Raw genomic sequence first — 144,179 nt, 5'->3', positions numbered from 1 at the left:
AAATTGCAAGTTGATGACAATTTGAATATTTAAAATGAAATGTTATATTTAATTAATACACTCCTCATCAAATTTAAAGGGGGGAAACAACTTGTACTAATAGAAAATTTGCTTTTCACTGCCACCACTAAATAAATATGAATCATATTTCAAATACCAGCAAAAAGTATTTTTAGTTTTCCAGAGATGTCTATATGTTTTCATTTGTCCTTGTTCATGCTTCTTGTGACCATTCCTTTTCAAGAAGGGAGGAGCAGTTAGCAGTCTCTAGGGTACCAACCTCTACTTATAGCTAGCAATGAAATGTGTGAGTCTGCTTGATAGCCAAACAGTTCTGCAGGAAAATTCTTCAATTTTCCAAGGAGTAGTAGTTGTTGATTCATCATTTTTGCCTAAAGTAATTCAAAAGCTTTCTAGTTGATCTCCTTTATCCCATGTTTTCCTTCTCTAATCCACCCTCCTAGTAGATAAGTCTTTCTAAAACTTTTAAAACCTTAACTTTCATCAAATCCTTAACAGTTTCTATTACCTGCAGGCTAAGCTATTCTGTCCTCATCTCTTATTACACTGTTCTATGTAGGTTTTAGAAAGCTCATGAGCATGGGTGTGCTCATGACAGATCTGGTGCTGCACCTGGAAGTCTTCAAAGCCACAGTGTAAACTTGGTACAGCCTCTTGTATGTAATGTCAGTTTTGCTCTATAAGAACGATAATTTAAATAATCATTTTCTATCAACATTTAAAATAAATCAAGAGCCTTTTATGCTTTTCCAGGACTTTGAGCTCTGTTTTTAATATTTATGTAAAATTGAGAATTATTGCAGTGCACAAACATTCCACTTGCCAGCATTCTCGTTATGCTGACTTGTTATGATGTCCCCCAAAAGCTCATGTGTGAGACACTGCAAGAAAGTTTAGAGGTAAAATCATTGGGTTGTGAGTCTGAACCTAACCAGTGCATTTAATACCTGGTAGGGATTAACTGGGTGGTAACTGTAGGCAGGGAGGGTGTGGCAGGTGGAGATGGGTCATTGGGGGTGTGCCTTTGGGGTATGTATATTGTACCTGGTGAGTGGAGTGGAATTGCTTTCTAATTCTCACTGCCAAATTTCCAAGCTGCTTTCCTCCACCACACCCCTCCACCACTCACCATGATGTTGTGCCTCACCTTGGGCAGGGAGCAATGAAGCTGGCCATTTATGGACTGAGACTTCTGAAACCAGAAGCCCCAAACAAATTTTTCATCCTTAAAATTATTGTTGTCAGGTCTTTTTTGTCACTGTAGCCAAAAAATATGACTAAAGCATGCTTGTAGCATTTTCTCCCATTAAAGTTGTATAGACCCTGGTTCTCTTGGTAGTCTCCTTCACCAGTGACAGTTTTCCTTTTCCAGAAATTCACCTCTTTTGCCAAAGGGCAAGTGATTTGACCTTGGAAGTTTGTAGATTCCTTCAACTCCTCTAGGTAGCTGGGTGTACTTCATCATGATTTGACTATCTTGGATAAGTTAGTGAACTAGCAGCTGCCATTGCAGGGATTCTAGATTTTGTCTTCTAATTGTTATGATACTTCCTTTGATTGGATCATGACTGGAATTAGTTCCTAAACAAAATAAAACAATGTATTCTTTTAAAAGGATTTAAATGTTATGCTTAAAGAGAAGTAAGTAAAGTGGCAAACCAAGGACAAAGAAAAAAATCTTATAAGTAATCATAGCAAACAGACATAATACATACATATGAACAAAGAAAAGAATGATGACAGGCTTCTTCTTCAAAAAAAAATACTGCTGGAAGAAAATAGAACTTCTTTAAGGTGCTACAACAAGTGAATAAATAACAATTATCGTCCTATATTTTGTTATTCAATAATACACAAAAAGTTAAAGGAAAAATTAGACAAAATCTGAAAAAATAGTGTCACCAGCAGATACATTCGACAAGGAATGGTAAAGTTATTCAGGGAAAAATAAATAGTTAGGAATGGAAGCTTTGATCTGAATAAAGCACAAAGAGCTTTGGAAATGTTATTTATGCAAATAGAAATAACATCCTACATTTGAAAAGAATTTTAAAAGATAAATGACAAAAAGTAACATATTCTACACAAAACACAAACTTGCTGCCAGATAGGCCTTCCAGATTAAAGACTGAATAAGCCTTTTGAAGAACCTCACTGACTGTGCCACGTAGCCCATAACCAGAGGAGAAAACTAGAGAAATATTGGTTCAGGGGAGATACACTAGAGTGCTTCAGCAAGGAGCAGAGAGCTGTGGTGGGGAAGAAGCTTGAAACATTCAGCTTTTTGGAGGTAAATTTGCATGCAATAGTATACCATTGAAAATTCCTAGTGCTGAGTTTTAATAAATGTATATAACCAGGCGATCCATTTACACAATCAAAATGTAGGGCATTTCTATCACCCTCAAAGTTCCCACATCCACCTTAACAGTAGATCTCACTCCACTGCTGGTCCTAGCCAGAAGTGATCTGCTTTTTGTCAATATAAATTCATTTCCTCTTCATTTACTTACATATTTATGTAGTTTCCAAAAATTCTGAATAAAGTTGCTACAAACATTTACATGTTAGTCTTTGTATAAACATCTATTTATCTGTATAAATGTACTGGGAAAGCAATATTGTATGCTATATGTATGCTTAGCTTTATAAAACAATGTCAGAATATTTTGCAAAATAATGTGTCATTTATATTTGGACCAGAAATATATGAAAGTTCAGCTATTTCACTTCTTGGTGTGGTTTACTTCATAATTCATTTTTCCTTGCTTTTGACTCATTTAATTTTTTGGTTATTTGAATTCATAGTTTTTATCAAATATGGAAAGTCTTTGGGCACTATTTCTTCACATACATTTTCTTGAAAATTCTTTGTCACTTCATTTGCACATATGTTAGATCATTTTTAATTGTCCTGTAAGTCACTGGCTTTTCAATTTTCTTTTAGTCATTTTCTTTCTGTGCTTTGGGTATTTTCTGTTGCTGTGTCATCAGATTTACTGATTCTCTTAGCACTGTCTAATTCCAGTTCAGCCTAGGCAGTATATTTTTCATATCTAGAATATTCTTTGAACCTATTTTAACTTTAATTCTAATGTGCAGCCCTTCTGAAGTCTCTACTGTATACTTTAATAATTCCATGGAGTCTCTTCATTCTGGTTGATGGGTAATTGAATGTCTTCCATTCCTTTGTAGTCTGGGAATTGTTCGTTTTACATTTTTCCATTAGCTTATTGCTTCCTTTTGGAATTTTATTCTCTGATTGACAGCTTAGTATTTAAAAACAGACTTGGAATATCACCCATGAAAGTTTCTACAGTTTTCCTCCCTGTATCTCACTCCTCTGTGTATCTTGCCTGGTACATTGTGGCCAACCTAATCTTGATCTCTGCTTTGTCAGCTCCATGGATTCCCATTGTTATACTTGGGTTGCCCCCCCACCAGCCTCCTGCTCCTCCAATCCACCAAGTACTTAGGCCAAACAGTCAGGAAAACTGAAAGACTCACCTTCTTTGTTTTCGTTTTCACAAAGATTACAGTGTTTGATTCCCCAAAACAACTATTTCACACGCATTCATATATTTTTCCCCAGAGTTTTGGTTATTACATAAGGAGGGTAAGACCTCCTATTTACTTCAATAAAGCAGAAACATTGTGAGTAATTTTTCTTTCCTATTCTTACTTTATTTTTTTAATGTTTTGGTACTGGGGATGGAATGCAGAGAGAATTTACCAATAAGCTACATCCCTCGTCCTTTTTTGTCTTTCATTTGAGACAGTGTCTCCTTAAGAAGCTGAAGCTGGCCTCAAACTTGCAATCTTCCTGTCTCAGACTCCCAAGCCAATCAGATTACAGGTGTATGCCACTGGGCCCTGTTTGTGGACAGTTTTCAACTGATATTAAAGAATAGAATAGTTTCCTAGTTTAAAAACTATTTATATATGTGCATATGTGTAAAAAGCCAAGGTTGTAAGAGGCTTCTTTTAGTATGTGAATGCAACACAAGTGCTATGCAAATGAGGAGCTTACAAAATATGTTTGGCAGCAAAAGGGAAAAAACAAAACCATTTCACATTTGTATTTCTTCAAGTTCAGACTGTTTAATAGACTGGGAATTTCAGTGAAAATGTTTTTGTAGAATTTTTTTCTTTGTATTTCTAAGAGAGGGAAAAAAGAGCAAAAATTAAAATAAACTGGTTACCCTGGCAATTTTTAAATTTGGGGGTTATTAATACCCAGATTTTTGACTTGTATTAGAGGAACCAATTCCTTCATAGTCTGATTTAATTCTCTGATATGTTGGATGGAGTCTGTTTCAATATTTGCATCACTTCTGCCAAGTTTCATAATTTCTGCCTGGATATCTTGACACAGTTAGATGCTCTTTTGACCTCTTTTTATACTTTGAAAATCCCACAGAATTATTATTATTTCTAGGGATTGATGTGGGATCAATAAAACCACTAAGAAATTTAGAATATTGCTTTTCCCTAGATTATTTCTCTAGGGAAAAGACAATCAATCAAAATTAAAAAAAAAATTCTCACCACATTTATCTCTGAATAGAATGTGCTGAATTGGAATAAATCTTGGGATAATTTAATTTGGTTACTCTGTGATTCTGACCTCTGAACTTTTTCTATGAGTACTGTCTTTCTGCTCATTTTTTGCCAATTTTAATTATCACCCAGTGTCCAGTGAAAGTTTCATTTCATCTACTAAATGTTTCCTGACCACTTCAATACAGTGATCCTTTGGCTTCTAAATTATCATACCATTTTACGATTTGCATAAAACTGATCATATATTGATTATGTATTTCCTTTCTCTCTATATCTCTCTCCCTCCCTCCCTCTCCCCCCCCTTTCCTCCTCCTCCCCCTTCTTCTCTATCATCTTCAGTACTGGAGATTGAACTCAGGGGTTATCTACTACTGAGCTATACTCCCTCAGTTCTTTTTATTTTATTTTGAGATACTGTCTCATTGAGTTGCCCAGGCTAGCCTCAAACTTTCAATTTCCCCCTACATAATTTTATATTGTTTAATGTGTACATTTTTCATCTTCATATATGAAGGTAGTTACTATTATTTTTTCTTTCTCATTCATTCAAGTATTTACTTGGCATCTCCTCTATGCCAAACATTAGTGCACTGAATAGATGCATTCCCCACTCTTCTGCAGCCTTGAGTGGCAGGGAAGTATGCATTAAGCAAAATATATGTGAGTATATAGTAATGTGATAATTTCTTTGATACAAAGGAAATATACTCTATAAAAAGAGAATATTAGGTGGGACCCAGTTAATTTTCTGTATTTAGAGAAATTTTCTTATTGAAAATGATAAGATGAAGAATGAAAAGTCATTACCAGGCAGAGGGTGAAGGAAGTATCTTATTAAGAGCAGCATGACGTAAAACCACTAGTTTGGAATGATTTTTGACACAATCCAGGACATGGAAGCCAGGGTTTGTCTGGAGCCAAGAAAATAGCTGGCATTTGTAGGGTAGGTTTGGATACGAAGGTAGAGGTCAGCTCTAGCCTTCATAGCCACCTACATTGCAGAGTTCATTGTATTCTCATATCTAAAGCAGTTACTTAATCATTATATTCAGAATGGAAATGAGTCCGGTAGGCATCAATATTACTTAAAAGGTGAATGACCTAAATTCTTAAGAATATATTCTTTACCAACGGTAAAGTCATGCTAGAATGGTAGATCTCCAACTTCACTGTGAATCTAGTGCTGATTAAAAATGCAGATTTCTGTTCCTCAACTTCAAAGATTTTGAGTCATATTTACTGCGTTTTTGGTAAGTACCTGTAGTGATTCTTTCTGATGTAAGAAGCAGTGACTCTACTATGTGAACTAGAAGTCTCATCAAACAGTCTTATCCTTTTTGTTTTAATGTTATAAGAGAAACGAAGCTGAGAAACCACAAAAGTAACAAGTATACATATAAACAACTCAATGGAATAAAAAGTGTGAGGCACACCTGCACATATAAGAATTGAACTTGTTGTATAAGAGAATAAATGGTTTTAAGGCCCAAAGTTTTAAAAGTTCAGCTATTAAATTCTAAGTTACCAAAGTCCTAACTTGATTTTTCAGCATTAAGAAACAGGTGATGATATGAATTCCTTTGAAGATATTAACTATCTTTTATAGAACTTTTCATCCTGCACAGAATTTTACATAGCACTTGTCATAGAGTTGGTGATTTATAAATGTTAAATGCATGAGTGAATGCATTAATGAATATTTTTCCTGATTCCTCTTATCTTGCTTTAATTTTTCCAAACACACTTATCACCTTTTACCACACAGTTTGGAAGGGAGGCAAGGTCCTGAGACTTCTAATAACTGATGTATTGCTTCTTGGAATAATTTGAATAAAATCATGTCTAAAAGAGAGCAATGATTAACCTAAAGAAAATGATCTTTCTATCCTCAAAGCACTTCATAAATGTGTTTATCATATACTCATAAAGGTAACCATAACATAGTATAATATATGCTATTTCTTTTTATCTGGACTGTGCGCTCCTCAAGGGCAGGGATTGTACCTTATTTATCTTTTATGTGTGTAGAATCACCTACTGTGTCTCTCTTGGTTAGTACTTAAAGAATTCTTATTGAACTGAATTGAATTATAATGATAATATTGCACATGTTTGGCACATAGATTGAGACAATTTTTTGAGGCAAAGATTGACTTAATACTTCTTAGTTCTTATGTTTGTGCCATTGTTCCTCCTTCCTATTTATAGTAGAACAGAAGGACACAGGCATTAACTGCACAGGTGCCATTTGTAAGAGAGGGAGAGGCATCCCAATTCTAGGATAAGGATTTGGATAGGGGAGAGTCACATGGCAGATGCCACATTTGATTGACTTCAGGAGTGATTTAGCATCTCAGACAAATTCAAGCTACATATATGTTGAATTCCCAGTAACATGGTGGCGACAGTGATAGAACAAATAAGTGTTAAGTGGAGATGATCTGCTTTGATTGTGTTCTGAATGCTTGAGAAAAACACATGAGATCATAAACAGTGATCTTAGAAACGTGAGCTGGGATGGGGGGAGAGGTGGGGTGGGTGTCAAAGGCCCAATATCAGGAATGATTTGAGAATCAGCCAATGAATCCAGAGATCTAATTTGGTGATGATGGTAATGGAAATAGAGGGAGAGGTTGGTGGTGGTACCCAATTCATAACTCTGAAAAGTGGCATTTCTTCTGTGTGTAAATATTGGTGACTGAACAACATTGGAAAGCATGAGCAATAGAATCCAGCTCAGGGGAAGACAGTTTGTTAGGAGGGAGGATAGAAGCTCTGGAGTTTATCAGGACTTCAAGTCTAGAGGAGGACTAGGGCACTCCAAAACAGGTGAAACTGAAGTAGAATTCATACAAAATCAGTGTGCAGGAAAAAAAAAAATCTGGTTAATCCTGCCTCTCTGACATGCTGAGAGGAGAGTCACTTCATGTATGTGGAAGGGTACAGAATGTACCTAACAATTCAGTTAAACTGCATTTGATCTAATCCTGTTATAATGTTGGCCTTGTTTTGAAGCAATGTGATACTGTTTACTTGGTTAAGGAAAGTATTGCCTTGATAGGCTCAGTATTATTTTACAGAAAGGTCTTTCTTTGTTTGATACCACTAACCTTATTTATGAAGAGCATTTTCAGTTTCTCTTTAAGAACATCTTAAATGGACGATTTTGTGTCAGCTGGTGCCTGGCTCTTCATCAGCTTTGTTCTAAATTTAATTTTCCTGTTTTTTTTCCCCTTGCTCTACGGAGCCCTTCCTTAATTATCAGATTACAGTGTTCAGCATGATTCCTGGAATTGTTCGTTTTTGTCAAGCAGAGAGAAAACAGACCATTGATATATATATAAGACTACCTTCTCATTTAATGATTCTCCAATTAGTGTCCCCGTCAATCTCAAGAACTGCATTTGAAATAACCAGTGAGCAAGCTTTCCTTCTATTCTGCTCCCTGGTCTGTCTTCCACTATTGGCTTTATTCCTAAATTGTAAAGCAGGAGATTGGTATGGGTCAGTTATGTAATGTCATGTGAATATTAGATCATGTTTAGCTCTCATTTCTAATTGAGTTTGTTGTAATCTCTTTGTGTGTATGTGTGTGTGTGTGTGTGTGTATGTGTGTGTGTAGAATTCAGTGTACATATGTCCTATTTTTTGCCCCTCGGCCTGATGAACTTTAATTTCATTCATAAGTAGGCATCAGTCTGTTGAGGGGGCTGGAAAGAATTCCACTAAAAGGTCACACGGTACGTCAGGGTTAGGTCATGTGCAACCCGTGTAGCCACAGAGGGTCCATGATCAGAAAGTTCTTTGCATTTGATTTAGTGCTCTGCTATTGTGGTTTTGAAAACATTTAAATCTTTATCTTTAAATGTGTGCTTTGTAGTTGAACTATAATGCTACTGTAATGTGTGTGTGTGAGCAGAGGAGGTCAGCATAAAAGGTATGCTACCTTGGTGATCTTCTTTGCATACAGTGTTTGTATGGATGCCCAGTAAATAAGTACAAGGTTAAATATGTTATATCCATGACCAAGTGAATGGGTATACTGATAGATCTGGGATGCTACCCTTTCTGCTCAAACTATAATTTGCTTCGTATATAAAAAAGAAGTGGCACTCTAAGAAACATGAATGACAAAAGAACCATATCATATCCTTTTATTTTCCTCTATTAACTAACTACAAATGCTGAAAATACTGATTTAGAAAAGGAAATAGAACAACCTACAACTTCTTAAATATTTTTCTGTAATTCTGATTTTCATCCCTCCTTACTCATCAGTAAACTTACAGGAGATTGTTGGTGAATAAAAACAGTCATATTAGTTTTGTTCACTATTTAATTGTGCTGCTAATAACAACATACATAAACATACAGAAGCTACAAAACATAAATTCACAATTTTTGTGACTCTCTATATGAGTTAAATGTTTGCATTTCTTCTCAAATAGATTATACAATATACAGAGAAATGTTACAATTATTTATCATAAAAATAAACAATTTAAACTTTAAATGACTTTCAAAAGCAAATAGAAAACTCTGTGACAAACCAAGAGAAAGACTAGGAAGAAGGGGAAAAAAAAGCTTTAAATTTTAGTACCTTTGGTTTTTGAACAGGAAGCTCCATACTTTTGTTTTATTTTGAACCTTATAAATTCTGTAGTCCACCCTGAAGAAACTTCTCAGTCTCACTTTAAATTCTTTTTCTCTTCATGTGTCTCCTAAAACTATTGTGGCCCTTGGGAGAGCCCAAGTGTTTTAGTCAGTTTTTTCACTGCTGTGACTTAAAGGATCTGACCAGAACAACTATCAGGAGAAAAAGTTTGAGAGCTCACAGTTTCAGAGGTTTTAGTCCATGGAAGTCTGGCTCCATTCCTCAGGGCTTGAGGAGAGGCTGAATATCATGGCGGAAGAGGGTGGCAGAAGGAAATAGTCACATCATGGTGATCAAGAAACAGAGAGAGAGAGAGACTCTACTCTCCAGATACAAATATATACACCAAAGCCATATCTTAATTATCACCTCCTCCAGCCATACCCTACCACTTCGGTTACTACTCAATTAATCCCCATGGGGGATTGAATCACTGATTGGGTTGAGACTTTTACAACCCAGTCATTTCTTCTCTGAACCTTCTTGCATATTTCACACATGAGCTTTTGGGGGACACCTCATATCCAAATCATAACACCAAGTAAAAGGATTTTACAAATGAACCCCTACTGGGGGCAGATAAGGTCATATATGTGACTTTTCTAATCTATTGGAAGGTCTCTGTGTTTGCAGAAAATCCTTGGCTTCCAGAGATGTGGCATATGTGTTAGGAAAGGTCTTGCTCCATGGGGTTGTGGTCTTTTACATTCTTTTTCCTGTGTCTTTTCCACATCCATGATTGATGGAGGCACCATAGTACCTTGGGTTCCAAATTAAACACAGGAGGGACTTTTGGATTGTTTTAGATGATGCATCAGTTCTAGATTATTGGCAGCTAAGAACTCATGGTTGGAGTTTTCTAGTCACTGACTCTGGCACAAGTCTTTTAGATGTCAAGGCAATGAAATTACAGCAGTGTGTGTGTAGATAGAAAACACATTTCAGCAGTGCCAGAATATTATGGGTGGTAATATTTGTTTTCTTCTTCTTTCCTATAACTATTCTGACCCAACTGTAAGGAAATTCTGAAGATGAGTTTCTTTATCTGAAAGCCACAAGGCATACATTCTAGCTTTTAAAACATCAATTTTGGGGATGGGGTTGTAGCTCAGGGATAGAGCACTTGCCTCACATGTGTGAGGCACTGGGTTTGATGCTCAGTACTGCATAAAAATAAATAAAGGTATTATGTCCATCTACAACTAAAAATATTTTTTAAAAAGTCAATTTCTTCTGATTATTAAAGTATAGGCTACTTTGGAAAATACAGAAAAAAATACAAATTTTAAAGGAAAATATTGCCTGTAACTTCACTTAATTAACCAGTGTTAACATTTTGGCATATTTTCATTTATGTCATTCTCTCTTACTCCCTCCCACCTCTTTCTTTTTCCTTTCCTCTCTAGTCTCCATTCTTTTAATGTGTGTGTGGGCCCATGTGCATGTATATGTAAATGTGTATTTATATTATCTATATATTTTATATAGGTAAAGAAGATATATATGTATATATATTTATATATGTGTGTGTATCCTCTTTCAATATATACTGTATACATACAAATATACATTTTCACATATATGCATATATTTTATATACATGTATTTCTTCCCAACAAAATGGGCTGATATTCTGTATATAGTATTGTCATCTGCCTTTTCCCCTTAATATTATGTGAATATTTCCTGAAGATTTATTTTAAAGTTTTCATCAGAATAGCAGCTGTGTGGAGGTGCTATAAATGTACAAACCAGTGTCTTATGGCTATATGAAGGTCATTTATTAATCCTCTGTGGTTGCATATATTCATTGTCTACTTCTACCTGTTGAAACTATTTTGGAGGCTAATTACACATATAATATCCATTGAATTAAGCAAAGACCAATATGGCATTTTCTTTTGTTTTAAGATTTAGGTTCCATACAGTCAATTCAATCAATTGTGTGATGATGCAGAATTTAAAATGACCAAAAATAGAATTGATTCAAAAAGTCAATGTGATATCCCTGAATAGAAACAACTTCAATCATCACAAGATTAATCAGTAAGGTGTTAACATAAACCAATAAAGCAAAGAAACTTCAGATTAAGAACTTTATATCATTTAAAGTTTCAGCCCATTATCCTTTCCATGCAAGTGCCCTCAGGCTTTCAAATTAATTGCGTGTGGTTTAAGAATATTTAAGTTGAGGGCGATACACTCAGCAGAGAGCAAACTTGACCATTGCTATCTTACTTTAATTAATCTCTTTATTCTCTTTCAGTTCACTCAACACCTGAACTAAAAAAAGTAAGATAAAGTTCTTTTGAGTTGAGGAAACAATTGAGTTACAAAGTAATCTGATACAGGGAGGATCAAGGACTGTAAAACTTAGAATTCCTAACAAGTGGACCTGAATTGAAAGTCCTTTTACACCTGGTTTTTCATGCTTCAGTGGCAGACTTTTCTTCCAGGTTCCCTGGATGGTGCCCTTAACCCCTTGGGGTTTGTGAACAGAAAGCTTTCTCTGTTTGACTTTCAGCCTAGGCTAGAATTCTAAAAATGATCAGGTTCAAAAAGCTACTTCTGTTTTAACTCTGTAAGAATTTCAACCTCCTTTAGAAACTGAAATCCTCTCAGGATGACTAAAAAGGGTCCTTTTTCCATAGCAACACTTTCATTGCTCGCAACCAACTTGGTTAGATTGGAAGTGAGTCTATGTGTGTATTCATTCATTTTCTCCAAAGACTATTTACTGATCTCCCACAATGTGCCTAGCATCATGCTTGACAAATAAGAACAGAAACCTCTTGCAGCTCACTCTCCTGGGACAGACAGACACCGATCAGATCATATGATCACAGCAAAATTACAAACTTGAAACATGCTGGAAAGGGAGGTGGCTGATGCTCTAAATGCCAGTAAGAGAAAGACAGTCTTTACAGAGTGAGATGGAGAGATAAGTAGAGGTTCCTCAGGGGAAGGGAATGGGGAGGAAAGGGCATTTCCATAAAAGGAACTATGCTGGCTGTGGAGTGAGGGTTGCAGTATGGTGAGTAGTTGCTTGTGACCTGATCACATTTAGCTGGTACAAAAGATTGCCCTCGCTACTGTCAGTGATCAAAACGGACAGGTTTCCTGGTTTCAAAGCTGTGAGGCCTCTGGACCGGTGGTTAGGTTCCTGCTGCAAAGAAGTCACAGAGATGACACAATAGTCATGTAAAAATGTTTTTAAAGCCATCCAATAATACTCTGTTATTGTTTGAATATGAATAGAGTCCTCTAAGGGTCCATATGTTAATGGCTTGGTAGTGCCATTGGGAGGTGCTATGGGCCTGTATGTGGGGTCAAGTGGGAGGTCCTTAGGTCATTGGGGGTGTGCCTTGAAAAATATTGTGGGACCCCAGCCAGTCCTTTCTACTCTAGTTGGAGATGGCATTTGCACCATGAGGAGGTCCAGTTATGAAGTAGTCCTTTCCAAGCCTGCACTACACTGGACGTTGAGCCTCCAAAACCAAGAATTAAATGAAACTTTTCTCTTTATAAAGTTAATTGCCTCAATTATTCATTGTAATAATGTGAAGCTGACTAATAAACTATTATTTACAATGCAATTTACTCAAAGCATGGACATAGAATTCAAAATAAAAATATGACTGCAACATTAAAGCTCCTATGAGACAAACCACATTTGACAGATACATAAATTAAAGAATTCTGATAAGGAAGGATAAAGCATAGCAGCTTCAAAATCCTCTACTCGATCGTTGAGAGCCACAGCCGAAGGGGCCCCAGCAAACTTCGAGCTGCCAGCAAACTTCCAGCTGCCGGCTGATGATTGGCTCACAGCGGCCCCAGCAACATCTAGCTGATTGGCTCCTCTGCGGTGATGCTCATTGGGCTGTTTCCCTGCCCTTTCAGACCACGGAGCTGCTCATTGGGGGACTTTTTAGGCTCCGCCCACGTGACCCAGCCAATCGGCTAGATGTTGCTGGGGCCCCTGTGAGCCAATCATCAGCTGGCAGCTGGAAGTTTGCTGGCAGCTGGAAGTTTGCTGGGGCTCTCAACATCTCCCCCTCTCTGTTTAAACAACAAGCATGTGGCTTAGGGACCGTGCCTGCCTTAGATTGTCCAATAGTACATATGGTCCTTAGGTTGGTACCATTGCAATTGGATCTTACCCGTCACTGACTACTGGTCCAGTATACAGCCACACCTGTGGAGAGGTCTTTGTACCAGCGGGGGGTGAGGTTCTTTGCCTCACCTCTGTTGGCCCCCAAATTTTAGCTGGACGATCATGACAAGCAGAAGGGAGGAAGATACACCAAGCCAATTGACGGCTCCTTTTGGAAAAATTGTACCACCAATGACATCATCAGCAAAAATACCCCAACACTACCACAAGTCGCTGCACCAACAGATAGTTCACAATGCATACAGGTGAGCTCACAATGTGTCCAGGCAAGTTCTGCAAGCAGTTCAGTGATGGCTATTGTAGAAGCTGTAGATTGGTTTTATCTTTGACTTCACCAGCACTGGGATGAAGATAGGAATTCTGGCAATAATGGCTAAAGAAAAAATTATGTAACATTACAGAAGGCACTAAAAGAAAACAAAGAGTCAGACTAGGATGATGGTGATGAAAAACAGAAGCTTTTTCTAAGTACTAAAGATAAAGTGAATGACAAATTACTCTGAGTCTCTTGAACTCAGTTGGAGGGTGAGTGGAGACATGTGACCAAATCCTTCTGGTATGTGGTGATATGGGTTAAGAAAAGTAAACACAGAAAAGGGATTGAGCATCCACTTGGATGGGCCACTGACCAAATTTCATGGTGGAAACTCTGCTGAATCTTAGTGTAGCAGATGTACCAAGAATGCTCCAGGTGAACTTGGGAGTGAAAGCCAAAGAGGAAAAGGAGCAGAGGAAGTGAGGCTGTTGAGATATGTTAAGGAAATTTCTCAGTTTGCAAAGCAATGCAAAGTTTTCCAAAAGCTGGTTTATAATTACATTTTCCCTGTCCATAAAAAAGTGAAAAAAGTAAGAGGTGAAGAGAACACAGATATTTTCAAAGACAGAGATGTTGTCACACATAGAGAGGGCAAAAAAGCCCCTGATCTAAGGAAGTTTGCATTCTACTTGGGAAAGACGTCAAATAAATAATGGAAAGTGCATTCAAATAGTGACAACTGCTTTGAAGAAAACATAAAGCTGTCTAAAAGAGAATGACTGAAGGTGACATTTTTGATACTGTGATTGGCATTTCTCTGACATGACAGTCAACTATCTGGACAAATATTTGCCATTCCTGGGAAAAGAAAAGAGGGCGTTCAGAGACAGGAACACACTTGCCTTTTTAAGAAAAGAAAAAAGACAAGTGTGATAGAAATTATGAGATGTTCTAAATTTAATTATAATGGCCAAAGATTGGTCTGAGGGAAACAAGAGAAGTAAATCAGTTAACAGCTGCAGGGGAAACCATAGAAAGTTTTTTATGTTGAAACTGTGGCTTCAAAACCACCAACAACAAGAGGAACAACTCCTTTTCCTTGTGGACTGCCTTCAAATCCCAAAGCCATACACCACTTTGTATTATCCTGCCCTACTTGTTAATAGGTGATGTAGGTTACAGTTCTTTACTTTTCCAAAGTTTCTAAAAGATGCTCTTCACTCTTGTTCAGTGGACAATTTTTTCCAATGGCTAACTAGTTTCTCTGCTGGTAGCTTGCAGAAATTTATATCAGGACCTAGCTTTTCATGGCTAGTATCTACAACAGCTCAAAAAATCATTTTATATCAGAGAGCTCTGGGTCCTGAGGGTTTTGTATTAACAAGTGATACTACAGTAAAGAGAGTGAGAGGAGAGGAGTAAGAAGGCGTGTGCAGAGAGAGCTGGTGGCCAGATTATCTTGGAAAAATATCTGCCTCACATTTTCTTTTAGGTGGTCAAAACAGAGAATTTGGATTTTATTGTACATTGGGAGAAAGCTCTTTTAGCTCCTTATTGCCGCAGTCTGGCTGGGCACAAAATCACGAGCCACTCAAGCAGGAACAAACTTTATTTCCAAAACTCCTGGGAACAGCACGCATGAGGCCTTCTCCTGGGACACACCACACCAACCGGAAATCCCTCCTCCCGTACTTCCCCAACCAATGGGAACTCTCCAGGAATCCTGAGGGGGGGGCAGCTCCAAAGTAGCAGGAGAGGCGGACGGCAGGGGTCTAATATCCAATTGAATACACATCTTAACATAACCATTATCATCTCAATAGCTTGCTGGTGTCACCTCTCAACCAAAAATGCCAGGTCAGGTGTCATTCCTACTCAGCTATGGCTCTCAACAAATGTCTTCTTTGGAATACTTGAGATAGGAAATATTTAAAAAAATAGCTTCAAGAAAAAATAAGTTGTGGAGTCCATTGCCCTATATTGCCCTGCAGCAGATTCAGCATGAATATTCCCAGAAGAAAGTCTGGGATAAGAAATTTGGTACTAATTGTTCATTTGAGGAGTGAGTCCAAACAATAGGAGTGAAGGACTGGGGAAAGGGAGACTAGGAAGACTAAGCCTAAGGACCAATGAAGCATGTTCCATCTCTTGTTTGGACATTATTCTTCAGTTAATGCGACTCAAAAGAAAAGTGGCTTTGGTAATCCTATCACGCTTTTGAGCTTAAAGCAGCTAAAACTCCTCAATTAATACACATGGGTGGTGGTGTAATACTTTGGCACCTCACTGACCTAAGGCTGGAGAGCTCACATGAATATCCCTGGCAGCTAATAATAATCAGTCCCTTCAGATGAGTCACTCTTGACTTTGGGTATTTGTTTCTTTGATTCAACTGAAAGGACTTGGAACAACTTTGAGGTGGTTTTTATTCATTTGGTGTTTCTATGAGTCATTTTAAATGTGCATCTGTCTCTCTCTTTTTTCTCTTTCTCAAATCCACACACACACACACACACACACATACACACACAGACACATACAAACATATATGACTGAAGAGTACAACTTTCAACCTAATTAAGCTTTACCTTGTTGGAATTTGGTTGTCAAAAGAGCCTTCTGTAGTGTTTTAGATCTATCTTCTGTTGCTATATGAATCGTTTTCTCTCAACTTTATTATACAGATGGTCCCCAACTTAACAATGGTTCAGCTAATGATTTGAGGATTCTGTGGTGATACAAAAGCAATCTGCATTCAGTAGGTGCCAAATTTTGAATCTGAATTTGAATCTTTTCCAGGCTACTGATATGGTTGTATAATATACTTGGAATGCTGGGTAACAGCATCAAGTCATAGACCCCAGTCCTCTAAGTGATCAGAAAGTCAAACAGCTGGTAATCTGCACTGGGTTGTGTTGTTGCATTATGGTGTTTGGTAGATTGAGTGTATAAAATAAATTTTTGACTTGTGATCTGTTTTCAACTTGCGATGGTCTTGTTGAAACATAATCCCATCATGAATTGGGAATCATCTGTTCATGAAAATCTCATCCAATACCTGGTCTGGAATGTCCCCATACAAGATAGTTATAAAAACAGGGCATAAAAGTGTTTCCATAATTTGGCTCTAGGGAAGAAATCTCGGTGGACAGAGAATATTGCATTGCATAATGTTATGTACTGTGATTAAGCACATATAATAATAAAACAGACAAACATCAATATCTAATGAAAGAAACAATGTACTTAAACAGAAAGAAAGGAAAACAAAATTTTTAAAAAATTCTCACACAAATGAATAGTATAAAATGGAATGAAAGAGAGCAATTATTTATTTTTATGAATAACCATTTTTATGAGCAACAGTGGCAAACATTAAGACATAAGAAGCTATAATTAGTTTAAATTTTAAAAAGCATTTTTATTGTAAATTTCCTATTTGATGGTGAGATTTTTTCCAGAGCATTTATAGGAGTTTAATTATTCTCGAGAGCCTAATATCTGCCAAGCAGCTCAGTACTCCTTTAAATTTGGTTATGCTCCCTGTAGAGTAGTAATATGCCACTGTTGACCTCCATTTTAATGGAAGAAAGGATTTCATTAATACCTTTATCTTCACTACTGCTCTAATTAATATGTATAAGTCCAAAGAACTGATTTATACTACTTGGATTACATAAAGAAGAGTAACAAAGAAGTCATGAAGTACAAGCTTTGCCTCAACATACAGTGATGTGCTCAACAATACACATTGAATGTGAATTTCTCATAGGGAATATTCAGCCAGAACCCCAGTGCCAAGCAGTTCCATGGGCAGAATGTGAACTTGTATTTCCTATCATCATGTGACTCAGCTGAATGAGAGCTCAATAAAATCAGAAGTGTTTGAATGAAGGCCAGGTAAATGCAATACAGCTTTTTCTATTTTGTAGAAATCATGTTTAAACATCCTAGTACTCTTAAAAGGCACTGTGGTAAATGTGAATTTGTTCTAGATTCTTCTCTCTGCCTTACAAATAAGTAATGGGAGAAAGATCATTTACTCTTATTTGTTTCCCATCATCTTTTTAAGAATTGTATCTAAATAGATTATTTCCTTCCTCTTTTCTTTTTACCCATGAAAGTCATTCATGATAACACCAAGTTGTTGAGTTGTGAACTTAAAGGGGCTGAGGACCACTCCTCATGGGGGATTAGGTGCAGACCTTAAGTAAACCTACACATTTCCAAATCTCAATTTGATTTTTGGGGTTATAGCAAGATTTTACAAAGAAAACTTTGCAAATAAGGAAGATGCAGAAATATGAGCTATGATTACTCAGAAAAGGTAAAATGAAAAGATTTTATTTGAAAGAAAATACCTACCATATTTAGTTGAAAAATTATATAACTTACCTTCATCTGTCTTCTGAGGATCAACAAATTTGTAACAACTCAAAACTCTATGTCTTTGATTCTGTCATCCTCATCCCATACTCTGTGAAGGAGTCTTAAATTAGTTTTCTCTCTGAAATGGTAATCTCCTGTGGAATTTTCAGGACAAAAAAATCATATGCAAACTCATTTGATTTAATTCATGAAAGTGTTATGCTAGTTGCTAGAGATGATCCAGATATGAGAAAAATATGATTTCTCACTGAACTGTACAATTAACATCACTAAGGGAGAAAAATAAGCAATTGAGTTGCTGATGAACCAGAATATGCTGAACATTGTAACAGATATGCATAATACTTGGGAGCAATTATGAGGAAAGGAATTGAATCTGAGAAGCTTGTAAAAGACAGGACAATAGAGCTGGTTTGAAAAGATTTGGATGGGAAAATGTCAAGTCAGGTAGAATAATTTGAGCAGAAGCAGAGCAAATGGAAAGCACAGATGATCTCCAGACCATGGAGAAGAATCTGGATTCTCTGAAGTGTGGGGTTTTGAGAGGACAAAGTAGTATGAAACTGGAAAAACTGGCTGTGGTCAGAGCTGAGAAGGGTTGGAATGAAGGTGACTTGCATGCAATAGTAGTACATGCAGATTTTCCCCCAGGAGTGGGCATAAGCTACAGGAAGATTGATCAGAAACTCAAAAGTAGAGTGAGAATGGGAAAAAGCTATAGAAGTGCCATAGTCTCTGTGTGCTGCTATAACAAAATATATAAGCCTGGATAGTTTAGAGCAAACAGAAATTTATTTTCTCATACTCCATGGGCTGGGAAGTCCAAGATCAAGGCACTGGCATCATCCCGTCAGGTTTCTCTTGCTGATCATCACGTGGTGGAAGGGGGGAAGGCATGAGACAAAAAGGGACCAGACTCACACTTTAAAGCTGTAGGTGGCCTTATCAAATTCTCAAGTTTCTTCCTTTTAACACCAAAATGGTATCTGAATTTCAACAAGATTCCTGGGAGAAGGGAATAAACATTTAAGCCATAGCAAGCAGAGAGAAAAATTAAGGAGTGAATGCAGTAGGTTGAGGTGATAGGAATGACTATAGTCTGGAGACAGTGCCAGCTTGAATGATACAGTTGGCACCCATTGAGATCAATGTAGCTTTACAGGCCTTACAATCTAAGGTGAGAAAGGGATTTATGAATCTTGGGAAGATTAGACTTTTTATCCTAGAAGATAAAAGTTTAAAGAGATTAAAACAATTTTTAGATGTCTTCCTTGTTCTCCTTTTAGATAATTAAAAATGTTCTCATATTCTAATAGGCTATTTTTAATGGACATATAACCCCAGTGTGTCTTCAAATATTGAAAACATAAATGCCTCATCTCATGATAAAAATGTAGACTTTCTACTATTTATATAGATTTCTTTATTTCTATGAAGGAAGCATGAAGTAATCTTATGATTACATCTTATCTTTGCAAAAGAAGTCTTATTTTTGTTCTCTCCTAGACCTGATCATAGTATTTGAGCTATATTTTACACAGTACCACTCTGAGAGTCATATGCTGTTGGGAGTCCAAGTGCATAAATTCAAGTGACATTGATTGATTTGCTATAGGTTACCCTGGGAAAAAAAATACTTCACCAAACTCTTCTAACATTGCTCTTCTAATGTTAATTTAAATGCTGATACTTACATTGTTCACAATTTGAAAATAAGTAACATGTCCTAAGATGTCATTATATAACAAATTTAGGGATTATAAAAGATTATTAATGTCATAAACTTTTCATTTAAATATTTGTATGTGAATAATCATTAAATCTGTTTCTGCTGTTACAATAGAAATATCATTCCTTTAGAAGTTTCTATTAAAAAACTAGAAGTGGACTGTTAAACTTTGGCTCACGGACACAATAACCCTGACATTGACATAACTTAATCATCAGCATAAACTAATGGAAAACTAAATTTGATCTGTAGTATATTGCAATTCCTACATATATATTCCATGAATATAGATTTTCTAAAATAGATTAATTTTATATAAAGAAACTTCATAGTGGATATAAACAATTTTATGGATTCTTTTGTGACTTTATTATTTGGAGATAAAGATTATCTCATTTCTCTTCTGTCTGATGGGTACATGAGTTTTTTTTTTTTTTTAAAACTACTGTTAGTAAGTCTTTCTTGAATGAATAATTTTTAGGTACATAATCTAAAAATTGGAAAATCAAGAAATGGAACTTACTTTTACCTTACAGTTTATGTAATATTTCTTTTAATTTTCATTACAACTCTAGTATACTGGGTTGAATTGTATCCTCTCCTAAATTCATTTCTATCCAGAATCCATAAATATGACATTCTGTAGAAATTGGGTCTTGGCAGATGTAATCACATTAAGTAATACTGGGTTAGAAGGAGTCCTAAATTCACTGTGACTTGTGTCCTTGTCAGAAGAGGGACCTCTGAACACATACAGGATCACAAGGACAACACAGATGATTAGAGCAAGCCTTCCACATGTCTAGCCCAGCAATGCCAAGAATGTCTGCAATACCCAGAAGCTAGGAAGAGCCCAGGAGCAGTCCTCCCTGCAGCCCTCAGAGAGGGCATGGTCCTTCTGACACCTGGATTAGGACTTGTAAGCTCTAGAACAGGGAGAGAACATATTGCTTCAAGCTACCAAGTTTGCAGCACTTTGTCATGACAGATCTAGGAAATCAATACATCTGAAGAGAAGCAAATTTTACTCATATATATGTTGATAAAGCATCTTTTGGGGGAAATAAGTATTTTTGACTACTAATATGTAACAGAGCTTCATATAATTTGTCCAGTTTTCACAATAGCATGCAAGAAAGATACTAGTATCTACCTTTTAAAACTGGGGAAACTGAGACCATAAGAACATTTACCACAGTGACACTCAACTTTTAGTTTTAAAGCAGAGAGGATGGATCTTAAATGTTCTCACTTCTGCCCATCCCTCACATGCACACACAAGGGAGGTGATGAATACATTATTTAGCTTGATTGTGGTGAGTATTTCACAATGTATACATATATCAGATCATCAAGGTGTACACCTTAAATATACAGAATTTTTATCCATCATCTACACCTCAGTGGAGTTGGAGGGGAAAAAAAACAACAACAAAAATATCCTTGAGTTCTTTCCTTCCAGTTGTCTTGAAGTAGTGAAGACTGCTAATTAGAGCCACACCTGGGCACTTCCCTGTATAAGTTGCTCAGTAAAGGATTCATGTGTTAGGTAGAATGCTAATGTAAAACTCCTTCTAAGTTCATTCCTGAAGTGTTAGTACAGGTCAACAGGTCCCATGAAATTTTAGAATACTACTGAACTGTAAAGCCCTTGGTAAAATCTAAGGCTCTCTACTGAAACATGGGGCTGCATTAAAGCACATGAAGTGGAGAAGCAGTACTTAATGAGAGCTAAGAGGTAAAGCTACTATCTTAAGCCCTGGCCACTTTGTGCTCTGTAGAGGTATAACAAAAAGTTCTTGGTTGCATTTCCAATTGAGAGAGTGACTTGAAAAATTATCAGACTCTGAATGGAAATTGTCATTACTGGAATCTGAAGGTTTGTGTACCCTCACAATTTTTATATTAAAATCCTAACACTCAGTGCTATAATATTAGGAGCTGGGGCCTTTAGGGCAGGTGGAAAGGCGAGTGACTCACCCTGAGACAGAGATTCAACCAAGAAATTTTATTGGGGGCCTGCTCAAAGGGGAAGAAAGGAGAGGCAGAGAGAGGAGTGGAAGAGAGCAGAGAGCAGAGAAAGAGAGCAGAGAGAGAGAGGAGAGAAAGAAGAAGAAGAGAGCAGAGAGCCTGAGTTTGCAAGCTTCAGCTTAAGAAGAGTTGCTTAGGCAACCTGGCAGGTGCTGATTGGCAGGGTGACTCAGAAATGGCGAGCAGACACTGTGTCCCGTGGGCATTGGTCAAGAAAACTTTTGAGCTTGGCACCCTTTAGAGAGGAGGGGGAGGGGTAAGGGATTCTGTGATGTTCTCCAGAGATGGAAACTTAACTTCAGCGGGGAGTCTCCCACACACTCAACAGAGTGATTAGGTCCAGAAGGCAGAGTACAGATGAGAAACCTTGGTTAAGTGGCCCCTGAAAGCTGCCTCATTCCCCCATGTGAGGACACAACTGGAAGTATCTTTGAGCAAGCAAGCCCAGGCCCCACACTGCTGGCCTCTGAATCCCGGACATTAAAGCCCCTAGTACAGGGAGAAATAAATTTCTGTTGAGTTATAAATTCCCCAGCCTAAGGCATTTTGTTATAGCTCCCTGGAAGCACCAAAGCATTTATATTTACAAAATTCTGCTTTATTGTTTATCTAACTTCAAAATTCTTGTACCTATATAATGTAAAAAGTACAACTGGAGTAGAAATGAAAGCACCCAGAGTTTGAGTTTGGTTTTGTCTCAAACTAACAAATGAGATGATTTCTTTCTTCCTCAATACTAGTACCTATACAATCAGAGGGGGGAGATCTTTATTTACTTATTTAGCAAACATTTATTAAACCCTTTCTATGTATCAGGTATGGGGTTGGTACCCTTAAAGGTAGAATGCATAGAATGGAAAAGACAAATATGTTAATATATGTTTAGTAGCTTCTCTAACTGTGTAAACTTTTGTGTCATTTTATATTCAATGTAATGTTTTATATATACATATTTTAAATATGTATATATGCTTATATATGGAAACATTTCCTAAAATATATATATATATATATATATATATATATATATATATATATATATATATTTTTTTTTTTTTTTTTTTTTCCCTCACCCCCCACCCCTCCTTAGATAGAACCCAGGGTCTCATACATGCTGGACAAGCTCTACCACTGAGCTACATCCTTAGCCCTCCTAAATTATGTTCCATTGTTGTAGTATTTACTCAAAACCATTTCACAAAGATATTTCTATTTTTTTATATTTTTATAAGTATTTAGCTAAGAAAGCTAGGGCATACTATAACGTACTGGCCAACACTAAGACAACTATTCAAGATGGCAGAGTTAACAAATAGCATTTGAGTAAATATTTTTTTTTTTAAACCAGTGTACCGATATTCCTCAACTTACAATGGGACATATCCTAACAAATCTATCATAAGTTGAAAATACCAAATATTGAAAATGCAATGAATATGACTGACCTGAACATTCACAGGCCAGAAGCCCCACTCACTACAGAGTCCCCTCATGATCTTAAGGCCAACTAGGAGCTGCAGCTCACTGCTGCTGCCCAGCATGGAGAGAGGGTGTTCTAGGGCATGGGACTAGCCCAGGGAAAAAAAAATCAAGATTCAAAATATATTTTTCACTAAGTGCATATCACTTTTGTATCTTCTTATAACTAAAAAAAATTATTAAGCTGAACCATCCTAAGTTGAGGACCCTCAGTGTTTACTTTTGTAGTATATCCTAAGCTGGCATGGTAGCAAATGACTTAATTTACAGGTCATCATTTATTTTCTTCTTTTTTCTATTTTTTTTTAAATTTTTTATTTGTTTTAATTAGTTATACATCCAGGTCAACATTTCTTTAAAAATAGATTAATTATATCTGTACACAGACTAATCTTCAAAATGGAAGAACTTGTAAATTTTGAACTGATGCTTCAGATAAAATAGCCAAATTGGGGGTGTGTGAATAATGTTTAGATGACATCTTTCCTCATAGTTCTAAGATTCTTGACAGGCAAAGGGGTTGAATTCTATGTGCCTTCATAGAAATACAGAATCATAAGAGAGCAAGAAAGAAGCTCAAAAAAGAATCATTTAATTGAATTCCGCAGATAAAATGAGGCCCAGAGAAGGCTAGGGACTTGCTGAGTGCTCTGCTCAAACACACAAAAGCCAAGTATAATGAAGATTGCTTCAGTAGTCTATTTTCAGGTTGAATATAATAACCTGTTTCCTGTCTACTAGTCTAATAGTCTGTAATGGAACTAAAATTTCCTATTGTCTGGGGGCATTGTAGCTGTTATAATGTCCAACACAACCTATCACTCACTTAGCAATGCTTGTGTAAAAAAACCTGTGCTACTAGTCATATAAAAGTATAGCACATATAGCCAGGCATGGATGCTCGCCTGTATTCCCAGCAGCTCGGGAAGGATCATGATTTCAAAGCCAGCCTCAGCAAAAGTGAGGTGCCACGCAACTCAGTAAGATCCTGTCTCTAAATAAAATTAAAAATAGGCTGGGGATGTGGCCCAGTGGTCCAGTGCCCCTGAGTTCAATCCTTGAACCCTCCCCACCCCCAGGCAATAAAAGTGTAGCATATATAATTATGCACAGTGCATAATACTTGATACATATAATAAATATGTTACTATCTCACGTATTTACTATTCTATTTATAGTTATTCTAGAGTATACTCCTTAAAAAGAAAACTTTACTCTAAAATAGTATGCCATGATACACTGGCAAAGTCTTGGGGTTACTCTTTATTGATCGCACCATGAAGCCATATTGAGTGATTAACGTTTATCATATTGGTTATGTAATCCACTCCATGATATTCACACAATGAAGATATGTACTAAAGGTGCATTTTTAGAATGTGTGCTCATTGCTATGTAATGCATATCTAGATCTATATTTATTGATTGTCATATAGTTTAATGTCCAAATTCAGAGGACTCTTTGTTAACTTTTCCCAGCATAGTAACACAATTTCTTGATTGTATGGTCATTGTGTTAAGTTGACTCTATTATATAGCTTATGATATCTTGTATATCTTTACCTATAACTATGCATTCATGTGGTAAGCCATTCTTATAGACCGTGGCCGCCATTAGAAGATGGCGCCGGCTTCCACTGTGGCCTGTGATAAACAACTCCTTTTTTGGAGAATTGGCACGCAATCCCTTACCACCCTATGAGAGAGATCCACGTGGCAGCTTGGGATTGCTATGCGGGAGGCTTTATTAGGCTGTGTTTGGGCGCTCGGAGGGGGGTCACTAGAAGATGATACTTGAATCAAGGCCTGAATAAACTGCTGAAAGAAGAATCCTGTGTCATGTTTTCCCTTGCCGGCGAGGGGTCGTGACACATTCAGAACATGACATCTATGTTTCTATATCATTCAATGGAATATCTGGCATTAACAATTACTTGTGAGATACTTCCTTCTATTCGTTAACTCTTCTCATGTTTTGTTCTTGGTACCAGTTCCTGTCACACCTTTAGATGCTAGGGAGATGCTTAGAAAACAATGTTATTAACATTTGCAAAGCTATTTAAAGGTTTATTTCCCCCAAAATTTCTTAGTCATTAACTGTCAAATAATATACACTGAACCATTGATATAAATATTATATCCTACTAAAAAGATATTTTGAAAGGTAATAATTTCCAGAAATACTATTCTTTTTTTTGTTAGACAGTTTTTAAATAGCAAATGCTATTCCATTGAAATCATTATATAAGAGCATATCAAAATGTCTATCAGGAAAAATTAGGATGTAGTTTTAAAGATCATAATCAAACTTATGTCACTTTTGTTTTCAAAATAATATGCATGTATTGTATATCACAGAGAGAGAAATTGGACAAAAAAACTTGACTTGATGGGGATACATGAAAAGATTGGTTTTCAACTGAAGAAATGACCCTATTCCCTTAATATGTGCATTTGAATCACTGACTGTATACAATTGTTATGCTTATTCAAACCAATTATGTTAAGTAATAATTGGGAAAATGGCCTCCCAGCTAATACTTCCAGAAAATAAAAATAAAAATCTCTTAGTTACAAAGTGGCCAAATGTTCAATGAAGAGTTTTATAAGAATGGGAAAGTACTCCAATGTTTATATTCTGCTTTTGACACTTAACCAGAACATACAAATAGTAGAGTTAGTCTAAGTCAAGAGATTGTCTCTCTCTCTCCCCCTCTTACCTTCCTCCCATCTTTCCTTTCTTTTTAAATGGATGGATACAAATATTAGTATATTTTAATAATTTAAATGGATATAAATATTAATATATTGACCTCCTTACATTATGTTAACTTTTGACAATTTGAGTCTTCTGCCATAGAAATGATAAAACATCATTAAAAATGAGATTGGTTTCTTGCCTTTTAATGGAAACTATATCAGAAATTATATGAAAACCACCTTTAAAAAACAGTTTGGCTTATGTAACAGAGCCAAACAATTTAGATGGCTCAGTAGCAAGCTACAAAGTTTAAAATCTTAAGCAATCTATGAATAAATCTAGATGGGATCAGCTTGAACTTGCTTTATAAATCAATAGCCACACTTAATATGCAGATAAAAGTCTTGTGATTATGAAAAGTGGTTTTCAGTGATATATATATGTGTGTGTGTGTGTGTGTGTGTGTGTGTATATATATATAAAATGTTCAGAGATTATGTTGCCTAAAGTTCATATAGGAATACCGGTAAGATGGTATGTTGTCAATGGAATGAGTTCTCTGAATTTTCAATAATTCCTTCCTTGCGCTTTCCTATATCAACTGACTGAAAGATTATACTTGTAGCTAGTCATTTCATTTCTAAAATTTTTAATTTTATATTTTAAAGAAGAATATGAACCTAGTCCAATCATTAGATAGTTGGAATTGTAAAGAAACTTCTGTAGGCTGAAGATGCTAATAAATCATGACTACTATTTTCAATAGGGTTTTAAAATAATTATTAAATTATTTTAATGAGAACATATTCAGATTAACATATTTAATTATTAAATTAAATTAGTGAGAACATACTCAGATTAACAAGAAACCAGCTGGAGGATCATTAATGAGCTAAACTGGATATAAAATGATAAATTTTAAAATATTTGGTGGATTATGTATCTTTAGTGACACTATAATATATAAAAGAACTTTTCTATTCTCTGATTCTGTTTGATTTTTTTTGGATTCCACACATAAGTGAGATCTATAAGTATTTGTCTGTAACTGCATTATTTTATTTAACACAATGTCCTCTGAGTTTGCCCATGTTTTTACAAATGGCAGGATTTTCTTCTTTTCTAAGGTCGAATAATATTACATTGTACGTATGTATTACATTCTCTGTATTGATTTGGTCATGGCTGTTGTGGATAATGTTGTAATGAATATGTGAGTACAGATATCTCTTAGAGATATCGATTTCATTTCCTTTGTATATGTGTCAGGTGTGAGGTTGGTCAAGGGTAAAAACCTGCAATTATAAGACGCATAAGTCCTGAAGACTTTATGTATAGCCTGGTGACTATAGTTAATTACACTGTATTGTCTATACTTGAAATGTCCTAGGAGAATGAATCTTAAGTGTTCTCATCACATACACACACAAATGAATAATTATGTGACGTGATAAATAAGTTCATTAGCTTGATTATAGTAATAATTTCACAGTGTGTGTGTATCAAATCATCACTTTGTATACCTTAAGTATATATATGTTTAATTTGTTAATGATACCTCAATAATTCTGAGAAAAGATAAAACAAGTATCTAACAATTAAAATATTACATTTGGGTGTGTTTAAATCCAACAGTTTTTTCTCACCTTGAAAATTATTGTTTATTGTTAAAAGATAAATAAAATTATATGAATATGAACATAATATATACTGAAGTTCCCCATGCCTGGTTCGTTTTACCATGCGGTTTCTGTGTAAAATGAGCACCAAGATTCCACCCATGAAGGAACTGGATTCCGCTTTTCTAAAGAGTACAATTCAGTGCTTCTCTGCTCAGCCCTCAGTAAGTTAATAATATTCACTACACTTTAAATTAAATGCACAAGTCTCACAAAATAGTGCAAACATGTATTGGCTATGAGTAAACATCTTCCTGAAATAATTTTAAAATAAGATCTTTTCTACATTAATACCATTGAATTCAAAATAAGACTTTAAAGTCGACCCTAATAACTTTATCTTATATATGTTTTAGAATATAAAATTCATGGACTAATGGAACATATCAAGATTGATTGTAATTCCACATTCTAGTCTATCATTCTGAGTGTTAGGCACATCCTTAAACCTTCTGCTGCTTGATTTTCTTGTTCTCCAGAATAAGTTTAATAATCACCACCCACCTAATGCTGGGTTATTATAAGATGTATTGTGATACCTGGCACAATATAGATCCTAATTAAATGTCTGAGAAATGCATGTGTTAGAGGAACAGAATAAAGCATTATGCAAATTCTATCTTAATATTTATCTGTTTTTAAGCATTTAAGATCCAGACTATGTGCTTTTTCAAACCCCTGAGGCCCCTTTGAATGGATGTTCTCTTACTTTTTTATATATGAAACAACAGGGAGAGATCCCTGAAAGAGGCACCCAGTGCCTCCTTGCCCACATAGTTTCAGGAATGCCTGTTTTGTTTTGTTTTCCATTTTCATTTGAGACTACATACTCAGATGTAGGGTCCTGTGATTTATAGTTGAGGTCAACATATCTAAATCCTTAAAATAGGTAATTTATCCCTTGACTTTACTATCTCTCTATATATGCATACACATACATTTATTTGGCACAGAAAATTGAAAGTAGATATCACGAATTGTGAGAAGTTTGACATTGTTTTTTGAAAACAAGTAAGCCAGCTCAAATTTCATGGATGCTATAAAATCATACTACTGGTTAGTAGTATGTTTTTGGTTAGAAACCAAAAACACAGCACAGCAGGTAGCAAGAGCTTTATGTTCACATTTGTTCCCTTGTTCCCCAGGTCAAGGCAGGCCCAGGTAGATTTTGCGCATGCAGGAGGTAATATCTCAGTGGAGGAAGCCCAAACTTTTATTGGGGGATTACAAACAAATTTGCTTAACTTTTGCTCCAAAGGTACACTCTCTCTGCCTTTCAAGGTTGTTCACTATTCAGATACCCTTACAAAGATAGCATGGAAAAAACTTGTGCCAAGCTGAAAAAGTGTACAGAAATGTGAGTCTCACTGAGAAATATAAGAGTAGGTTGTGGACATCAATGGGTGCCATCCCTCAACACTTCGGTGTATGTCTCCTAATTTTGAGTATATTTTCCTTCCTGACCACATTATCACTACAAGTCTTAAGAAAATTAGCACTAGTAATTAACTTTTTCTCCGTTATTTGTTCACTCTCCTCTTAATGTTAGAATGTTTGTATCTCTACTACATGCAAATATATATGATGAAACTAATTTACTAATTAACTTGTATTCTATTTAGAGTGCTCCAATGAGCAGTAACCATTTATAAATATATTTAAGACCTCGGCTTCATCCTGTGGTATAAGAAAGAAATGAACAGGAAAAACTTATGTTAGCTAGTAAAGGAAAAATGTATAATAACTGAAACATGGTTACAATTATAATAAAAGCAACATCAATAGTAATAGTTAGCATTTATAAAGCTTTTATTTTGTAGTAGGCACTTGCCAAGAGTTTCAGTTCATTTATTTGTTAATTTTTAGAGCAATCACTTAGTTTTCATGCATGGAGAACATTAAAGTGACTTTCTCAATGTCAGTGAGTAAATGGTAGGATCAACACCTGAACCCAGGTCTGCATAATTCTAAAGTCCAGTTCTCAACCACTATTAGATGTTATACCCTGCTAGTGTGATCATTATCAGTATGAACTTGCTTGTGCTCCACTAGCACAAATCATTTCTACAAACCTGTTTGCTCTTTGAAGATGGGGCTTGATTAGGTGTCATTCTGTACTATTTAGAGGCATAACCAACTTCAGTACTTTATAGTGAGGGAAGCAATAGGTTTGGGAGATACTGTTTCAAAGCCTCCTTCCCTACTCAGTGAGCTCTGAAGAAGTTTTTTTTTCTTGTGGAGATGGTGATTGAACCCAGGCCATTATACATTCTAGACAAGTACTTTACCACTGAATGGCATCCTCAGCTGCCAAAGAATTGTATGGTTCCATGAGATTTTTTATAGTTTGAAAATCCTTAATCGATCCTCTCAGTTCAATTACAAATCATTAAATATTTGTTAATTTTCCCTTATATTCTTGACACTGTGCTGAGTACTTAGGATCCAAAAGTGACTATGGTTCCAAACTCTAGGTGTTTACATTCTGGAGAGGATTAACTTTGTAATTTTATTTGATGTAGTTACTATTTTCAATAAAATTTGCGAAGCATGCTGTGGGGCTCCACATAGTGGTGTACTCTGGGAGCTGTAAGGAAGGGATTCCTGGAGAAGTTGATCTGATGGCTGACTTAGAATGAACCCGCACAGGAAACACAAACAGGATCTACACTCCAACTCACCGGGGATACTGAGCTAATAGGCTAGGCTTTTGGGTCTTGCTGACTGGGTTTTACTCCCAGCTCACTATGAAGGCCATCTTGGGATAGAGAGACTTAACTTCATTACTCTTACCTTCAATATGGTGATTACTCTCAAGATGTTCCAAATACTAATTAAGATAACATGTAAAGTGTTATTTCTGGCATCCAGAGCATGGTAGTTGTTTGAAGATTCTTCTATCATTTGATTCTCTTCCTGCCTCAAACCCATGAATTTGAGTAAAAGGAAAATCTATTTCTAGGTGCATTGCTACTAAAGAGGAGACTGTCCTTTCTAAAAAAATGTCTTTAAGGTGCTGCTATTTCAAAATTTGCCATTTAATTCTTTTGGGGACAAAGAATAAGTGCTTCCAAAATGAACAGGATTCTGGAATTGCTACTGACACAGCAGAAAAAGCATTTTAGCATTTAAAATTTTGTACTTTCCCTCTGAACTTGGATTGATGGAGAATAAGCCTGATGCCATGAGTCATTTCGGCAATATTTTCCTCTTTGAGAGGCACATAAATTCAGGAGTATTAGAACAAGTGGTAACTGTTCCATGCATACCCTGTTATGGCTTAGTATTGTCTAAAAATAACAGCTTTTAGACACTGTTACTATAGGGCCACTGAAACTCCTTATTTGTGTATTTTAATCATGTCTGAAGGATCAAACAGTTGAATTTCTTTAACTTTTTTTTTTAAAGAAACTTCAGAAACAGATAATAAATTTAGAAAAAAACAGAAAGGGAACTGGTTCTGCCTGAAACACAGCCTGTTCTTTTAAATTATTGCCAATTTTTTAAAACCAAATCTCTATTAAAGAGCCTTTCCCTTATTCCTGGGTGTGGATAAGGTGAATGGTATTTTCATGCCCCTACTCTTCATGATTTCTATGATTGACTGATGAGGATTTCATTTGCTTTTGCTTTTTCCTTAGTTTTACTATTTCCTCAGTTGGAACTAGATGCTGAAAGATGCTCCTAGGTATATCATAATTTTTTTTTCCGTCAACCATTTTGCCTTCAGGTTTCTGTGCATGTCCTGTAAATGTTTATAAAAGTACACTTACAAGAATTCTGATTTTCTACTGTGATTTTACTGGCTAGACTCCTTATCACTCATTATCATCTATCAAACATGCCTTGAGCTTTTCATTTGAATCCAATGATGCTTGCTCAGGGGGAAAAAATAAATGAACCTACTACTAATGAAGCTTTAAAAGAATTTAGCTTTACTTGGTGCAGGATTTCTTCTTTGTGATTTTCAAGAGGAGGAAACAATTTGTTCTGGAGGGAATAACCAGTTAGATTTTAATTTTCGCTTCTCCCCATAGTGGCTGGAACTTCACACATTCTCACTTGCATTTTTCTTAGTTATGTTACAAAGACTGGCTTGGGAAACTCTTGGCTTGCATTTTCTTTTCCTCTTCTTTTGTCTGACCCAAATGACATAGAACAATATCTTAAGTGGCTGTACTCTGTGGTTCACTTCACAATGGACTACACTTAGTGTCCCATCCAGTGACATTTCAGAACTTCTGTCACATTGATCTTCAATTTTTGCATCATGTAGAAATAGTACAACTGGGTTCATTCCAGCCAATTCCAGGAAATATGGCTCCTAAGCATAAGTGGGCAACAAAATTCCTGTTTACAGTAAATGTGTATTTTGTGAACAGTTCATAAACACCTCAAAATAGAGAGAAAAACATTGATGAAAACATGTTTTTATCCAGGAGAATTCCTCTCACTCTTCTCTAATTCCCACTGGGGATTGTTCTGAGAACTAGATTAATTTATTTCTTGATTGTCAGACACTTTCTCACATCATTATTGTGAAGCTGACTAAATTCTAGATTTTAGGAGTTTGCAAGTACTCTCTGCTGCAGATAATGAAGCTGTCAGCTAGCTCTTCTCCTGCATTTTGTTCTACTATGCTGTTTTGTTAGCTGTGTTTGTTGCAAAAGTCAAACCAAGATAAAAGTCAACCAGAAGGTCCATTTTAAGAAGACCTGAGTATCTATTTAGCAGATCAATCAACAACATGGCTGGCTAGCCCATCATGAACCATGAGGGTGTGATGGTTCTCTATAATGTGATGAAAATTTTTGAAGTCTCATGCATTCAGAGTTTGTTTTAATGTTTTCTCTTTCTCTTTACCACCCCGCCGCCACCCAGTATAAAAAGAAACAAATGTTGGGCTATAAGCTTTGACTAATTTTAGGACTTTCTACTAATATATTATGGTACCTAATGGACACCATGGGGTAGAATATATGTTAGCATATTATATTTATTTCTTTATACAGCAGATTTTGTTAAGTGCAACTTGTGTACTAGGCATTGTGTGACATATTGGGAGAATAGAGTGCACACTATAATTCTGTCTCAGAAATATTACTTCATGTGAGACTATATCACAATGAATCCCACTAATATGTATAATTATAATGCATGAAGAAAAAATTGAAAAATTTGTGAATATCAAATATGTAGATGCTCACTGTATTCACCAAATTTTTTTTTTTGAAATTACTTGATATGTCTTATTCATTTACTATAGTGCCTGGTATGTGGTAGATACTCAATAAACATTTGTTAGATGCATGATGAAACAAAGTGCTCTTTCCTTCTGATTCTTTCCCATTTAACCTGTTCTCTTTTCTTCTTTGTTATATATATATATATATATATATATATATATATATATATATATATACTTTATCATAGATCTATCTTCCTGATTATCCCTGTGTTTATTCTTAATCCAACTTATTTATACATTTTAAAGTGATTGAATATATTAGTTTACCTTCTATGAAATATTTCAATATAAATATCTTTTGGCGTGAGTTCAAAGTTTTAGTCCTTCCATTTTAAGATAAAATCTACACACAATGGAAAACACACATTTTTAAGTGCATACTGACTGATTTTTGACATATGCATACACCTGGGTAACCCAAACCCCTATCAAAATATGCAACCCTATTACATTTTCCACAAAGTTCTCTCATGCTCCTTCCCAGTCAATCCCCTCTACCTCTGTCCCAGAGGTAGCACTGTTCTAATATGTTTCCACTATAGTTTAGTTTTAAATTTTAAGGCTTATAAGTGGGAACATAAACACATATTATTTGTAAGAGTCTTCTTTCACTCAGCATGTTTTCACATTTTTAAGTTGCATTATTTTATCAGTATTTTGTAATTTTTTTGCTTAGTAGTATTTTATGATATGAAAATTACACCATTCATTCAATTTTCCTGGGACATTTCATGTGACAAGCTGTTAACATCCTTGCATAAGTTTTCTTTGCATATTTTCATTGCTCTTGAGAAAAATAAGGAGGAGTGAGATGTTGTAGGGCAGTAAGTTATCTGTTTCCTATTGTAGGAAACTGCAGTCTTCCCAATTCCAGAGCATTTATACCATCTTACATTCCTGTCAGAAATAAATGAGAGTTTCAGCTGGCTAACATCCTCACCTGGTCTTGTTGATTTTTTTTTTCATTTATTCATTTTAAAGAATAAGTGTCTTACTGTGGAATCCATTTGCATTTCCTTGACTATTAATGACTTTGAACACTTTTTCAGGTATTTATTTGCCATTGATGATTCTTCTATAAAGCATTTAAATATTTTGCCAACATTTGATGCTCAGTTTTTTATTGAATTGTAGGAGTTCTGTTTCCTAGACATTAGTCTTTGGCTAATATGAATTTTGCAAATGTTTTCTCCCATTTTCTTAACAATGCTTTTGGTAAGTAAAAGTTTAGTGAAGTATGATTTATTATTTTCTCTTTTATGGCTATAGTTTTCTGGGTCTTAAGAAATCTTTGCCTGTTTCCCACACAAAATTTGAAGCACTTTATACTTTCGTATCCTAAAATTACACTTGAATTTGTAATTTAAGTATAATTTTGATGAAAATGATTTGTTTGTAAAAAATGTTTATCTTATCTATGTTCAAAACTATATGACATATTTTACTTATTTTTATAGGAAGCAAAAAGAGAAAGGGGAAGAGTTGACATATTTCAAAGGAGAAAAATTATGCTTTGTGTCATATGCTTTATTTCTCATTAAGACTAGTGTCATGCATATAATGAATAATAAAATATTTACTACTTGCATTTAATCTGAAACACATATCCCTAAAAAAACAGGCAAACATTAAACTTTAAATTTTGAAAAAAAAATTCATGTAGATAATGTGCCCAATACTTATTATGCCTTGATCTCTAAAAAATAAAGAAATTAAATGGCTTACTCTCTCATGGCTTGATGATATAGTTTCATTTTTTTGCTTTTGTTTCTCTTGTTGAAGAGAAAGAGAAGCAGTTTTTATGTCTGGGAACGGGATGTGCCTGGGATTGTAACTCCAATGTCACTAGTAAAATCCTGGGAGGGGGAGAGACTTTTGCAGCGAGGATCCTCCTGCCATCGGAGGACTGGATGAACCATTGGAAATCACTTCCAACCCTGGCAGCTCTTTGTGATTAAGGCATAGCTAGACAATAGGTTTTATGTTAACTGAAATCTGCGAATTTTGACGGAATACCTAATCACTTGGAGTCATGCACAGTGTTATCAACTGTTACACTTTAGGGGAGGGGAATGAGCCATAATGGATAGACATGTCAAGCATTTTGCTCATTCAATAGCTGTGAGTTCTGAATAACGGGTGGTTTGCTAGCAGGATTGCATTTTCTTTTACCTTTCTGAAGCCTGAAAGATCAAGTGTAACACAATGTTTGGTAACATTGGTGATGCTAAACCCGAGGCAGCACTGTAGAGTGGACCTGAACACAGTTATGGCATTGCATCTTTGCACTGCCACTTGCTGGCTTTTTAGTCTTTGGCAAGTCACTGAATTGTTCTGAGCCTCAGTTTCTTGAAGATGGGCATAGGGATAGTGCTTGCCATAGCGGTGGGTGAGGATTGCTGAGATGCTATGTGTAAAGGACCTGTGTACACATCAGCACTCTGTGGGGGTCCTGTCATTATTGGTATGGTTCATAGTAGTACCAGCAGCAGCGATGTTAGTGCTTCAACTTTGGGAGGATGTAAACAGCAAGCCTCTCCCAGCAATGCAGGCACAGTGACAAAATATTTTTATCTTTTCCCTTAAAATTTTGCACTTAGATAGAGATATACTGGCTTGTCCTGAAGCCTTTCTGCCTTCTCTGGCCTCCAAATCAGTTGCCATAGCCACACGCTTCTCCTCAGCACAATTTCAATTCCTAGACCTCCTCTGTCTCCTTATTTTTGAAAAATCAGCACTTGAAGTCAGTGCCTCTGGTTGTCAACTCACGCTGTCAGCACTTTCCCACCCCTGAAGATCATAAAACCTAAGGGAAATGAAAAATTGTCCCTTATCAGAAAAACGCAGAGGCTCCAGTCATATTACTGCTTTAGATTCATAATTAAACCTGACTAGAGGGGAAGATGTCTCACCAGCACTTGGGGACATGCTCCCTTGACTGCCCTGTGGTTTGCTTGTGCTTGTTGAAAGCAAAGTCAGGAGAAATGAGAACAGGTACTTGGAGTGACCAAGAGAGGCAGGGAGGGACTGTTGGTGCTCTGGCCTATCCCTGGCTTCCAGGGCTGAGATTTTGAAGTGACATCAAACCCACTTCAGATAAACTGACCTTCTAGGTATTTTTATTTATATGCTAAGGTGTCAATCCTGTTACCTGTGGCTGTGCTTTAAGATTGGTGCAGCAAGAGAATTTCAGTTTAGTAGAGAGGTCAGAGGACAGCACAATTTTATCAGAGCACTGGTCCTTCAGGGCAGTGTTCAAGGAAATGGCAGAGGAGGGAAGGTGAGTGGCCTTTGCAGTCTGACTTCTTCCTGCATGTTATCAGAATTAAGCTGTAGTAGAAAACAAAACAGCAGCAGAATCCTGTTTTGATTCCTCTTGATTCAAAAAGGGTCTTTTTTTTTCTTAAATAAAATAAAACCCAAAACTTTTCTAATAACTCACTTGAAAATTCTTGTGGCGAATAAGAGGTTAATCCAACAAACAACCTTCCAAAGACTAAAACTGCTCCTGCTAGTAAAATTATGTTTTTGTTCTTTATGTCTTTTAAAATAGTATCAGAATTTTCTTTTCAACATCTAATTATGTTCCATAGCATTATGAGTGAGGAATCTGCTGTCATTTAGTGACCCCTGAATTTTCTATTATACAATAAGAGTGACTAACAGAAAGTAGGCATTGATATCAAATGAAGAAGAGAAAAGTAAATTACATGTTAATTTGACCCTGTGCTTTTGATAACTTTGCCTGAAGGTTTTTTGAACTTAAGATGGAACAATAATTCTGTCATTAATCTAGTTTCCCTCTCTATGCTGTTTCCCCAGCATGATGGTAATAAGATCTGCAAAAGTAATAGAGTTGATGAGCGAAAATTAATGTACTTGATAAAGAACAATCTATCTAGAAACATAGTATCCTAAAAGCTATACTTTCAAAAATAATTGAGGAAATATCATCCTTGGAGTTATGGTTACCAAAGCTTTGCTTGGTCTCAATACTTTTTAGTCTGCAATAGTAAGGTTATCAAGGAGAGACCCTTTGATTATGAAAACAGAAATGCACTTTGATCTGAGGGCATGATCAAGGCCTAGGGAAACACTGTGTTAACTGCTAAAGGGAAACCTAGAGGCTTCTTGCTGACCTGTAGATGGGGTTGTCGTGTATTCACAGGCACTGACCTGCCACAGATGAAGCTTTGAAGGCAGAGCAATGAAACACAGCACAGGAAGAGAAAAATGTGTGGTCACATTCAGCACAGGGGCAATTCTGCTGAGCCTCGGGTTCCCCCCAGATAGACTACCTTAAAGTTGAAGGAAACCACACACGTTTCAAAGATGCAGCCTTTTTACTTCTCTATTCTATAACATTGGGTTCTAATAAGCCCTGCAGTTTTCATTTTACTTTGGTTTTCAGAAAATATTAATTTCTAAGTTTCTAATGACATTGGTAATTACTTCTGTTCCTTATGTTGAGAATTAAATGAAAGAATCAATTATAAGAATTATACCTTAAAAATAATTTTCAATACTCTCATACCACTCTTGCCCAGTTGTTCATTTTACATTAGTAGAGATTGATTCTGACTTTTAAAGTTTATTATGGGACTTATGAAAGATTCACAAAAGCATAAATAAAATAAAAATAATTACATGTCATTTTACCAGCAAGAGATAATATTTGTTTATATACTGTCATATTTATTTCTAATCTTCTAAGTTTTATGCATACTTAGACATTTTTTAAGTAATCCAAGCAGTGCAGTATGAATGTGAAATTTTTTTGCTTCTATTATTATTTGCCAACCAACCCATGTTGCTCAATCCCTTAATACTTGCATAGAATTTAAACTCTCTGGTCACTTACATTTTGGGTGGGCAGGTGGTCTGGTCACTTTCATTTATTCAAAGTAACTAAGCAACAAGAAGCAAGAGCAAGCATTAAAGTAGATCACTGTCCCAGAAGATGGAAACTACTCTTATACCCCATGAAAACACTTTATTGCCTCCATCTATAGACAGGTTTTAGAGAGGACATGGAGTCACGTACTCTTCCTTCTTCTCCCTCTCCCTAACGGTAGAGGGACAGGTGTCTGGTCTGCTCCAATATCCCTTTGTTTTATTCATACTCCCTAAAATTTGTGTGAGGGAGAGGGAGTTGGAGTGGACTCTTGTACTTATGGATGAACACTACCTCCTACCCACACAGAATGAACTCTAATAACTCTTCCAATAGTTGTTTATCCCTTGTGCTCTATTATTCTTCCAGTGTTTCAGGAAGATTCTGTTACATGTGTACATAGGAAATGTGTTGAAATACATTCATATTCTTTTCTCATTTGAGTTTTTCATATATGTTCTTTTCTCCATGAAGTTAAGGCATCTTATTGTGCATTTTGGTAGTTGTGTGAGTGTGTGTATTGGCAGAACAAATAATTATAATTTTATAGGGCAGCTCTGGTAACCACATGTTCCATAGCCCCTAACAATGAATGGGAATAGCTATATTGAGAGACAGTGGGGTTCCATGAAGAGAAGCAAATTGATTTTGAGTAAATTCTGTAAGGGTACAATCTAGGACAAGGGACACAGAGGGAAGAAAATACAGAGCAGGAGGTTTTTCTAGGACCACAAAGCATTGATGTGTAATTACCACTGCCAGAGAGGGAATCTGTCTTAGTCAAAATCAAATAAGACTGAATTTTGCCAGGAGGATAGTCTGTAGAGATTTTGCCATCCTCTTAGCTTCTAGGAGGACAAAAAGTACCAGAAACAAAAAAAGCAAGAAAAAGTAGAAGGAGGGCAATTCAAACATTGGCCTCTTAGCTAAAGGCATATGAGAAGTATGGAAATGTTGAAATCAAAGGACCAGAACTGAAAATCAGCCTGCCCTTATTTAAAAGAGCAATGTGTGCATGTATGTGTGTGTTGGGAGTGGGGGTGGGGGTGGGGAAGCGAATTGGGATCGTACACTTTAAATTAATTTATGGTGTTTCTTGTATATACAAAAAACAACAATTTTGCAGTTTTTATTACTACTACAAAAAAGCTATATTTAGTAATGTTCTAAAAATGTTTATGCACATATAAGAAAATTTGTTAAAATGTAGTTCTAAACATAGAATTTCTAGTCAAATGTTATGTCCATTTATAATTTTAAAATGTTTTGCCAGAGTAGCAGAAAGACTGCAATTTTTACTGCTCACAGTACTGCATAAGGCCTACTTTCTCCCTCAGTATTTTTGACACTATCTAAGTTGAAAATACTCAAAACCCAGAATTCAGGCTTAAGGTTTAAAATCTGTAAATTTGAGAAAAAATTTCCAGTGTTTACCAGGAGATAGACATAGAGATATATACTGTAATTTAAAATTTTGAAGTGTTTTTAGTGTGAATATTGGATATAAACCAAGTACTCATCAATAGTAATAGATAAAGGATGGCACCTTCAACCTATGAATGGTATATAAAACTTAAGATGAGCTCACCAGGATATTAACAGATTTCAAAACATAATAGAGAATAAAAATGGAAGTTGCAAAAACTTACATTTACAGGTTATTCATGGGTATCTGTATTATTTACTAGTAAACAACAACAACAACATAGTGGAGGGGCTCATGTTGTGGTTCAATGGTAGAGCACTTGCCTGGCATGTGTGAGGCAATGGATTTGATCCATAGCACCACATATGAATGAATAAATAAATAAAAGCCATTAAAATACATAGTGGAGATACATATATTCAGTATGTGTTCAGTAATTTAGCAGAAAGATTTCCTTTAGGTTGGAAAGAAAAGGAATAAAGGACCATGCAAATAGGGATTGTACTGTATTGTTATCTTTAAATATTTTTAATCTTTACCAAAATGACAAAGTTAATCAGTTCTTGAAAGAGAAGTATATCAATATTGATTTCCTCTCACTTTTATACTTTTGTGCTTTTTTTTTTCAAGAAGAAATCCACACTCTGTTGTTCTTAATCTCTTAGCAGTGCCTTAAACTAGTGGTACTTAGACTTCTTGCCTGTTTACTTCACATACAATAGTGGAGTGCTTAAATCTCTGCTGAAGTCCCAAAACTGATATCTACAACAATATGGTCTTTATGGATTATTCTCTTTCCTTGGAGTACTTTTTTTTTGACCATGTGATACTTGGGAAAACATCTGTGGAGTAGTTGGTAACTTTCAATTATTAAACTGTATGTATATATATATATATATATATATATATATTCTATAAATATATATAAGTATATTAAATATATATGTATGTATATATAATGTTATATATATAATCTTCACGTTCTTAAAGTAATAATGAAGAGTTGATTATTCACAGGTAATAGTCAAATGCTTACTAATTGATTAATTGGTTGAGTGAAGTTTTAACAAAGGAAGTATTACCCAAACATTTCTGGACAAGGAAACTAAATACCAAGCGATCTTATAAAGTGAGTGTGGATTCTGGTCTGTGTGGTGTATTGTGAAAACTTTGAGTTTTCTGTTCCTTGTTTGCTCTGTTCTATTACATTTGACAAAGTCACCTTGTTCTATATACATTATTCAAACCAGATTTTGAAGAGTCTAGAAGTAGATGAGACACTGAGAACCGAATTTAATTAGAAAATGCTAAATAGGGAGCCCACAGCACCAAAATGATAGTGTAACTAGTGTCCTGGTGTTTTCGTCAGCTTTTTCATTGCTGACCAAAATACCTGACAAGAACAATGAGAGGAGGAAAAGTTTCTTTGGGAGCTCCTGTTTTCAGAGGTCTCCGTCCATAGGCAGCCAATTCCATTTTCTTGGCCTAAGGTGAGGCAGAACATCAACCAGAAGGGCGTGGCAGAGGAAAGTAGCTCAGGACATGGCACCAGGAAGCAGAGAGAGAGAGAGCTCTACTCACCAGGGACAAAATATATACCCCAAAGCAAGCTCCCAGTGATCTACCTCCTCCAGCCATACCCTACCTCCATATAGTTACCATCCAGTTAATCCATTTCAAGTGGATTAATGCACTGATTAAGACTCTCATAATCTAATGTTTTCACTTCTAAACTTTCTGGCATTGTCTCTCACACATGAGCTTTTAGGGGACACCTCATATATAAACCACAACATCTGGTATAAGCTCCTCATCAGAACCTCCAATATTTACTTTGTCCCCTTTGAGCATACTCTTAGACTGAAAAGAGACATATATAAGTATACTTATATAGGGATATATATATATATATATATATATATATATATATATATATATGTGTGTGTGTGTGTGTGTGTGTGTGTGTATATGTATGTGTGTGTATGTGTGTGTGTGTGTGTGTGTGTATTGTGGTATAGAGGAGTAATTAGACCCCAATGCCCAGTCCCCCTGCACTACCCAGATTGCTCTCCAAAATTGCATTTCAATCTGTTACTCCCACCAACAGTTTGAGAGTTCCTTTTAGCAGCAACTTCCTTAGCATTTGGTGTATTTAAACTTCTTATTTTGACAGCTATGGTATTTTTTTGTTTAATTTTCATTTCCCTAATTTCTAATGAGGCAAATATATATTTCTTTTTTTATATGTTTATTTGCCACCTGGTTCCTTGTTTTGTGAATTGCAGCTTCATATATTTTCTCTACTGTTTTGACCTCTATTTATTGATTTGTGGTTCATTGATATTCTGAGTGAAAATCCTTTGACTATTACATATATTTCCAACTGTTCTTTCAGTCTTTAACACGCCTTTTAACTTTGTTCATGGAGTTGCTATTCATGAAGAATTTTAAAATTCTGTTATCATTAATTTTATCAACCTATTTTTTTCATTGATTATGTTGTTTGTGTCTTGTGTAAGAAATTCATTACTATGTCAAGGTCATAAAGATAGTTTTCTTTATGTTTTTTTCTAATGGTTTCAAAGGGTTTTTGCTTTCTGTTTATTTAGGTCTCCAAAATATCTGAATCTTCTTTTAAAGTATAGTTTGAGTTAAGGATATATATATTTTTTTCATATAGGAAGCCAATGAGACTAATTTTTTTTACTAAATATCTAACATATCCCCCACTGATGTTTAATTACATTTGTATTATATATGCCAGATTTTCTTCATTATTGTACACTGTATGCCTATCTTCAGTGAATTTTTGTTGTTATTTTGTTTTCCTTTCGAGGTCATCTGGATGTGAAGTCAATCATAGATATGATTTTCTACTTCCACATCACGAGTTCCACCATTAATGACAGGTTTTCATATTAACTTCTTGCCTTTTGGTCTTGGTTGATGACTTTACTGTGGACTTCCAATTTTTTGTGGTTGATTCATTTTCATCTTTGGCAGTATATGATAATAAACTTCTTTGTAGCTTATTATCTGAGACATCGGGTGGAATTTTCCATGTCCCATATCAAGTTCCTCTTTCAAGCCTTTTGTGCCTCTCAGTATTGGTGTTTTGACTGTTAGCTTGGAGTCTCTTTCCTCAACCCCTCAACACTATGGTTCATATGCCCCTGAAATGACTGGTAAATCATTTCTCAGCAGCCCCTGCTTACCACTCTGTGAGTCTTGAATAATTTCTTGAGTTTCAGGAGCTTTTTTGTTTTGTTTTGTTTTAAGTTCACTATGTATTTTCAACTCACTGAATTCAATTTCACTCTGTTTGACCTTGCATTTCTATGATACTGTGGTATGTGTGTGTGCATGTATGGAGGTGGGATTCCAGATAAGTTATTTCTGTTAGCTAAACCACACATACACATATATATAGGGGTATTTTTTGTCTTTAACTTTGACACAAAAGACAAGAGGACATATTTTTCTCATTCACCTATTAATGATTCTCCTGGTTCTAAATAAAACTTAAAATATATATTTTTGGACAGTGCCAGACATTGTTTTGTTTGAATCTTTAGAAGAGAATAGTACCACATTTTTGTTTTTTGTCAATCTCATAACTAAAATATGATTTCCACTGGCATTTTCACACCTGAAAATTGGGCATCATTTCATAGAATCATTTGAAATTCATTTTCTGTGTTTTATCTATCGTATCCTTTGCCTCTTGATTATTTCCTTGTGACTTATTTACTCTCTCTATAAGGCTGTTCACGTGATCAAATATGTATATTTTTTGATGAGTTTGGATTTTTTTATCTAGGAAGGTGTTTCCAACACTATGTGTATTCAGATATAAAAATTTTATTCTTTTATATCTAAGTGTGTATATGTATGTGTGTGTATAGAGTTTAGTTAAGGTTTCTTTTTTGTTAAATGTCTAATTATGTTGGCATTATTTATTTCTTATAAGTGAGATACTTGGCTTTAATTAACAATACTAAGTGCTGTCAAAATAGATCATTGCGTCACCTGAATAGAAGTAATTTTTCATTCTTTTACTCCCTTCCCTCCCTCATCTCTGTTTAATATTAGGCTCTTATCCAAATTCTCAGATTAATAAAGACCTCCTCCTTTTATTATAAGCAGTGGTTCTCAAGCTAGTATGCATCAGCATTACCCAACAGTCTTGTTAAAATATGAATTGTTGGACCCTACACCCAGAGATTCTAATTCATCAGGTTTAGCATAGGGTCAAATTATTTGCACATCTAATCAGTTCCCAAATGATGCTAATATTGCTGGACCAGGGACCATATTTTGAGAACCATTAGCTTAGAAAACTGGCTCTTAACCCCAAAGCCATCCAAAGAACAGTTTAAAGATTTGTATGTCTATATCTTACCCCAAGCCAATGAAATTAGCAGTTAATTTAGATAATGCTTCTTTGGCTTCATCACATAAAGTTCCACAGTCAGCTCTTATTATATTTGGGGTGGGGAGTGGCCTGTCTCAGCTTTTTTGGCAGAGTTCTCTAATGTGTTATTTAGAGAATCTCTGCAGGTTTTACTCCTGTTTTTTGGTGTCATTGCATTTACATCAAAGGGTAGTGTCAAAAACACCTTCCTGTGAAGGAACAGTGCTCACCTTTTGCTGATCCCCTCCTGCACCTTTTATAGAGTGTGTAACTTTTTGCCTTCATTTCACCACCTATCTAAGCACATCTGGTATTTTTTAAAAATTCTATTTATTGCTTATATTTGATACTTAGAGAAAATGATAATAATAAAAGCATCAAATAATTATAACTGCTTGAATAGGTGCCCTTATTATCAAATCTTTGAAGATATGTAAATTGAGACTCCACACAGACACTGTGGTTAGGAGTCCTAATTCTCTTAACCAGGAAGTGTGGCTTCAGATGGTGCATTGAATGATTCTAGTAAACCTGGATTCACTGGGAATGACTGACATAATGGTCTATTTCTTACTCTTGTGTGAATTTGCTTACTGGGTAAGTAAGCAGGCAGACAAGCTGAACTGCCACCAAGACCCTCCTTAGTGGGTTCACTGAATGGGGTTGGAAAGAGACAAGACTGTACTTGACATAAAGACAGATGGACTCAACAGGCAGAAAAGTCCACTTATATCTTCCAGAAATTTATAGTGTTTCTGTTCTGCTGATGAAGCCCTCTTCAGATTTCTAGCATAATTATGAGATTATACTTACACTGTTTCCCTTACTCTGTGGTGTATTGGGAACAAAGAAAATAAAACTTGTGCCAAGTACATCATGCTGAAAGGAAGGAGACCTGGATTTCTTACTTTAGTTCTAACATGAATACCTCTCTGAACTTGAGATAAATAACTTTATTTTACTGGGCCTAAATGTCTCTTCTGAAAAATTAGTAACTTGAATTAGGTGATTTTTAAAATCCTTTTCATTTTTAACATTATAAAATAAAATAATTGAGCTCCAGGTTTGGCAAGTAAAATCTTACAGCAACAATGAACTGTTCCTACATCATTATACTCATATTATTTTAAGTATCTCATTACAGAGATTTATTATGATCATACAATAATATCTCATACCCCTGAACAACAGTCTGTTTACCTAGTTGTTATAAAAACTTTAGGAAGAACAGAAATCATTTCAAAACCAAAACCAAAATAGGGTAGAGGCAGAGAGAGAGGGGTAGAGAGAGAGAATGAATCTCTGATCTTGAGATGCTTTTAGCAGAACAAAAGAGGAAAACAATTTCAATTCACTACATTCTAATTTTACTGGAATTCATTAATGCATATTAGAGTGTTTTGTGGTACATCATTAAAATAGCTATATCCATGTCATATGTTATCAGGGTTACTGCCATTACTAGAATACATTATGTTATAAACTTCTCTTCTGTTTCCAGGGAGATGAACTGACAGTGGCATACAGATGTCTCCAATGGCAGGCTATGTCTCTTTATGTTTAAAATACTTTATGAAAGAATCCCCAGTCAAGAGAGCACTTCTAAGCATATTCTTCTATGAATAGATACACCCTGTGGATGTCAACTTGAAATATGTATGTGTGTGTGTATATATATATATATATTTTTTTTTTCTTCAGTAAGATTTTGGAAATGCTCATTTCATTAATGCCTGAGTAACTGAGGAACTTAGAGAACAATTTCAAATACAAAGATCTTTATTTCCTTCCAAGATGTATGCATGCTCTGGTAATTATGACATATACTTGTGATTCTAAGGACAGTTATCTTTTCAATTCTGCATATGTATTTGTTGTAATTGCAAAGTACAAAATATATTTTATATAATGGCAAAGCATTTTTTTAGAGATTAGCATTTCATTTTAATAGCCTTTTCCCTTAAGGTAAACAGTAAGCTGATATAGGAAGCAATTTAGGGATTAGTTAGGAGTTAAAATTTAAAAGAGTAGTAGTTAACATTAATTATTTTTAATGAACGTGGTATTATTTTTAAGTGGCTGATTATTTGGTTACATCTGTGATTTCAGTATTCAATGTTATTAAGAAACAGTTATATAAACAAGGTCATTGATGTGGCTGTGTCCCTATAGTATGCTATTTTTAAGTCCTTTGAGTATAGTCTGAGAAGAGGAATAGCTGGGTCAAATGATGGTTCCATTCCCAGATTTTCAAGGAATCTCCATACAGCCACATCAATGTTTATAGCAATTCACAAAAGCTAAACTGTGGAGCCAACATAGATGTCCTTCAGTGGATGAATGGATAAAAAAATGTGGCATTTATACACAATGGAATATTACTCAGCATTAAAAAAGAACAAAACCATGGTATTTGAAGGTAAACGGATGGCATTGGAGAAGATAATGCTAAGTGAAGTCAGCCAATCCCAAAAAGAAATGTTTTCTCTGATATAAGGAGGCTGACTCATAGTGGGGTAGGGAGGAGAAACATGGGAGGAATAGATGAATTCTAGATAGGGCAGAGGGGTGGGAGGGAAAGGGAGGGGGAAGGAGATTAGCAAGGATAGTGGAATGTGATGGTCATCATTATACAAAGTACATGTATGTAGACTTGAATTGGGTATCAACATACCTTATATACAAACAGATATGATAAATTGTGATATATATGTATATTAAGAATTATAATGCAAAAAAGTATACATATAATGGCATAAATTGATGTGAACATACTTTATATACAGAGATATGAAAAAATTGTGCTCTATATGTGTAGTAAGGATTCTAATGCATTCCACTGTTTTCATGTATTTAAAAAATAAATAAATAAGGTTGTGATCTTAGTTTGGGTCCCAGGAAAACAGACTCTGAGATAAAAAATTTGTGAGCAGTACTCTGGGGAGTGCTCTAGGGAGTAGCACCTCTGAGGGAGTATGAGAGGAGGGGGAGGCTGAGCTAGGATGCAGTTCCACCAGAGGCATTGGCCAAGTCCATAGGGAATGCAAGCTCACATGGTCCTTCCTTCATAGTTGTGAATCAAGGTAATTGGTGTGTGTCTTTGTACCCTGCATGAACCAGACATTGAATATGGGCTGTGCCCAGGAAAATTATATAGCTTTATGTGAAGTAGGTCACTTTCGCACAAAGTGTCTCCCTCCCAACCCCGGCAAAAAAAAAAAAAATGGTTTAGGATATTGTGTTTAGAATTAAAATCTGACACTCTGCTATATAGATCATGTATTAGATATCAATGGTGAATTTCCATTTAGAGTTATACTCAAGTACGAATGTGTAATTCCAAAATTATGTGTATATGTAGTATGTTTTTTTCTAAGGAACTCAGTTTAAGTCAGCTAAGTTGATTCAAGATGTTTCTTCTAATGATGTTACTAAGAATAAATATGTAACCTGAACACGGAATATAAATGAGTGTAGATCTTTTTACTGCATATGTTTGCAGAGGAATCATATATTCCATGTATCTGATAAGATCTAAAAAGGATCCTGATAGTTGTTAGCTTGGCCCAGTATCAACTGTGAGTAAACTGTATATATATATAAAAGCATATCCAGATTTCACCCTCTCTCACAAGTCCATGCTATCAACACTCTAGTACAAAATCCATCATCTCTTGACTGGATTATTGCGATAGCCTCTTACCTGGTTCCCTAACCTTGTTCCTCATAACATCTTATTATAGCATATCAGCCTGTGTAACACTTCTAAAATGTCAGTAAGATCATGTAACTATTTTGCTCAAAATCCTCTTCTGGCTACCGATCTCATGCAGAGTAAATGCTCAAGTCAATGACCCTTCTTCTCCTAACCTGCCATCACTTGACCTGTTCCAGGCACACAGGTATCCTTGATGTTCTTTGAACATGACTTGCCAATGCCACAGGGATTTTCTGCATGCCATTTTCTCTGACTAGAGCATTCTTACTCCAGATTAATTTTTCTGGCTTGCTTCTTTACTTCCTTTAGTAATTTACTGAAAAATATTTTCTCAGTGATTCTTCCTGAATATCTGATCAAAATTTTAATAACCTTTTCCCATCTCGGCATGCATACATCTTTTCTTTTTATTCTTAATTCTTATCCTTATTTAGTGTGATATGTATTTTGCTTATTTTTTTTCTTGCTTACTGTATATTTTCTCTTATTGAAAAAAAATCATGAGGTATGAGATTTTTGTCTATATTATTAATTCGTCTGGTCATAGTTCCAAAAACAATGCTTAGCACGTAATAGGTACTCAATAGATCTTTGCTAAATGAAAGCAGACTTAAGAGAGGATGAATGTGAGTATATAGTTAATCTTTTACACAATTAGTCTCTAATGTCAAGTTGCTGCAAGTCATTGCCAACATTGAAAAGAAGAAGAAAAGAAATTCTATACAGCCTATCTTTTCTGCATTCTTTAGAGATTAAGAGTTTTCAGTACTGGAAGGAACTCTGTTTAACTAACTAATGCTGATCATTCTCTGGACCTTCTTACATGAGTTGACATGGAGCTGACAGGAGAACTGGATCTCTAGAATCATGCAGGCTTGTTTGTGTCCAGCTATGAATCTATCAGACAATACTTCTATCCCAGGGTTTCAGGAAGAAGAAACTCATAGCTTGTATAAAAAATAAAAATATCGTATTGGTTATTAAGAATCTGTGTCTCTTTTTTGTTTCCAAATTAACCATTCCCAAGGACCTGTTTAAAATAGGACAGTCTCCAAGATGATTGAAAAGAGATTTGCTCTAGATTAGACCCAACTCATCTTTCTATGAACTATTCTCTGAACCCAATAATCTAATAAATGCTTCAATGTCATTGGCAGCATGAATGTAGCATACATTCTTATGGAAATTATGAATGATACTTTCTAATGGCAACTAGCTTTGGAAAAAGATATTGAAATTTAGTTTTCAGTCTGTGGTAAAAATTTCTTTTTTATGGTAACACAATGTAAATCCAAAGCAAGCTTCTTATATGTGACATCTGCCAGCTTTCTAAATCCCACAGGATATATGCTGCCAGATGTTAGCCCTTCCTCTGTGATGCCTCTAGAACCAAAACAGCATCAGAGAAATTATATCTACTAGAAAGGTCTTTTGAGGCATAGTGCAAAATTGACTGAGAACAAAGAGCAAGGCTTCTCACTCTCCAAAGCACACATGATTCTTCCTTTCTCCATGTGTTATATGTGGATATCATAGTTACAATCACCTCAGGAGTCCTATCCACTAGGAAGTCTGAGAAGATTGTCAAGAGCACTGCAGGCATTAACCAAGCTGTGGCCTGTTACTTCAATGATCACTTTGGATGCTAGTCTAAAGCTATCCAATATAGTCAAATCCCCTTGCAAGACTATGCTGGCAGTAAGGCACAAGAGATGGCATATCGTGCAGTTCTTCTCAGTCATGAATACTAAAGACAGAGCATTCTGCTTATCCTCTTTGCTTTTAGCAAAGCCTTAGAAAAAACAGAATAGTTCACAGCCCATTAGGATGCAGGTGGTATAGGACGCTAAGCACCTCATCACTGTGGCTAAATACCCAGGAGCAAAATCATGATTTATACATTTTCTAGTCATCTTTGTCTGTGGAATTTTGAAGTTTGGGGCTCAGCAGAGATTGGTTTTGGATAAGCACAGGAGCCAACAAAACATTCAGATCTCTCAAATGTTTGGTTGCTTGGCTAGTCCTTCATATTTTCTCAGGCAGGGTATGTGAGAAACCACTAAATTAGTTTTTTTTTTTTTTAAACAAAAAAGACAAATCAATACAGGGCTATCTGGTTTTATTTAAAATGGAATTTATTAAACCTGGGAAATCAGTGCTCAAGGGTGGCACCATGATAGTTTGGTCCATTGTCCCTGGGGTTTTGTCTGTGAGCACATTCTGTCCTGTTGCTGCAGCTGTAGCTTCATGAGGGCCTGGGTGGGCTGAGGGCAGCTAGTATCCAAGAGAGACAGTGGGGCCTATCATGCCCAGGCCCTGTCTCCTTGAGGCTTCTTATGTCTGACAATATTGCAGGCAGATATATTTGCTAGTCAGAAGCTCAGGAGGATGGGTGCTCGCTTCTGCTTTTATTTTGTTTATCCTTCAGAGGCTTTATGTGGGATGCCAGCATATCCCAAAGGAAAGAAAACATTTTACCTAATCTCATGGCTCTTTCGTCAACATCACTCTCAAATCCTAGAGTTTCAGATGATTGGCTTGCATTCTGCTTTTTCTCTGAATGATTTTTCATCTCATAGACAAAATGAGTATGTGCCAGTCTTAAGCATCTGAATATTAGCCAGAAGTGGTTTATTGCCCTCTGCACCTTCCAGATCATCTGTCTGTTCTTCAAGAAGCTCCAGACTGTAGGAGTGGGAGTCATGACCCTTGCTGCCTCTTTCTTTCAAACTGTGCATATTGGAACAGCATTCTGTAGTGCCCTTCTTTTTCTTTTGCCAAGGTACCTCAAGTGTGGGATAAGTAGATCTTTTAGTGACACAGGGCAGTGAAGCATGGGCTACCTGGCAACACAAACCATACAGAGGTTGCCACATATTCTATGTGCTTTGGACCAAAATGAAAGAACAGGGAAAGCTGCAAGATTAGAAAGGATTAAAGTAAAGTTGGCCTGGAAGGGTCTTCTGCCCATGTGACTCTGAAGGTATTATGAGCTTCACAGATAAAAGAATGAGGTACTCACAGTATTTTTCTGAAAACATCAATACTGTTTCTCTCATAGGCTGTATGACTGTATTTCCATTTTATAGACTCCATGGAAATGATGCAAGAATTTTCCTGTTGTTTCCAGAAAAACAAGAAAGAGTAATTTTTCTGCTATGAGGAGATTAGCTTGCTGTAGCTCAGCCCTACCTTTTATTGGTAAGCCTGCTGCTTGTCATCCATACCTCTACAGAAGGGCTCCGATGTCTTCTAACTCCTCTCATTACATATCTCACTGTAGCTGCTGGTAAAATTCACTGCAAGAGACACAAAGATATTCTCATAAAAACTAAAAGAAACTATTCCAATACCCTTTATAGGGTAAAAGGTAGAGGTATATTATACTTTGTCCCGCCTTTGGGTTGCTAGCCTATAAATGGCCCAAAGCCAAAATTTACATCTATACTGGTGTTACTTGGGAACACTGCCTGCATTGAGGCCTCAATTGACAAGGAGATAACATCCCACATTAAGAAAGTGAGAGCGTCTCTTGGAAGACTGGCATGAATGGTAATGGAGCAATGTGCCGTGCAGATGTAAATCAATGCTTCACAGTGAGAATGGTATTGAATTCTCTTTGGAGACAGGGTACAATTCTTGGTAAATTGCAATAGCATTAGTTTTGCTTTTTATCCAAACTCAAATAGTAGAACAAAGTGTCTAATAGAAGAATACTAGACTATTATATATTCCACCGAGGAAGCTCCCTCCCCTTCCTGAGCACATGCCTTGCTCACTCTCAGCTCCTGACCTATGTTGATGCTAGTTCCTTTTTGAAATCCTTTCCCAGCCATCCTCCCATGCAAACAGCATCTATCTTTAATAGTATGAGCTAATGGTAGTTACTGAGTATGTTCTATATCTCACCACTAGGTTGCTTTTTAAAGTATTATTCATCTTAATCTGATCATAATTCTATAGATAAATACTATTATTCTCTATTTACAAATAATCAAATTAGAGTCTATGGAAACCCAGTTGCTTGTGCAAGGCCATTCAATCACACACACACATATACACAAACACACACACACATATTTCCCATTGTGGGCTATATTTCCAATAATGATGGTCTGATAGTTAATACTAAATAATACCTATTATTTGCACTGAATAGGTTAGTTAATATGCATGCTATAAAATGAGAAAAGATGAAATTCTTACCTAGTTCATCATTCTCTGACCCATTTTGCTAAGTATTACTGAATCATGGTCACAGAAATTTCTACCACATTTCTATGATCACCCTTTAAAGTGTCAATCTGATCAGAGTACTGTAGAAATTCAGCTCTATTGTGCAGGCAGGGCAAGTGAGTACATTTCTGAACAACAGTTCAATAGTGAATAGGTCAGAGGGCTGTCAAATAAGACACTAAAGTGATGTGCTGAAAACAAGCCAGAAGCAATGCAAAAAATCAATAAAGACATCTAAGAAATAGCTGGGGTTGACCAGACCTTCTGGGCAGGTCTGCCAGGCAGAGGCAATCTAGTTTATCCACAAACCAACCCCTACTAGAGAGACCAAACAGAAGGGATGTAAGTGGGATTAGACTCTCTTTATCGAGGCTCTGTGGAGACATAGCAAGATAAGCACATAAGTATAATTGATGCTTCTGAGAGTACTGGTCATCAGTAAGCCTGCAGGCTAATTCTCAGCATCCTGGAGAGCATTCTTGGCATGGAACAATTAGCAATAAAATTACTATTGCAGAAGATACTCCATAGTGCAGTGATTAAGATGACGGGCTCTGTAGTGAGGCTGCCTGCTTGACCATGACTTGCAGATGTGAGAACTTGTACAGGTTATCCATTGGCTCTGTCTTGATTCTTTATATCGCAAAGGACTGCCAGCAGCAGAAGTGTGATAGGAAAATTGTAAGGATTAATGAGATGATGCTCACAGGTTGTAAATCTTCCTTAAATGTTAGCTTTTACCACAATGAAAATCACTGCTTTTATTACTAGTAAAATGAAAAATTCACAAAAGTAGTCTCAGAATTTTAATACTTTTAGAGGTTTGGAAATCATTTTCTTCAAGCCCATTTTAGAATGGAGAAAACTGAGGCATGATGAAATGTGATGACTTTTCCAAAGTCCCAGATCCTCATAAATACAGAGCTAAGTTTAGAATTTCAAAGCACCCCTTTGGGGTTATAATTTTTCTACTTATTATTTATGCCCAAGTCCTCCTGAATTACAGAGGAGAAAAGTGGAATGGTGGAGGTTTGTTTTACCTCAATCACCCTGTATTTTTCATATATGCAGTTAAAGTTGGATAGTGTGATATCCTTATTGCAAGTTAGCACTTACTAAAAAGTCATCATATTAGCCATTTTAAATAAAATGATGCATATAAATGTCTTAGCATAGTGCTTGACTGTGATAAATACTTGCTCAATAATGAATCCAATATAGTGAGAGAGATGGATGTGTGTGGTATATGTGGGCAGCAATAGGGTAAAAAGCTATTAATTTCTTTAATACTTACTGAGAATCTACCTTGGAAAGTGCTAGTTATAGAGCTCTATACAAAATCACCTTGAGCCCTACTGGTGTGGAAAAACAAATTTAAAGGAGACAGAAAATAAATAACTATATACTCAATTGTTTTAAAAATGCTGTGAAGAAAAATGACAAATCTGAGAGAATAATGGAAGAGGACCTGTTTTTAAATTGGTAACAGGAACAACCTCATTGAGGAAGTGACATCTGACCTGAGTGTGTTAGTCAGCTTTTTCACTGCTGTGACTGAAAGACCCAACCAATTGTACAGAAAGAAAAGCATGTCTGAAGCTCATGGTTTCAGAGGTCTCAGTCCATAGACATCTGGCTCCATTCCCTGTGGCTTGAGTTGAGGCCAGGGATATCATGGCCAAAGTGTGTGGTGGAGGGAAGTGGCTCACATGATGATCAGAAATCAGAGATAGCTACTCCAGTCACCAGATACAAAAATGTATCCCCAAAGGCAGGCTCCCAATGACCCACCACCTTTATAGCTATATCCGGCTGGCCTTCAGTTAATACTATCATGGGGTTAAATCACTGATTGGGTTAGGACTCTCATAACCCCATCATCTTTCCTCTAAACCTTCTTGCATTGTCTCACACATGAGCTTGGGGTACGGGGGACAACTCACATCCAAACCATAACACTGAGACTGCAAGGACTGAGAATATACAATGATGGCAGGGAATTGATGGAGAAGCCACATAGGCAGAAGGTATCACAGAGGTAAAAGTTCTAAGGAGCAGAACAGCTTGACTGGACCTATCAGCTGAGGGATGGCTAAAATGATGTTGTGGGGAGATGGGACAAGAGTGGCTCACAGACAGTTGGAGGGAGGAGAAACAGGCCGTTTTATGTGTCAGGGCTTTGTAAGCCATACTGAAGAGTTGGGATTTAGTTTTGAGGGTGATGGGGAGCTATGGAAAAGGTCTACTTTAAGTTTTCTGATTTATGGTAAATCTATTTTCTGGGTAAAGAATGGAAGCTGGGAGAGAAGTTAGGGATCCAGTCTAATAGCCAAATAGAGATGATAGTGGTTTGTGTCTTATATTGAGGTAGAGCTGTGGAAAGAAGACTGATAGGCAGAACTAGAGAGAGGTAGTTTAGAGGCAGCATCTGTAGGGCATACACACAAGAACATAAAAAAACACATCTGTATTTAATAGATTAATGATCTATTAAATTGATTTATAGAGTGATGATTCCAGAAAAACACATGTAGTTTTAAGTAATGCAATAGAAAGATTGTTTTTAGGTCCTTTTAAAACTTTATTTTATTTTTTACCTAAAGCCATTGTATTTTTAAAAGTTTCATAAATTCAAAGATGCACATTGAAAAAATTAATCCATCTGAAACCAGGACAATTTTATAATTTAAGACATTAAAGGAAAGGCCTTATTTGTTATTAGTTTTTAAACAGCATAACTATTCCCCAGGTTTTATAACATTTTGTCCATATGTTATTTTAAATTTATTTAATAAAAGTTTTTTTTTTCAAATAAATATTCAGGTTCAAGGGGAACAGGATCCTACCTATGTGAAATCAGAGCTTCTGACATCCAAGCATAGTACAAGGCACAAGATATGTTGAATGCCAAGTGTTTCTCCTGGAAATTAATTATCATCAGGTGAAAAAGTGGGACATAGGTGACCATCCCCCCCAAAAAAAAAATTAGTGGAGCTCATCAACTCAAGGTTTTTATGGTTACATCTTAAAAAAGTATTTATTGAGGATTACATTCTTAAAGCCTTTCTGGAAGTTGGTCAGCTGAATCCCATTGTGATATTTTGAAGTTTTTTTTTTTTAAACACTACAATCAAAATAACATTTTAACTACTTGCTGATTTCAACTCACATTTCAATCCTTTAACAATATTGTATTTTTTACTATGATTAACATTATTCATTCACTGGTTATGGAATGATGTACTAGTTATGGAGAATGCATTGTACAAATGGACCATGGAATTCAGGTGGGATTGAGCTGGAATGGCCATCCAGAGCCAGTCATATAAATACAATGAGTAGAGGGCTGCCTCTTTCTTGGGATTTGAAATAACATTGATGAAGCCACTCCCCAATCTTGACTCTGAAGCATTTTCTCATTTGATAATGCTGTATTGGCTTAAAGTATATTATTCATTCCTTTAAGTTATGTTTTGAAAAGCTCCACTAAACTGCATATTTCTTAGGGAGTGTTGTCCATTAGTTCCTAGGCCCTCTGGCATCTTTGGATTGTCCATAGTCTTTATCTTGAAACTCTTGCCTATAGTGACTTGCTCTTTGCTTCCATGCATTTTTAACCGCCCCCCTTTTTTCAGCTTAGGTTTTTCTTTTGGACCTGGGGCTTAGATAGAATAACTATAAAGAAGTCATTAACATGTAGAAGTAACTAAGAGCTGCTTTGTCAGATGATTAACACTTAGCCACAGTCTGGCCAGGAAGAGGCAGGACAGAATTTGGGAAAAGATTGATGAATATTGTAAATGAAGGAAAAGAACAAAAAATGAAATATTAGGAGGTTCAGAATCAGTGAATAGGGAAAGTAATGGAAGACTGGAGCAGTTAGATATTTAAACATAGGCACACCATGGTTGATTGGAAGAAAAGGTGTTGAATTCACGAAGTAGTTAGAGAAGCAACACAGATTGGCTTGGCTTTTATCACTTAGCTAAGGATTAGTGCTACAGAAGTATTTATTAGAACCCCATAAATAGATGAGTAAGATCAAAGTGTGTTTGCCAGTGTCTTCCAAAGAACATTATTTGGAAAATCAATTCCATGAGGTGATTTATGAAGACAGGGTTCTAGTACTCCTAAAACTGGGACATGTGGCATGTTTAGTTTTCCACTTTGAAATTAATTTAACACATTACATAACAGAGGATCTTGAAGTGTTTGAGTGGAAAAAAAAAGACATAACTCAACAGAACTAGACATTACTACATTTATTTAACTTCCTTTTTTTCAAGTTAAACATTAACTTTTTGAGAAATATATGTTAATAAATTTTGCTATGCAATTTAAGGAATTTAAAGGAATAAACTTTATGAGTACATACTGAAGTAAGAAGCAAGAATTTAACTAGAGGCTTTCAAAATTTTGATTTCTTCCTTCTACTCAATCTATATTTATTTATTAATATACCAGAATATAGTATTATTATAAATACTATATTCTGGTATATTAAGTACATTATTGTCCAGGTAAAATAGAAATTCAGAAGAAGACAAAATGAAAATATTTATAATGTTTAGTTTTTGACTTTTCAAACATTCTTTCCATTACCAGAGTGTTTTAATAAATGACAGTTTTTAGCAAATAATGTGCCTTTCATTATTAAAAAATCTTTGTTTAAAATTTATGATATGATGAATCAAAGGCGGGGTTCTAAATTAAGTTTATTTATATGTTAGACTTATCTGTGAAAAAGAGAACTCAAAAGATACAAAAGTGCAAACAGAAGATGGCATTGAATCATCATGAACATGAAGGTGTAATGTACACGTGGGTTAGGTATACACTAGCAATGGTGGCCATAAGCCCCAAATTTTAGTAGTCTTCTTGATTACTAAATAGTTTGGCTTCCTGTTGGTTCTAGGTTATATTGCCATGTTTTCACATATGGCATTTGGAGAACCCTTTGAATTGTCTTATGCGTGGTTATTTAGTGGAATTCTTTGAAAGCCTTTTGGACATTTCAATAGGGTTAGTTTAATTAGAATTACATAGTAAATTATATCCACTAAATAGAATAAATTGTGAACACCATAATATATGAAAAGCAAGTGAATAATCAACCCGTACCCTCACTTTTCCTTCAGGAAACCCCAATACTATAGGTGACATGGGACAATTTGACATGCAAGTAAATGAAGGGACTAAAGCCACCTACACATTAAATATTAGCAAACAATATTTTTACACTTTTATACTTTAAAATATTCATTCTTATATTTATTTTGTTTCCCCAATGGATTGTCTTGCTTCATTGCTACAAGAAGCCTATTTTGGAGACAATTCATTCATTTTTCTAGGAATTTCAACTTTAGTTCTAACTTTCAGAGGCCTCTCCCACTTCTTAGAAAAGCAATTCTCAAAGCAATGGGCGAAGAAGTAACAACTGAAAATTAGCCACCAGGACTTGTTTCAGGTGTTTTAAAATCCCCTAGGCATTTTTTTTTTGTCTAATTTTTCAAGAGATTAGCAGAGAAGGGTTTCTGGAGAAAGTAATTTTGGACCCAGATATACAAACAATAAAATGACAAAGGATTAAGAAAAAATTATAAATCAGAAAAAGAGAGGGACTATAAGGACCATTTTCTTTTAATGACAATAAATTTACGGGGCATTGTTAATTTAAAATGTGTGTGCATGTGTTGTCAATGTGTATATAGACATGCACATAGAAAACATTTTAAGAGTGGGACATGTGGGCTGGGGATATAGCTCAGTTGGTAGAGTGCTTGCCTCACATGCACAAGGCCCTGGATTCAATCCCCAGCACAACAATAAAACCGAAATAAATACACACACATACACGCATCAAAAGAGTGGGACATGTGTAGAAGATGTGTGCACAAAGCAGTCAGATACGCAGTAGACTTTCTCAGGTTTCTAATTGTATAATAGTTAACAATTCTCATGTTGAGTCAATCTAATTATATACCTTGTTGTCTCCCTATAGTCCCATTTTTTTTTATATTTATTTTTTAGTGGTAGTTGGACACAATACCTTTATTTTATTTATTTTTATGTGGTGCTGAGGATCGAACCCAGCATCTCCCACATGCTAGGCGAGCACTCTTTTGCTGAGCCACAACTACAACCCCATGGTCCCAATATTCTTAAATGTAGCTGTGGAACACAGACACTTTCATATTTCATGTTTTTCTTTATGCCCTACAGTGGTATAAGGTGGGTTTTTGCCCATGCTTTCTGTGTTTTTAGTGAATTTTCTTCCCATGCAATGGCACGCTTCCTCCTTGCTTAGAAATTATCTCTTTCCCTTTATTTGACCCTGTTCACCTGAAATACTAGAGACATCATCTACAAAACAACACAGAGGGAAGAGTAATGATTCTTTTATTCACCTTAGAAGTGTGGGCCTTGGTAGCCAGAAGAGATAAAAGATTGAATTTCTTGTTATCCTCTCAAAATAATTTGTGGACATGAGAGACAAACCCTTAGCCAATGTTGTGGTTTGGATATGGGGTAACACCCAAAGGTGTGCATGTGAGAAAATGTAAGAATGTTTAGAGGCCAAATGATTAGGTTCTGATAGGTATAACCTAATCAATAGCTTAATCCACTGGTTTGGGTAGAACAATTTGGGGTGGTAACTGTAGGCAGGTAGGGTATGACTGGAGGAGGTGGTCCCTTGGGGTATATATTTTGTCCCCAGTGAGTGGAGCTCTCTTTCTGCTTCCTACTTGTCATGTCCCAAGCTGTTTTCCTTTCCCATGCTCTTCTATCATGATGTTCTGCCTTATCGTGAGCCCAAAGTTATGGAACCGGCCATCCATGGACTGAGACCTCTGAAACTGAGCCCCAAATAAACTCCCTGCCCTCTATGTCTTTTGGTCACTGCAATGGAAAAGCTGACTAAAATGGAAAAGCTGACTAAAATAGCCAACCTTCAGTGTATCACACATACCATTTGTAAAATTTTCTTAATTTGAGTGTGTATTGGGGTGGGGAGACCTAGTGCTCTCTTCTAACCAACTCAATAAGGCAAAGGTGATGGATATCATTCCCATGATTATGTTTCATTATGTAAAAGTCCATTTCAGCTGACTGTGTGAGAAGCCTCTCTTTTGCTGTATTGATGAGGTAAACTACCGTGCTGTGACCAGGCTAAATGGCAAGAAGCTATGTGCCCTTGAGGAGCTGACTAACAGCCAGCAAGAAAATATGGACATTAGCCCTACAACCTCAGGGAGGTGAATGCTGCAGACAGTCTGAGGGCTCTGAAAGCAGATCTTCTCCAGCCAAGCCTGCCCATGAGGAGCAAGCTCTACCCAACAAACTGATGGCAACCTTGAGGAGAACCTAGCTGAGCTGTGCCCAGGCTGTGAATCTAGAAAATTTCAGAGAGTAAAGGTACAATGTTTCACCCTGCTAGGTTTGTGCTCATTTGCTTCAAAGCACAGAAATTGATAGAGTAGAAAAGTATCCAAGTTTTTACTTTTTAACTTACATAAACCTTGGTTTTTCATTGGTAAACTAAGAGGGGTTGAAATATATTAATTCTTTACCTTTTGTTTTTTAATCTTTGTTACCACTTGATAAAATCATAGTGTTCAGAGACCATGCTGTCTCACACATCTCTGTTGAGAGGTAGTCTCTGGCATTTTGTGGACTCACCAATAAGAAGGATATAGAACTTGGGTTTATCTGTGCTTGCTTTGTAGTTCTAGACAGTTTTATTTTCTAAGCTTACATGACAAAAACAATGGCCTAAGAATTTGTAACCTTAAATGAGCTTTTCCCAAACTGCATGCTGATTCACCCCACGCTGATAGTGATACATTTTCAGTAAGAATTAGTGGATCAGTGGAGCCCTAAGTTACTTTCTAATACCCATACTCCACATTTTTGGGGTTCCCACTTACTCTAACCCATGTTAAAACTCAAAAGTGATCCTTAGCTCCCCAGTCTCAATACCTGTCTTCATGTCATGTGTCCTCCAGAAAGGAACAGAGATTTTATGTGTAGGTGATTTTTTTTTTATCATGATCATCATCAATGAAACCCATGTGTCAGAAGCTGGTTGGATTTTAGCCTGAAGTCCAGCTGTGAAAAAGAGGCTTCCTCTTTCACACTGAGGCATCCTAAAGACAAGAATGGGTAAAACTGGACTTGTTGTCTCTCTGAACTCACAGCCTGAAAGCTATGGTCAACTCCATCTATATATAGAACTGGCTCTGGTTTTTCTCTTTCTATTGCAAGATTATTTTTCCTGCTATTTGAGTAATCTTCTGCTCTCTGCTCACCTCAACAACCTGCATTCAGAAACTGGTCATTTAAACTTGCATTGACAATTGATTTAATATTACTGTCTATTGGTATATGATGTCTGTCCTACATTGGGCAGTATAAAGGCCAAAATTTGTCACCTTTAATTATGTACTTTATAGATTAAAATGAATACTTATCAATAAATTGGTCTCCAGTGCTCTGGGATTTAGAAGGGAAGAGAAGGTGAATCAACCAAGAATCCAAATGCTTAGTAATTTCCCTGGAATTTTCAAAATTCATATTTTAAAACAGACAAAAGTTGATAAATTTGGAGGTAGTTATTTTATACTATCTTGGATTTAATTCCTGTTGTAGGCATTTGCCAGTTAAGCAGCTGAGAGTAGAAATTTTTCTAACTCTGAACCTTAATTTACTCATGTTTAAGTTAGAGATTCATGACTGTAACACAAAGAAGAATTTCTATTTATTTTTTCATAGCTGGTGAGAGGAGGTTTTAATTAGATTACTACAGAGTATAAGAAGATCCAAAAATGTAGCCCAGATTTCCAAAGGGAAAAGGACACACAACTTTGCTTAATAAAAATGTCTGAGAGAAAAGGGTGGAACTCAGTGTGGTACTGGATCAGACAGATCAGAAGAGATGAGTTAAATGAGCCTGCTAGCAAAGGAACAGAAAACCCTGTGTCTTCTCATTGACACCTTCACTAAAATCTATATTGCTCAATAATTCTTTGGTATAAGTGTCTCTTATGGTTCCTGGAAAATTAAAATAAAAATTTCAGGTTCTGTAATAAGGTTTGTGAAGGAAAAAGAGGTGTATAGAGAAAAGTTACCTCTGATTGATAAAATATCTACATCTTGTTTTGAGAGTTAGTCTAGTTTAAGTGCTTGGTAGTGATTGACACATATGTTTTCAATAAATGATAGCTTTCATGCCTGCCACCTAATCAAATTTTGATGTAGGGGGATCACAACTCCTATGCAGTGATAATTATAATGTCCATTTAAACATATTGTAATATGAAAGTGCTATTGATATATAATTATGATAGTTAAAATATTGCAAGCAAAAATAATGTATTCAGCAACACCTATATATATGAGAAGAGCAGTAGCCCCTTGGGAATGAAATAGAAAACTAAATTAAAGGATAGGATGCTTTAATAAAAGAAAGATCAAGCAATCCCCAGGAAGATGTAGAAAAGGGAAAAATCTCATATTAATAATCAAATAGAACATTGTGGATTGTCAGTTAATAAAATCTTAATAATGTGCATCATAATAAGTAGAGTTGAGTTATTGGTTTCTAAGCTATCTGTAGCTACTGAATGAGTCCCTACTTATTGCATCAATATTCTTTAAAGAAAATTTCTTAATGATAAAATACTTCACAGCTGGTTAAAAATGTCCCCATCTGGCATCATAGTTGGAGCCCACTTTAGTGCCAAACTATGGGCCTGATGAAGAAGTGTTTGCTGAATTGTCTGAAAATGATAAAGTTGTAGTTTAAAAAGAATGAAATAATCACCAGGAAGGCAAACATTTAAAACACCCAGTGCTAGCAGTAGTAAAATCTGTACAAGTACTTTAGAGAGATGCCTCTGGAGTATCTGAGTAAAGTTGATCCTACATCATCCTATACCTATAGCCCAGTAAGAGACAGGTGTCTGGATGGGTTTGATGGACTTGACTTTCCTCTGCTTTTCTGGCTGGTAGTTCTCAGAAACTAGAATATGCTTGGAATGCAACATCCTGAGGTAAAGAGATTCTGTTACTGATCTGCCTAGAAAGGATGACCTGAGATACCATAGATGAGCAGGCCAAATGACACCTGCTGTATAAAAATCCAGATCCACCTGTTTTTAGGGGTCTTTCAGCTGTGATGCAAAATAGGGCATACACTGATGAGACTCTGTCACCCTGGGAAGCCATCCTGAGCCTTGAAAGCCACACTCACCATGAATCCTAGGCTTCTGTCATCCCTTGATGCTTTTAATAGTTGCTTTTTCTGTGAGAATTCAGCTTCATCCAAGTCATTTTAGTGGTAGAAATTGCAGATCCAAAACAGGTATACAGGGAATCAAAATCACCAATTCCACTCAGGCGTATGCCCTGCAGAAATACTAGAAAGTGGTCAGGTGTAAGTCAGGGAGGCCTTAGAAGACACCAAAGTACAGTCATCTTGATCTTGAACTCTTAGTCTCCAAAAACATGAGAAAGTGCATTTATGTTGATTCAGCCACATGCTTTGTGGCATTTTGTTATGGAAGCCCAGGCTGACTAACAAAGTGTCTAAAGTGACTGATGCTGGCAAGTCTAGGTTTCTCCTTTTCTTTGCCTTCTGAAGTATGCTTTTAACTGATGACCATAATTGCACTGGCAAGGGGATGCAGCCCAAGGCAGTTCCAGGGCAGGTGGCATCATGCTGTCCTGAGGTCAGAAAATCTAGTATAACTTATCATCTAAAATTAACTCTAGAATATATAAAAATTGAAAATGTGAAAGTCTAAATCTGAACCTTCAGATAAAAATCTAAGTATTTGTTTTATTTTTTTTCCAGGATAAAAATGCATACATAGTGATCCTACCATTTCTAAAGGTAAATTGTTAACAAATATGGAAGCTGACAAGTTCAAGGTCTTCTTTTTGAGCCAATAGGCTGCATACCAGGATAGTCAACAGTTCTGATTGACTCAGAAGGCAGTCTAATGGAGAAGCCCTTTTGCTCAGGGGAGCTAATCTTTTTGTTATTCAGGCACTCAACTAATTGGAGGAAACCATTTGCTTTACTCCACATCCACATATTTAGATGCTAATGCCATTGCTCCAGAATGCCATTTAAATTGATTCACAGAATTAACCTTCACAACCTCCTACATTAAGACAATAGTTTAGTATGTTTCAGGCATTACAATTTCATTTCTCTTTACCAAAGCACAGGTTTTATATTTGGACAGGTATGACTCAATTATTCCAACCTAATATTTTTATCTTAGTTTTGCTTCAATTTTCTTCATTCTTTGAGAACATTGGAAAATCACTTCCTTGTATACCATAATATATTAATTATGAAGAATATGTCCCCAATTATGAGATTTACACATTATGAATAGTCTTCATCAACTATTTTAAAACTCCCTGGGCATTTTCTGCTCTTCTAAGTATGGCCTCACCTTTGATGCCCTGGAGATTAAGAAAGTGCCCACACTCTGTAAAACTGCCCGCCGTAGCTTCCTGTCACTGGAACACATCTGCCCCTGTGTCGTGATCATATGAGGCATTAGTGTCTGGATAAAAACAGAACAGCTCTGTAAGGTGTCTGGTCATCACGAAGCTACTTTCCTCTCTTTGCTCCTTTACTCTCCAAGGCAACAGAAATTTTACTCTAGTCTAGAGAACACAATAGTGGCTTTACTAAGAGCATTCATGCCAACCTAGTCTCATTTCCTTTTTGAGATAAATTTGCTAGGTTAGAAAAACAGTGGCATGTACTATTGTTTTCTTATAATATCCTGAACTGGAGGGAAAAATGAAGGCTAAGTGTGGGTATAAATATAAGGCATTGCAGTTGATCTAAGGGTATTGATTAGTAAATCGGTGCCTTCTGCAAATGCTTCTGTGTGTCTGCTTTGTTGTGAGGACTTCTCCAGTCCTGTGATTGTTCTGCTTGTGCATGGGAAGAGCTGTTTAGGACAGGCATCCTGTTTGGATACTGAGAGTTTAGTGGGAGATACACAAACAAAACATAACAATCAAACAGCAAGGTGGGCTAGAGTGATAATGATGTTATTATGCTTATCTATGAGGGGTACAATGGAAGCACAAAGGAGGGCCCCCTATTTGGATAGCAGTGACTAGAGAGAAGTGAGTCAGGTATAGCTAACTAAAGTAGGTAAGTTCTAAGGTGAATCTCCTTTGGGGGTGATAATTGGAGAGTATCATTTATGTAAAGAAATAACCCTGACCCTTTCCTCCCATCTCCAAGCCACAAACAAAGCTGATATGTGCCTAGAGTCATTAGAAAGAAGACAATGGTGATTTTCCATGGTGATATGTGGGAACAGGATTGTACTCTCTAGATTTGTATATCATTAGAATTTTTCTGTCTGGGAAGCTATTATTGCAACTTTAGGGGAGGAAAAAATAAAGGAATCTATTTTTCAACTTTAAGAAGAAGTGATCTATAGTCACATACTAGGTTGAAAGAGAGGTCTTCTCCTTCCCCCTACCAATGCCATGAGCTACTTGAGGTCTATCTCATTTGTGCCTATACTTCTCTGAGAGGGCCAGGTTTAACCAGTAGACTATACCTCAATTTATTTTTGGGCAATTGATATTATTATTCTAATTTCAGAAACCAGTAATATGTGTGACCTTTTAAAACTACAGCACTAACTGTGGAACTACTGGTGATGTTTTTGAACCAAAGGTTACTGTTTGTAAATGACAGGTTGCAAGCCCCTCCCCTCTTCCTTTGTAAAATCAGAGTGCCTATATGTGACTTTCAAGGCTCACTCGATCAATCTTGGAATTTTATATCTCTGAATGCTGGCAGCACTAGCTTTACTGAGAACTATTATAAAGCCAAATGATTTGATTCAGAGAAATGTGTCATTTTCAATAGTGTTCTATAACATCTTGTTTACATTTCTCCTCTTCAATAATACTGATTGTTTTTTGCTTGGGTTCACAAGATTAGTGCTAGAAAAGAAAATAGATTTGTCAGACATATGGGTAGTAATTGATGACAATCAAAATGCAATTGAATTTTATTCTCTTGAGATCTAGAGATAAAAGGTACCTGTAGCTACACTTGCTATTGACTGTACAACAGCTTCCTCACTGGACCTGAAAGGAACAAAAGCACTGGTTCTTTTTCCTCTCCCACTTATTTCCTCCTCACATCCAGCACCCACTCTGCACATTTATATGGTTGAAATCCTTCCTGCAGAAGGTCAGGTAAATTTCCCTAGGAAAGGATGACTTTCCTCTCATCTAGTTTGGTAGTCTGGTTTCCCAGATCTTCGGGACCAAGATCTCCTACACCAACTGCACAGCATTATTACAGTGAGCTGATGGGAAAATCATTACCATATTTCTCCAGGGATAAACTGGGAAGCCCACACTACTGGTACACAGTAAGGATTAAAATCATGACTTGATATCTATAATGGGTTTGATAATGATCCCCTAAAATATATGTTCATGTCATAACCCCTGATACCTACAAATATAAACTTACATGGAAATAAAGTCTTCCTAGGTATAAATAAATTCAATATACAAAATGAGATCATCTTGAATTTAGGGTGGGCCTTAATTCCTATGACTGATATCCTTATGAGAAAAAAGGGAGACATAGACATACTGGTGAGACGTCTGTGTGAAGATGGAGGTAGAGACTAGAGTCAAGAGGTTTCTCCTTGTTGCATACAGTAAAATGTAAGAGGAAAGAAAAAATGCATAAGGAATGCTAAGCAAAAAAGAGATGGCACTTGATAATTTAGAAGACTCTCAACATAATCAGATTGCAAATCTTGGTAAAAATAGGAAATTCATTGTTCAGGAAAAAAATGTGCTATAGAGGTGAGGCCAACAAGGTGGCTGAATAGATCAGGTGTGTGTGACATTAGAGTTGACATGAGGCAGGGAGACTGAGTCATCCCGAAGTGTTGTGGTTCTCTTCTTGTCTAATGGTCTCCATCCCATTGATGTACAGGTTAGGCCCAGAAGGTTAGTGACAACGTTGTATAAATGGAAACACTGCCAGATTGAACTGAAAGAGACACAGTCACAGGAAAGAAGGCCACATGGAAATGAAGGTAGAGATTGGGGTTATGTGAGGAAAGATGCTCACTTAGTCTTTAGCGGGACTATGGCTCTGCAAACACCTTGATTTCAGACATCTGGCATCCTGAGCTGTGAGAGATGAAGTTCTATTGTCTCAGGCTACCAAGATTTTGGTAATTTGTTGCAGCTCATGGAAATTAACATACAATCTATTACTGATTCCCTGCCTTGGTTCTGCTGGTGCCAGTGCAAATGAAGGAATTTCTCTGACCTGAGGCAAGACTTTCAGTACAAGATACACTTGGTCTAGACTTGTGTAAATTCTATTGCATCTCCAGTAGAATAAAATTAACTCCTAGCCTCCTGTTAATTGTCTCTGAGAACAACTTGATAAGAAACATAAATTATAAAGAAGTCTTGCAAGTAATTAAATCTTACCCTGACAACAGTTAGCAGTTATTTTAAGTGTTTCAAAAACTTTCAAAATAGACAGTTATGAAGATACAGAAAATAAAACAGGTTACAGTACACATTCTATTGTAATCTAATTGTCAGACTTTGTTTGCATGGGAGAGTGAACATAATAAATTGGACCCTAATTTGTAAACTGTCAAATAGCAGACAACACATTGCTCACTTGGTTTTAGTTTTAAAACCTCTCAAACTTTGATAGGCTTGGGAGAAGAGAGCAAGAGAAAGTGCTGGGAATATTGGAGAAAAGTAGTGAATCTCTGGAGGATATTGAATGAATGTTGATGCACTTCTCTCTTATATAGTAATATGTGATAAATTCATGCATGAATAAATAATGTTTTAACTATTTGAGTAAATGTTATGGAAATACAAAGTACTTAATAACAGCTTGCCTTCTGAATTCCATCATGTGTCTTATGCACATAGTAATTTTAGTGATAATAATTATTTCCATTCATATTTAACTCTGCAACTGGAAAAAGGTTTATTAATAAATTTTGTATCTGGGTCTCTATGAAGATTGGTTCTTATCACTCCACTGTGCCAAGTAAGCTAATTTGTTGCTTCTTTTTTTTTAGTGGTAGGGTACCAGGGATTGAACTTGGGGGTACTCAATCCCTGAGCCACGTCTCCAGCCCTATTTTGTATTATATTTAGGGACAGGTTCTCACTGAGTTGCTTAGAGCCTCACTTTTGCTGAGGCTGGCTTTGAACTCGTGATCCTCTTGCCTTAGCCTTCCAAGCCACTGAGATTACAGGCGTGTGCCACCACATCCAGCAAATTGTTATTATTCCATTTTACAATTAAGGAAATGAGGGTAAGATAAATAAAATGGATTTCCAAGTTTATAGGGCAGGTGGGTGTCAGAATATTGATCAGAGGCTGGGTCTAAGTGCCCAGGGCTCTTTTGGTTTCTCTTTTTTAACTATGGAAAAGTTGACCAAATTATGTCACATTAATAGATTAATACTTTAAAAAAATCTATTACTATGTTATAATATGAAATTTTATATGCAAGAGAAATACTTTGAAAATCAATTTGTTTAGTAGCTTCTCTGAACATGCATTAATACTTTTGGCTTGGTTATGAAATTAAGCAAGTGAAAGATAGGTATACTTATATTAGTTTGTTTCATTAGTAACATATGTGATGCTACTACTAATGTATGTGCCTTAAGGGGAAAATCCCTACATTGTGGTTGAACATAAGATGATAATATCTAACAATACAAGAGGATTAAAATATTGTATTTTAAAAATTTTATCTAGGACATATAGGTAGAATGAGGTTGACCCCAAGGAGAAATTTATTATTGTTGGGAGGCCAAGGAAACTTCTAGGAAATACTCTAAAAATATTTACACACCAAATTCCCCTAAATCCTTAAAGAAAAATGGCTCAATACAATGAAAGACCAATGTATTTTATGCTAGTAATTTGGCAGGTTTACAAAGGTAACCATTAAGGCTTATATGTATATATATATATATATATATATATATATATATATATATATATATATTTTTTCTTTGAATAGAATGAATATGAACATAATTTGAGGGAGCTTTCAAAAAAGTTACTTAAAATTAATTATCTAGTTTTTAGAAATTGAACCATTAAAGAACTAATGGTCTAGCTGAATTGATACCTGGGAACATAATCTCTATCTAATAGAATTTTGCTTCAAATGCAGAATGCTTATCTGAAAATCTCTAAAAATATAATAAATTAAGCATATCACTGTTGAATCTATTTTCTCTCTGCAGCTGTTGATGATAAAATAGCATATCTACAGAATAATAGCTATTTATGATATTTACAACACTGGGGAGTTGAAAATACTTTGCAAAATGTATACTTATAAGCCTGAGGGAAGTGGTTAGTCATGCTATGTGATATATTTTTATATACATATGCAAAAGCACGTGAAAACAAAATAAAAACACCTACAGCATTCGGATGTTTAAATGGAAAATATAAACTGGAAAGTCAAGAAATGCAAATCTTAGAATTACTGTGTTCATCTTCACAGACAAGATGTTGCAAAAGAGACTTTTCTGAGATGACTATCACATCTCTAGTAGGATGTAGGAAGAATACACTGATCTCAGAGGGGTGCTGGCTCTGAATGTTTGGCCTGGAAGTGTATTGGGTACTCTAGGAATAAGATGTGGAATGATTCTCTTCCATTCCCTGAATCTTAGTCTGGGCTGTCACATCAGTGACGAATGAACATTTGACATTTTCTGTTTTTATTTACTTGTACTATAAAGCAAGTAAAGTTTTAAGTAATGTCAGTTTATACAATTAATACCATGATGGAAGGAAAAAGAGATGAGTTCATTTTTCTTCATGTGCTCAGTTGTTTTCAAAGACTGCATTTGGTCACCCATGAATTTTGGTTTGGAATTCAGTACATGGTTAATCAAATGAACACATTGGAGGCCTAGTTTATGAATCCTATCTCCTACCTTCATGCTCAGGCTGAAACTATATATGATTTCACAGTCTTCGGGAGAGAAGAACTAGGTTAGATGGGTCTGGGTTGAGGTTACATATTCACCAGATGCGATGGGTTGATGGATGGTTAGAATGGATGTTTGCCATGAAAACAGAAAGGGAACAGTATACCAAAAGTGAGCCAAATAGAGATTAAGTGTAAGGGCACATGAGGCTCTAACATGAAGCTTTTAGGAGTTACGTATCGAGTTGTCATTGAGGAACATTCCTTAAGCCTCAGCAGTTACCTTGCTTTGCAAATGGATTTCAAAGTTTTAAAATTCTAGTCATTAGTGATCACTGCTTTATGGTAATTTTTATTTCAATATGCCAATAAAAAAGAAAAACACACCATTTAGAGTATCTAAATCTGGGGAATCCAAAACACATTAGGAATTTCTTTCTTTCTTTTTTTTAAAGAGAGAGAGAGAGAGAGAGAGAGAGAGAGAGAGAGAATTTTTAAATATTTTTATTTTTTAGTTTTCGGCGGACACAACATCTTTGTTTGTATGTGGTGCTGAGGATCAAGCCCAGGCCACAGGCACACCAGGCGAGTGCGCTACCGCTTGAGCAACATCCCTGGCCCACACATTAGGAATTTCTATGTCTAACTTTGTTTTCTCCACCACTAGAAAGGAACCCACTTATGGTGTCATTGTCCTGGGATTGTTCTTTATATATACATATATGTATGCATATATTCATTAATACCCAAACATATGCATATAGATATATATTTGTGTTACAGTCCGGCTGCAGCAAAATAACTGGGGGGTGACGAAGAACTTGTGTATGTTGATACAGCAGGAGTAGGAGCCGTTTATTGCAGGACAGGAGCAGTATTTATACATTCCATACAGCTTACTAATTAGCATAAACTAGATACATCAGTCAACCAATAAGAAATCTCCACATTTAATGGCTCGCTGGCTTTACTTCACAAACCACTCCCTCTGGCATTTTGCCAGGCGCCCTCCAGACTTGTTTACAGACTCTAACATTTCTTTGGCAAAATGCCAGGCGCCATCCTGACTTGTTTATAGACTCTAACATATTTGCATATATATGTGTGTACATATTTACATATAGCTATATACACATATATATGAATATAATATATATAGATATATATTTTATTTGAACCCTTATTAAGATTTTCCTCTGTTTTGTCATCTTTGGCATTATCCTTAGGCATTGGCACTTACAAATTGTACAGCAGAGTACATACACACCCACATCCACAACCACACATGGTTTTGTCCCAATTCACTTACTCCAAACCTATATGAATAAAGGAATGAACAATAGAATGGTTGACTAAGACACACGTAATGCTTCAAGTGCAGAAGGTGCTCATTATCTAAGCGATGTGCTATACTGCTAATTCTTCATTCCTTTATTACACATGGCACTAGTAAAAAGTAATAAAGGGCTTTTAGCTACTCGAAGTGTTCCCATAACCTATAGGAGTATCATTTGTCTTGGTGGCAGCTAGGAAAGGAGCAAAGAACAATTTGTCTTTTTTTGACTCATATTTCCACTTAAATGTAGAGAGATAAAAAGCAAGAGACAGCTTGCACTAATTAGGAGGAGAAAATTTAAGAGAATATTGCTCTTGGCAGTGTTCAAAATACCAAGGTCAAACCTGTACCTTCTGTAAATCTGCTTCTCAATGGAATAGTGGGAATAGTGTATCAGACGAGAGGATGTCATGGAAACATTTTTTAAAATTCCAAAACAAGTGTTTAGAGGTTGTATGTCCATTTCCTAAATGGTCACTCAGAAACCATAAGATCTTGTTTATTTATTTAACTTAGTTGTTGAACACTAAGCCTAGATTAATACATCTGGACATATTGCTCTCTTGGGGTGCAATTTGGTTTACCTGTTTCATAAAAGTGGCATGGACAGTAGTTTCTGAGGAGGTTCAAGGATCCCTGTTCTTTTACTCCCAGTATTTATACATTATATAATTTAGTAATGTCATGTATTTTTGACTGACTTGTGGCTCATTTGTACGGAATAGCTTATTGTATAAAATAGCTAATTACTGATAATTTAGTTCCTTGCCTCCATGGAAACCCATACTGCCTAGAAAATTCAATGTGTATGATCTCTTGGTCATTTATTGGCAGATGAACAAAGAAAATAGACATGTAGTAAGGACTCAATATTTCTTATTTTGTTAATTTTAAAGCCTGCTTGTTCCCCATAAAATGGTTCAGTGATGCTATCCATTTCTTAAGAAGAATTCACCGAGTTTCTGAAATGCTGAAATGTACCACAGCTTAGTAACATAATACAACCAAAACAATCTTAACTAATTGAAGCTAAATCCTACCTGTCAAAATAAAAGATTTAAATACATTTTGGAATGTAGTACTCATGCTGTCTACTGTACATATTCACTGAATTTCTAATTTATACATTTTGATAGCCCAGGGATTTCTTTGCTCTCTCCTTGAGTTGTCAAGGTTTCTGTGCAGATCAATAAACTTTAACTAGAATTAAAAACAAGTTTGCTGTCTGTTCTATACTGTTAATAAAATCTTCTAATATTCTTTGCTCAAAGGAGGCTTTCATTCAATTTCTTTACTCCTAAAGTTTGCTATTTGGTATTGCAAAATAATTGCAATGTGCTTAAGTATGATTATACTTCATCAGTACAAAATTCTTTCATCATTAATATAGTTAGGTAGGCAATGAAAATGAAGCAGGCATAACTCCCACAAATAGAAAGGAATCCCCAAACAGATATTTGTTGTTAAGAATTACATTTCATTTTGCTAGAGTTTGGTTGCATGAGGATACTATTGTTTCTAGTTTGTTCGTGGCTATATACTATTATTGCCTAGCAGAGTGTTTGATGTAAGTGCTCAAAAACATGAAAAAATGATGCTGCCAAACTTATTTTAGTCAGACTGAATTAAATAAATTCTAAAATAAGGCATAAATATCTGCCCTTGGGTGGTAAGTAAAAATACCTGGAGTTTTAACTTCAGCAACACGAAACATGACTTCAATCTCTTCTTTAGATTCTTTCACATATTCTCCATATCAATCTCCCATGGGAGAGATTAGAATTTGATTTAAATCAAGAATGAGAGAATATCCTGCAAGGTGTATATAATTCATTTATTTCTTAAACTAGAAAACTAAGATAACTAATATAAAAAACGATTTCAGTGGGCCAACAAGAGAAAGAGGTAGCTCGTGAATGAGAGCTCTGATGCTTTCCTTCACCTGTGTATTGTACGTGGATTCTTCCGTTTGAAATACACTGGACTTCTCCCATTTCTTCAGGCTTTATTCGGGTCCTCAAATCTCTGTATCTGGTGCGTTGTCTAACAGACTGTCATTTGGCTTTTCTTTAAGGAAGCAACTTTTGAGAATGCCACAGAGTCTAGCTTTTCATGCTATATTTAGAAGATAATTTGCTGCACCTTCTTGGATCGATTTTGCCATCTCAGTTACTTTGTGAGAGATAATTGACATTCTTTGTGCTATGACAACTGTATGTGATGGATTAGTTCTAGTGGTTGACACTGGTTAGCTTCATATCAGTCACAGAATTTCATGAGCAGCAAGATTCAAATCCTATAAAGACACAAGACATTTCCAGGAAAACAGCAAAAAATGAACTTCAGTAAAAAAGTAACCCTATTTTTCCCTTTGTAGAAATCTTCAATTTTCCAATGTCCTGAATGTAAACTCAGTAGATTATTAGTAAAATGCTTTATAATGGTCAGTATGCATTGTAAGTAAAATATGTCAAGGTGTGACTTGATAGATATTGTGATACTTTTATATCAAGACATTAAAGCCTTAAAATAATATAGTTAAAATTACCTTTTGTAGATTAATCAGGAGCTTAATTGAACATTTGAGAAACTAGAAGGTATTTCAGAAGGCCACATTACATAATGTGGTGCATTTAGTTTACAGTTAAAGTAATGCATGATGGTGATATATTACAGAGACAATTTTTTTGATGTAACCCCTAAGATGATAGAAATACTGATAGAAATAATATCTAAAAGGAATTGAATGGCAGAAGACAGAGTCATAAGAATTAATACCTTTTGAGAGATGTTAAACTTTGGGGTTTTATTTTCTTTGTGATCACCTACTTTGTTATTTCCGCACACTTTATACTCCCAAAGCTTCTTTTTGACTTTAACAAACATTCCAAGATTAAATATAAAGATCTAATGTCTATAGTTTTCAAAATCAGTGTTATTCATTGTTACTTTAGAGGTTTAATCATGCAGCTCCGTATACTTATCTGAAGTTACTGTGTTGAACCTCACTGTTCTTTTGACTGAGAGGTGACAAGGACTATGTAATACAGTGTGTGCTAGTGATGTGAGCCAAAAGATTTCAGCATGAACTAATGTCAACCCCAAACTGACAACCATAAAGCACAGTTACATCCATGTGTACTAACTACACATAAAATTGTTCACTAGTACACAGATTTATTAGTTAAAATGAATCCATGCATCTTAACTCCTTGACCAATTCTTACTGTTTATATTTCATTTACAAGTGATTCATCTTTACAAATTCTAAAATTCATCCCTATCATTTTCCTGAAATGCTCCTTACACATAGAATTCATGGGTCTTGATTTCCTTGAGTATATCTTTGATCTATAATGACATTAATCTGATTTCAAATATACTCTATGATACTTTTAAACTTTGTCCTTCTGTTCACTTTTTATTATTCATACTCTCCCTCCATCTTTTCTTTATTTCCTTCCTCTTGCCTTTCTTCCTTCATCTTTCCTTCTTTCCATTGTCTTTCTATTAACTCTTCTTTATTCTGGTCATTAAGTGTACCAAGGTCTTTCATTCAAAGCTGATTTTTCATATGCAGCATTCCCAATCTTATGCCTGGATTATCTTTTCAGTGTTTCTATAAACTAGGGATAATGACATAATGGACCCCAAATGGGAGGACCTAGTAGCCCATGGTAGCTAAATGATGCTGAATACTGCTAGGGCTCATTTTCTGAAAATCTTATTAGGAAAAAAAAAAACTGATTTGCTTAATTTTATTTTTATTTATTTTATTTATTTTTTAAATACACGAAGATATCAAGGCTAAAATAGACATGCTTTTCAGAATGGGTCAACTCACTATCACTATCAATCATGTTCAAGGCCCTGCATTCTATCCCCAGTAGTGCAAACAAACAAACAAATGAACAAAAATATTGAACACTAAAGAAGCAGATATTGTAGCTAGTTAAGGAAAGGCATGCTCAAGGAAACAACTGGGAAAATATAGAACATAAAAGGGTATCAGTTAAGGGGTCACTGTTGAGGGTTGTTTCCTCTTACTCAACAAATAGAGAAGATTTAAGTGAACTGGATGCACCTATGTTTAGAGAGGACTGCACAGAAAGTATAGATAGCTATGCCCCCTCCCTATACATTGCTGTGCATCTGGAAAGCACAGAAGAGAAAGGGTGGGTTGTCAGTTGCTTAGGAGAATAATTTCAGCCTGAGTCTCAACACTATCCAGTCAGAGTGGTCAAGTTTCCTTAAGAATTTTGAGGAGGCGGGCCTGCGACCCACCGGAAGAAGAGGAGCAGTGGCCTGCTGAGAGGCAGAGCCGCCCCCCACCCCCCGCGCCTGCCAGGTAGGCGGAACTGTGACCACCAACAGAAAAGGCCCAGTGGCCCGCAGCAGGACAGAGCTTCCAATCACTCCTGCAAGGTAGGCGGGCCTGCGACCCACCGGCAGAAGAGGAGCAGCGGCCTTCTGAGAGGCAGAGCCGCCCCCTCCCCCTGCGCTGGCAAGGTAGACGGAACTGTGACCCACCCACAGAGCAGGCCCAGCGGCCTGCTGAGGGGCAGAGCCGCCCCCGACCCCCCGCGCCTGCCAGGTAGGCGGAACTGTGACCACCAACAGAAAAGGCCCAGTGGCCTGTGGCGGGACAGAGCTTCCAATCACTCCTGCAAGGTAGGCGGGCCTGCGACCCACCGGCAGAAGAGGAGCAGTGGCCTGCTGAGAGGCAGGGCCGCCCGCTCCCCCCGCGCCTGCAAGGTAGACGGAACTGTGACCACAATCAGAACAGGCCAGACCTGCAACCGACAGACAGAACAGGCCCAGTGGCCTGAGGAAGGGTAGAGCCGCCCCCCCCCCCCCGCGCCTGCAAGGTAGGCGGACCTGCGACCCACAGGCAGAACAGCCCCAGAGGCCCGCAGAGGGACAGAGCCGCCGCCCGCGCCTGCAAGGTAGGCGGACCTGCTACCGACCGGCAGGGCAGGCCCAGCGGCCTGCCGGCGTGGTAGGCACATTGCCCCAATTGGAGGAGGGGCAGAGCCGCCGCCCGCGCCTGTGAGGGAGACTTTGCAACTATACAAGACCAATATAAATATATAGGGGGAAAATTCAATAGCACAACAGTTTCACCAAGTAGAAAGGAATGCGAACAGTATGAAGAGACAAGGAAAGAAAGGACCACAAGCAATGCAGTTCAACTCAATGTTAGAAGAGGTAATAGCTGCAGCAGATGGAATGTCAGATAAAGAATTCAGGATATACATGCTTCAGATGATCTGGAGTCTCAAGGAAGACATCAGACAGCAAAATCAGACAATGAAAGATCACTTCAACAATGAATTACATAAACAAATCCAAGAAGCAAAAGATCAACTATACAGGGAGATAGAGGTTATAAAAAACAAACAAACAGAAATCCTAGAAATGCAGGAAGCAATAAACCAACTTAAAAACTCAATTGAGAATACTACCAGCAGAGTAGAACACTTAGAAGATAGAACATCAGACAATGAAGATAAAGTATTTCAACTTGAAAAGAACATAGACAGCTCAGCAAGACTGTTAAGAAACCATGAGCAGAACATCCAAGAAATATGGGATAACATCAAGAGACCAAACTTAAGAGTCATTGGGATACAGGAAGGGACAGAGTTTCAAACCAAAGGAATGAGCAATCTATTCAATGAAATAATACGAGAAAACTTCCCAGACTTGAAGAATGAGACAGAATCCCAAATCCTAGAAGCCTACAGGACGCCGAATGTGCAAAATCATAAGAGACCCACACCTAGACACATTATAATGAAGATGCCCAACATACAGAATAAGGAGAGAATTTTAAAAGCTACAAGAGAAAGGAAGCAGATCACATTTAGGGGTAAGCCAATCAGGATAACAGCTGATCTTTCAACACAGACTCTGAAAGCTAGAAGATCCTGGAATAACATATTTCAAACACTGAAAGAAAATGGGTTCCAACCAAGAATTGTGTTTCCAGCGAAATTAAGCTTCAGGATGGAAGATGAAATTAAAACCTTCCACGATAAACAAAAGTTAAAAGAATTTGCAGCTAGAAAACCATCTCTTCAAAACATCCTTGGCAAAACATTACAGGAAGAGGAAATGGAAAATAACAATGAAAACCAACAGTGGGAGGTAGGACAGTAAAGGGGGGGAAAATAATCAAAGAGGAAAACAAACCATGTTTAGTAACATAAATAAACAAATATGGCTGGAAGAACAACCCATATCTCAATAATAACCCTAAATGTTAAAGGTTTAAACTCACCAATCAAGAGACACAGGCTAGTAGAATGGATCACAAAACAAGACCCAACAATATGCTGCCTACAGGAGACGCATTTGATAGGAAAAGACATACATAGGCTGAAGGTGAAAGGTTGGGAAAAATCATATCACTCATATGGACTTCGGAAACAAGCAGGAGTGTCCATACTCATATCAAATAAAATAGATTTCAAGCAAAGTTAATCAAAAGGGATAAAGACGGACACTACATACTGCTTAGGGGAACCATACACCAACAAGACATAACAATCATAAATATATATGCCCCAAACAATGGTGCAGCTATGTTCATCAAACAAACTCTTCTCAAGTTCAAGAGTCTAATAGACCACCATACAATAATCATGGGAGACTTCAACACACCTCTCTTGCCACTGGACAGATCTTCCAAACAAAAGTTGAATAAGGAAACTATAGAACTCAATAACACAATTAATAACCTAGACTTAATTGACATATATAGAATATACCACCCAACATCAAGCAGTTACACTTTTTTCTCAGCAGCACATGGATCCTTCTCAAAAATAGATCATATATTATGTCACAGGGCAACTCTTAGACAATATAAAGGAGTAGAGATAATACCATGCATCCTATCTGATCATAATGGAATGGAACTGAAAAATCAATGATAAAAGAAGGAAGGAAAAAGAATACATCACTTGGAGAATGAACAATAGGTTACTGAATGAACAATGGGTTATAGAAGACATCAAGGAGGAAATTAAAAAATTCTTAGAGATTAATGAAAACACAGACACAACATATCGGAATCTATGGGACACACTGAAAGCAGTTCTAAGAGGAAAATTCATTGCTTGGAGTTCATTCCTTAAAAAAAGAAAAAACCAACAAATAAATGATCTCATACTTCATCTCAAAATCCTAGAAAAAGAAGAGCAAAACAACAACAAAAGAAGTAGAAGGCAAGAAATAATTAAAATCAGAGCTGAAATTAATGAAATCGAAACAAAAGAAACAATTGAAAAAATTGACAAAACTAAAAGTTGGTTCTTTGAAAAAATAAACAAAATCGACAGACCCTTAGCGATGCTAGCGAAGAGAAGAAGAGAGAGAACTCAAATTACTAGCATACGGGATGAAAAAGGCAATATCACAACAGACACTTCAGATATACAGAAGATAATTAGAAATTATTTTGAATCCTTATACTCCAATAAATTAGAAGATAGTGAAGGCATCGATAAATTTCTTAAGTCATATGATCTGCCCAGATTGAGTCAGGAGGATATAGACAACCTAAACAGACCAATATCAATTGAGGAAATAGAAGAAACCATCAAAAGACTCCCAACTAAGAAAAGCCCAGGACCGGATGGGTATACAGCAGAGTTTTACAAAACCTTTAAAGAGGAACTAATACCAATACTTTTCAAGCTACTTCAGGAAATAGAAAAAGAGGGAGAACTTCCAAATTCATTCTATGAGGCCAACATCACCCTGATACCTAAACCAGACAAAGACACTTCAAAGAAAGAAAACTACAGACCAATATCTCTAATGAACCTAGATGCAAAAATCCTCAATAAAATTCTGGCGAATCGGATACAAAAACATATCAAAAAAATTGTGCACCATGATCAAGTAGGATTCATCCCTGGGATGCAAGGCTGGTTCAATATACGGAAATCAATAAATGTTATTCACCACATCAATAGACTTAAAAATAAGAACCATATGATCATCTCGATAGATGCGGAAAAAGCATTCGACAAAGTACAGCATCCCTTTATGTTCAAAACTCTAGAAAAACTAGGGATAACAGGAACATACCTCAATATTGTAAAAGCAATCTATGCTAAGCCTCAGGCTAGCATCATTCTGAATGGAGAAAAATTGAAGGCATTCCCTCTAAAATCTGCAACAAGACAGGGATGCCCTCTCTCACCACTTCTGTTCAACATAGTTCTCGAAACACTGGCCAGAGCAATTAGACAGACGAAAGAAATTAAAGGCATCAAAATAGGAAAAGAAGAACTTAAATTATCACTATTTGCAGATGATATGATTCTATACCTAGCAGACCCAAAAGGGTCTACAAAGAAACTATTAGAGCTAATAAATGAATTCAGCAAAGTGGCAGGATATAAAATCAACATGCATAAATCAAAGGCATTCCTGTATATCAGCGACAAATCCTCTGAAATGGAAATGAGGACAACCACTCCATTCACAATATCTTCAAAAAAAAATAAAATACTTGGGAATCAACCTAACAAAAGAGGTGAAAGACTTAAACAATGAAAACTACAGAACCCTAAAGAGAGAAATAGAAGAAGATCTTAGAAGATGGAAAAATATACCCTGTTCATGGATAGGCAGAACTAACATCATCAAAATGGCGATATTACCAAAAGTTCTTTATAGGTTTAATGCAATCCCAATCAAAATCCCAACGGCATTTCTTGTAGAAATAGAGAAAGCAATCATGAAATTCATATGGAAAAACAAAAGACCCAGAATAGCAAAAACAATGCTAAGCAGGAAGTGTGAATCAGGCGGTATATCAATACAGACTTCAAACTATACTACAGAGCAATAGTAACAAAAACAGCATGGTACTGGTACCAAAACAGGCGGGTGGACCAATGGTACAGAATAGAGGACACAGAAACCAATCCACAAAACTACAACTACCTTATATTTGATAAAGGGGCTAAAAGCATGCAATGGAGGAAGGATAGCATCTTCAAGAAATGGTGCTGGGAAAACTGGAAATCCATATGCAACAAAATGAAACTGAATCCCTTTCTCTCGCCATGCACAAAAGTGAATTCAAAATGGATCAAGGAGCTTGATATCAAATCAGAGATGCGCTGTCTGATAGAAGAAAAAGTTGGCTACGATCTACATACTGTGGGGTCGGGCTCCAAATTCCTCAATAGGACACCCATAGCACAAAAGTTAATAACTAGAATCAACAAATGGGACTTACTCAAACTAAAAAGTTTTTTCTCAGCAAAAGAAACAATAAGAGAGGTAAATAGAGAGCCTACATCCTGGGAACAAATCTTTACTCCTCACACTTCAGATAGAGCCCTAATATCCAGAGTATACAAAGAACTCAAAAAATTAGACAATAAGAGAACAAACAACCCAATCAACAAATGGGCCAAGGACCTGAACAGACACTTCTCAGAGGAGGACATACAATCAATCAACAAGTACATGAAAAAATGCTCACCATCTCTAGCAGTCAGAGAAATGCAAATCAAAACCACCCTAAGATACCATCTCACTCCAGTTAGATTGGCAGCCATTATGAAGTCAAACAACAACAAGTGCTGGCGAGGATGTGGGGAAAAGGGTACGCTTGTACATTGCTGGTGGGACTGCAAATTGGTGCAGCCAATTTGGAAAGCAGTATGGAGATTTCTTGGAAAGCTGGGAATGGAACCACCATTTGACCCAGCTATTCCCCTTCTCAGTCTATTCCCTAAAGACCTAAAAAGAGCATGCTACAGGGACACTGCTACATCGATGTTCATAGCAGCACAATTCACAATAGCAAGACTGTGGAACCAACCTAGATGCCCTTCAATAGATGAATGGATAAAAAAATGTGGCATTTATACACAATGGAGTATTACTCTGCATTAAAGAATGACAAAATCATAGAATTTACAGGGAAATGGATGGCATTAGAGCAGATTATGCTAAGTGAAGCTAGCCAATCCCTAAAAAACAAATGCCAAATGTCTTCTTTGATATAAGGAGAGTAACTAAGAACAGAGTAGGGTCGAAGAGCATGAGAAGAAGATTAACATTAAACAGGGATGAGAGGTGGGAGGGAAAGGGAGAGAGAAGGGAAATTGCATGGAAATGGAAGGAGACCCTCAGAGTTACACAAAAGTACATACAAGAGGAAGTGAGGGTAAAGGGAAAAATAATACTAGGGGGACAAATGAATGTCAGTAGAGGGGGCAGAGAGAGAAGAGGGGAGGGGAGGGGAGGGGAGGGGGGATAGTAGAGGATAGGAAAGGCAGCAGAACACAACAGACACTAGTATGGCAATATGTAAATCAATGGATATGTAACTGATGTGATTCTGCAATCTGTATATGGGGTAAAAATGGGAGCTCATAACCCACTTGAATCAAATTGTGAAATATGATATATCAAGAACTATGTAATGTTTTGAACAGCCAACAACAAAAAATTAAAAAAAAAAGAATTTTGAGATTAACACAAACAGAACTAGCTCAGGTGCCCTAGTAGAATACTAGGATAAAAACTTAGACCTCTCTTTCTAACTTGCCTACCCATATTTCTCACGTACATCCTAAACACAAGCTTTGATATAGAGTGAAATTGCCAGCTTACTTGAGAAATGAGAGACTTGAGATTTATTTGCTTTCTCTATCTTGTTTACCTTGAGATTCCTTGCCTAGAAAGTAACATCAGTTTCTATATGGTAAATATAAACTGAATGTGTGGTAAAGTCAGCAAATGTCGGGGAGAAGAAAGAATTTTTGGTTCTAGGACTTTGGTGATTTTGTGTAATTTTAAAAAATATCTGGAGTAATGATGTAGGGGCAACTCATCAACAGGTATGGTGAGTCTGTGAGGAGGGTTGACAACGTGGTTGTGAGGTTCGTGAAAGAAACAGAGTGGGCAATGACAAAAATATTTGGACACTGTTTTAGTTAGCTCTTTTACTGCTGAGACCAAAAGATCTGAGAAAAACAATTTTAAGGAGGGAAAGTTTATCTGAGGTCTCATAGTTTCAGAAGTTTCAGTCCTAGTCAGAGTGAGATGAGGCTGAACATCAGGGTGGAAAATTGTGGCAAAAGGAAGCAGCTCAAGACATCACACCTGGGAGCTGAGAGATACTTCACTTGCCAGATGTAGCCCAAAGGCAACGCCCCCAATGACCCACCTCCTTCAGCCACACCCTCCCTGCCTTTATCTACCACTCAGTTAATCCCTACCAGGGTATTAATTCACTGATTAGGTTAAGGCTATCATAACCCAATATTTCACCTCTGAATATTCTTGCATTGTCTCACACATGAGCTTTGGGGGGACAACTAACGTCCAAACCTTAACAGACACTGTTTTGCTGAATACTGCAGAGATTCATAGATTTTCTGGATTTGTGAAGCAACCCTTTGTTTGTACTCTGTACTGCCTTACATTATCTCTTGATGTTATTCAAGGTCATTTTACATACTAAGATTAAAAAGTTATAGGAGTTCATTCAACTTAAGGTCCAGTATTTTTCTTTTACCAGCTTCTTTTTATTTGGTAACAATTAGTGCAAGAAACTGGCATTAGTTGAGCAAAATTTAGCTTATTTAAAAAATTTATATATGACAGCAGAATGCATTACAATTCTTTTACACATATAGAGCACATTTTTCATATCTCTGGTTGTATACAAAGTATATTCACACCAATTTGTGTCTTTGTACATGTACTTTGGATAATAATGGCCATCACATTCCACCATCATTTCTAACCCCTTGACCCCTCCCTTCCCCTCCAAACCCTCTGCCCTATCTAGACTTTGTCTGTTCCTCCCAGGCTCCCTTTCCCTATCCCCTTATGAATCAGCATCTTTATATCAGAGAAAACATTTGGCATTTGGTTTTGGGGATTAGCTAACTTCATTTAGAATTATCTTCTCTAACTCCACTCATTTACCTGCAAATGCCATGATTTAATTTAAACAAAAATAAATGTTGGTGAGGATGTGGGGAAAAAGGTATACTCATACACTGCTGGTGGGACTGCAAATTAGTGCAACCAATATGGAAAGCAGTATGGAAGATTTCTTGGAAAATTGGGAATGGAACCACCATTTGACCCAGCTATCCCTCTCCTCGGTCTATACCCAAAGGACTTACAAACAGCATATTACAGGGACACAGCCAAATCAATGTTTATAGCAACAAAATTCACAATAGCTAAACTGTGGAACCAACCTAGATGCCCTTCAGTGGATGAATGGATTAAAAAAATGTGGCAGGGGCTGGGGATATGGCTCAAGCGGTAACACGGTCACCTGGCATGCACCGGGCGCGGGGTTCGATCCTCAGCACCACATAAAATAAAATAAAGATGTTGTGCTCTCTCTCTCTCTCTCTCTCTTAAAAAAAAAAAAAAAAAAAAAACTCCTGGTCTATTCTTTAAAAAAATGTGGCATATATACACAATGGAATATTACTCAGCAATAAAAGAGAATAAAATTTAGCATTTTATAGAACTTTTAATTTGTTATATTACTGATAAGTAAAAAGATTTTATTTTCTTTAAACTTCTTCTTTTTCTATTTAATAATAGCAAGAGTAGATTCATTCTTTTACTGTAGTTAAAACCTAAAATGAATAGAAAAAAAATAATTGAAAAATTGAAAAGCCTAGAAATGTATAATTAGTTCCAGAGATAATATTTCTTCTTTTTTATTCATACATCTCTGAAATGAACTTCTAATGTATGTGTATGTGTGTGTGTGTGTGTGTGTGTGTGTGTGTAAAAGTGGAGAAATGCAAAGCTGGTTTTTGCTGTATACTCCTTGCTTGTTGAGTGTTTCTAGTAGAGTTGGATCTTCCTAGTCCAGCAACCCTATCTATTATAGGAAGTACCTACAGTGACTTGATTTTTATAACTCTTTGCTCTCTTTGTTTTACTCAGACATCATTTTGACATTCATCCTCACTGCACTGTAAATAAGTATCATTCAAAGGCTGAAGCTCCAGTAACTTCACTTGGTCAGATACCCCTCAGCAGTCGACTCAGTGGGATGGCCCTTGCTGCCTTCAGCCCCGTCAACCTACCTATGTTCTAAACAAAACATTCAATTGCTATTGCCCTTCCTGTTTTGTAACCTTTGCCCATTGTGAACCCTTCAAAATGTATAAAATGCCCAGTGTCCAAAGAGGAAATAATGAGCCCAAAATGTATCCATCAAGTATAATGTAGTTGCCTGGCCAACTGTAGGATATAAAGAAAGAAGAACTCCCTGCTGTGCTCTCTCGTTTGAGAGAAGAGTTGCTGACACCTTTTAGTCTTTTGTCCCTGGGAGCTTATTTCCTTTTTCTCCATCTATAGCATTTCTAAGATCTATATTATCAGAGAAAGGAGAGGAGAAGAAAAAAATCAAGTGTGAAATGCAGTCATGAACTGTATCTTGAAATCTATACAACCAAGAGGCTAAGGAGGCAGAGAGGGTCCTTGGCCTCTAGTCAAGGTTCGATTTCAAAGGGTGACTACATATACCTGAAATTCTGCTGCATCCAGGAGGGTCCCACCCATCAATTTGAGGTACCAGAGCTGCAGACCTTTCTGTGATATCAATAATAGATGATTGAGAAGCAGCTTATGAAATATAATTGGCAGCTTGGACTGAGTCTAAATAGTACCTTGCAAGCTTACATAACCTCAAAATATATGACTTTTTACTTCCCTGTGTTAGGGAACAAGAGGACGTGCGTGGGTCATGATTAAATGCCTTGAACAAAATAAGTAAACGATATATCTTTCTCCGAACCTCATTCTTCCACCAGCATTGTTCATTTCAGTCAGGTGAGACCCAATAGTAACCTGGAAACCAACTGTAACTTTTCCCTAACCCATATTCTCTCACATCTAAACTCCCAATCCTACAATAATTAATTTATCCATTCACTTCTCTCTACCCAAGTCTCTAACTCATGTTACCAATGTATGTTTCCTGGATTACTAAAACCGATCCCAAAATGACCCTGTAAGCTCAAGTTTGAGTCATTCTATTGTTGTTGTTTTCCCCTCCCCCTCCCCCTCCCCCTCCCCCTCCCCCTTCTTCTTCTTCTTCTTCTTCTTTCTCTCTCTCTCTCTCTCTCTCTCTCTCTCTCTCTCTCTCTCTCTCTCTCATTGGGAATCCAACACAGTACCCTGCATAAATTAGACAACTGCTGTACTGTTGAGCTCTACCCCCAGCCCAAGTTTTGGACCTTCCTAATATATGTTTATCACTGCAGCCAGAATGATCTTACTGAAAGGCAGAAATCTTTATAATCCTCGATGTTGCTACTGTCCTTAAAAGCTCACAGTCCCTCCCACTGCTGTGTGATGCCCTGTAATGTTTTCTACTTACCTCCCTGTTCTTATCTCTCACCCCCCTTTTTTCCATACTGAACTAAATTTCCTTAAGTTTTCCCTATTAACTTCCTCTCCCTTTTGGACCATGGTCCCCTTTTCCTGTGATATATTCTTATCGTACTGGCTTCCTCTTGCTTACCTTTTAGGTCTCACTCTCCTCTCCTCTTTGGACTTGGCTAGGCTTCTCTGCAACTGCTTTAACTGGTTAATTCCTCTATCATAACCTTCAAATTGCATTGCCACATCACTGTTGGTGGGTTCACCATAGAAAGGAGGGCTCTAAGATGGCACTGTGAGAGATATATCTCAGGTGTGTTTATTGTTTTATGCCCACGACATCACATTGTTTGTTGAATGAAACGGTAATTAATAGTTCTGGAATCCCTGAGACCCAGGGCCATGAGTGGTTCGATGAGAAATGAACTTTCTTTTCCTATCCCACCTGGATATTGATAGAGTGTTGACAAATGTCAGGAAAAAATGTCCCTGTATGTCCCTTACAGAGAAAAAATACAGGGGGCTGCTTGTCCACAGAGAGTACTGGGCTTCTTTGGGGGATGTTGCTTCTTTCTGGCTTTGCTTTCAAAGCTTCAAATGAGGCAAGGTCGTGCATGAAATAGAACACTTAGTTGCAACCTGATATAAGTGAAATAACTCTGTAAAATTAGGATATATGGACAATTTCAAAGTGCTGACAAAAGTCCCAAGTTTCCTGGAAGTATAAAAGAATGCAGGGTGGGCAGAACTGAATACATAAAATGTTCTTTTGTATTTTTCCTCCCATGCTGAATTAAAAAAAAAAAATTCCTAATCCTATGCCCACTTCCTTCCTCCCATGAGCAGTTATTTTGGGCCTATGAGGTTCCAGGTACAGTTTTATGTGCTGAGAATATAATGGTAATGACATACACACAAAATAACCAGGCTTGTGGAGCTCATATTTTAGTTGGGGAGACTGAATTTTAAAAAAATATATAACATAATGTTATGTAATGAAAAGTTCAATGAAGGAAAGACAAAGAAGCAAGAAATGAGGAGAGACTAGACTACAGTATGGGGAAGTTGGTAGGACAGGCTAAGTCTGGTTGTCAAAACAGACTCTCTGAGAAGGTGTTAAAGAAAATATCCACCACACAGAAATACACCGGCAAGGAAAACTTTGTTCATGACTATTGAAGGTGGGCTCAAGATGATCAAAACAGGGGAAAGATCAAACTCAGTTTTGTAAATATGAAAACAAGAAGAATTCTTAACTACTGGGTGCACCAGTGGAAACAATCTAGAAAATATAGGGTGTAGGTGGACACATGATGAAGTCATTTGTGTTTCTTAATTATCCCCTACCAAAGTTAGGCTCTTAACTTCCTATAGAGAATGGGTTACTCCAAGATCCTTAAGAAACATGTTCATGGACTGCAAACTGGAAAGAGGCAATTGCCAATTTTCTAAAGTAAATGTTCTAAGGAAAGTGAGGTCAGGGGCCTGTAATAAAGAAAAATGTGTCTAAAGTTGAGTAACGCTGAAGAGACGGTCAAGGCTTTCTTGATCAAAGATGATATTTGGGCAGAGAGACTTTAAAAGTGAAAGAATTGTGAATGAATTCTGAGCAAGAATACTGTCAGCAGAGGCAAGAGTGGGGGGAGCAATCAAAAACACCAGTAGGGCTGGAGTGGAAAGAGCAAAGAGCAAAGAGGAGAGGCATTGGAGGTAAAGCTATGAGACTGGTTAAAGGCCAGATCAAGGAGACTCTCCTAGGGAAGACACTTTGGGACTAAACCATGGGAATCCTTAAGGGAGAGAATTAATAATCTCCATGTCTGCTTGAGGAGTCTGTTGTCTTGAGAATTGAGATCTGGTATTGGAGAATGACAGAGAGACTCATAAGAAGTCTGTAGCAATAATATGAGTATGGATCTTAAAATAGGGTGGTAATGATGAGGCAGAGATGCTTGATGTAAAGCCAGAGTTTTCCAAAGAAACACCCAATGGGAGATTTAGTTATACACTGTGGGTACTGGCTCACGCAGTTATGGAGACCCAGAAGTCCTGTGGTCTGACCCCTGCAAACTGGAGCAGTAGGAAAGCCAGTGGTGCAGTTCAGTCACAGTCTTCCCACTCTCAGGCCTTCAGACATAGACTGAATTCAAATGCTAATTGTTTCTGCAAATACTTTCAAAGTCGTACCCAGAAATTGTTTTCTCACCTGAGTATCCCTGAGTCAAGTCAAGCTGACACAAAAATTAAGTATCACACCTTATTGCTGGATGATGAATATGAGATAAAAGTAAGAATGAAGGAAAACTCAAATTTTGGGGCTGAGTAACTAGGTGAATACCGGTCATACATTGGAGAAGCCTGAATGGAAAAAGTAGGTGTAGACACTTGTGATTGGTATTAAAGAAAGAGGTGGTTAGTTCCAGTGAAGTTCAGCAGTCATTTAGGTATTTTGCCTGGGAAGTTGAATGTATATTGCTTAATAATGAGGCTATGGTCTGAGAAATGTGTTTTTGGGTGAACATTGTAAAGTATACTTACACAAAACTAAATAATGTAGGTTGACCACTTGGTTCAATGAACGAGAGCTGCTGCAGTCATGACATAGGATGTTTTACAATAAATTTTTCCTTTATAAATTCCTTTATAAATTTTTCCTTTATAGGAATATGCTCCATAAACTTTATAGAATCGTATAGGATATGCAAAAACTAGTAATTATTAGATCCTTTTTAGTCTCAGGGGACCATCATCATATATGCAATACTTTATTGACAAAAATGTTGTTTTGAGATGCACAACTACATTATCCTGAAGTTCAAGGGAGACAGTAGAGATAAGAAAAAAGGAATTTGGGAATTGTTTGAGTGTAGTTCATAGTTTGAACCAGGCTGTATGTTTTCCAGGGTAGGAAGAAGAGCAGAAAAATAGAGCATTTGTTTTTTTCTTGTTTATCCTCATCTGACAAAGTCTCTTTATGGACTCAGATCAATATTTTAAAAGAATTACTTGGATTAATAAGTACTCACTTCTTACAATAAACCTTTCTTATGATTCACCCAAGGTTGAATTATAAAATAAGCCCATGTTTTATGGTAGCATCAAAGCAACGGTGCTGAATTTATTTTAAAGAATGCTTATGGAAGTTAAAAAAATGTATATGATATGCTAATAGTTGAAAAATGAAGAATTTCATTTGGGTTTTTTAACCTTATTTTATGATATAGTATTTAGAAATATGCATATACAAGTGGTAGAAGACACTGCACTCTTTCAGGCTTCTTTGGGCCTTGAGCTCGGTACTGGCTGCTACAAGAAATAAATAAGAGATAACTCTTCATTTTTTTTCTAATGTTTTTAAATCTCTTCTTAGCATTAAATAAAGCAAAAGTGACTATGCATAAATGAATAATGACACTGCATTAACTGGTGGTGCTTTTTAGTTCTTTATTAACTTTAATCAGTGGTGGATGAAACTCAAGGGATTTTAAATATCAAACAAACTCAGATGAGCTTCACATAGAGAACATTTCCACTCAGTACTCAATTATCTGGTCCTCAGAATCTTATTTCTATGTTTTCTTTTCCTACATAGGTAATGAAAAGTTGTCAAATATAAGGACAGATGGGGATATTGAGTGTCTGCTATGTGCCTGGCTTGGTCCTAAGTGCTAGGATTAGAAATCTTTGTATAACGGATAATAGTATTTGCTTGAATTAGAGCAAATAGACAAATAAAATAAGCAAAATTTGTATACTAACTGGTAATAAGTGGATAAAATAAAGCAGGATTCAAGAAATAGGAGAGCTGGGTTGGAGGTAGTTTTTCAAATATAAATGGAATGATAGGGAAGTCCTCAATGAAGGGATATTGAGTAAAGATAAGAAGGAAGCAAAGGAGAGAGCCATGGAGATGCCCCTTAGAGAAGCACTGCAGGTGTGGGAACAGGAGAGGAAGACAGTTTTAGGCTGAAGTATGGCTGGAGTGTTTGAGGAATAGCAAGGAGACTAGTGTTTCTGGAGATGAGTGAGAAATAGGAAGAACAGTAGGAAATGGTGTTAATATAGCAGATATCAGACTAATAGGGTTTTGAAGCCCTTGTGGACATTTGGTACTGAATTTGATGAAAACCCACAGAAGACTTTGCATTTTGAGAGAGGCTCACAAGCTGCCATATTAAAAACAGACATTGGGGGTAGGCAGGGTGGCAGGGGCAAGAATGAACACAGGGTAAGCTTGTTAAGGTTACTGCAGGAACACAGGTGAGGTGATAATCAGAGATGACAGTGGACAATGAGGTTAGCTATGGAAGTGATGAGATTAGACCAGAAATATTTTGAAAGTGTATATGATGGCACTTGTATTTGGAAAGTGAGAGAAAGGAATTAAGGATGACTTTAAGGTTTCTGGACTCATTGGAATGTAGTTATCTACTGAAGTGGTGAAAATGAGACACAGGTTTGGGGATGAAGATTAGGAATTTGTTTTAGAATATTTTAAATTTATACCTACTTAAAGATACATCTATAATTATCAAGAAGGCATTTAGATACATGAGTCTAGGGTCCACGGGAGCTGTCTCAGAATTTATGTTTGGGACTCATCTGCAGGTACTTGGTATTTAAATGAACAAGCAAAAGTAGAGGAGTTGTCCCTGAGCTGAAGCCAGGAGTCACCATCCATGTGTAGAGGTTGAGAAGCTGAAGAGGCACCAGCAAAGGAAACTGAAAAAAGTGACCTAGGAGGAAATGCAGTAGTCTGGAAAGCAAGTGAAGAGAGCTTTTGAAGGGGTGACCAATTGTGCCCAAGAACACTGACCATGAGATGAGGAAAACAAGGACTGACAATAAAAACTTGTATATTTAGTAGAGTGGAAGCCACTGCTGACCTTGGGCAAGCAATTTCAGAGGAACAGTGTTGCAGAGGCTGGGCTTGAGCGAGAACTATAGTTGAGTGTACATTGGTGTCAATGAAGACAGAAAACTCCTTCAATAACTTTATGGAGAGCAGAGGAAAGAGATTTTGACTGCATGACTGAAATCAGTAGAGCTTGGTTCCTCTTTTTAGATGAGAAATATGTATGCTAATGGCTACTGATTACTAAAGATACATTGGTGTTACAGTAGAGAGTTGAGAAGAGAAAATTGCTAGAGTCTTATACATGAGTAGTCTGGAAGGACTGGAGTTCAGTGCTCACAAGAAGTTCTGCCTTTAGGTAGGAAACAGAACAGAGTCAGAGTCTCTGTCTCTCTGTCTCTCTGTCTCTCTGTCTCTCTGTCTCTCTCTCTCTCTCTCTCTCTCTCTCTCTCTCTCTCTCCATTTCTACTCTCTTCCTTCCTCCTTTTCTATATCCCCACCCTTTATCTTTTGTTAAAAGGTTTAAAGTGTCTTACTTAGAAATTTTAAAATATAAGTATATCCAAATTAAGTTATGGAAAAGGAAAAAGAAGTTGAGATACATGGTTTGCAAGCTTAGAATAAACATTGGCAATTCATCTTACTAAGCATGTTGAATATTTTAGCAATCCTAAAATAAGCCGACCCCTCTTCTTCCCCAGCTCTGTAACTAAACGGTTGTCTAATTTTGGTCAAATTATTAAGCTACCAGGAGCTGGGTTTCTACAGCAGTCAAATAAGAGTGATGATCTAGGTACTGAAGGTCCCTAAGAGTTTTAAAAGCTTATGAATTTGCAATGTATTAATTTATTGACTTCATTTTGTCTCCTGCAATCTACTCACTTATTCAAAAATGACTAATTTATTTTGTAAATCCGACTCGGGTACATAATCCTTGACTCCATTTATTTTTTATGTTAAGATACTCTTCATTTTCAAAATGTTCAGGGTAAATACTTCTGATATTCCATTGTAGTAGGGCTTACATATGCTTTTAAGAATGTGCAGCATTACATGGGATTTAAAATCTTTTACTTAATGACTCATTAATTATTCTTAGTAAATGAACTATAAAAATGGTGATAGCTCCAAAATAAATATGCATATGTATACAAAACAACTATAAGTGGGAACTTTTAAACTTACTTCTTTAGAAAAATAAAATTAATATGCATAATATTGGAATCCATATTTCTTGGATATTCAAGTGAATGTATGAATTATTATATACTAAAAACTCTAAGATGGATGGATTTTTTACAATCTGTATGATGCCATAAGTGTTCTCATTGGTCCCTCTGGAGGTGTTCTCCTATCCCCATAAAAAGCTGTGAATCCTGTTGTGTCCTTTAAAAACTATTTCACTTTCAGTTAATTATTTTACAAAGTCACAACCTTCTTAATCTACTACCATCACTTGCAAAAGATTAAGCTTCCTGTTCTATTGGCAATAATTTGGCGTCACCCCTAGGGATTCCTGACAACATCAGGGCATGTTGACATTGAATGTGTTCTCTGAAGCATGAAGGGACAGCAATCACACCTACCTGGAAACAGAAAAAGTTGAATTCATAGAGACAGAGCAGAATGGTATTTACCAGGGACTAGGGAGTCTGGGAGATGTTGGTCAAAGGATACAAGTTTCAGTTGTATGGAATGGCTACTCAAGGAAGAAAGCAATACTTTTAGGGAGATTGAAGCCGGGAGTTCCTAAAACCAGGCAACTTCTCCTGAGTTATGCATACATAACACTGATCAGTTGATTTTTGAAAATTTTCATGAACTCACAAGGATTTTTTTTTTCTTTAAGTAAAAAACTAATCACCCAAACAGACAGGTTGGACAGTCAGTGAGTCTTTAACTCTGGTTATATCTGAAAGAGAAAGTCAGAAGAGTCCTCACTGGATTTGGCCATTCAGAGGTCAGTGGTGAGAGGAAGCAGTTTGGCAGAGGATATGGGGAGGGAGATTGGTTTTAAAGGAAAGAGAGATAATGACAGGGCACTGAAACACAATTATGAGAGGATATTTTTGTCTAGTTTGGTTTGTTACTTAATTTTGTTATTTAATGAGAGATCTCTGACCACATCTGAATAACCTGAGGTTAAGGAGCATCTGCTGAGTGTGTGTGTGTGTGTGTGTGTGTGTGCATGCTCGCAGATTGCAGCAGGAGCAGCATTGTTTTGGAGCTAGTTGGTACAGAGGAAGCTTCCAAATTCTGCAGCCAAGGGCTTTCTAGTTTGGCCTTTTTAAATTTTTTATACTGGAAATTGAACCCAGGGGCATGAGCCACATCCCAAGCCATATGTGTGTGTGTGTGTGTGTGTGTGTTTGTGTGTACACACACACATACATACCTACATGCATATATATTTTATATTCTTTATACTTTTTTATTCTAACTAGTTATATATGACAGTAGAATTCATTTTGACACATCTTACGTAAATGGAGTATAACTTCTCATTTGTCTGGTTTTACAAGATGTAGTGGTACACAGGTAATGTAATCATATATGCACACCTTTATATATTATGTATATCTTATATATAATATATATAGCATATTATATATATATATTTATTGAGACAGGGTCTTCCTAAGTTGCTTAGGCTGGCTTTGAATTTGCAATCCTCCTTCCTCAGCCTCTTGGGCCACTGGGACTATAGGAGGGTGCCACCACACCCAGTCCCAGTTTTGCATCTTCATAACACAATGGTGACTTCTTTTAAGAGTCAGCAGTGGGCAGCAGCTTTCTCCTTCTGTACCAACCCTCTGTGGCAGAAGCAGCAGCTGTCCCAGTGTGTCTGCACTGGCCGTTGTCTGCCTGAAGTCCCCTCTCTCCTTTTTTCTTTTGTCTGAATTCTATGTACTTAGTTTCCTAGATTTAGCCAGTGTATCAGTTCATCGTGGAAGGTTCTCCTGACACCTGTATACCCCATAGTCTTATATAAGTTGTGTCACTCTCCCATGTGTTCTCCTTTACTCCTTATTTCTAACTTTCTAAGTAGCTCTCTTTATTACACTTTGTCAATTCCTTCAACATACAGTAAGAGCCCTGTAGACAGGAACTATGACTTTGTTTTTGTTTTAACATGAAACTTCGGCCCTAAGAATGATAGTTACAACTTAGTAGAGCCTCAGTTTATAAATGAATAAAATTATATGTAAATGGAGGTCTGAGTACCACTGAGAGGCATCAAGTGACAATTTGGCCTTTTCATGAAAGTGACTATTTCTAAACACATATGTGAAAATATTCCCCAAAGGAGAAACCTAATTACTCTGTAATTCAAATGAAGTAGCAATCAAACCCACTCTCAGACACAGCTTTCAAGAATATCAGGCCCATGCTATGCCAACAATTTCCCTAATTTTTTCTTTTCCGAGAGCCCATTAACTTAACTCAGAGGAGGGCTTGCTGTCAGACTCTTTTGGGGTAAGAAAAATAGTTGGTTAACTAAATATTTTTAAAGGGCACAGATAAATTAAAATAATGAGGCAGAATGGTTTCTTTAGTGGCTTTTACCCTTGTAATTGTTTGTTTGGTTATGACCAAGAAGAATATGGACTCTGGTAGTTGGAAGAATTTCTTGAAAAATTAGACTCAGAATGTAGGTATTTAAAAAAGATATAAAAGTTGAAAGGCTTATAAACTTTCAAAGTTTTCATTCATATGGGAAAATGATTTACTTAATTTTTAAAAAATGTATTTCTTTAGAAATTTGATTTTTTCCTTCAACACTTAAACTTACTTAAAATATATTAAAGATTATTTTGAGTTTTCTTTAAAAAAAAACGAATGTAGGCTTTTTAAATTTTCAGCACTCCAGTGAAAGAGTTTTTAATTCATCATAATTGTTGTGACTTTGACAATATCTCTAGGTTTTTAAATATCAACAGTATTGCTACAAGAAAAGCAAAAAAATAAGTAACACGATGAAAAATCTGGTAGTCATTAGCTCATGACAATACCTGGAATTTGCATATGACCAGTTCTTTTAATCTGAATTAAGCTTGTCTATGTATTCCAAGTATTAACTGAACATGTAAAGATAACTGGAAACCGTTTATTCTTTCCAATGAAATAGGAAAAATATTTGTATTTGCCTATTATAGATCACTAATGAAAAGGCATAAAGTAGTTAAAACAGAATTGTGCTGTTATCTATATGTCAAGTTGAAGGAATTTAAAAAAAAAATTTTTTGACCCAGTGTCTCACTGAGTTGCTTTGGGCTTCCCTAAATTGCTGAGGCTGGCCTTGAACTTTCAATCTTCCTGTCTGAGCTTCCCTAGTTACTGGAATTGCAGGGGTGTGCCACCATACCCAGTATAGTTTGGAGGAACTTTTAATCAAACATAAATGCTATATTATAACAAAAACTTATTTTCCAAATCAAAATCTTTCATAGTCTATACTTCTTAGCTGGTTTTTATTGTATTTATGTTCCCCATAAACAAAATAAAGGACCACAACCTGTCACTCAGCATTCTCTAGGTCTTGCTATGATTCTTGTAGTGCTCTCATTCTGACTGGTGCATATTGCTGCTAGTATTACTCTGAGCATCATTAATTTAGTCAACGAATGCATATTTTTGTGCTTCTTCTGTACACAGTGTTGTAGACACTGGGGAATCAGTGGTGAAAACCACAGTTGTCATGTTGGTGTTGGCCTTTTTGGAATTTAAAATTGATGGCTAGAAAAGCAATATGTATAAATAAGTTAAAGAGAAGGGTTATAAGTTGCATGAAGGAAATTAACAGAATTCTGTGAGAGGAACTGAGAAATAGAGTGACTTTATGAGTTCACGGGTCACAGTGTCCATGAACATGGTGTACCCCTCCAGGTACTTCCCAGATTCCCTATGCTCTGGACAGTTTCCCCAACAGCTCCCTGCCCATGCTGTGCAGTCTGCACCCCACTTCTCAACACTTCTGTGTGATAAATTCATCTCTCTCAGAAGAGTCTACATTATTAAAGGAACACTAAATATCCTATTCAGAAGCATTTGTAATTAAATGACTTTGTTTCATTTTTCTTTTTTACTATTGGGATGGATGACTTTAATTGTCTGGTCTTTTTTGAGAACCCATGTGGGTATTTAACCATATATTAATGAGTCATATGGTAGGATCTCAGAGATAGAGAAAACAGCACTACAGAGAAGGAGCGAATAAGCCACTTACTTTATATAGACAAAAATAGAGAAATGGGCAAATAATTTAGTTTGCAGATGATTTACAAAACCTTGTACAGTATTGTACATTCTTCTAAGAAACAGAGACACATTCCTACTTGGGTTTACATAGGGAAACATGGATTGAAATCGGAGCTTTGCCATTCAACAGACCTCATGTATGAACTTGTGCAAATTGTTTTTTTTGACACCTTTGTCCTTAATAAACCTGAATACAATCAACTGCTCAGACTATCTTCCAGAAGACTGAAGATTCAGTAGAAATGTGCCAAAGAACTGTGAATGGATAATTTTCTTCAAATTTAGAGTAAAGTAAGATTGAGGGCCAACTATGTGCCAGGAATTACCCAGTGTTGGCAATAATATCCTTCTGTTACTAATGAAGAAACTAACAGTGGTAAGTGGTTGACTCAAAGTCGTGATGGTAATAAGTAGTATGAGGATGAGGTATGAAGTCATTCAATACAAAGTTCTATTTTTTTTTTAATCTTTTAACAAAGCAGAAGAAATTACTGTGTGACTTGTAATTCATTTCATTGGAGGCTTGGTGTTAAAGTCCTGTAGGAAGTGGAGGAATCCTTCAGAATTGTTTGTTTTTTGCTCTTATCCACTAGAATGGGGTTATTTTCACATGCTCTGCATACTCTCAAGTGAGTGAATGAAGGCCCCTTATTTTGGCTCTCATAAAGTGACAAAATTATTTGAGAAGCATCTAATGTTTTACTCTAGTAAGGAAGACTTCTCCTGATAATTTTCTAAAAACAATTTGAAAAATACCCAAACAAAGTCTTAGGGATGTTGGTTGGTTTACTCAGTATTGTCTCCACGGAAACTCTCCTTTCTTTTTTCTTTAGCCTGTGAATTGCTGTGAAGAGAGATCCTGTTGAAGGACCTGTTACATCTGTTAAATATTCATTTGCTCATCTGGATAAAGACTTTCCACACTTTAGAAGATACATCTCCTGTAGAAACCTTAACTGTCTTGACGAACTATCTATCTCCCTCAAAAAAGGATAAGTAAATTGGGACCATATATTTTCTTATATTATAAAAACATAAAAAAATACTATAAAGGAAAATCAAGGTAGTGATGATCTGCAGAACTGCTGAGATAGTTGTAATATTTTCTGAACATTTTAGCATAGCAATATTGATTTTTCTATACATATGTATGCAGCAATATACAGGTGTTTACAATCTTGGTATAATTTGCAATGAATTTTAAAGATGTTAAAAACAACAGCAGCAAACCATAAATGATTAGCATTTCAAGTCCAAAGGTATGATGAAACAGCAAATTATACTTTTTAATAAGTGCATTGTTCTGCTGAAAGAGATTATTGTATTCACTGACAGGCAATTCTGTAATGATCAATTATTGTTTAAAAGCTTTTCCTATGATATTTTTGGTACGCAGTTAAAAAAATAATTCCTCAGCTAATTATATGTGTACAATTATAATTGTTTTCTTTAGTTAAAATTTAACCAGGTTAACTGATAAATGGTTTTGAAAGTATATGTACTTTCCCTACTTTTCTTTAAAATTTCCCAAATAACATGAGTTTCCCCAACCACAAAAACAGTATAATATGAAGAAATGACAAGGTTTGGGGCATAATCCTTGTTTTTGTTTGTTTGTTTGTTTGTGGTACTCAAGATTGAATCCAGGGAAACTCTACCACTGTGCTAGATACCCACTCCCACCCCGCCCCACCAACCACTCTACTTTTGAATTTGAGACAGGATCTGGCCAAGTTGCTGAGGCTAGTCTTGTAAGATGTATGCCATAGTACCTGGCATTTTTTTTAACAGGAATATGATAATTTTTTGCTTATTTTTTTTGGTGCTGAGGATCAGACTCAGGGTCTCATGCATGCTAGGCAAGCACTCTACTGAGCTCCAACCCCCCCCACCCCAATCCTTTATTTTATATCTGTTGCATTTTATAAGAAGCAGCACTAATTGACACCTAGAATTCCATTTTTACCTCCACTTCCAAATAGCAAAACATTTGCTGTGGTCTCTCAAACTAATGATTAACCCAAGTGAACATTTCTACCTTACGTTATACTTTTCACTCTGTTAAGTTCATTCTGATGTCTTTAAAACTCAAGGAAGATTGCTTAATCCCTGCACAGTTTTGGATACAGAGGTACATTAAGCATAAGAGAAAATTAACTCCTTTATTTTCAAATTGGAACATATTAAAAGCTTATATGATCTCAAAGATTTATGTTCAAAAATTTTTTATTCCTATTTTCAATCATTATAGTCATGTCAGAGTTATGAACTTTATTATTGGTAATCATTATGGTTTTCTGATTGATTAAATTGAGGATTTATCACATAAGCTATTTATTTTTGTATAGAACATCTATTGACAAATGTGTGAAGTCAGTAATGATCTAGTCATTGAATTAAGGTGCACAGAATGTGTGACCTCTAAATAAAATGGTCTCCTTCAAAAGTCTGAAAGATTTCCTTTAATATTCTGGTTCCCTCCTTCTCTCTCTCTTCCTTTCTTCCTTCTGAGAATGTTCAGACAATAAGAACCTCAGAGTCAGGTGCAGGTACCCAGCCCTTGGGGACCAGGACTGTGTTTTTCCCAGACACAGCAGGAGAGTAGAGGATCTGTAGGAAGAGTGAAATATTAGGCAGACACAAAACTCTTTTACCCTAAAATTTCACCTCCAGCTGGTGTTGAAAATGTTAAATATAATTCTATATTTTGGGCTGAAACATACCATCCTTTCTTTCACATTAAGTTGTTTAAACTTAATTTTTCAGGATGCTTGTCTTATTTACTTTGGGGTGATTTCTTAATAACAGTATAACAGTAGTTATGCTTTTATAAGATTTCTTTAGTTCACACAGTTTTAGACACTATTGGCTAATTTAAAGCATGGATACTTGGAGATGTTTGCAACTGCATGTCCTCTTTTTTCTCATATATATATATATTTATTTATTTACATATATTCACAAATTCTCTGTAGGGGGAGTTCCTAGAACAAGGGCTCTTCTATACCTTTCATAAGTTAATGGTCGGCTGTGGAATAAAAAAGAATAAAAGACAGAATAGTCTTTTGTTATCAGCACACACAGTCCAATTCTCTCTTGATATTCTTTTATCCATTTTATTCATTAAATTTCAGTTCATTATCATCCACATACAAAGGGATGAGTAACTACAAAAGGCTTTTGCTTAGAAATACAGTTCTGTATAATAGTACTTGCCTTTGAAGATGCACGTTTTGTGTGAAAATTATTTATTTCTTGGCCTAGTAAGGAATTTTTCCTTTCTCCATTTTTTTTTTCCTTTTCTTGTCCTGAAGGAAGTAGTTTGAACTCACCATTCTGTGGATTTTTGTTCATCTGGAAATGTGTTGGACTAAAGTGTAAAATTACAGTTTATAACCCACTGAGCCTCCTTTTATTCTGGGCCTTCTACTAGAAGAGAGGAACTGCTTCCCTTCCTCCCTGTTAGAATCCATAGCGAGACCCAGAAGCGGGATGAAGAATTTGTCTTACTTCTTTCAGCTCAAACAGCGTCTCACATTTTGCAAAGGTAAATGAGATTGATCTATTTAAATAAGCCTTCACTGCCAGAATCTTGGCAGGACCAGCTGAATAGCCCAGGTAGCCTTCAACTTGTCACCTTTGGACAATTGTAACAACAGCAGTTCAGATAATGAGTTTCATCTTTGGAAACATGTCTTTCATGGTGCCTACACAAAAATTATACTGGACAAAAGTTAAATAAGCAAGGAAGACTTCCTTTTGACTACTGCAATAGGAGACATTTAACACAACTCTGCTGGAGGGTTGTTGAGCAGTGGAGTGAGCTAGTGGTGAATTACTGAAGGATGTTAGGGTGAGGCTGATCAGCAGGCTATGTCCAACACATTGGTTTCTATCTGACTTTGCAGAAGATTTTCTTTATAATTAGGCCAATTGTGCTTGCTAATTGGTGCTCAGGAAGTTAGGTTCCTATCATTCCACAGAATCTCCAAGAAGATAGGAGTGCTATCTTCCTTGATGATTGCATTTCAAAGAGAGAGTTCTCAGGTGTTGGAGAAAGACATCCCTGCATTGTAAAATTGTCAAGAAACTTTTAAAAAAGATTCACATGTCAAAAGGGCATAGAAAAAGATAAGTTTGTTAAAGAAATGCTCTAAGAAAAGGATGACGCAGGGGTGAGTAGAGTCAGGAGGAGCTCCTTTAAGTTTAGTCAAGTTGAGGTGAATATTAATGTCTTGTTCAACAGTTAAATTATTTCTGCCCGTATTATACCAGCCATGAATTCTATTGATTCTCAGACAAGCCACTTGAAAATCTGTATTAGTCTGGACTAAGTTTACACTGAAGTAAACTTTATTCAGAACACATTCTAAACAAATGAATAGCTGAAGCTAAATATTAGAGAGCATTTTTAAGTTTCTTGAAAAACTTCTTAAAGCACACTTCGAGGTTTCACCTAATGTAAAAAAAAAAAAAACACCTCTAATTTTACATCACCATGATTTAGAAATTATAAACCTTTCCTATCCTTGAAAACAGCCCCTAAGACCTTTACTTGATAGCATTGTTACTTTATTCATCAAAGAAACAATACTAATTCTTAAATGCAAAATTAATTCTATGGTTTATAATTGGAATTAATTTCTGGTTCTCCTAAATGAGAAATGCAATTTTGACTATACTTTTGTGACTTGTGGTCATAAAATAACTGCGATTACTGCTCAGATATTATAACATGAAGGGTTAAGATTTATGATTGCCTAAGTGAACAGCTAGCCTGTTAGAAAATGTGAGTTTGTTCTGAGGACAAGGAAGGGCCAGAATAAAGTGCTGTTTTAGTTATTCTATGAATATTCTACTTACTAATGCACCATTGTTCATCAATATTTATGATAAATATTATGGGGTCATTGTTGAGTTTAATATTCCTCTTTGGGCAAAATAAGCTTTCAGCATATTTAATCTTCTCCTCACATGCTCTTCCAGTTGGTTGAAGCAGTTCCTAGAATGAAACTATAGGGGAAAAGTAATATGTTTCATTCCCATCCTGGGGACATGCTGAGGCCCTTATAACAAAAGATGGATCAAAAGAGAAAATTATCTAAGTTTCATGCGACATAGGAACCTTAAAAATGAAATGAAGATGTGAAGAAGCATGGAAACCTGTTTTAATGCTAGTTATGATGGAGAAGTGGCTACTTCAGCAGACGAATGATAGGATACAAATGTCTGACCTAGTGACAATCAGGTGGGGAGAACTTACTGGCCACTGTTCACATTCTTCTCCATGACCCTGTGTCTTCAGACATGAGGGTGTTCCTTTCGGCTGGGTAAAGGGAGACCAGCTCTCACAGGAGGATCTGTGACCTTCTCAGGGGAGATGGATAGAGTAAGTTAAAAGGTGACTTTCTGCTTCTGAGGTTTTTCCAATGTCATTTTGTTTAAACTGTTTGGGGATAGCATGACTAGCATCTTATCAATACCCTGCCCAGAAATCAATACAGTGGCATTTTAAATACATCAAAATAAAATGACTGGAATGTTGGCATCATCTCAATGTAGTTCAAGTACCTATACTTCTTATAAGTTGTTCCCAGCTTGATGATCTTCAAATTTTGAGTGCCTACTTTGTGCAAATAATATAGTAGAATTATTTATATATATATATATATAAAGACACTGTTTATAACTTTGTTTTATCTCTTTGATGACCCAATGGGACAGGTATTATTTTTCCTATTGAATAGATTGAGACACAAAGAAGTTTGCCCAAGGTTGCACAGATAGTAAGTGCAGAACCAGTATATGAGTTCAGGAAGTCTTCCTCCATAGCTACACACTGATTAAGCACTATGCCAAAAAAAGTAAATACAGAAATAATCAGTACTTACAATGTAGGATAAATGCTATTAAAGGAAAAATGACAGTATGAAAAAGGGTACAAATGCAGTTCTATTTCAGAATGAGTGTTCTAAGAAAGCCACTTTGAGGATATAACTTGTTATCTGAGGCCTGAGATTTAAGTATCTGCCATCCAGCTGAATGACTGGAATCTTATTAGTCACTTCTAGCCACCCACACTTGTCCTCATTGCTACTTTTATACCTTTATCTGTGCCCTCTTGTTCTTTCCTATGTTGCAACTTTTCTATCTAAGAATCATGTTTGAACTTGCTTTCTTATTGCTCTGGACTTCTTGTGACATATAATAATCATGGACAAGTTACCCATAGCTCCTGGTCCTTGTTTATTGGCATATATTTATATTTCCTGAGCCCTGCTGACTGCTACTTGGTTACACGGCTCCTCCTTTATTCTGAGAGTTTCATTTTACTTACAGGTGAAGTCACGTGATAGCACATGAATACTACCACATGGTACTCATGCATGAGGCACAAGAAACCTTTGTGAATACATACTTCTGCTTCTCAAAAGTTAAGAGAAACAGTCCTGGAGAGGACTAGACCTGAGAAAAGAGAAAGAAGAATTCCATTGGGTCGGGTTAACTAGTCAGTCAAGCTATGGAAGTCAAGTTATGGAAGGGGAATGCCTTGAAATAGTGGAGATTGCTTGTGCTGAGAATGATCACATCATTGTTAGAATCCTGAGAAAGAAACAGGACCTGAGGGAGGGGAAATGGAGGTCTTCTGTTGAAACGGCACTGGAGGAACTATGGTTTCAAAGTAAGAGACTGGCAAGAAAAATGTCTACCTGTTGTACCAATCATTTCCTTGAAGGAAACAGAGGTGAAAGTCTTTGAGAAAGTACATGAGAAATTTGTAGTGTGGTCTGTATGACACAGACAGTAAAGCTATTAGGAAATGAACATCCTTGGATACACAAGGTTAAGGAAGTCATCATGCATGTAGCCAAACCTGACCAAACTCCTGATCAGATTTGTATCTCTGAAACTTGGATGGCTAGAAAATATTTCCATTTATATGTTATAATTAAAAATTAAATGTTATAATTTATTTATTTTTCTCTCATTTAAAGCAGTCATTTACTAGATCTGAGTTCTTGGAGTACAGTACTCACAGAATTTGAATGCTGAGCTTTAGAACAAAATCCCACAGAAATTTTTAACTCAAGACACAGAAGAGAGTAATGATCTTACTTTCACTGAATATTTTTAAGCAAACGCTGCTGCTTTAAGGCATGTTCTGGAGGTATTCATCAAGCTTTAACTAGAGGTGGCATTAATTGACTTAAGTTTTTTCTACTCTTTGGTCCTATGTTTCTGTGAAACAAGTTAAAAACATAATGAAGCAAATACTTTTACTTTTTATTGTGTATCAAAATTCTTCCATATTTAAAATCAGTAGATTATGAGTCTGTTTTGTCCTGTTGCTTTATATGCAATGATTGGAGAAAATAAAACTATATTCCATTTTATTTTTCACAATTATGAATTTTACTTTTTGGGAAAAATTTCCAAGTTGATTTCATTAAATTTATTATTAAATTTATTTCCTTAGAATATAGAGGCTTACTGAAAAATAATGGTAATTTTGAAATTCAAATATGATTTAAATAGCAATTAATACAATGTTTTGTCTACATTTAAGAAAATAAAGTTCATAACTTATAAAGCTCATTTTTTTTCTTTTTATGGAAGCATTAAAATAGTATATTTAAATGCTTTCTCAAGAGTAAGACTAGAACTTACTCTGTAATTAAATCCTACTTTTAGAAAGTCTGTGAATTTAATCTCTATAATTTTTCTATACTTAGTAAGTAAAAAAAATCAATTGGGAAATTTACTTAAAATTTTCAAATAGCATATACATTATAAAAATTAAAACTAGAAAAATTTTAATGAAATATATAAATACCAGGACCAATACATATGTTAGAACTTTCAATGAATGAAAATGAGTTGTATGCTTGCTGGTAACTTGTAGAGATAGTTACTTTTTATTCAATGTGCTAAAGAGATTAGTTGTAAAATTAGAAAGATATTCCTGTTGATAATTAAGATATAAAATTATATTGCAAAGCTTTTCCGTATTACATAGGTTGGAATTAAATCATGCATTGAATACAGATCTTAGAAATTGCTTTTCCTTTCATTTCTCTTAGTCTTTTTTTGCTCTCATCCTTTCTTTTCAACTTACATACATGCATATACTATATGCATCACAACCCTCATAGACAAATGCACACACACAGATGAGGAGCAAAGTGTGTGTGTGCATGTATTTGTGTGTGAGATGATTAGCTGTTCACTTTTTACACTTCCCCAAATTTGTCAGAAGGGACTGAAGTTGCAGTCTAGAAAACTTATGATGAATAGGAAGTGTGTAAGGTGCCCTAGTACCCCAGAAGAAAGTGCTTAATTACCTAAGGGCAGATGCACGAGTTCACTTTCAAGGAAGAGGAGCTGTTGTCTGATGTGGAATAGACTATATACAGAGAGAAGCTTGCACTGGATTTGGGCTTCTGGTATAGGTATATATTCCATTCTGGAATAGCTGAAGTGATATCTTATCCACTATTTCAATAGCAGAACCAACTTTACTTCCTTGAGGGAAAACCTCAAGGAAGTAGGATTTAATTACAGAGTAAGTTCTAGTCTTACTCTTGAGAAAGCATTTAAATATACTATTTTAATGCTTCCATTTGGGCTTCTGGTATAGGTATATATTCCATTCTGGAATAGCTGAAGTGATATCTTATCCACTATTTCAATAGCAGAACCAACTTTACTTCCTTGAGGGAAAACCTCTTGTTCACCCATAAAGATGCAAGGCTATATTTTTTTGGCAATAAATGTTATAAATTTGATGTGTATCTATGATTAATTAAAATTAAGATGGATATCTACATAAGAACTGGTTTTAAAATATCTAAAATGACTAACAAAAGGCAAGAATTTAGACTACCTAAAGAGAATTGCATGTCAGGCTGATTTTAGTGAACCACAAGGGAAGATGGTGAATGTACAGTTGCCTGTTTGGCACCTTGTACCCATGTGGTTATTAAGAGTTTCAGATCAGTTTAATTTGAATTCATGTATATTCACTTGAAGCTCATACATGTGCTGAATGGCAGACAAAATGCCTTCACACATATGTACTGAGGGTCAGTGATCAAAGTGACCATGAGGATAATGGTGATGGTGTTGCCCAAAAAAGAAAGGTTCGGCAACCAGGGGAATTGCATCACTGTCCTGCTTTACCCAGGACAGAATGACCTGTGGACAAATCACTGGTGTAATTTTCACTGGGCCAAATTGAATATTGCTTGCTTTTATGTGAGTAAATTGTCAGCCAAGGCCCTGGGAGAACAGGACAGTATGTATTGGGGAGAAATAGGGAAGAATTTTCTGTTGGATATAAACCTTCTGTGAACTGGCTGACTTTGACCTTTCTGTATCTCAATACTATACCCTATTATGACATTGAATATCTCTCATTTTAGGATGGTCTTCCAAACACCTAATCAAAACCACTTTCCTCAATTTTGAGTCACTTTCTTTATTCTCACCAGAGTATCTCTGAGAGCTGCTGGACAACCTACTTGATCAAATAGCATTTCCAATACTTACAGTCACTTGTGAAGTGACCCCTGGACAATTTCTTCAGGATAAATAACTTGTTTCCCCTCTAATGTTTCTGTATAGATTTTATTTTATAGATATAAACTTTGACCAATTTTTGTGGTTCTTCTTTTGATCTCTAAATAGTTTTCTTAAAATGGTGTTCCCATTATAAGATATATTTTATCTATAGCATCTAGCACAATGCCATGCACATAGTGGACGCTCCATAAATAATAGTTGAAGGAAGGGAGGCAGAAAAGAATAAAGGCGGGAAGGAAGAAAGGTGACAGCAGGGTATAAGTGTTTGCTTGTGTTGTGTGTCATGAAGGGTTTTGAGAGCAACCTCTGCTAAAATACACCTGTGTGATATCTCAAATTCTATCCCTAAAACTGATTTCTGAATATTACACATTGCTCTTTTCAAGTACATCCAGAATGAATCATTAACACCTCAGTGAGAATTAGTTCATGGGAAATTATTGTTTTTTAGCTTATAGAAAAAATAAGGGGATACCCTTTTCTTTAACAAGTGTGAACTTGATATCATTTGTATATATGAGAATGATTTCAACATAAGGAAAAGATATGTCAGTCCATAAATGTCTCTAATCCTAGGCAAAGGAAACTGGTGTAACAAGAATATAATTAACAACTTCTGCAGGGAAACAAAAACTCTATTAGCTTAGAGCCTATACCAATAGGATTTCCTTCAGTTCTATTATAAGTGAATGAGTAGTAAGGTGCAGTGAGGGGATCCACGTCCAGAACGTTGAACCTGAGCTTACTATCTTTTGGCGGACATTCACCTTCCTGTTTCTAGAGCATCATTTTCCTCTGCACTACTGTTTTTGGCCTGTAAGCCTACATTGCTTTTTTGTCATTTGTTATGAGTTTTAATGTCTTTGAAGCAGCCTCCAGTCCCGCTGGGCATCTTCCTGGCTATGTAGGTTACCTTTGGACCTACTGATTATGGTTTTGGTTAGCGCCTCTGGTCACCAAGCAACTTAGAATTTGAATGATCTTACTGAACGTTATTTTCATCAACCCTGTTACATAGGTGCAGTTTTGAAAAACACAGTGTTTTGGAATATACATCTTGGGTTATAGAAGAAATTACATTATATATCACCACTGTGTTAGTGCGGGGGTTTTAGATGTTTTTTGGAGGAATAAAGGGAAGACAGAAGTACTAAAGTTAGAGTCATACACGCAGTAGTGTATTGGAATCACCCTGGAGACCTGTGTCAATGTAAATTCTGATTCAGTAGGTATGGGAAGGATACAGAATTTTCTGCCAGCTCCCAGCTCCCAGGTGATGCTTATGTTGCTGGATGACACTTTAAGTAGCCAGAGCCTAAAGGACAGGTAGGGATTAGAAGAGGCACTGTCTAGGAAAGGCCAGGATAAGGAATACTGTTTCAGACTGAGATGCATTTTCTTGATTCACAAACAGACCATGGTCATTATTAAAAGCTTCAATGTGAAACTAATCAAAAGGGGGAAAATTTGGACAGTGTCCAGGTTCCTCTTATTTTTCTCAGACAGCACTTAAGAAGCTTGGTTTATCAACTGGTTGTTAAAATATTAATACTCAGAAAGAGATTGTTTCTTTGATCTTATGTTAGAAACAGCTTAAGTTATAACCTCCAAATGTCTCCAGGGCTAATGAAAGAGGCAGGGAAGATAACCAAGTCCAATCACTTTTATTGACTAAACAAAAGTGAGTTCCCTGCTTTGCTTTTAGTTCTTGACATTTCACTTTTACTTGGCTGGTTTTACAATAACCACGATGTGATCTCAATGACCTTCAGCACCGCTAAAAGACAACAGAATATATTGTAAGTTTGTAATAACATTTTACTATTAGAAGCTCAAAATAATTCCTGTTGCAACTTATATATTTTTTTAAGTTATTGAGTACATAGATAGATGTTGCATGGTTATATGTCTGCACTGAATGAGATTCCTCCTTAGAGAAAGACAATGATAATGAAAATTTTAAAAAAACAAACAAACAATATACCTTGTATAGTTACAGTTTGCTGTATTGTTTCCCACATTGTCTTATCCAGGAAACCTTTCTGAGGAGATACTGTTAGCCTCATTTCAGAAAGGAAGGAACCAAGGATTGGAGAAGAGAACTAACTCAATGTCACATAGCTAATGAGTGACAAGTCAAGATTCAAAACTAGATTCATCTTAGTCCAAAATCTATTTTCTTAACCACTAAGCCCTCTATCCAATTTGGCCCACTAAAATTTAGGTAGAAATTATATCTGATTTATATGTTATGACAAACACAAAGGGCATGAAATTATCTTTGGCACATGGCCCTTCCTCTCTGGCAGTTACCCTAAAGTCATCTTTGAAAGTAAGTGGTGTGTAAATTTTAAATAAATAAAAATTCCAAATGCCCTTTGCTCACTTAGAAGACTCTTTAAAGTGTATTCTGTTTCTCAGAGTATTAAGTGGAAACCATGAGGCCATGGTTTTCCAGCTCAAGGACCAATTCGCTGTATGTCCTTGGGAAGTCTCTGTGCTATGTCAGTTGAAAAACACCTACAGGATTTACATGCTCAGGGGTTGAAAAAGCTGGCTACTAAAGTCAGGCTCTCTATAATAGGCTTCTTTGATTTGAACCACCTCATCCACTGTTGGTAAATTTGAGTGTATAAAAATAATGTGGAGGCTATGTTGTCTCATGCACAACTATTCCTCGGCCTATCAATGTTTTGAAGTAATTAGGAGAAACCTTTCTCAAAATTAAAAAGGTTACCTTGGCAAGGAATGAAGAGTTAAAAATTGCAGGGATCCTCAGAAGTGAGTCCCTTTGGAGCATGGAGTGGCTGTTTACTTGCTTCAAGAGCTCTAGTCTTGCTACCTCATGCAGGTCTCTGGGGAAGGGCAGGTGAAACAGAGGTGGAGATGTTTCACCTTGAATTAAAATAATGTATTAAAGAATTCTGATGAAAAGTCTCCATCAAAAGTAAATGTCTTCCAGGATCTATGTCTGGAAGCAGGAAGCACAGCATATATAATATTGCAAAGGTTTTTCTGACAGTCATGCTAGTAGAGATTTAACTTTACTAGGCTCCTTTATTGGAGCTATTGTTGTTTTTCTTACTGCTCTGGTCACAAAGTTTCAAGATAGCCCAATTCTATGTTTCCATGAATCCTGTTACTTTTAGTGCTCAATTTTGCAGAATGTGAGCTTGTTGGAGACAAGCTTACATTAAGTGAAGCTAGGTGGAAACAACAAATGAGCAGTTCTCAGAAGAGCATAATCTTTCTTTAGTAGAACTTAAAATGTGTGCATGACTCACAGCTGCTCCCCTGTACAATAATCAATGGCTTAAACACTTGTTTGAATATCTTGTGGGGTAAGCAGTGGAAAACCTTAAAAGGGGACATTTTTGGCTAGGTCTATAGTACAGTGGTGTAGTGCCTACCTCCTAAGTATGAGGCACTGGGTTTGATCCTCAGCACCACATAAAAATAGATTAATAAACAAAGGTATTGTGTCCATTTACAACTAAAAAATATTTTTTAAAAGGGGGGGGTCTTTGTAATGTGGGCATATGGAATCAATGAGGATTAATTTTTCACAAAGAACATTTCTGATGCCATTACTTTTGACATCAAGTACAAGTAAATACATTTCTATTGGATTATCCCAGAAAGCAGTAATAGGGCCAAAAATATAAGTAATAAAAAGGTCATTCACTTAAGATAAGATTCATGCAAGAAAAAACATTTTAAAAGTTAGAATTGTCCATTGAATGAATTAGTTGGACAACTTTGTTTGCTAGTGAGCTTCCTGTCAGTGGAAATTTCTCATGGAAATCGGTAAATCTCATTCAGAAGTGTCACACTGGTGGCACCTACAATGTTAGGGATGTTGGATATAATAAAGTTATTTCTAAAATAATAGCAATATAATTTTTTTGCATGTGGAACAGGTCTTAGATCTCTGACTAATTTTTACACCATTTTTAACATAATAAATAAGGAAAATGTGGCTTATTGAAGGTATAATGGAACCATGGTGATAAGCATCAGAGCCAGGATTTAATTTTGTATTAGTAGGGCCTAGTTGATTGCCTCAGTCTATCATTTCTGGACTGAAGCAAAAAAAATGTTCATTTTTAGTATTGCTTAGTCAAGTGTGCTCCAGTGTCTCCACCTTGAAGAATTTTTCATTCTATATGCCATAAGTAATTTATAAGAGATTGGGAAGCTATGTATTTTGATAAACAATTGCTATTGATTCTAAGGTGAGGTTTGAATATTGTATATGTGGTTCAACTACTGTAAGGAATTTAAATATTTCACATGCTTAATATGGTTGGTATTAACATGGTTTTATTTCAAAGAGATATAAAAGGTAGGAAAAAAAGTTTAATAACTGAGGATAACGAGATCAAAGCAAATAGGAAATGGTTTTTAAAATCCTTTAAAACACAAGGAGAATATTGTTGCATGGATAAATAATATGAGGTTTTGTGTCAGTTCTTTTAAAATGTGCTCAAATTATTCTTAAGATTTCATTTTCTAAGTCAAATTGTGATTTTGGCTTACATCTCCATTTCTTATTATGTCATTTGCTTGTCCTTCATTTGACTATAAACTTGCAGAGGTTCTTAGAATCATGCACTCTTCTAGGTAACAACTGACCTTCATTCACTCTTATGCTGTACTCTTACCTCTGTACAGTACTTAGTTCACCTTCTCACTTGTGGTACTGTATTGCAGCCAATGCATGACATGTAAGGACTCTGTTAACCTTAGGAAAAAAATATTGAACCATAACCTTAGCTTTGAATAAAAATGATTGTGGATGTTGAGTTTATTTCCTGAGGACTATAATTGATTTTAGGACAGTTTGTCCAAAGAAGGTGAAGTGTATAAATGATCCAGGAACTTCGGGGGTATATAAATACTGTGTCACATATACATCAATTTTGATTCTGAACATCAATATTTATGATGAAGAAGGAGCTAAGTGGAATTGGAATTTTTCCTAGAACATCTGAATTGAGTACATGGATTAATCAAATTTACCGCATCATTTGGTATGAAGCAGTTGCATTACTTATTCATGTTAACAAAAATGAAAAGATAAATTTGCAATTGTTAGGTAAAAGTGAACAGCCTTCATACTTAGAGATCTGACAGATTTGCCCATAATCATTCAAAATGTTTATTTTCAAATGAGGATATTGAAGTGATGTGAAATAGCCATGATCATCATGTATCCCAGGTGTTCACTGTATTCCTGCCTCCTTGAGTTAAAAGTTGTAAGCTTTATATGATCCAAAGAGAAATCAGAGTATCTTCCTTGTAGTTAGAGGAGGCAAAGTATCTGGCTCTGGTTAATTGTTCTTGAAAGAGAAGTGACTTCATCATTTCTGGACTAAGGCAATAAAATGTCCATTTTTAAAGTATTGCTTGTCCCTTTCCCTGGCATGGCAATCCAAGAGACCATAACTGCCAGCCTGATGCTTTTTAAATTTTAACTTACAATAAGATCATTTGGGGACCTTGATACAATGCAGATTTTGATCTTTGACTGAACTGGGATCTGAGACTTAATTCTAACAAAGTTCCTGATGATGCTAGTGATATTGGAACTGCAAGACTTAAGTGAAAAAACCTTCAAGATAATAAAACTTCTCTTAGCCTCTGTCCCTGAGTGGCTGTATGGAGTAGAGCCTTGAACTGGGCATGTAGTGTGAGTGTAAAAGAAACATATTTAGGCAATAGGATGTCAGGGTTATTCTGTTTCTTCAGTATAAGCTTGGCTTTTGTGAGTAACACAGCAACCAATTGTAGATATATGAACATAAACATAAGTAATTTTAGATCATGGGCTTATAAAATGAACTCTAAGAAAATAAAAAAAAAGAAAAACTGTATACTTTGGGCTTTCTGAGAAAAGACAATTTTCTCATTACTAGAACACAGCACTAATCTTTGTTCATTATTGATTTTTTTATCATGTTGATACTGTTTATTACTCTTGCCTCACATTTTTACCTTATTTGCACATAAAATGCTATAATTTCCCAATGAATTGTGTTTATTTTATACAGGCTATGAAAAGTTCATCACAAATTAAAAAGAAAAGTTAACTCCATAGCAATGGAGCATTGCAATAATGCATTTAAATGAATGATACATTGATGCATTTGGTTAAATGATACCAATCATAAAGATATACCAAATCAATAAGAAATAGTGAAATCCTAGTAAATAGCAACTATAATACCATGGACTTATTGATATGCATACTGAAAGTCAACTCCTTTCATAGTATTTGATCTTGAAAAAATTGTAGGCACAAATTACTTACATAGCCGAAAGAATAACTTCAGTAATTGGAATTTGGGGACATTAGGTATTTTAAAATTAATCACACACTGGACAAGGTAATATTTAGGTTTAAACATGACTAGATTTATGTACAAAGTGTATGAAGAGGAGTTAGCCCTTGGGTGTAAGAGAATTTTAATTTACAGACCTCATATTGGATCACAACTATTCTTCATTGATACCAAAGATTTATGACACAAAAATTTATAATTTGTAATTTAACTGAGGAGTAAATTATCAATATGCACAAAAGATCACCTCAGCAAGTGAGTGTGCCTGTGACCATAGGCAGTTAGCATCATGGGGATTTGTGTTTCTCTATTCCCCATTATCTTCACCTAAGCAGTAATATTTCAGAAGGGTTTTGTGGAAACAACCTTTCTCCTCAAGAGTTGAAAACTTATATCCACACAAAAATGTTTACAGTTTTATTCATAATTTCCCAAACTTGGAAACAACCAAGACATCCCTCAACAGGTAAACTGTAAACTTTGGTACATCCAAAGAAACGATATTTAGCACTAAAAAGAAGTGAGTTGTTAAGCCATGAAAAGGCACAGAGGGAACTTAAAAAAATGCCTATTATAAGTGAAAAAGTCCAATTTTAAGAGCCTATAGCCTGTGTGATTCCAACTGTGTGGCATTCTGGAGAAGGCAAAATTATGGAGACAGTAAAAGTTCAATGGTTGCCTGATTCACAGGGAGAAATGGAGGAAGGGAAAAATAGGTGGAGCACAGGATTTTCTAGGAACTGAAGCTATTTTGTATGATACTGTAATGATGGATAAATGTTATTACCTTTTAAAACCCATAGGATGTATAGCACAAAGAATGAGATCTAATGGCAACTATGAACTTTAGTTAATGTTTTAATATTGGCGTGTATGTGTGTGTGTGTGTGTGTGTACTGGGGATTAAAACCTGGGGTACTTAATCACTGAACAACAACATCCTTAGACTTTTTAATGTTTTATTTTAAGGTAGGGTCTCACTAAGTTGCTTAGGGACTCACTAAGTTGCTGAGGCTGGCTTTGAACTTGGGATCCTCCTGCCTCCACCTCCTGAGCTGCTGGGATTACAGGCATGCACCACACCTGGCTCAGTATTGGCTCATTGATTGTAACAAATGTACCACACTAATTCAAGATGTTAAAAAATAGTGTAGATTGAGAGTATATGGCAAGGTGAGGGGACAAAAGGGAACCCTCTGTTTTTCACTTGAATTTTCTGTCTACGTGAAACTCCTAACAATATTTTTTTTTTTAAATAGGGTTTTGGTAATCAGAGAAAATGTCAGCAGACATTGGATAGGCAACAAGCAGTCATCAAAATCCATTATTTCATTGTAAAAAAGAGTAATCTTGTAAAAAGTGGGAATTTGGGGAATTTCTTTGCTGAGGAATTTATTTTTTTATTTTTTTTATATATTTTTATTTTTTTTTAAATTTTTATTGTTGGTTGTTCAAAACATTACCTAGTTCTTGATATATCATATTTCACACTTTGATTTTATTATAAAATTTGAAAAGGAAATATAATAGCATTACTCAACATTTACTCCAAAAACAAAATAAGTAAATAAAAACAAATTTGGTGAGGGAATTAAAGAGTAAAAACAAGTTCTAAGATTGTGGGTTTTTTAGAGTGCTAAACCTATACAATTAAAAGAATAAAACTGAAATTTTGCTGTAGGTTAAATTTACTAATCCAATATCTACTTTATATTTGAAAATATCTATTTCATATTTGAAACAAGAAATTTGCTCAACTGCCATTTAATAAGAATATCTTCAATCATTACAAAAATCAAGTGTAAGTAACACAGATAATATTTTACATTGAGTTAAGAGGAACAATAATTTGTTATGTAGCCGTATATATAGAAGATGACTATAGGATAAATTTGGAGATACATATTATAAAAATTAAGAACTGCATACTTGCTATAGCAAGTATGAATTAAGGGTTTTATTAGAGGGAGATATTTTTTGAAAAAGTAATAGATACATAAAGTAATAGATACATTTGGAAAAATTTACAAAAATTCAGAAAAGTATACATAATGTCTTATTTTGGTCTGCTAAAACAAAATACCATACACTGCATGGCTTAAAAACAAAAAAATTATAGTTCTGGAGCCACCAGCATGGTTGAATTTTTTTCAAAGGCTATCTTCTGGTTGAAGACTACCATCTTCTCTTTGATTTCTCAGATGGTAAAAAGAGCAAGAAAACTTTCTTGGGCTCTCTCTCTCTCTCTCTCTCTCTCTCTCTCTCTCAGTATAAGGATTAAATTCAGGGGCACTCAACCACTGAGGCACATCTCCAGTCCCATTTTTCATATTTTACTTACAGAAAGAGTTTCAGTGAGTTGTTTAGTGCCTCTCTCTTGCTTGGGCTGCCTTTGAACTCGTGATCTTACTGCCTCAGCCTCCCAAACTCCTGGGATTACAGGTGTGCACCCAGCTGGGGTCTCTTTAATAACTAATCTGTGTGGAATCCACCCACATGGCTTAACTGCCTACCAGATGCCCATTTCCTAGTACTATCACATTGGGGATTAGGTTTTAAAGATATGAATTTTGGGGTGATACAAATATTCAGTCCATTGCACACTGTTGACCATTATTCCAACTTTCATTCTCCAATGTTTGAACATTAAGTTCTTAGTACTAAATAATGCATTTATACCTATTTTGTTTATTCATGAAAATTAGGACTGAGGAATTTATTGCATTTATATTACATCTCTTGTCCCTCTTCTAAATTTTATCATTTATGTTATTTTAAATACATGTGTTATAGTTTTAGTTTTAAGAAGAATATGAAATGTAAATTCTCCAATTGATCATCTAAATTTTAATATTGTTTCTTTTTTAAAAATTGTCAATGGATCTTTGTTTTATTTATTTATATGTGGTGCTGAGAATTGAACCCAGTGCTTCATTCAAACTAGGCAAGTGCTCCACCGCTGAGCTACAACCCCAGCCCTGATATTGTTTCTTGGTTTTCTATCATTTCATTTTTCATCTAGTGTAAAGAGGAAAAATTAAATTTATTGAAAGTTTCCTTCCTCAAAGCCATTGTTTCTCTTTCTCCAGTTCTACCCAGTTCTGTCTGATAAAAAGAGGGAAAAAATGTGAGAAGAGTGGCATTTTTCTTACATAGTTTTTTCAAATCTATTATTATTTGACTTAATAGAAAACAGCTGTATTTTCATATCTCTGCTTCTATTTTCAATCTGTTGCAATATCACATGTCATTTAGCTTCTGGAAATTCCATTATACACCCCTGAGAGTAAGAGTTAAAAGTCAAATAATGCTTTTTTATTATTATTACGGAGATTGAATTGAACTTGCAGATCTCTAAATGGGTCTTGTGGGTTTCTCAAGGTTCCCTTGACTACTCTTTGAGAACTACTGATCAGGTATTTAAAGCATTCATGGCATAGTGTGAACCTAATTGTAAGAGTTACCAATTATTAGTAGTTTCATTTTTCTCCTTAGAGAAAAGTGGGAACACATCAATATATAACTTTCTAATGGTATCAATTCTCATATTTAATTTGCTTATGTGTTTGTATATTTTTTCTTCTTGGCTTTAAGAAAATTTTTTTTGCTTGCATTTTTTTTTTAGAATTAGATTTTAGATCTCAGATTTTATTTTGATCTGTCCTTGCTTAGGTTTTTGTTTCATTTGTATCATAACATCTCTTTTTTGATTGATCTCACAAATAATGTTAGAAGAAACTTACCTTTTATTCCATTATCCTACCATGGGTATCTAGCTAGGTATAACATTTATTAGCTAGAAAAGGAAACATAACCAAAAACTCTCCTTCATGAGAGGTTTATTGGGCCACAAATAAAAGAACCAAAGTATAGGTCGGACCTAAATGGAGACCTATGTGTGTTGGACACATTTGGAGACAAGTACTTTGCCCAGGTTTGATATACTATCTTAATTGTATGATGCAATGGTTAGGATAGGCACAGGTGGATTCGAAGTGAAGGAAATGCCAGCAAGGCAAAGTAGGCAGGAAGAAAGAAATGCCCAATGTATAGAGAAACAAGAAGTGGATAATACATGAAAATCAATTATTCATGATGTAGGATTAGGTAAACAGATCTTCAACATGATGCCAAATACATCATCCATAAAGTAATTAATATATATACTGGACTTTCATAAAAGTTTTCAACATTATTGTTTTCCAGAAGATCGTGTTAAGAGAATGAGAAAACAAAGTAGATAAAAACATTCCAAGCAACTGGGAGGCAATCACCTATGGGAAAAAGAGCTTGTATACAAATATATAAAGAGTTTTTTAACTTAAACAGTAAGGAAACAAACATTCTGTTTGGAAAATAGGCAAAAGACTTGAGTAGACACTTCACTGAAGAAGATCTCTGAATGGTAAATAAACACATGAAAACATGTTCAATATTGCTTACTTTTGATAAAATGCAAATTAAAATCACTATATCATTACCCTACCAGAATGGCTAAAACAGCACAAATACTGACAGTATCTAATGCTGGTAATGATGTAGAGAAATTGAGGCTGGGGATGTGGCTCAAGTGGTAACGTGCTCACCTGGCATGCATGGGGTGCTGGGTTCGATCCTCAGCATCACATAAAAATAAAATAAAGATGTTGTGTCCACCGAAAACTAAAAAATAAATATTAAAAAATTCTCTCTCTCTCTCTCTCTCTCTCTCTCTCTCTCTCTCTCTAAAAATAAATAAATAAAAAGATGTAGAGAAATTACATCTCTCATATATTGCTAATAAAAATATAAAAATGGCACCACTACCCTAGAGAAGAATAAAGAAGAATAAAGTCATTTCTTAAAAAGTTAAAACATTTACTTAATATAAGACCTGACATTTCCCTTGCTCCTCTCTAGTATTCAACAGAAAGTTGCTCATTGATTTTAGTTATTATGTTTGGGATGGATACGTGTTAAACAACTCTAGTGCATGCTTCAGTTATTTTAAATAAGCATATTAAGCATATATAAGTAAAATGTTAGCTACAAGTAATAGAATTATTTATTGACATAAGACAAACACTTTACAGTTAACAAAATTCAGTGGTTTCATTTCTATTTCTTTGTGGTTCTTTGGTTGTTCCCTTTTTTCATTTTGGGTTTTACTCTTGGCTGTTCCTCCGGAACTATGCAGCATATACCATGATGCTGAGTACAAGAAGGAAAATTTTGTTTAAATAAACTTCATAAGAATGAGAAAGCAGCCCTTCAGAACAATCCTGGGAAACCTTTGTTTGGGACTCAACGCCTTGTAGTAAGTCACAAAACCATGTCTCAGTCAGTGCCTATGTACAGGAAAATTCCAAGTCTCTGCATCCTTAGTCAGGCATTTTAACAAGGTTTATAGTATTATTGTGACTGCCTTAGATTAATTCCATAAATTGCATGTTTAAAAGTCATGGGAAAAGTTGAAATAGAGGTTGAGAAAACCACAGTGTCTGCTATCCAACATGTGAATTTTTTCTTGAGCACGTTTTTGAAGGAGACAATGTCATCATACAATCATTTTAGAAGATGACAAAAATATTTGAGCTTGTCCTGCAAGTGGATATAATATTAATTCTATTAAAATCCTACATTTGCTTACATCAAGGTAAGTAATGGCACATTAGAGAATGAATATGAAACCTTCAATCAGTTGTGAATTCTGTTGAATCTAGGCTATCTACCTAGGTAGCACTTAATGTTTCTGACAATTGAGATGTCATCTTTATGGTAATACATATAATATAATTTTCTGCAGTAAGTGCAATTTTCTGCCTGAGATATCCACCTAGAGTCATTATTGAAAGATGATAAGAAAGATTGCTTTGTAATAATAAGGCTCATTGCCAATTCATTGGTTTCTCTTTTCTTCAAGTCATAATAAATGTGCTTAGAGCCATTTACACCCAGGGCCAATTTTTTTTTTTTTTTCAGATTTCAGTTCTTCCATAAAGTTTGAATAAAGTTTTTTTCTTTTTCTTTGACCTTATTTAGTGACGCAGGCTTCTGCACTTTGTGATTCAACATCAAGGCACAGATTTCCCATTGGGTCATTTAACAAACAAAAAGAAAGTAGGCTTAAGAAGGGAGGTTGGTGAACAAGCCTGTCTTTACCTGAAGTACCTTCCAGAAGATTAACTACCTGCCTTATCTATTCAGTCTCTCTACTTTCTCCTGGATCTTGGCCAGTTGAGTCTTTTAATATTCTCTTTGTCCCAGTGCCCAGGGACTAGTGACAGAGGATCCTGCTCTCTAAAGAGCCTTGCAAGTAATTGTGCATACACACACACACACCCAATAAATTTTGAGTGAGCCTTGATGTGAGAATACATTTAGAACTGAAGTCTTGGTGGTCTTGGAGTTGCTCCAAGGGAATCATGGAAATGAAATGAGAGTTTTCTCCTTGTGACTGTCAACATTTTCAGCATGGCGATCTCACCTTCCAGTTACCATCTGTCCCTCCCCTCCCCTTCTGATTGCCTCATTTTCCACCTCATCATCATTCTGTCAGTAAACCTTTCAATTCTGAAAAGAAAGACTGGTAGTCTAATGAATGACATTATCTACAAGTTACATCATTGTCTTCTATGTTAATTATTCATTGTAGTGATGTGTATTGAGCCTTTCTATATGCAACATTCTGGTATGGTGCTTCAAAAGATTTTGAAAAAGAGATATAAAACTTCAAAGAGTTTAAGGATGGCTTCTTTTATTCAGGCTTAAATATAAATGCCATGTGAAAGGAATAAAGTGCCATGGTGCCTGAGATTCATTGGAATGAACATCTAAATGGGGAGATATTAGTATGAGAACTGATTCTATGTAGAATAGTGTTGGGTACATTTCTTGTCCCCAAATGTGTTTTTCTCTCTTCCTTGATGCTTAATGTTTGTTGTATTTCACAATTTATTAATTTTTAATTATTGGTTTAAACTTTACTGAACATTAAGAATTATATCCTTTATATCTCAAGGCAAACACCTGGATGAGTATTCTTTAAATCCACTCTTTAAATTCCTTCTTTGTGGTCAGTAAATGAAGAAATTCTTGAAACTGGCAGCTCCAATAGTACTCTCTCTGCTTAAGGGATGTCTCCAACTGTTAGTTACTTTTTCTTCTGTGCTCTTATAGCCTTCTGATTATTTTTTTTATTACAGACTGTAGGGCATTTTACTGTCATTTTCTATTTCTATATTTATCTTCATTAGAAAGTAAATCCTTAAGGGCAGAGACTAAATCCTAGGCATGTCTATTTTCTCAGTGTTTACACAGTGCTTTAAAAACAGTAGGTTCTTAAAAAAAATGTTTGTTAAATGAATGAATAAACAAGTTTGTTAATGAGCCTAACCCAAAGTCTGTATTTGTTGGAGTCTCTGACTTGGAGCTTCCTGAACAGAGGTAAAATAAATAACACCTTTCAACACCTCCTTGACAATCTGATTGGGACTGACTAGAGGGGCTTTGAGGTGCTACAACTCTAAGAGGAAGAGATAAGAAAGAAGGTCATTCCAGACCATTCTGATCTACATGAGTGACTGTCTGCATAACCTAATATCCAGTGATGAGAATTCTGAGAGACTCCCTAGCATTCTAGCTTTCCATTGAGCATAATTTCCTATACTTATGGTGAAAGTTTCAGAGACTTAAATCTATTCACAGTACTTTTGAAGTTGGTATCTGGATACCTGTAACTAGATAGTTTCTTCTCCAAATCCTGACATTTTCAATCTGATGTAGACTGAAGAGGGTTGTGGGCTTTCCTAAGGGCATAAATACTCCTTGAACTCTTAACATTTTGGGAAACAGCACAAAGAGACCCTAAACTCTTTCAGGGTCAGATGTCTAGGCTATAGAGGTCTATTATAACCAGGATGTCAGTTTGAGATGAATTTTGGCCGTATTCCTGGAATTTCTTTATGAGGTGTTTGTCTTTTTTGGATGTACCTATAGCAAAGTCCTTCATATTTTTTATAAATCCAATATGTATTAACTAGTGCTGTCACCCAGAGTCCTCTGTGTAATAAATTAGTATCCCTATGGCTTTACCTAAAGACACCAGAGAAAAGGATCAGTGTGGATCTACTAAATCTGTTCCCTATAGATGTAAAGTATGTTAATTCTTTTTCAAACTGTCTGGAGGTGTTCTTTTTTTTCTTTGTTTGCTTATTATCAGTGCTAGGAATTGGACCCAGGCCCTCGTGCATAAGAGGCAAACATTCTACCACTGAGCTGTATCCTTGGCCCAGTAGTTGTTCTTTTGAACCCTTCTATATCACCCTTTCTTTTTATATATTTGTTAATTGTTTGTCATGATTTTTAATCTCACCAGGAGGCTGTAGAGCTAACTTCTTTTCTCTTTACTCAGCAGTGAGTTCCCAATCAACTTTTTGATTAAAGTAATAAAGTAAAATTACTGACAGGGTTTTTAAATAATAAGACAATCTATATTCAAACTGAAAAGTAGAGTTATAAGAGAAAAGGGATGAATAGCCCAATTAATAATATATTGTGTTAGTCAAGTTTTCATTGCTGAGAGCAAAATACCTGACAAGAACAACTTATAGAAGACAAAGTTTATTTCAAAGGATTCAGTCCATGGTCAGCTGACTCTCCTGCTCTGAGCCTGAGGTGAGACAGAACATCGTGGTGGAGGAAAACTGCTTAGAACATGTCAGCTAGGAAGCAGAAAGAGTGAGAGACAGGAAAGCACCAGGGACAAATATACTCCGCAAGCCATGCCCCCAGTGACCTACTTCCTCTAGCCATGCTCCACCTGCCTATTGTTTTCAGCATCTTACAGTAATTGCATTCAAATTATTAATCCATCAAATAGACTAATCTACTGATGAGGTGAAAGATCTCGTGATCTAGTCTTCTTGCCCCTGAACATTGCTTGGCATATTAATTTTGGGGGAATATTCCAGATCTAAATAATTACACATATATCCTTATCTAACATAAAAACTATGAGAAAAAGTGAAAATGGAAAATATCAGTATGAAACAAGAAACAGAAACCAAAACCAACCATAGAAATGTGGTATGTTTACGTTTAATGTACTAAACTTTAATTTGCAAGTAGGAATAAAAAATTTGTGGGCTTGATTTATAAAGAGTTAAATGAAATCAGAACCGAAAGGCTTTCCTCACATATTTTAGAATATCTGGGGAACTGAGAGCAAACACAGAGAAGACAGAGATCAGATGTGGAGGCAGAGATACTAATGTGGTCAGATAAGATTTGGACCAGTCAAAGAATTTGTTCAGGGTGCAGAGCTGTCAAACCACAGAAACTTATTTTAGACTGATGTCCAGACATGGACAGTTTCATGGTGTCAGCATGGATTGTCAGCTTTGAGTGTGACTTATTTGATCATCAAGGGCAGAAGAAACTAAACTCTACTAAAGCCTGAGGACAGAAATTTGGAGGTTCATTGCTGTGGTTGATTTTCCTTGGCAAGGCTCATTATGAGCAACCAGGTGAGAGGGTCAAGGTGCCACAATGTTCAGTCTCAGGGGGATCCTCCATTTATTGGTTTTTAATGAGGGGTTCTAATCTGATAAGATTGATAAGCTCCTGTGTCCAGTGCTCCTGATATGATTTGGAATGTCCCTTTGTCCATGTACTCCTTACTTTAGTTTGATAAATTGGGAACATTTAAGATATTTATCAGTTTTTGCTTTCTGGTGGTTCCAGGAAGATGGTAGTGGTTTACTTATACAAACAAGGTATGAGGTCATACTACCTTGGCATTTGTACTCAAAAGGGAACAACTTATGGCAAACTACTGCTTAACAAAATAGAATAACTCAGGCTTAGGCACAGCCTAAAAACTGCTCTTATACATATCAAAGAGTAATATAGAGAAGAGCATAGCCTTCTTTCCACATTTAGAATAATAAATGAATTTAAAAATATTAAATGTAATAATAACAACACAAAAGTCACAGTAGACAGGAAAAATAATATAATGCTTTAACTGCTTGTCACACCTCTCTAATACTTATTCTTATATTCTATAGCACATTATTTGGTGACTTATTCATTTTACAACATTTATTTACTTTCTTTTCTATAGAAATGATAGAAAGATAATCTTTTCTCTATCATGATTGATTAAAATTTTAGAAATTCTGTGTGATGTTTTATAAAAGTTTATTGAGTTTCACAAATTGTTATAAAATGTCATGTGAAGTATTCACATTATAAGAGTGGGAGAAACCCTCTATTTTATTCCTATTATTTTTGTACCTCAAGGTCTAAATGAATTTCTGAAAAACTAGATCTTGGCTCTGTAAGTCACACATTTTGTTTCTTCTTAATTATTTATATACTTCCAGTACCAGTGTCCAGAAAACAATTCACATTGTGGTATTACTTCTGGCTCTGCACTGTTATGTTTCAACCCTGAAAGCTTTTCCTATATCAGGCTGCTATCAGTAACTAAATTATATATGAACACTGCTGTAAACCATATAAATATATCCCATTAAATCAAAACAGATGTACCTCTAACTAGACTTTCAATTAGCCAGGTCTCCAAAATGCCTAAATCCATTTCAGTTGTGATAGAGAGATGTCTGAGTATAGAGATAATGATCCAAACTGATGACAGAGAATCTTCATTTAGAAAATTTTATGAAGGCATGTCACCATGTAAATACACTGCATGGACACCTTCAATGCCCCTGGAAGGTTTCATGCAAGTATAGAGGCTATTAAGCTTAGGCTTCGTTGACTTCAAAGTAAATATCACTCTGCATAGAAATAATCACAGTGGGATCCCAGAGGATTAGACATAGCTATAGATACAGTATATTCACAGATATATACAAATATAGAATTAGTGATATAGGTAGACATAGATATGATTTGGAATGTCCCTTTGTCCATGTATCTTTGGTTACAGATAAAACTAATAATCAAATTAACAGGAAAATATTCAAAGTAAATGAATTTTTATAATCAATACAAAAAAGATAATAAAACTATAAATACAGCAGAATAATAGAGGAATTATTCATAATTATGCACATCAGAAAACATTTGTTTTTATTTAGTATTAGTAATATGCATTATTAATTTGATTGCTTTTTGTGTCAAAGATGCATCTTTGAATGATAAATAAATACAACTCATGAATAATTACACAATCCAGAGACATTTAGTGTTTACCTGTAATTGTGCATCTATCCAATTTTTCATATGTGTACTATATCCAGACTTCTGTAATCATATTGTCCATATAGTTGTATGCTCTCATTGTTTGCCACTTAAATGTTTACTATGTTCTTTTTCTAGACCACTAAATATTATTAAAACATAAAAATAATTTGTACGAGTGCATATTTTTCCATCTCATGGATGTGCCACAGTTTATTTGGACATTTAAGTAGTTTCCAATTTTCCATATCTCATTGATGACTATTTATTCAATTCGAGTATTCTATATGTACTGTTTGCTGAGTACCCTAGTATATACTGAAATCTGTATACATAGAACTTTGTCCATCTTTTGCTTATTTTTGCAGGATAAATTAATAGAATTAAAGTTATGAGCCAAAGGTCATACGGGTATTTTAGACATTTGATATGCTATTTCTCTAGAGAGGTAAAAACTTACAGTTGCATAGCAATATACAAACATCACCTGTCCTTATGTCTACAATTTTATCAAGTAAAAATATGACTTAGTAATAGTCATTATTAAATTACAAGTGAGGTTAACTTTTTTCAGATGTTTATTAGCAATTGGTATTTCTTCATGAACTTTTCAATCATGTTTTGTTTTCTTTTTCATAGGAACCCTAGAAATTCTTGGAAAATTTATGTATTTTAAAATTGCTGAGAAAATAACAAAGAAAATAATGCAGTGTTTGTGAAATGATTGTCCAATTGGGGATATCCATAGGTCTGTCAACAAACAGATAGGACAAGTCTTGACATCATTAGAACTGACAGAGAAAAATGTTGGGGTAATGTTTAGAGTCAAGAAACCCTATAAAGATACCAACAAAATTATTTTAAATTAAGTAAGTTAATCATAAAATATGCATAAAACAATTGAGAAATAAAAGGGAAATTCTGAAAAATAATGATTATCTTTATCACATGATAAAACATAATATTACGATAAATTTTGAAGAATATAAGTGACACATGATTATACTGAGCATATATAGATTGGAACAGAATATGAAGTTCTGATATGCACCCAAAAATAGATCAGAATTTTTTTTGTATGATGTAGGTAGCATTGCAAATACATGGAGAAAAGATGGAATATATATTTTATGCTTTTGGGACAACTGGGTTGTTTTCTAGGAAATAAAAATAAAATTGAATCCCTTTACCCTTTAAACAAAATAAATACCATATGAGTTTGAGACAGAAGGATAAAAATAAGGTGAATACTTATATTTTTATAAACTGTGAATACTTATATTTTTATAAACTATAAACAGGATTTTAAGTATGATAACCAAATGCAGAAGTCATAAAAGGAAAGATGAAAATTTAAATTACAGAGAATATTTTAAAAAATTTGCATGGAAAGAAAAACCATCATAAATGAATACAGAAAAATAACAAAAGGCTAAACATATTAGTAATTCTCATAAAGAATGATACATAAGATTCTTTGAATCAGATAGCATAGGACTTATAACCCAATAGAATAATGAATGACACAGTTCACAGAAAAGTAAATTCAAATATCCTGTAAACTTATTGAGGCTGGATTGCTAAAAAGAGAAATGCAAATGAAAACTAAAGAGAAATAATATTTTCGACTAAGATTATCAGAGAGAAAAACACGATTGTGTTGACAAGGTTTTTGACCAGTAGGTACCCACATCTCCGAATCTCACTAGTGAAACAATCACCTGTAGCTACAGTAAATAATGCCTATATCTATAACCAGCAATTACATTTCTAGGAATTGATCATGTATATATTCTCACTCAATTACTATAGGCTTTAGATTCATTCATATTAATTGCCACTTTGTAATAGCAAAAAGTATAAACCAAATATTCCTCAAGATGTCTAGTTAAAATACTTTATGGAACAATCACCACACAATAGAAATTCCATACAATAAACCTTTAAATAAGACAATTATGTTTTAAAATATGAGGAAAGTCTGGTGCTTACCAGGTAATTATATGAGTTGTATGCAGAAGTATTGTAAATGTGTATGCATAGAATATGAATGGAAATATATGTGAGAAACCAGAAATAATGGTATTCTCTGTAAAGAGAATTTGGGTGGCCTGAGGACATAGTGGGTATATTTATTTTTCACTATCTATGCATGAATACCTTTGAATTTGTACCACATTCACATCTTTTAAATTTAAAAAGAGAATACATTTTAATGTCTTGAGGGCTGGAGGTAGCAAGAGGGATTGGGAAATAGTAGAATAATTTAAAAGTTGCAAGAATTAGAGTTTTGTAAAAGATTTTATTCTGGTTGTAGTTTTATTTGCTTAACCAAAAATTGAACACATTTTTGAGTTAATGTTGCTTGTTTACATTTTCTTAAGAGTTTTATTTTTCCTCCTCAAATGATCAAGGTGGACTTAGGTATCATAGTCTTATACCAATGACTGCCTCTTTCAGTACAAAGTAGGCTGCCAATAATTGGATATATTGCTGATATAAAGAACTTTAAAATTCAGCCAGAAAACTTTCTATTCTCCAATTTATATTTATCTTAAACCCTAATATAGATCATCAGTCAGAAACAGCACTTCTTCCAAATGAGATAAAAGATTAATGTAATTTGTTTAAAAATACAAAGATGAATTTGTAATCAAATCTAATTGGGTTAGAGACCCCTTCTCAGTTTTTGGAAAGGAAACCTCTCCTTAGAGAAAGCTTCAAAGAATTATCCCTTGATACTTTTTTCTCTCCCTTTTCCAATATTTTTAGTTAATTCAAGGCTCTGAACAGGAACCAATGTCTGGGGATCAACTGTAGCTATTGATTGCATTGTCAGAGGTCTGTCTATGTCAGTCACTTCAAATAACTAGTCTATGTATTCATCCATTCTATTGCTTTTTTGGATACATTAAGTGATGTTTATATCTTTAATTTTTATTTCTTCTTGCTTTGAGTTAAATATTTAACAAATTTCCTCATGTCTTTCATTTTAAATACTAAAATAACAGTTTTAAAATTTTCCTCTGAGATCATATTTGGTTGGATACATATATTAATTTTTATGCATACTATTTTATTTTTATTATAAATTATAGATATTTATATTTTATTTTTCCAACAGTATTATAAGTTTTTTTTTTCAAATTTTCAATCACATGCTAGTTTTATTAAACTTAGATAAAAAACTATGATTGTCCTGATATCCAATATGGGGATTTATTGATTTTCATTTCTCTGTAATTTTTACTGTTAACAACTTTAAAAAATACATCTCAGGCATTTGAAAATAATATTCCTTACTTGTAAAAGTTAGTATTCATTATAATTTTTTTAAAAGTAATAGTTTTCCTTTTATGTATTTCAGGATTCCAATTATTGGCAAAAAAGAGGCTATCAGGTGTTCTTTAGGGCATGCCTTCTGTTAATGTAAAACAACTGAAAACCATTTAGTATTTTGATGTTTTGATTGCTAACTTGTGTGATGATTATCTTGGAGGTTTTAATATTAGGTCAATAGAATAACCACTGTGGATATTATGTTCCTAATGTGCCAAGAGAAAGGGAGTATATGAAAGAAATACCCAAGAGACTTCCACAAAAGTATTGCTTTGTTTATCTAACAGCTACAAGTTTGGCCTTTAGCACTTTCCAGAAATGGTTAGATCTTCTGAGGTAATAACAGGAATTAGGCGAAGACAGCTTTTGAAAGACCTTTGAAAAAAATTTAATGCAAAATCTTAAGAAATTAATATTTTGTCAACTTTCTGAAGCAAGAAAGGAATGTGAACATTTTATGCCTTAATGTTCTCTGCTCAAAGAGCCCAAACTTTAACTATTAGGACTATATGTATTTTTAGAAACTTCTAACTTTCTTATCCTTAGTTTTCCCTAATTTTTTCTTTGTTACAACTATTAAATATCTTTTCTTTCTAGAAACATAAGCCCTCTCAACTCTTAAAATTTCAATATCCTTATTCACGAATTGACTTTCTACCTCACAGGAGATGACCAACAACACATGATTAATCAAAGCCACACTTGTTCTAGAACAAGAAAGAATATCTCCAGATGGGAGGATTAAGAACACCTACTTATAGGGATTTGGCACCCAGGATATGTCCTTTTAAGAGGAATCTTAGAAAAAGGAAAGCTGTTTTTGACTAGAAAAAATTTTGACACAATAGTTTAGATTGGTGAATAACAGTGGAAGCTCTCCTATATAATCATAACCTTGTCACCACAGTCACTATATTAACAATTGTTGTGAATGTAACTGTTATGAAATTTGGCTCATTTTAAAATTTTGCATGTATGACACCCTTCTAAATAAGGATACAATATTTTACACTTAGGTAATATTCCGGAGATGATTTCAATCAATATATCTAATTTTAAAAAGCAAAGACTTTATTTTTCTATCCATCATTTTTCCAATTGTCATTTTCAGCTCCAGAAATCAGTATTCTGGGCAGAAACCTTGCTTTCTCCAATGCCCAGGGATCATCGATGGAATGACCCTAAGTAGAAGAGAGAGGAGATTGAAAGGTTTGTAGAGGATGCTAATAGTCCTGCCAAATCTACTGTGAGAAGTTTTAGTGAAGTATCAGGCACTGGTATCAGAAAACAGACACATCTGAGTTAGCAAGTAAATAAAATAAGAGAGAAGGATTGAAAAATAATATCAAATGTTCTTGAGAAGTCAAGTAAAATGAGAACTGGAAGTCTTTGGTGACTTTTACACAAAAAGTTATAGTTGAGTGGTGGGGAGAATAAGTTGAAAGGATAGTTTAAAAGGGAAAACCAGAGAGCAATTGGAGGTAGAAAGTATGAGTATGGACAACTCTGTTGAGGAGAGGTTTCATAAAGAAAAGATGATCTAAGGCAATAACTAGAAGTCAAGGGTCTGTGTGTCAAAGCAAAGAATTCTCAAATGTGAGAAATCACAGCACGTTTCTATGTTGATGGAGATGAGCAAGACAGGGGGAAACTGATGGTATAGAAGAGACAGCTCTTTTTTTCTGGAATAATTCCCTGACAAGGCAAAATGGAGTGGGATCTTATATATACATATTCTGAGTAATTTTCACTACAATTATTTTTTAAAGCTTATTTTCCAAAACATGACTCCAATTTTCTAAGGGGAAAATGTGTGTTTTAATTGGTTTATCTTTAATAAAAGGGAGGAAGCAGGGTATACATAAACAGGTACAGATTGGTTGCTGAATATGATTGTGAAAGACTGTTGGCATTCTCTCCCTGTACCTTCTCTGTTCTCATAACAGGAATAAAGGTCATTAAGAGCAAGCATTGGAATGTGGAGAATAGAAGGTATGAATTTATGTTTCAAGAGGGTGAATATATGAATTAGGGAGAGAGAGAGTGTGTGGTTTTGAGTCTATGTAATGACACTTTTTTTAAAGACCAGTGTTATCTATTAAGAAAGAAAGGCACTCTATAAAGAATGCAGAAAGTATAGCAATTGAGGAAGTCGGTGAAAAGAATTCTGTTCTTGGAGAAAGGAGGAATGGGGTTGTGATGACCTGCAGGGAAAATGTGTCCATAGGGCTCTCATTCTCCTCTTGACCTTGGAAATAATGCTTCACCAGAAATAAATTTTGTGAGAAAATGAAAAGAGCAGAATAAGATTCTTGTCAGAGAATGCCAGCAAGACCACACGTAGGTCTTTGGATCCTATTTTTGGAGATTAATTCTCTTGTTAGGTTCTTTGGGTTCTTTGTATATATTTTCAACTATCTAAGAGTGAATGTGAAACATTTGCAGATGCAGATTAGAGATTACTCTCCCTTGAGACTTTCTATGGGAGTGAAGAAATACTGCTAATTTTGTGATTAAAGCATATATGGCAATGATAAAATTACTGTAGCCTCAACATAAATATTAGTGAGATAAATTAATTTAGAAGCCCACATTGAATTGAATCTCTGTACTCATGTAAATTATTTAACATAATCTCATTTCCTCCTCAGTGTGATTTATTTTCCCAGGTGAATTTGCTACCATTTTGCCCTGTCCTATGGAAGTTTCCATTCTATACCTTTTCTATTGAATATATATCTAAATGGTTCAATATGTTGGGTGTTTGGAGTTCCAAAAAAGGAGTCATTATCTGACTTTGAGACTGAAACTAAAGGGTTGTTATATTTTGACAAATGTAGACATTCACCTCATAAAGACAGCAATGAGGATCTTGGCACAAGAAGCAGAGCTGACCCAGAGAGAGTCCTTTGAGTTATATGAAGAATCCTTTACTGAAAACTCCAGTCATGTCAATTAAGGAAGGCATGATTATGTTAGCAGATTTCAAAAATTCAGAAACTTTACACACTAGAAATTCATTTCTTTCTCACTTAGTAGTCCTGGGAGGGTGGTAAGTTGTGTTGGCTCTTCTTCTTATGGTTATTCAGGGAACCATTCCACATTGTGGTTCCCTCATCCCCTTAGGACTTAAAATCATTAGTATCCCACTGGAGGATACAGAAAGAGCCTCGAGGAGCGTGTGAGAGATTTTATGTGCCAGACAGTTGTATCACTTTTATTCATAGTCTGAATTGGCAAGAACACAGTCACATGACCATACTTAATTTGCATTTTTTAAGATTTCTGGGAAATCTGGGAAAGATAACAGTGTGTCCCAAAGGAAGAAAATATGAATTTTGTGATACCAATGAAAGGGAGAGTGACCAAGGCAAAATAAGGACATAATAGGATTCTTTCAGGAAGTCAGGCATAAGGGAGGCCATAAAGATTTCTGACTTTTAAGTTATAAATTTTTAATGGGCAGAGCCTTGCTCTTATTTCTTTCAGAAACAGAATTGGTAGTGTTGGAGAACAGGTCTGAGTGAGAAAATTTTTGTTGATTCATTTATACTCCTTGGATTTAACAGAAAAGGAGAGAATTTATAGCATATCAAGGAATTCAAATTAAAATTCAACTGGGTATTTGGCTATTTCAAATTCTTATCATCACACCTCTGGCATGGTTTGTCATATCTTTGCCTGATTATGTGTGTATGGATGGAGCTGTGCACTAGTGGTGACTTTGTATACACTCTGTGCATATCCATTAACTTAAATAGCAAATGTCTTTTCTTTCATTGTAAACTAAGATATTTATTAATCTGCTCTTGGGCAGGCATAGTGGTGCATGCCTATAATCCTAGCAACCAGGGAGGCTTAAAGATCTAGGTCATCCTAGGCAACTTAGTAAAACCGTATCTAAAAAGAAAGAAAAAAAATAAAAGAGCTGGGGATATAGCTCAGTGGCAGAGTGCCCCTGGGTTCAACCCCCGATACCTTAATGACTAAGTAAAGTTAGTAATATGTCCTCAAAGGAGATCATGATATGCCATTACTACTTTAAATTCATTAGCAACTGAAAATTTAAATTCATATTAAATATTCCCAAATTTATGCTCGAAGCACCACAGAATGTTAGCCTGATTATTCTCTTGCTGTCAGTAAGATAAATTCTCAGATTGTACACAAGGACGATAGATACTTTTCCATCCACCAGTGATGTCTTAAGGACTTCTTCCTAGGACAAGGGTAGGGTTCCACTTAGCTTCTGATCTATAAGGTATATAATTGTTTATAATTATTCAGCCTGAACATAAACAAATAAATTTACATGACCAATACAGAGTAAAATTTGAAATCTTCAAAAATGCAAAGTAAATTTCTAAAATTTGGTGAAGGAAAACCCGAATCTCTTATTAACTATAAACTGAGATTTGCCTTTATCCCTGTCATCTTCTGTCTTCAGAATTCAAATACTAACAATCTACTGTTCAGTTTGCCTAATATAATTATTATCAAAAACCTCAGTACTAAATTCTTCAACTTACCTTCCAGGCCCCAAGCTTCATTTCTTTTACTCTTGGGTGAGTTTAGAGAACTAAAGGTGAAGAGCTGAGTTTGTGGTTCAAACAGGGAAGAGAAAATTGAGTATTATTTAAGAATTAGTTTAGCAAAATTATCTTATTTAATTTGCAGTGGACTTTTGGCTTTGCCAACTCTAGGTAAAGCTTGATGTCTGCCATAGGTATGCATAAGGAGGTGCTCAGCAGTAAGAAAACAATGCAAGACCTGAATACAACTTTCTGCATTCAGACAAATTCCAAGGACATTATTATTAGCTAGGCTAAAACAGTTAAAGAAATAAATAACATATTAGATAATATCCATCCCACCCCTCAAATAATTAATGAGAATTCATACTCATGGGAATGATTAGGAATTTTATTTATTCTAAATGGAAATTTCTCCCATTGTATGAGTAACATTATCATCTTTTCAAGTGGTCTTTCTCATTACTATGCTAGTGAGAAGTCTTTTTCAGGAAGGCAGATTAGATATTCAGGTATTAACCCTTCAGCAGTAACATTTTGTGGCTGAATATACAAGTCACAGTACTCTCATGTTTAGTAAAGTATAAAATGTACTGAAAGTATCAGAATTCTTGTACCTTTCACTGAAATATTTTCTGAAAAAAAAGAGCAATTTTACTGAGACAAAAATGAATGATGTTTAGATAGAGAGTAAGAGGCATTGTGAGAGCAAAGGTAATCTCTACTTAACATTTTCTTGGTTTGTTCAGTCTCTGCAAGACTGCAGCTTTGAAGCCAGTCCTGGTGTAGACAAAATGGAATGCTGTTTCACGAATGCCAACATTTTCTATATATTATAGGATATTCTGCAGAATGCATATGCAGGTTAGATACATAGGAAAGCTTTTAAGGAAGGGATCAGGTCTATTGAATTTCATGTAGCTTCATCTAAGACTTTTTATGATGCTCTCTGCCTTCATGAATAAATTCAGATAAAATGAAGGAGAATCAGGAATGCTTAGTAGTCACATGATCAATTGGCTGCTTATTGAAAGCAGTAACCTTGAAACCTTTCTTGATGGAATGGAAAAATAAATGACTTAACTCATCTCCCAACCTCATTAATCTCTCCTGGGAGAGGCTTTCACCAAATGCACTGCAGAAAGAGATTATTTGGAAAAGAGGAAGACAAGAGATAGTTTGAATCTAATATTTCCTGGGCCTTTCTACACTTGTGAATAACTCAGGCCTTCAAGATAATACTGAGAGAGACAGAGTGGTTCATGAAGGCATGTTGCCTTATGCAAAGTCTCAAAGAGGACTATGGCAATGAGCAGGTGAATTATGTGCCAATTTCTTTAAAAGTCTTTCTGTTGGCATTCAAATTACTCTGACACTGCACCGGAAGACTCGCATGACCAGATGGCCTGTTAACTTCATTATTTACCAGGGTGAGGATGTGAACAATGGTTTGTTTCTTTTAAATTTCCTGGTTACTAGTATTTTTCTAGGCATTTTCAGGTGTCCTAATATACTCTGACCTTGAAATTCTCAAAAAATTAGGAAAATAACACTATTGTATGGCTTCATGCAAGGTCTTCTGCCATCTTCTCTCTTGCAGTCTGAGGGTGAAGGAAACTTCTGAATCTGAGAGCAAATGTCACATGTAGTCTGTCCAAGGAGTCTGTGGTACTTTTTCCATATCTTTGGGATATTTCCGTGTTTTATTTCCTATTTTAATTTCATGCTAAGACCTTTTGTTTGGACTCTACCCCCATATCTGATCTCTTTATTTGGTGATTTATCATACCCATTTCTTTTTGCCTTTAGATGTTCTTCTCACACCTGGATTTTTTGCAGACACTAAAAGTTCATTGCTAATGTTGAGGTTTCTTTGTGCTCACTTCTCTGATTCACTCCTTTTTAACAGTAGCTGCTGTCTTGGACTTTCTGTTTATCATCCCATCTATGTTGTACATCAATAATAAATACAATTATATCTGTAGACAGTTTTATATCTTTGTCTTGTAGATTTACTGAATGCATTGGTAGACAGTTTGCTTTTTGATTTTGGAATTATGTTATTGGCATTTATCCATATCAACATGTAATTTTGGTTTAATTTCTGTAATCAGCGTCTCTACTACAATTTATATGTCCATTCTTCTGTTAAAAGATATTTGAAAACATTTTTGTTATCATAAAGCAATTAAACTCTTATAATAGGTTTCCTTGTAGAGATGTACAAGAGTGATCTGTATCACATATCCAGAAGTAGAATTGCATGGTTGAAAAGGTATGCACATTTATTTGAGCACATTTACTTTGATTGTAGAATTGAGTTGTTGAAATGTATATACATTATGCACGTTTACTTGGCTTTTTGCGATCAAAATGTTCTGTGGAATGTTTGTCCCAATTTATAAACAGTTAAGCACTTTGAAAAGGGTTTTCATTTCTCCAAAGTTTCTCCAGAAATTTTTATTTTTTAAAACCTAAAGACTTTGATAACCCATGAACAGAACTTATACTAGACAAATATAAGTGTATAAATAAAATTACTCAATTTTACACACATACATATATACATATGAATATGTGTGACTATGTATGTACGAAATTGTACATCTCTGTTCATAAAAGTGAGATTTTTTTCCCCTCTTAAGTTCTTATTTGAATAGACTCTTCTTGAACATTTTTTAAAAATTTTTTGAGTAACTTGTTTTCCTTTTTTTCTCATTGATTTTAGGAGTCCTTTATAAATTCTGAATACTAATCATTTGAGTTACATGCTGACAAATATCTTTTCTCAGACCAAGACTTTGTCTTTATTTTTTGTGATGTTTTTGTAGAGTATAAGATTTTAGTTTTAAGGCAGTTAAATTTACTGATCTTTTTCCCCTGTAGAATTTATAATCTTTTTATTTTACTTCAAGAAAATTTTCTACCCAAAGGTCATAAAATATGCTTATACATTTCTTCTAAAAATTGCTAAGTTTTGCTTTACACATTTAACTTTTTAATTCACTGAAATTTACTTTGTTGTGTGAGATTAAATCTAGGACTATTTATTTTCATATGGATAACCAACTGTCCCATGACAATGTATTGAAAGGGATTCACCTTTTTCACATGATTTGTAATGCCACCTGTGCCATATACTAACTTTTGTCACTTCTTCACACATTGAGTTTTTATTGATTCATGGGATCTATTTCTAGGTTCCCCCATGTGTTCCAGAAGCGTGTTTGTTCCTGCCTACACCAGTTCCATGTTCGTTTAACTAACATAGCTTATAGTATAAACCTTCAAATCTGGCTACAGTTGCCTGCATATTACTCCTCAAATTAAGGATTATTTTGGCTATTTTCTGTCTTTTATGCTTCTATACTAATTTAAGGATCAGCTTCTAAATTCCATCAATAACTATTTGTAGACTTGTTAAAAATCTCACTTTTATTTGTAGATTAATTTGAAACAACTGTGTCATCTTTTAGGTGTATTTCTCCAGTTTTCCAAGGTTTCTTTTTATTCTTCCATAATCCCATTCTGTTTCTAGGAAATGGCTTCTCTGTGTTTTGTTTCACACACTCCTAATTGATATTGAGAATAGTATCATTTTCTATTATAGTTTTTATCTGTTCGTTACTTGACTATAAGAATGTTATACGATTTTGTAGTTGACTTTTTACCCTACTGAATTTTTTATTGTTTTCCCATGATTCACTTATATTTTTAATCTTATCTAAATAGGAAGAAATGTTTTTTCTCTTGTACAATTCTTGCTAGTGAGAAAAAAATAAATTAGCCAACATTTGTATTTTGTCCCTCATTTGAAAGAGAGTTCTACTGATTTATCATAAAATATATTAACACTTTTTAAATTAGAAAATTTATATTAGATGAAATTTCCCATTTGTCCCTTGTTTGCCAAGAATTTTTATCATAAATGAATGTCGAGATGAGATAAATGTAGCTATTGTATTTGTTTTATGCCATTTACAGACTAAATTTCAGTATATTAAAAATATAAATATTTTCTTTTTATCATGATTTTTAAACTCTTGATTTTGAGATGATTGTAGCTTTACATGCAGTTGTAGGAACAATGAGAGATCCAAATAGGGTTGACTTGGTTTACCCTAGTGGTATTATCTTGCATAATTATAGCACTACATTACAACCAGGAAACTGACACTGATGCAATCTACCCAACTTATGCATATTTCACAAATTTTTCTGCACTCACATTCCTTTGTATTTAATTCTACACCTGTAGATTTAAATAACCAAAACCACCATAGTCAACATATACAACAACAGTTCCATTACAAACATTCTTCATGTTATATAGTTCCAACACTTTCCCTCATTTCTCTCTAATCTTTGGAAAAATTATAGAGATAGAGAACATATTAGTTATGTCTTGTCATTTAAAGAATGTCTCATAAATGGAGTGATATATTGTGTGACCTCTTGAAATTGACTTATTTTTTCCACTCATCATAATTTCCTTGAGATACACTCAAATTGTTGTCTATATCAATAGTTAATTCCATTTGATCACTGAACAGTATCAATCATATTGATGTAACTCAGTTCATTAAACCATTCACCTGTTGGAGGAAATTTGGGTTGTTTCCAGATTTTTGCTATTCTGTACAAAGCTTCTATGAACATAAGTCTAAGGGTCATACCAACCTGAATAAGCCTGATATCTTCTGGTCTTGGAAGCCAAGGAGGGCTGGCCCTTGATAGTACTTGGATGAAATAAATGTGCATTGAAATCAATATGTACTGGTGTATAAAATAGCTCTAACCTTGCAGTTGACATGTAGGTCATCTACAGTTATCTTAGAGTACATTTATTCACAGAGTAAAGATTAAGTTGTGAAGATGTATTTTTACATTTTATTTTCTCATTAGAAAATATTGCTACTGCATATATTATTTCAATAAAATTATCTGTCTTAATAAGACATATGTAGTACTTTTGTAAATAGACCCACCTGAATCCTTTCAACACCATCTCCACCACAAATGATAATAATTCAATGTATGGTTTTTTGAGGATTCTCAAGTGTTTTTAAAATTTTCATGTGCTCCTTCAGAAGAATGAACTCATTGTCAGTATGAGATGAATGATAGCATTTTTTTAATCTAAGCTTTTGTTAAATATTGTATTATTCATATATGAAGATAATGTAAAGTGGAAAACACACTATGGATATATTTAAAAAACAACTGGAATAAATAGATTTTCAGGGAAAGGAAAAGGGAAAATAGGACAGGTAAGAGAAAAAAAATAGTATAATGTAGAAAATCAGAAGGATCTGGAAGAAAGCATCAGATGGAGGACTTGACAAGGTGCCAGGAGAGGGAAAGCATCATAGAAAAGAAATGATAAGGAAGAGGAAAATGTTGAAAGATTTCTTATGGATAGGTTTTAAGTATATGTGTGAAATAGCCAACATCTTCCATCATCTCAAGGGCAGCGCTGGGTATTACCACAGACACTCTGTGTGGAGTAGGTGTTGCAGTTGGAAGCAGTTTGTGGAAGAAGGAGTGGGAGAGATGACACCAGGTGCAAATGTGTAGGAGAACTACAGAATTACCCAAAACATAAATATAGTAAGATAAAATCAGGAGCAAAGGCAATTCTAGTGAAGGAGGAGAGAAACAAAGGCCATATTGGTGAAATACTCTGTGGCTATATATTAAGGGAAGCACAATTCTTTAGTATACAGAATAAAGGTGACATGACAAGTGTGCTTATATAGTTTGAGGAAAGGAAAGATGCATTCAGCCTCGAAGGTACATGCTATTCCTCTTACTTCTCAGTATGAGTATTGAAATGTGCCTATATTATAAAAAAATTGGTATATTCTCTATAAATAGGATGCTAAATTAAAAATCCTTTTCAGTTTCAAGGGTTTATTTAGGATTCACATGCTTCTCAGTATCTCATAATTATAATCACAATTTAGCTATAGTTACGTTGATTTATAATGAATACAATTTACTCTAGATTTTGCCATGGGTTAAACATAAGACTGGGGCATAGGTTGCCATCTAAGATGTAATATGTTAGGGATAATAAGTGCATGTCCTCTGCTTTCAAACTCCTCATCACTCTGGTGGCCTACCTGAAAGTTCACCTTTGACATTGCCCTGTTTTAGACTATTGTATGTGGGTATACTAATAGTTTAGTACTTACCAGATAAATTTCTATCAATAAAAGGGAAGAGAAAATGAGATGAATGATAGCATCAGTCACGTGAATGGCATTTGAAATTACTCTAGTAAAGATTTGTTTTGTTTACCATTGTATTCACAATACTTTAGAAATACACATTAATTAGTCTAAATCTTGATTGAATGAATGTATAAAGGTGGTGAAGAGGTGTATTTGCAGAATATTATGAATGACAGTTTCATGTAATAACATGAGTGACTCTTCGTATCATCAGAATAAGGAAAAAATATTTTAAAGCAAGGGAGTGGCAAATATAGGATTCAGGCTGAAGGAGAAGCAGAAGTATGAGTTGTTGTCTATGGCAAGAGGAGAATTATTGTTGAGGTTCTAGAATCCATTTAGATAATGGTTCAAGAATGCTTGTTACAATATTACAAGAGATATATGAAAGTACAAAGAGAAACAATGACAGCATATCACTAACCTAAAGATTATTGGATCATAAATTTTCACATTATATAAATGCATTCATACGTGGAAGAAAAGAGAAAGTACTCATAGTTTAGACTGAGGCATACTGAAAACCAACTGTCTACATCATGGTGCTTGCCTTTGGTTAAAAGAATGTGGAAAAGCCGAAAGCCTAAGAGAAGCACCTCTGTGAGTGTATGTAGTGGAAAACACACAGTCCTTTTCATTTTCGGAAGTGAGTGGTATATACCAAAAAACTAGAGTGGAATCTTCTGTTTAAGTAAAAAACAAATTATCTTCTGTCATTGAGACAAATGTGAACCATCTACTTACTGTAGATGTCTCTTTTTGTCAAGATTCTCAGGAGACTCAGGTTTTAATGAGGTGGCTAATAATTGAAAGTTACCATAGCTACAAAGTCTTCCACATTGTTTCCATGACTCTAATTTTCTATTTTTATTTTGTTAGATAATTCAAGGTTTCAGAGAAGTGAGGTCCTCAGGCTTCTGGGTCCCATGTGATAAGAGGAGGCATAAAAGGAAATGTATTGCCAAAGGCACCCTGACACTCTAAGGATTACAATTGTTTTCAATATTAACATTTTCTCTTCGGAATGTTATTGGGATTCCTATGTTGCTTCTGTTTTCCCTTGGCTCTTTTATGCTGGGAGCCATTAGCCAAGTAGGTATGACAATTTATGCTGGACCGGTAGTCAGTGACGGGTATGATCCAATTGCAGTGGTATCAACCTAAGACAGGAGGCTGACGCCTAAAGGTCAGTTTTCCGATGACGGGTAAGAACCATATGTTGAATTGGACAACCTACCAGGCACGGTCCATAAGCCACATTAACCTCACTCCCCCACTGGCACCAAGGCCAAATTTGGGGGCCAACAGAGGTGAGGCAAAGAACCTCACCCCCCCACTGGTGCATAGACCTATCCACAAGTATGGCTGTATGCTGGACCGGTAGTCAGTGACGGGTATGATTCAATTGCAGTGGTATCAACCTAAGACAGGAGGCTGACGCCTAAAGGTCAGTTTTTCCCATGACGGGTAAGAACCATATGTTGAATTGGACAACCTACCAGGCACGGTCCTTAAGCCACATTGCTTGTTGTTTAATTAATCAGAAGGGGGGAGATGCTGGGAGCCATTAGCCAAGTAGGTATGACAATTTCCTTGCCAGCGTACCCCATGTTGCTGACATGTTGCAGTGACATTGAATGTAAGTGACCTTGCTCAAGGACCAAGGCAGATTAGGGTGTTCCCGGTTTTAAGATAATCTTGTTTAGGGCGTTCCCAGTTTAGGTTCCAGGTTTAAGGTTTAAGATTATTCCTGCTGGGAATAGGGCGTATCCTGCTGCCTGAGTTCCCCTTGAGTTCTCACGGGATTCAGATAATATATTTTGGAGATAGAAGCCCAGTGGAGGTGGATTTGGGCAGAGAACGTGGATTTGGGAAGAGAACGTGGATTTCCCCAGAACGTGTTTGTAGACGGCTGGTGTGAGTTCGGGAATAAAGAGTTGCTGTTTGAATCTACAAGCTGTGTGGTGTCTCGTGATTGTGTGCCCAGCCAGACTGCGGCATTTGTGCCCAGCCAGACTGTGGCACTTTTATCTCTGTTTATACCTCTTTTATTGTAGCTGTGTTCTTGGTGATTTTGCCAATGCATGGCATTCCTGGTGATATACTGCAAGCCTCCAGGAGCCTTGTACATGTGGTAGGGGTATCTTCAGGCATATGGGGCTTATCTTCAGAGGTCTTTTAGTGTGTGTATTTAAACAGTCCTACCAAATGCCAGTATCTTCCTCTAAGTTCAGTTTATAACTTGTGTAAGTGAAAATGTCTCTGATGTGGCTGACTTGAGTTATGGTTTAGAGATTTCTACACCTTGATTGACTGAAAATCAGGGGTTAGGCCCATAGCTTTAAAAAACTATTCATTTGAATTAAATACATTCCTTCTTGAAAGAGTGAGTGGATTTTCTGTTTTTCTGATAAAATCCTCACTGATAAAATAATGGATATTTATATATTGTTTGTTGATTTCCAAGCATTATTTGTCATGGTATTTTATGTTTAAGGCATATTTTATTTATTAATTTTGATTTTTAAATCATTCAAATGTCAAACTAGTGAAGAGATATAACATAAAGATACATGTGCTCTCTTATGTACATTTTTTTCTATATTCACCCTAGCAACATGTAAAAATTTACAATATATATTTTGGTTTACCTTTTGTGTTTTCTATTTGCAAATACCAGAATTTAGTTTAAAGACCTGAAGATGTAAAAAATAAAAGTATTATATATATGGTATATATTCTGTAGATTGAACATCTAATATGAAGTTCTAAGAAAAATGGTTAAATTATTATGAAAATACAAAGAAAGCGTTTTCTAGACTGCAAGATATTGTTAGTTATGGAGTCTAAAAGGCTCATTGGATATTCAGCAAAATGACCTAGTTAAAGGCATATGAAAACACCAGAGATAATACCAGTGATATTGAGAACCTAGACATTTCAGAAAGAAATAACAAATTACATGTGAAGAACTTAGCATAAGAATTGTATCAGACTTATCAGAAGCAATATTAAAAGCAAAAGACAATTAGATAATGCTTTAACAATTCTAAGGGAAATGATTCTATCACATATTTTTATACCTAGCATAAGTATCAGTCAAGTGTGAAGGTAATGTTGAGCTTCTTCATACTCTTTCTTAGGTAACCATTAGAAGATGTGCTCCATCAAAATAAAGATAAATAGTGAAGATAAGGAATTATGGAAACAAGGGGTCCAACATAGGAAAAAGAATAGAAGTTCTATGAAGCATAGTTTTATTGTTGCAGATTTAGTAAACAGTCAGGCCAGATAAGAACAGGACACAAGAAAGAACATAGAGCTGTCAGGTTACCTGAAGTTTGATGTCAGGATACAAAAGATTTGAAGAAAAATAAGGAGATAGAAAGATAAGGTAGATACTCTGAGAAATATATAAAAAAAAACATATAGAAAGGAAGATACAGAAACATAGCACACAAACCACCAATGAACAAATATACATATTCATATTAATGAAAATATTAAATATGAATTTAACTAAAACTATAATATTAAAATTGGGAAAACAGGAGAAAGGGCAGGAGACAAAGGGAGGTGAGTTTACTGCTGGTTTCCATGAGCAGTATTTTGACAAAGGTAAATAAGAATTGATAGGGATGAGTCCAGCCGTAAACAACACTATCATAAATCATTTTACTTCTCTAAATAATTCAGAAGATTATCATTATAAACAGAGCTGCTGGTTGCAGGCTTTCTACTTAGGGAGACTGTCTCATATGACAATAAAGCCTAAGACAGTGAGGGTCACCTCATGCTCAGTGCAACATGTCACTCATGCTCTATTACTGGCTTTTAGGTGCATTTCTGAATGGAAGGCAGTCTGTACTTGAACTCTGAAGAATTTCACAAAACAGAATGTCCAGGCTTGAGTGTATGCCTCATACATTTTCCTCAGATTCTTCTGGCTACTACTTTCTGTTTCAAGCATCTTCATAAAGTAAATGCTGCTTAGAAAATCCTAAAGGTCAAATACTCCAAATTCTGTCTGACTCTAGGATCAAGATCTGAATAATTCTAAGGCCTCTCTTGTTATTTTCCTTTTCAAACTCTCTCTCTCTCTCTCTCTCTCTCTCTCTCTCTCTCTCTGTGTGTGTAATTAAAATTTTCCATGTTAATTTTATTTAAAAATAAATAAACCCTAATATTGTAAAACTATGGGTAAAGATAATGTTTTTTTTTTTTTTTTTTCTTGCTTGGTGTATATTGAAACACAGTTTCAGGTAGAAGATCAATATAGTATTACTCCTTTGTCCACATTTCTCATTAATGACTTGGAGTAACTCTCAGCTGTCCTTTGATCAATGATTTTTTTTTTTTTTTAGAAGGAAAAGTGTATTTGAGGGCTCACAGTTTCAGAAGTCTTAGTTCATAGAAGGCCTCTCCATTTCTCCCATCTTGAGGTGAGGCTGAACATCATGTTGGAAGAGTGTGACAGACAGACCAGGAACTGGGAAATTTCCAGGCATGATTTATATGTGTCTCTCATTTCCTTTTTAAGCCCTCTTTAACAGGCACAGAAAAGCAACAGTAGCAATAGCATCAAAAGACAAAGAGTGATTTGGGGTAGACCTCATCTAAATCTGACCCCTGCTGACCTTGCCTTGAGCAAAGTAAAAGCTCACCTTTTCCCATCTTCCTCCTTGCATCTAAGTTTTTGGTGGGACCCTAGAAAATTTATCAAAGAATAATACCCACCAAAATGATTTCTGGATTAATTTCTAGATTCCTAAGTAACATCTAACACCTTTGTGTACAGGTATATATATTTTTTTGAGTCACATACTTTTTCTACTCAGGGTAAATTTTCAGTTTAATTCCTCTACATGTGGAAATAATGTTCTGGAATTGAAAAGCTCTCATTGCTTCCTCAAACTATTTAATGGTTGAGAATTTAACTAGCATAGTAGGAATTTTGTCATCACTCAGAAAGACCAGAAGTGTGTCATCTGAGTTATTTACTTAGCTCCTTGCTCTCTGTCTTAGCTTGAGGATAATGAAGTTTGGTAGTAATGCAATGAAATGATCTCTTCTACCAACCATTATAAGTCTTATCATATAAACTGCATTTGATGTCCATCACATTCCACTATTCTTGCTAATCTCCTGCCCCCTCCCTTTCCCTCCCTCCTCTCTTTCCTATCTAGAATTCATCTATTCCTCCCATGCTCCCCCTCCCTACCCCACTAAGAGCCAGCCTCCTTACATCAGAGAAAACATCAGGCATTTGTTTTTTGGGGACTGGCTAACTTTACTTAGCATTTTCTTCTCCACTGCCATCCATTTTCCTGCAAATGGCATGATTTTATTCTCTTTTATTCTGAGTAAAATTCCATTGTGTCAATGTGCCACATTTTTTAATCCATTCATCCACTGAAGGGCATCTAGGTTGGCTCCACAGTTTAGCTATCGTGAATTGTGCTGCTATTAACTGCATTTGAAAACCTTAGAGTTCTTCAGGAATTTCACACTGAACCAGTCAAAGTATCTCTAAGTTTTCCTGCGATTTCCTTTCAAATATTTAAATACGATTTTTTTACTCCTTTGTAGATTTAAGTAAACACTTCTTACATAGCAGTGACCTTTGCTGCTGTGATTCAAGTATAAACATTATGGCTTTCAAGCTTGTTTTAATATTGGTTTTGGCTTACAACTAAATATTAGCATGTTTTAGTTATCTATTTGTTACATAGAAAGCTTTTGAATCTTTTTTTTTTCTTTTTCTTTAAAAATAACTTTTCCTAGATTAATTTACCTTTGTACTCCTCCTAAATTATCCCTTCCAATAGATGCCATTTTCATTCCATGTTTTGAAATGCAAACATAAAGCTGCCTCGTATTTGTAAAAGCTCCTATACTCCTATACCATAGCAAGTGACTTGGTTCCATCTTCAATTTTCAGGTAAGATCATACACTGATTATATTATATAGCCAACTATGGATTGCAATTTCCTCTTAGTAAGAAAGTTGATTTAACCAGTCAATAAGTAAATAGGTAAAAATCTTCTCATTTCATTTGATATAAGTTTAATAAATGAAAGGAATATAACCCTATTGGCACTGAAAACATAGGATAGAGTGCCAGTCACAAAATTAATGGGGAAGAATTAGACCATGGTCCAATTGCCTCCCTCCTTTAATTATCACTCACTCTCAGACTGCCCCTCTTGGAATGCCTATGCTCTGCATTGGACTGGTGCATTATTGCTATATAGTTTTTACTTTCTCGGATAATTTTTGCCTTCAATGTTGTATGATCAGTCTATAGATTAAGGGAACATGAAGCAGTAATGAATGGTAATAGTGGCTCATCAAACAGTGTCTTTGATCATGAGATTAGGGCCTGGTATTCTCTTGGTCTTTCAGAATCCTCACAGGCATAGAGACCTCAGACCTGAAGTAGAAGGACTGATGCCAACCTTCACAGACACCACAAGCTGAACTTCCCAGTGTTTTCGTTTTCGGATGAAATTTTGAACAAAATAAGAATATAAGAATGTCTTATCTTTAAATTGTCCTCAGAGAAATAATACATCTTAGGTGAAATAAATTTTGGGAGATGTTGCAAAGAGGACAGATATGATACTCCCATGCACACACAAATTTGAGAAACAACATGATGAATATAAATGTCAAGTATAATCTGTCCTAGCTAATAATAAATAGTATGCCCTATCCTAGATAATAGGTGTTTATTTCAATAAAATAGTATTTTAAATAACTGTTTATCATGAGCATGGTGGTGCATGCCTGTAATCCCAGTGGCTCAGGAGGCTGAGGCAGGAGGATCAAGAGCTCAAAGCCTGCCTCAGCAACAGTGAGGTGCTAAGCAACTCAGTGAGACCCTGTCTCTAAATAAAATACAAAATAAGACTGGAGATGTGACTCAGTGGTTGAGCACTGAGTTCAATCCTCCATAATCCCTCCCCCCAAAAATGTTTATTCCCTGCCCCAAAGTGACAAACATCAGAGATTTAATGGAGATTTTTTAACATTCACTTGTTCATCCAATAGTTATTGCTTGTTGGTCAAATCCTTAGCTATTGAACATGCAGCTGTGGAAAAACCAACGTAGTCCCAGGCCTTAAGAAGCTTATGGGGTATATTGATGGTATATATGGCTTTATTGTTTTTTGTAACCCAAGTAAGAAAAATATTCCAGCTGATACATACTTACTTCATATCTACTGAATACAGTGTTACAATGGTCAACACTTTCCAACTAACTAATCTTCATAAGTGAAACCACTGAAGGTTAGATAACAAAATTTTTCTAAGACAAACTAAAGGATGCAGGGTGTATAGTCATGTCTAGGAATTTAATCTAGGTACAGATATAGCTCAGTTAGCATTTCTAAATGGTTGATGCAAGCATAATAAAAAGAACAATTTAAGATTGATAGGTATTACATTTTTTGATTCATTTTTTTCTTGCTTCTATATTTCTGTGTCAAAGTAATTATTTTGACTATTGAGATTCTTGGTTTATTGAGTTTATTATAAATTAACATCCATTAATTAAACATTTTTTCACTGGATGAATTGTTTTTGTAGTTATTGTAATTTTGTATATCTTCAGAGCCCATATTTACTCATGCTTTGCTTAAAAATGGTGGAGATCACACGGTAGACAGTTCCTCTCTGTTTTCTGGTAGCAGAAAAACAAATTCTGAGTCTTTATTGAAAGACCTAGGAGTACTGTGTAAACATAAAAATACTAGAAATAGATTATATCCTCCTTTCTGTTCTTTATTTTCTTGCATTAGTTTGATGCAGATTAAAGATTGTCTTTCCTAAGATTGTAAAGCTATTTTCAGAACTTCTGATGAACATATTTCCAAGACATAGATTTGTTCATAGATGTACCAAAGAAAAAGGATGCTGTTAGGTAGAAAGAAAATAAAATTGCATCTAATTGGTAAAGGATGAGGACTCATCACCATATGATAAACTGAAGTTCTGAGAGGAGGATCATGTGGTAGGATTAAGTTCAAGAAAAAAAAAAAACATTAAGTGACTTTCCTCTTTTCTTACCTAAGTTGATGGCACTGAGGTGATAAGTATTAACATTGTTCTGGGACTCCCATGATATGCACCTCAGCTTCAAGCATCTGCAGTTTTGATGCCTTTGAATATCTATTTTGCCTTCAGAAGATGGAGTTCTCTCTTCTGGTTGGATGCTCTATATAGAACCTGAAGAATTTTCAACTATGATTTAAATAGTTTTTCATTCTTTTGTTTTAATTTATTGAAGCCCTTAAGTTAGTCTTAAGGTAGTCTATAAGAATTTGTACAAAAATCTCAGTTCTCTGCTATATGATGTCTGAAGGACTTCATCTTGCAGGAATAAATGAAATGATTGGGTAGCAGAAGTCAGTGGTGAGCTGGAACTGGCTTGCATTGTTCTCAAGAGCTGTTGTG

The sequence above is a fragment of the Marmota monax genome, unplaced genomic scaffold (assembly GCF_021218885.2).
Source record: "Marmota monax isolate L192 unplaced genomic scaffold, Marmota_monax_Labrador192_F-V1.1 WCK01_AAM20220418_F8-fsc00139, whole genome shotgun sequence".
NCBI classification, from domain to species: Eukaryota; Metazoa; Chordata; class Mammalia; order Rodentia; family Sciuridae; genus Marmota; species Marmota monax.
Note: the sequence above shows the minus strand (reverse complement) of the source record.